The 124,162-nt window shown below is 42.1% G+C and overlaps 4 protein-coding genes and 2 long non-coding RNA genes across 18 annotated transcripts; 1 reads left to right on the top strand and 5 right to left on the bottom strand.

Annotated features, from left to right (window-relative positions):
- Positions 1–5,139: 5,139 nt before the first annotated feature.
- LOC308318198 (uncharacterized protein) lies at positions 5,140–23,935 on the bottom strand. Of its 3 annotated transcripts, none has more exons than XR_013964333.1 (4): positions 23,423–23,934; positions 20,814–21,044; positions 5,405–7,891; positions 5,140–5,348 (listed from the first exon to the last, which is right to left on the bottom strand). XR_013964333.1 is itself a non-coding variant. In XM_080767641.1 (4 exons), exons 1-3 carry the CDS (start codon positions 23,648–23,650, stop codon positions 7,736–7,738), a joined length of 615 nt encoding a protein of 204 aa, XP_080623767.1. In that variant the 5' UTR covers positions 23,651–23,935; the 3' UTR covers positions 5,140–7,525; positions 7,701–7,735. The 3 variants fall into 3 exon arrangements, 2 of the variants coding, with proteins under 2 accessions (XP_080623767.1, XP_080623766.1); XM_080767641.1 differs by having other exon boundaries at positions 5,140–7,525; positions 7,701–7,891; positions 23,423–23,935; XM_080767640.1 differs by having other exon boundaries at positions 5,140–7,891.
- A 5,495-nt stretch (positions 23,936–29,430) lies between these two features.
- Positions 29,431–54,607, bottom strand: fxyd3 (FXYD domain containing ion transport regulator 3). Of its 2 annotated transcripts, XM_080767955.1 has the most exons (9): positions 54,392–54,607; positions 42,089–42,145; positions 41,845–41,883; positions 40,881–40,904; positions 32,232–32,306; positions 31,103–31,139; positions 30,755–30,798; positions 30,422–30,498; positions 29,431–30,333 (listed from the first exon to the last, which is right to left on the bottom strand). In XM_080767955.1, exons 2-8 carry the CDS (start codon positions 42,120–42,122, stop codon positions 30,470–30,472), a joined length of 282 nt encoding a protein of 93 aa, XP_080624081.1. In that variant the 5' UTR covers positions 42,123–42,145; positions 54,392–54,607; the 3' UTR covers positions 29,431–30,333; positions 30,422–30,469. The 2 variants fall into 2 exon arrangements, with proteins under 2 accessions (XP_080624081.1, XP_080624082.1); XM_080767956.1 differs by lacking the exon at positions 30,422–30,498 and having other exon boundaries at positions 54,392–54,593.
- Positions 54,608–55,421: 814 nt separating this feature from the next.
- Positions 55,422–76,180, bottom strand: LOC308318521. Of its 3 annotated transcripts, none has more exons than XR_013964371.1 (7): positions 76,111–76,180; positions 58,104–58,153; positions 57,793–57,825; positions 56,805–56,819; positions 56,172–56,246; positions 55,874–55,898; positions 55,422–55,779 (listed from the first exon to the last, which is right to left on the bottom strand). It is a non-coding gene; the product is annotated as an uncharacterized lncRNA (long non-coding RNA). The 3 variants fall into 3 exon arrangements; XR_013964372.1 differs by having other exon boundaries at positions 58,104–58,149; positions 76,111–76,155; XR_013964373.1 differs by lacking the exon at positions 76,111–76,180 and adding an exon at positions 75,215–75,229 and having other exon boundaries at positions 58,104–58,149.
- Positions 76,181–87,162: 10,982 nt separating this feature from the next.
- On the bottom strand, positions 87,163–90,346 carry LOC308318912. The gene is made up of 5 exons (XR_013964387.1): positions 90,005–90,346; positions 89,468–89,574; positions 88,605–88,795; positions 88,078–88,225; positions 87,163–87,537 (listed from the first exon to the last, which is right to left on the bottom strand). It is a non-coding gene; the product is annotated as an uncharacterized lncRNA (long non-coding RNA).
- Positions 90,347–90,938: 592 nt separating this feature from the next.
- LOC308319244 (B-cell receptor CD22-like) lies at positions 90,939–102,410 on the bottom strand. Of its 8 annotated transcripts, none has more exons than XM_080769207.1 (10): positions 102,306–102,410; positions 101,225–101,265; positions 97,782–98,948; positions 97,525–97,640; positions 97,190–97,308; positions 96,681–96,886; positions 95,287–95,538; positions 94,659–94,967; positions 94,316–94,432; positions 90,939–91,022 (listed from the first exon to the last, which is right to left on the bottom strand). In XM_080769207.1, exons 3-9 carry the CDS (start codon positions 97,828–97,830, stop codon positions 94,335–94,337), a joined length of 1,149 nt encoding a protein of 382 aa, XP_080625333.1. In that variant the 5' UTR covers positions 97,831–98,948; positions 101,225–101,265; positions 102,306–102,410; the 3' UTR covers positions 90,939–91,022; positions 94,316–94,334. The 8 variants fall into 8 exon arrangements, with proteins under 8 accessions (XP_080625333.1, XP_080625329.1, XP_080625334.1 ...); XM_080769203.1 differs by lacking the exon at positions 90,939–91,022 and adding an exon at positions 92,562–93,697 and having other exon boundaries at positions 94,339–94,432; XM_080769208.1 differs by lacking the exon at positions 90,939–91,022 and adding an exon at positions 92,562–93,697 and having other exon boundaries at positions 94,339–94,432; positions 98,667–98,948.
- Positions 99,223–119,882, top strand: hpn (hepsin; the record flags this gene model as incomplete). The annotated part of the gene is made up of 12 exons (XM_080769202.1): positions 99,223–100,684; positions 111,023–111,130; positions 111,473–111,514; positions 114,322–114,454; positions 114,859–114,978; positions 115,353–115,393; positions 115,497–115,662; positions 115,804–115,994; positions 116,985–117,080; positions 117,228–117,370; positions 117,826–117,990; positions 119,838–119,882. Exons 1-12 carry the CDS (start codon positions 100,648–100,650, stop codon positions 119,880–119,882), a joined length of 1,287 nt encoding a protein of 428 aa, XP_080625328.1. The 5' UTR covers positions 99,223–100,647.
- Positions 119,883–124,162: the final 4,280 nt, after the last annotated feature.

The raw sequence follows: 124,162 nt of genomic DNA, 5'->3' as shown, positions 1-124,162 counted from the left end.
GAGAAGAGAAAGGAGGAGCTAAGAAGGTTGTCATTGACAATGGAGAGGGGCCAGGAAGGGAAGAGATTGAGAATAGAGGAAAATAAGAGAGTAAGGAGGGAGACACAAGCCAGATGGGAAATAGAAGAAAAGAGAAATGGCAAATGTTTTTGTTTTGTTTTTTAAGTGGAAAGAGAGAGAGGCAGACAGGTGGGAACAGATAAACATGGCAGAGTTAAGCAATATGTAAGGGAATGCACAGAGGAAAAGAGAGCAGAAAAAAGAGAAAAGTGAGTGATGGAGTGCAGGCTATGGGGAAGGGAAACGAAGGAGGGACTGGGGTAGGTTAATTGAAGGGAGAGGGAATGAAGATAAGCTTATAAGGAGGCATAAAGGAATGAGAGTATAGTGGAAGAAATGACAAGAGGAGGAAGTATAAGATCAAACAGGAAGCATGAAAAAAAGAGATTGGAGAGGGCGAGGATGGAAGACTCGGAAGAGTGTGGACAGGGAGAGACTGTGAGAGGGGAAGGTTGACTCTCACGAAGACCTCAAGGACAGGGCAGTGACATCACAATCTGAATCTGTGTGTGTAGCCAAGTTTCATGGGGCCCTGACAATGGTATTGTGGGTCAAGCATTTCTGCATGACACTAGAACCGTAGCATTCTACTTCAAACGGATGATTCTCTTATTATTGCCCCTGTCTTTTTGAAAAACTGTGGGGATATATCTCCGACTATAATTATGTTCTCGATTACTGGCAGTGACAACATAGTAGCCTATATACAACACCAGAGGGAGTTCAACAAACTATGTGCAACCCAGATTCGGCACAAACAAGGGACTCAATTCATTTCGCTCCTATGCCACCAAAATGTGGAACGCCCTACCAACATCGTTAAGACATGTGAATCCCTTGACTCCTTCAAAACCGCTCTCAAAGGGCACCTACGAACGGCTGCAATTTGAAACTGGCCCCCATAAATTCTGAATCCCCCACCGCCCCCTCTTCCCTTCACTGTTTGTTTTCCCCCAGTTTACCTCCTTTTATGATGATTTCCTGTTTTTGGTTATATAGCTATATAGGTTATATTTGTACGTCTCTAAATGTTCTCATGAATTGAAAATGGATCTTATTGTAAACAAGTCTAATGCTTTATGGTGTCGTCGACAGTTAACAGTTTTTGTATTTAGTTGCGCTTGAAATGTACTGTAACTCTGCAAACTGTTAATAAATACTTCAATCAATCAAGACATTACACAAGATGTTCTTCTGTTTTGAAGAGGTTACACAAAGGTTTCTCTGTAAGTAACCTAAAGATGATATGTATTATGAAATTCAATAAATATAGCCTAATGTAAGTGTGTAAGTAAAGAATTCTACAAATGCCTTCTAAATCTGCGCGCCACACACACACACACACACACACACACACACACACACACACACACACACGCACACAAATCCGCTCCTGGAAAAAATTGGTTACATCCGAATGTGACGATAACATTACATAATCCACATACTGTTGACTCTTTAAAGTGTGTAATTACATAATGGCTGAACCAGACAGTTTCTGTTATTTTATGCCATTTTATGTCAAGTGGCAAAAACTGATTTATACTTTGTCGTTCAACAATGTTGCATGACGGCGCATTAATGTGGCCACAGCCCACCACATCTCACCTAGACTAGTCATGGTCACTATACTCCTCCCAGCCTAAGCTAAGTTCCTTAGTTTCTACCTCCTCCACACTCCGTTCCCCAGCATGCCGTGACCCCCACCTATACATGAGTGAGTAGATTAATCTTGTGACTCATGTAAGCGTATTTCTTTTGAGATGTTTCCTCAATGTGGACATGCAACTGGTGCAAGTTGCAACATCCTTAGCAGGAAACTATGGCATTGCATTTATTGCACTTTGCGTGCTCAGCCTCAAAAGTCATTTCCCTCTCTGTTAACCACACTCGCAAAGTGCAATAAATGTGATGCCATAGTTTCCTGCAAAGGATGTTGCAACTTGCACCAGGAAACATCTCAAAATAAATACGCCTATACACGAATAACATTAGAAAATAAAAACTACAAACTTCTACAGAGCTTTTTATTATGACTCGACGTCTTTCTGTCTGAATCACGTTAACTATAGAGCCATGAATTAAATACAAATCTATTTGTCTGCACTTATTTTTACAACTTATAAGCAACTCAATTGCTTTTTATTTGGCTCTAAATTAATCACGCAACTGTTGAGAGCCCAGCCTTTAGGTGCATATGTATATACCTCCATAGATTGATTACTTTATAAACAGTTTGCAGAAAAAAGCACAGGATCATAGCCTACAGTACAATAAAAATAATAATATTAAATTAATCTGAACATTAAAGACATTTGTCACCACAACAATATCATTATTGCAATGTGTACTGTATATTTAATATACAGTACAAATTGCGACAATGATATTGTCGTGGTGGCTAGCTGGTGGTGGTGGTGAAGTTTAAATAATAGTGCCAACTCATAATTGTAAAGTGCAAATACAATAATTTAACCCATTCTAACCGGGAACCCGTTTTGGTGTTAGCATCATGTTATGCTTTAGCTATTGAAAAATAGCAGATCTACAAGCTTGTAGGTCTGCTATTTTTTGAAAAATCGAAGAACGACTGACATTTTTAGAATCTGATCTCAGGTCAGAATGGGTTAATCAGACCAGTGTGTGTCCAGTGGAAACCTCGTATGAATCTGATCTCAGGTCAGAATGGGTTAATGTGTGTTTATTAAGTAGCCTACTTGGTTAGGTTAGTTATAATATAAGCATAATATATGTCAGAAAAAAGGGAAAAAAATAATATTAGGAACCGTTAGGAACCGGAACCGTTAAAGTCCTAACAAATCCCAACCCTAGTCCGGACCCCCCTTTACCTCTTCACCCAACCCCACCTATCATATACTCCCCTCTGCACCCGGTAGAGACTTAGGTTCTGACGACTCTGCACTAAGAGTAAATAATGCAATAAATTAGTTTTGGGTGGGGTGTATAGTCAAAGATTAATTATTTAGTTTGAGCCTCATTTTATCCACAGATCCAAATATATATAATATTTCAATATTGCAATCAGTAGGCTATTGTCTATCAACTGACAATATTCTCTGCCACAACCTTCTGAATTACTGCAAATTGTGACTATTAGTTTTGTTGTGTTTTGAGGATATCTTGAATAAAGGTAAAATAAAGGTTATGATGATGATGATAAATATTTAGATATTTATTAAATATTTAGTTTAGTTAACTTGAAATTGGTGACTATTTCAAAGGGTTTTAACAGTCACAAACACAATATTGGATTTCACAATTATCTAATTGTATCTCTGCAATTTGGACAAGTTCAATGGACTCCTAGACCCCAAAAACATAGGGTTAGACACAAAAAGTACTTGTCTAGGATGAATAATGAAGGAGTTAGGCTATTTTAATGGTTTTTAGGCCATCTTGGACGCCATCTTGAAAATAACACCTTTCGGGTGGTCAAACTTTGGTAAACTTTTAGTATGTTATTAAGGACACCTAATACTACATAAATCAGTTGGGAAACCTTTTGTTACAATTGTTTTAGGGCCTATATGTCGCCTGGCTTATAGTCCCACTGGTCCCATGTGGACCATGCTGGCTCTTACTCCCGAGATAGGACCTCTTGAGTTAGCATAGGTAGTGAGGACAGACAGTCTCCACTGATGGTGGTTATAAGACCTCCACATGTTGCAAGACTGTCAGGCAGTCCTGTTCTTAAATGTATGCATGCTGGTCCCAAATGGACCTCCTGCTGGCTCCTAGGTCTGAGCTTTAGGCGCTTAGAGTGCATGGGCATAGGTATACAGAAGGGTCAGACCCACATAGTGGTGGTTATAAGACCTCCACGTGGTGCATGATTGTTTGTCAGGCAGACAGGGGTGTCCCTATGTCGGACTGGCTCACAGGAGAGTCGGTGTCTGGTTGGTGGCTGACCATTAATATTACTGGGGCCCCCAGTGACTGATCATTATGGCGCAGAATACCCTCTCCCCTCTCCTCTAGAACAGATGCTGTAGTACGAAAATCCAAAAAGTGCAAAAAACACGAAATTAGGGGCGCCCACTGTATTTATATTGGCCTGGATAGCAGCAGGGACACAGCGTGGAGGGAGGTTAGATTGGGATTCTATGGGGAGACCGAGACTGGAGCCCAGGGCTCAAGGTTATTGCCAGCAGTACCAAACACAAAGTAAATGTGAAATTATTTTTACACACACAACTACTACAGTCTCGGGAATAAGAAGATGTCTGTGACAAGCATAACTGAACCCTATCCATGCCACACTCCACCACCTGCCTATATACCAAGATACATGTGTGATAGCTCTGGACTGACTTGCACACCCTCTAGTCTATAGAGCATCACAGTCCCGCCCCCTTTCATGACGACAACAGACGGGGAAAAGCATTCTGCATACATTTTTCCCATAGACGTTTCAGAAAGTATTTATTTAAAGACCTTTTAAGCCTCGGACAAAGCCAACTCGGATCGTGACAACTCATAACAATAAACACAATCTTTGGGCCGAACAAATTATTATAAAACCGAAAAACAACAAAATAAAGTGTTGTACCCTGCCCTTTTTTCTTCTAATTATTTGTTCGGCCCACAAAATTGTGTGTTTGTTGTCATGAGTCGTCACTCGTCACAATCAGAGTTGGCTTTGTCAAGGCTCAAAAGGTTATTGGCTTAGGAATGTGACAAAAACTAAAACATCTTCATGGGGTGTGTAATTGATATAAGATTTATTTTGGGTGAACTATTCCTTTATGTAGTTGCGAACGCAGTGAGCACTTACTATGAGACCTAGCAGATCATGTCTGTCTGTCTGTCCATGTGTCACACTTTTGTGCCCATATATGGAGCTGCTTTGGGGACTCCTTATATGGTTATGGCTGAGTCATGGTGACATGACTGTGATGGCGTGGTCCAACTTGTGCCCATATATGGAGCTGCTTTGGGGACTCCTTATATAAATCTTAAAAAAACCCAAATATGTACGAGCTGCGTTCGCTTCCCGCGTTTGCGCGTCTTACTGGTAGGTAATAGAGGTAATTGAAATAAGAAAGAGTGAAAAATACATTTCTCAAATATATCTTTAACTTTATTTATCAAGCAATTTGGTTTACTGTATAATCTCATATTTGTATATCAAAGGAACAAACATGACACATTGAAAACAACACAGGCAGATGATAAACAGCTCACCGAAACTATAATCAATAGTTTGGCCCAGTTTGGTACCAGCTTTATAGCATTCAGAAGCCTGCTGTTTCTGTAGCGTGAGGCAGCTTTATGTAGAAATACACCCTGTGGACATGTTGCAGGGACTTACCCACAATCCAACCCTGATGTAGAAATACACCCTGTGGACATGTTGCAGGGACTTACCCACAATCCAACCCTGATGCTGAGCTATTGGGTCCCATTTTCTATACTCTTTCACTCGGCTGGGGATTGAACCCCGACCTCCCAATCTCAGGACGGACACTCGGCCACTGAGCTGGTGCATTAGCTACTCTGTAGAAAAGGACTACAACATGACCAAACTTTATAAAATGGTTCAACTAAGCAATATTACATACTAAAATAAACTCTCACAAGCATAATAGAATACAATGCACTGTGTAAATGTAACCAAGTTAACATATAGTTGAACCCTGATGCTGAACAGAAGTGATGCTAAACGAAAAGGTTACATATTATATGGAATAAAAGTGTGCATCAGCTGTAGTAATAAAATAATAGCATTTGATTATTCTCTCAAACTTAATTCTGTTGTCTCGTACAACGCTGTAATATCATTTAATTTTGTTAAAGTGCAGCACACTTTGGTATTTAAACCTTTAGGAATATAATATATTCAGCAACTCTAAATGCAGTCATGAAAAGTGTCTAATTTAAATTATAATACAATAGCAAGTAAAGCAAAAAGGGCTTAAATGACTTAAATAAAAAATTATATGAATTGGTCTTTGTGTGTGTGTGTGTGTGTGTGTGTGTGTGTGTGTGTGTGTGTGTGTGTACGTGTGTCAGTGCAGGCACACCTTAGCGCACAGCCGCGGACAGAAGAACCTGACACCCGGCTTTTTAGACAGCTGGTGGATGGAAAAGAAGCTCCACCCCCGCGGCTGACTGATGCGGAGGAGAGCGTTTCCAGGAATCTGTCCGTCGCGTCAGTCAGCCGCGGAAGTGGAGCTTCTTTTCCATCCACCAGCTGTCTAAAAAGCCGGAATGACGTCAGGCGTCAGCTTCTTCTGTCCGCGGCTGTGCACTAAGGTGTGTGCATACGTGTGTATAGTCTCCAGTGTAGACTAATGGGATCCTTAAAGGGAAACATCGCCTTTTTGCAAAACAATATATGTTAATGACATTTAGAAGATTTAGAACGTTTTCCTGGGGGTCTTTGTGTGTAATATGTGGTTTTAGATATTTTAGATTTGAGCAGTGAGCCCAGTGTCTCTGATGTCATGGATCTCACTTACTTCTGGACTACATGTTGTCTCAGCCTATATCTCAATGCCGCAGCGGTTGCGCAAAGACCCGCCCTGTAGCACTGTTTAATGCAATTTATTTGTGCGTGTTATAAGTATTTTGTGTTGAATTACTGATGACAAAGTAGTAAAAGTCAACAGTATGTATATCCATAAAATAAGCAAGCAGCACGCTAACAGAGAATACACTAGTTCTTTCTTTCAATCATTATATTATTTTCACAATTATATTATATTATATATTCTTCTTAAATGCACTAGTTTAAGCTAGTCACATGAAACTCTATACAGACATATGCATAGTTGCATACATCTGTCACGCAAATTATCAAAACATTAAAAAGTAGCCGGTGTATGTGTATCCGATTGTGGAAATATAATAATACTAATAATAATATAATAATAAAATGATTAATTCAACAAAAAATACTAACACGCACAAATACATTGCATTAAACAGTACTGCAGGGCAGGTCTTTGCGCTGCAGCATGGAGATATAGGCGTTGTCTCAGTAAGACAGCCCTCCCCCTATCCACAAGGAGCAGCAGTGCGCCAAAGCATTATGGGAATTATAGTCCAGGAAGTAAGTGATCCCAGTGTCCATGACATCAGACACTGCAGGCTCACTGCTAAAATCAAAAATATCTAAAACCACATATTACACACATAAAGACCCACAGGAAAGTGGTCTAAAACTTCTAAACGTCATTAACAACGTTTTTTAACAAAAAGGGTGAAGTGTCCCTTTAATAAACAATAAACCACTTTCCCTTTTTGGTGTCATTAGAGGCTATTTGTTTTATTTCCCCAAATAGTCAAAATTGCAAATCAACAAGGTCACAACCCATTGCAGCGTGAAAAAAAATAAAGTATACAAATACAATAGGGCTTAATTAGTTAATCAATTGGTGGATTCTTTCTTCAGATATCATTCTGACAATATGAAATTCTTACCATTCCCATATTCACATGGTAACATGTCATTAGTCCGAAGGTTCATTGGTCCGAAATTACTATCCCTATCTCTAACCCTAACCTAAACCTAACCGCAAGCACGGGAGCAAACCTAAACCTAACCGCAAGCACGGGAGCAGTGCATGTTCGGACAAACGGGACTTCGGATCTATGGGTAGTCTCCATTCACATGGCGTATGAAGCAAGAGCAAAATGGTTGCCATGTCAATTATATTTTGGTCAATCCAACGACAACGACCATGTAGATGATGGTCAGGATGAAGACAGTGATGCCGACTCCCAGCGACACATGGTTCAGCTTTCTGGCAGTCCTGCTGGTGCGCTCCGCCACTGACTGGTCTCCTGACTGGTTGGCTTCACGGGCCTGAGGGAGGGGGAGGGATGGATGGAGTCAAGGGCAGGTGAGAGTGGGGTGGGATAAGGCAGGGAGGAGAAACAAGAAGAGAAATGGATCAGGAAGGAAGGAAACAAGGAAGGAAAGAAATGAATGGGAAGGAGGTAGAGATGGGAAGGAGGTAGAGGGAGGAGAGGAACACAGAAGGGAAAGATAGAATAAGCATTTCTTTCGAATGTGATGCCGACCATGCAAGTTGTCCTCCCCAGCATGATAGCACTGTAAGCAACTACGGTACCACAATATAAAGTGCCCATCATGCCCATGAGCTTTGATTGGCTATACTGTACCTCTGAGATTGTGAGCCAAAGTAAGATTTGAAGCCATTCTTGTTCAGACAGATCGCTACAGTAAGCCCCGCCCGCCAACAGTGATTGGACAATTCTAGCTTAGCAACCGTTGCTACAGGTATGCATGATATGGTTTCCTCATCATTAGGTAGGTTAGTAGGTGTGCTATAAACCTCCAGGTACACAACAAAGCCAGGTACAGAATTGCAAGGGTTGTACAAGCAAACAAACAACAACGACGACGACAACTAGCTAGTTAGTCTGAACAACCAAAACCGCACAGCAACAGTGTTAACACCATGGACAGCTCTCGAACCTTTGGAGATATGGCGCTTTGAAAATCGGTACCGGTTCTAGGCCTTTTGAGGCCCTAGGCAACATATTATACAGAGGCCCCCCCCCCTCCTGCTTTGCCACGCCGGATAAAAATTGTAAATTTGCCATGAAAATGCTTCAATCTGGTGCACTTTGAGATCAAAATTAAGAAGCTAGGTGGGGGCCACATGTGGCCAGTAGCCCATGTAAGGGATACATGAAAAAAAAATCTTCTCCCTGTGACGAGGCCCCCTCAGTGGTTGAGGCCCTAGGCGACCGCCTAGTTCGCCTATGCCTAGAACCGGTCCTACCCCCCCATGAGACTTACAAATCCCAAATGTTTATAAACAAATCCCAAATGTTTGTAAACAAATCCCAAATGTTTATAAACAAATCACAAATGTTTATAAACAAATCACAAATGTTTATAAACAAATCACAAATGTTTATAAACAAATACCAAAATGTTTATAAACAAATACCAAAATGTTTATAAACAAATCACAAATCCCATGAGACTTGGTCCTACCCCCCCGACCATGAGACTTACTACAGGTCAACTGGAAGTGGTCCTACCCCCCCCCCATGAGACTTACAAATCCCAAATGTTTATAAACAAATCCCAAATGTTTGTAAACAAATCCCAAATGTTTATAAACAAATCCCAAAATGTTTATAAACAAAGCACAAATGTTTATAAACAAATCACAAATGTTTATAAACAAATCACAAATGTTTATAAACAAATACAAAAATGTTTATAAACAAATCCCAAATCCCATGAGACTTGGTCCTACCCCCCCCGACCCGACCATGAGACTTACTACAGGTCAACTGGAAGTGGTCCTACCCCCCCCATGAGACTTACAAATCCCAAATGTTTATAAACAAATCCCAAATGTTTGTAAACAAATCCCAAATGTTTATAAACAAATCCCAAAATGTTTATAAACAAATCACAAATGTTTATAAACAAATCACAAATGTTTATAAACAAATCACAAATGTTTATAAACAAATACCAAAATGTTTATAAACAAATCCCAAATCCCATGAGACTTGGTCCTACCCCCCCGACCATGAGACTTACTACAGGTCAACTGGTAGTGGTCCTAGTGCCGGTTCTAGGCCTTTTGAGGCCCTAGGCAACATATTATACAGAGGCCCCCCCCCCCTCCTGCTTTGCCACGCCGGATAAAAATTGTAAATTTGCCATGAAAATGCTTCAATCTGGTGCACTTTGAGATCAAAATTAAGAAGCTAGGTGGGGGCCACATGTGGCCAGTAGCCCATGTAAGGGATACATGAAAAAAAAAAATCTTCTCCCTGTGACGAGGCCCCCTCAGTGGTTGAGGCCCTAGGCGACTGCCTAGTTCGCCTATGCCTAGAACCGGCCCTATATGGAGGCTCAACGGAGCTGGATTTAAAAATCGCATCGCTAATGGGGACGGAGGAGGTCTATACTAGCCGGAGCAATGCTAGCATACTGTGAATAGGTCCCAATAGCCTAGCTACGTTTATAAGCGTAGTTGGCAATAAAATAATTAAAGTTAAAAAAAGAAAGTACTGTACCTTATGCATTAAGCGCACCGTGGCTGTGTTAAATAAAGTAGAGATGCCGCGATCGGATATCTGAGCAATATCAGCCGTATGGGAGTATTATTAGAAAACGAAAAGGCCACAACAGCCTAGTGCAAAACTTGCAATAAAGACGTTCCACGCGGTGGCAAACAGTCTGGTCAGTATAACAACAACAAGATCAACCTCATTAATCATCTTAAAAAACATCACCCACTGCTACATGAGGAATATTTAAAAGCTACATCAATTATAAACCGACAACACGATGGCTCCCTCACACAGCAGCATTGGTAAAAGCAATAACAGAGCACATTGCCCAGTTTATTGTGCTAGACGACCAGCCACTGTCAGTGGTGAATAATGTTGGGTTTAAAAGCACCTAGAGCCTTGCTACGTTATGCCGAGCTGGAGTACATAACTGAGACAGCCATCCCGCAGATTCATAAAGACCTGCAAGGCTTTCTGGCTGCATATGGGGAGAGTGCAGAAGTGACTAGTTTCACTACAGACACCAATGAGTTCACTTTAACTTACGCATTCAATAAAATACAAAACTAAATTAGACCCTATGTGTAAGGTCGGGTCACGACAGGGTAGCCTGCCGTTACTAGCCCTTGTGGGCTGGTGAAAAGGGTTTGTTTTGACTCCGCTGTTGCCAGATTCTGTAAGTGAAACAGGCGTCTATGAACAGAAGCTCAAAAGAAGCGACCAGTTTCACCACTTAAGCCCTATTACATCAGCTATTTTCAAAATAGCTTTTTTTTTTTAATTGCTTGAAAGCAAGCCCAAATGAGCAACTACACTTCAGAAATAAGCCTAAATGGCCTGGGTCGGCCTAGCGGTCCAGGCAACTAGGCTGGTCATCCAGCCTGACAGCGTGTTGCAGGTTCGAATCCCGACGACCTTTGCTGCGTGTCTTTCCCCCCATGTCTCTCCCCATTTTCTGTCAACTGTCATCCATCAATTAAAGGCAAAAAACCCTTGGAAAAAATCTTGAAAAAAGAAATAAGCCCAAACAAAAGCAACCCACAACTATCAATATTTACAAGCAACTTTACAGGAAAACAAGCCCAAATAACCAGGGGGAAAACCAAACCTTTTTTAGGAAACCTGCATTTGTCATAACATACAAAGTTGTCCACCAGAAATAATATCTATGACCCCATAGGATCACAACCTATATGGACAACTTTTTAAATGTTGTTGCGAAAGTCCAATTAGGCCGCCCCCAATATTAGCCCCTATAGTTATAATGGGGGGTGAATAGGGATTTTTTTTTAAACTGCAGAGAGATATTTCCACAAAACTTCTTAGGTTGATCAATGATATGAATACGAACATTTTTTGTATTGCAAGTTTCCATGAATCCAATATGGCCGCCACAATATGGCCGCCACATTATTAGCATCAATAATTGGGTAAATATTATTGGGTGTGTCTGGACCCTTATTGTGCATATTTACACAGCAAACAATAAGACCGTAGCACACTCACACGGCAGAATTAGACTCTGACCAATGAGTCTGGTCAGAGTCATGTAACCAGGGATGCAGAGATGGTAGTCAAGGTCATGGCAGCATTGGAGACTAACCCATTTACAGTGACCACATCATCCTTGATCAACATATCAACCAGACAGTGTGCTGATTCCGCAGTCATGGGCGACCTGATTGGTGTGAAAGAACTGGGTCTGAATTAGGCCCCTCCCACTAACTTCGGACGACGATTATGGCTGAACGATATGCACTACCAAAATTCTGCCTGTGGTGTCTTAATCGTATAGGTCCAGAGATCATGTGTACCGAATCTTTTGAGATTTGGACAAAATCTGTAGGAGGAGGAGCAAAAAGTGTGTTTTGGAGAAAATTCTAAATGGCGGAAAATCTATCCTGACGGAAATGGGCGTGACCTGTATGCGTCATGACCCAAGGAATCCAGGGGAAATTAATTTAGTTTTTACGACCTACGGTTCAAGAGTTATAAGCCAAAACGTACAGTGGGCTGTTATAGCGCCACCATGAGGCCGACCGATATAATTATAAGTCAATTCATTTTTGTAATTATTATGAACCTCCCTTCCAAGCTTTGTAACTATAGCATAAGACCATAAGACCATAGCCCAATACTTGAATGTGAGATTTGGCATTTTCCCATTCCTGTCAATGGGAAAAACTAATGCACGAATAAATTAATATCAATTAAACTATACAACATTTCTCTTAGCAATGAGCAAGCACACCGTCAAAACTGTGGGAGGAGTAGCGAATCAAAAAAAGGTTACTCTAGAAGAATAATAAAGTGTTGGTCTCCAACTCAACGGTTAAGGATTAATCTGTGATGTCATGACATACTTTTGATTTGCGTTTACTTTTTTCTATTCACAGAATGAGAGGTCTGCTCTGCCGGAAACATCGCGAAAAAAAGTTATGGCCATTTGTGTATAGCCCACCATAGACAACCAATAGGCTATAAGGCAAAATTTCATCATACTTCAACACGTGTCATGTTAAAACTAGGGGGTTTTCATGATTCCGAATCCATTCCAAGCATTAGTTGTGCACGAAAAACACTCCTTGGCCTAAAAACAGCGATAGCCGTCATCACAAATGTGATGATTTAAGCACATGTCGTATATTGGCGCCCAGACATAGGCATTATACAGTAGGCACATATATATATAGATATATATATATATATAGATAAATAGAGTTGGGGACACAATCTGGGGTAGATATGTGGAGAGACCCAGTAATCTGACTGCCTCCAACTAAAACACCTGGAGGAACTCAAATTGGGCATGCAGAGGGATCATTTCACAAACCAAGCCACCCTTCCCCCTCAGAGGTAGAACAGAAGTTAGTAGCCTACTATGTTAAGATGGTTTCCGTTCTCAAGTCATAAATACATAGAGAAAACACCTGTATTTACATCCACAAACACAATGTTATATGCTATGTCATGTATTTCACATTGAGAGATGAGTTGTTTAGATGTAGACATAGCCCATGTTTAAAGTGAGCCTATTCTTAAGATATGGTATGAGCATTGAGTGATACTAAGGGGAGAGCTAAGGAATACTCTGTCCAGGCCTGGGTCATACAGGTCAGGGAGCCAGGAGAGCTCAGGACAAAGGCCTGGTCGATCAGTAACATCTGGGTGATATTAGGGTTTGAGACACACACACACACACACACACACACACACACACACACACACACACACACACACACGGGATTTAGTACATGTATGTAGACACTATCAGTATAAGTGCCTCGTGATGAATGGACTTCACTTATAAGGAATCATCTACCTTGTACAGTATGTCACGATTTGGCTGATCTTGAATAAACTATATATATTGGAAAGGAAGAGATGCGCCTGGACTTCACTGTGTTCTTATACAACCTCCTTGGTATATTCTCCACCATTAATATACTACACACATTTGGGCAAGTGGATATGGCCGGGGTTATTGCGTGGGTAAAATGGGCTCCCTCCAGGCCTCCACCTCTCAATCTCCCTCTCTCCTGTCTCCTCCCCTTCTCACTCTCCCTTCCTCTGGGCATAGACAACAGATAATCCAAAAACATATATTATAGACATAGTAATAGTATGTTCACCTGGGCTCTCTCTTTCACAGGGTTCAACCGAACATTTGCTCATGAGTGGTACTACAGTATTTACTTTTTCTTTTCTTTTCAAAATCTTTTTATTATCTTATCTTGGCTTGGCTTATCGGACCAACACCACACACCCACACAACAGTATGGGTGTGTGGTGTTGGTCCGATAAGCCGCTGGAAATGAGCACAGAGTCAGGAGGTAAAATGCAGCCACACGGTGGTTTATTCCCAAAAAGAAGGTTACAGCATGGGAAATGGCATGACACACGCAGCAAACAAATAGATCAGTGAGAGGGCATGGTGGAGCTGCACACCAAAATGCCCTAACACTGAGTGGGTGTGTGCTTCCTGGCAGCGTTTTATAGGCAGCTGAAACAATCAGTGCAGACTACCATATTACCGGTCAAACATGCAACACTTCTGAACCCCACATAACCCACATCACATGAGCCTATAAATCTATATCACTACACCGGTAAGTAAATATCAATTATGCCCACTATTGCAAGATAAACCATCATTATTATCATTAGCAGCTCCAATGCATAACTCAAACACCCCAGTCCAGACAAATATATGGTGCTCTGGTAGCCTGGGGACTCTTTTGCCCGAACACACTGGAACTTACAGAAGCAGTAAGTATTCAATTACCCATAACACATGCAGTCTCATATTACATAATGTACTTATTTCCCTGACACCTATTGCATTCTTAACTGTATTGCACTTGCCCATCATGACCAATTCCCTGTTTCCCCAGGTGATACTGTCCAATGCTGAGTGGTCATCCTGCCAGATAGGAAACTCCTCCCATGTTCATAATACTTTCAATAAACCAGTTCAACTCATGACTTTTCAACTTTACAACTGACTAAAGTACATATGCTGTGCAAATATAAATACTTCAAACACTGGTACAATATGTGTGCAAAATAAGCACAAATATAAGTAACGGAGGACTTCGTTACAGGGTGTCAAGTCACAGATTCATAGAAAAATTAAAAATAAAAGATCAGATTTTAGTATCAGTGACTGAGGTAAACAAACGTACTGTAACTATGAATCACAGAGATCGTGGGCAGACATAATGAAAAGACTATGTTATTGTGCAAAACATGCCCCTTCAAGACAAAATAAAAACATTTTTTCCCCTTCAAGTCCCAATGTAGTAGGCCTACAGGCAATTTCCAATTCCCCAGCCTCTCTACAAGTACTCCATCTCTGCTAACCCCCACAATCAGTCATTGGGAGGGTGAAGAAAGCCTCAGGTCTCCTCCGATACCCGGGCCGTCAAGCCAACATCTTCTTAATCTTTCCACCCGACAGTGAAAGGTCTCACTAGGGGGGGGGGGGCGTAACACGCTATCCCCCCACCTCCTCCCTCCCCTGAACAGGCGCCCTGACCACTTGTGGGGATCATCAATGCAGCGACAAAGATGAGCCCTCCCCATTCAGCTTCCCACCCGTGAACACGGCCAATTGTGTTCCAGTATTTACTTTTTAAATACAATATTTCATTCAGGATCCCATCTCCTGGTTTGAGAAACTAGAAATTGAATAACGGTGCTCTGTGACTTTAACTACAAACTAGCCTGTGGTTTTAATCTAATCAGCCCTCCACCCCCACAAACATGGCTCTCCTATTAAAACAAGCTTGAGCTTGTTTTTCTGCACCATAGCTGGCGTGAGAAGGCGCTGTCTGCCATTGTAAACCCCGTGCTGATTGCCAGCAGCTGTCCTCGTTCCTGTACGGTCCTTTCCTGCTCCAAAAATCAGGCCTTGCTTCAAGTCCTACTACAGAGCTGCACCCTACTCTAAAACATCATGTTCACCAATAATTATTCAAAACTGCTTCTGCTATTTAATATTTGTCTAAAATATATCTAAAATCCTAACACATTGCCCCTCTGAGAGCAGACTTTGTGATCTCACTGGTCCCAATTGCCTGCTTGATGATCTTTGTAGAAAAAAGTTTAAAGACATCCTTCCTCTTCTCAATGGTCGTCCTCTTCTCAATGGTCGAAGTCCAAAGCCGTTTTGTTTCTGTTCCCCTTAGCAATAATGTAAATACTTTAGTTTCTTCTTTTTGTCTTTTTCTTGTTCTGCCCACTCTTTTTCCCCTTCTGAAATGTACACTCTGAAGCGATATTTCCCTGTTGCCCCTGTTAAGTGTTGACTTGATGCCATATGTAATCCATCTGAAGAAAGCAAGGATTATACAGAGACATTGGAGATGGAGCCACTTGGAGGGGGGATGGGGGGAGGGAGGGAAGAGGTGTGAAAAGGAAAATATCCTGGGAATTGCACTTGTGTCCTATGTATACATAGAAATGCCGTCTATACTGTACTGCTTTTTCCAAAAAAAATAAATATATATATATATATATATATATATAAAATCATATCCATAATTTTGTAAAGAAATCAGTGTAATACCTCTAAACTTTAGAAAAATTTAGACAGTAGGATTTTAGTCTAAAGTCCTACTGACTAAGTTTTTCAATAAAAAAAAGGTTATACATATAATCTTTGAATGGAATTTTCACATTAAACATTCCACATAAATTTGTTGTTGCTATTGAACCTAATTTTATTTACTAGCGTCGGGGGTAAAATAAATGATGCACCCACAAATAAATGTATTTCAGTCAGACAACTCACAAATGGATTTAACCAATATTTATTATAGAATGAGAATACTGTGTGCATATAATATTTTATCTTGGCGTTCGGCTCTGCTACATTTTTCTCCCTCTTTCTCCCTCGTTAAACATTAAGAGCAGGGAGATAGATATACAATAAAACCCCCCATGGGGAACATAAATAACAGAGCCCACCAGTGGTGCTGGGGTGGTGGTGGGAGCAAACATCACATAACCACCAGGAACCATAAGCAGAAGTTAGGCAAGTTATGCAGACTAGTAGTAGTTTCCATACCACAGAAACGGTTAAGCAAAGTTATCAGTGGAAATTCACACAGGAAATGCCCTATATGTTTTAGTGTCTAGCGAGAGAAATATTGACCTCAGACATAGTTTCACCTCCGTATCTTACCATGTAGGCCTACTGGTATACTGAACTGCTAGAAGATCAATAGCTCAGCAATTCTCAACCTGTGGGCCAGGGGCGGATGTGCTAAAGAAAGTGTGTGTGTGGCTGTTCATCTGTATGCTTTCTGTGCCTGCATGCGACTCCACTTACACTTGCCTGCATATCTGTAAGTTAGTTCTCTGACACCCTCTCCACTCTATTCCATAAGTTCAGCTTTGAGATGGACAGCAGTGGCAATGGCAGTAGGATGTGGGGGAATTCCATTTCATGAAATGTTATCACAAAGCTTTGCAAAGATACCACATACCACAGAAACGGTTAAGCAAAGTTATCAGTGGAAATTCACACATGAAATGCCCTATATGTTTCATAGCCTAGCGCTAGAAATATCGAACTCAGACGTGTAAAGGAGCAACTTGGACACTCGGGCATGAAGGTAGCATGAGTTCAAGTCTGTTGCTCTCCCCTTGTCCCCCATATATGGGGACATACAAAATCGTGGGATAAAAAATATATATATAAAATATATATATATATATATTGACCTCAGACATAGTTTCACCTCCGTATCTTACCAAATATACTGTAACTGAACTGCTAGAAGATCAATAGCTCAGCAATTCTCAACCTGTGGGCCAGGGGCGGATGTGGTAAAGAAAGTGTGTGTGTGTGTGTGTGTGTGTGTGTGTGTGTGTGTGTGTGCGCGCCTGTTCACCTGTATACTTTCTGTGCCTGCATGTCTGTAAGTTAGTTCTCTGACACCCTCTCCACTCTATTCCATAAGTTCAGCTTTCAGATGTTTTATTGGCCAACTAGGACAGCAGTGGCAATGGCTTTAGGATGTGGGGGAATTCCATTTCATGAAATGTTACCTACATGTGCTGTGGTTAACATAGGTCCAGCAGACCTATATACGGTAGTGCTGTTTGTATACTTGGAACACATGTATGCACACGGATGCACGTACACAGTGTGTGACTGTCTTTATGTATCCTGGGGTCATGTGCACGTGTCTGTTGTCGTTTATATAAGCTAAATGGGCGTAAACAGCTTATTTCAGACATGGCTGCCTCTTGAAAGTGGTCTTTGTACGATTATTTTTTTAAAGCTGCAGTAGCTGTTTAATAGCCCGAATCTAGGCTATAGTTTCTGTGAGTCTTGTATCATCTTGGGGCCTCATCCACGTAAAAGGTTGCACAAAATTTGCTAAAGGGACACTGCAACTGACCTTTGCAGGTACATTTTTACATAAATTAACGACTTCAACCAGGCCACTGCTCGGAGTCGGTACTTGCCTACTTGGTTCTCTGTTTTTTTCCTCTAGTCTACACATATCGCTTCGCTGAAAATAGACAGACAATCTACAGGCTCTTAAGCAACGCAACTCATTGTGAGCTTGTATAGCTGCTAGTGCTATCTTTGGCGAACATTCCTAGGGTGTTAAGGGTTAAAGTGCTTTAAAGAATGCTTTTACTGTGCATGGTTTGAGTGGCGTTGTGAAGCTTAATTTCCACACACACTGTTGTGAATGTGTGTATATGATATCACACAGATTAGAGCTCATGCTCATGCTTGCATTTTTGCAGAATGAGATTACCATAATATGTGAGAAGTGGTCAACTAATCATTTTAGTACTACAGTATAGATAACCGCAAGACTTTATAGTGCTTGTTTGTTTATTATTTTATACCGACTATAAATCAGGCAATTGGCAAGAGATCCAAGTATAAATTCAGCTTGTGTGTGTGTGTGTGTGTGTGTGTGTGTGTGTGTGTGTGTGTGTGTGTGTGTGTGTGCGCACACACACACACACACACACACACACACACGCACACACAACATGCCTTGCATTCTGATGGAAATCCTAAACAAAACACAACTGTGTTTCGGTTGGTTTCTCCTCTCTCTCTCGTGTCTCCTTCTCTCCTTTCGTTCGCGTGAGTCATTCTCTCTCCCTTGCCTAGCTCAGTCCCTCATGAGGCCTGACCTTTTCTCTCTTTCTTCCCTATATTTTCATCTCTCCACACATCACAATGACAACAATGCTCTGCATTGTCCCTTAACCAGAGGCGTTTTTCTTTTCTTTTTTTCATCCAGTGCCAAATCCTGGGCACTACTCTCCCTCTGCCAACCTGGGGAGAGCCCCGAACTGAGCTCATGCTTCCTTCAATGCATGAGGAGTGAGCAGACCGCTTCTTATCACCTGACAGGGGGGAGTTTCCCCGGTAGGACGTAGCACGTGAAAGGAACACATTATTCCAACCAGTTCCTTTCCCCTCCATCAGGTGCCCCAGCTGACCAGGGGGAGGCAGTTTAGAAACCAGGATTATTGCATGTTTTTGTGAGGGTACCTACCCTAGGAGACACGGGGAGAGCATGCAAAATCCACACTCTTGTTTTTATGAATTGCTAAACGGAATATCAATGTAGAAGCTCCACTCATCAAGCTTTGGTAGGGTGTTAACAAGAACAGCTGCTCTCCTCTTTCATGCGACTTATTTTTGTTTAAAATGTCAATATGGGGACATGAGCAGGATGTGCCAAGGCCAATATATCACAACCTCATCTTTGTTTCCATGTTGAACAAAATGTTCGAAGAGATCTACAACACGTTGCCCTGTGAGTTTGTAGAACACATTTTATATAACAGATTATCTTAATTTTTGTTGGTATTTTTAAGTTATTTGTCTTATATCTATTATATCTGGCCTCATATCTATCCAGTTCAATCGCAGTTATTTGTATGACAATAATCGGCAACTAAAATGTCCTGATCCATACACGACACGTAACAGAATAACAATGTGGACTAACTGCCAGCTTTCCATTCAGTCCTTTCTCTATAAAACTGTAGGGCCTTTTAATAAGAGCAGCTCTCTCTCCAGTCTGCTGTGCTCACTTACTGTTGCACCACCCAACTGTCTCACCACCCAACTACTTCTTTCTTCTTGATCCGTCTGTCTTTCTTTCTCTTCACCCCGTCACATTTCTCTTTTGTCTCCCTCCTGCCATCATTCCCTTTCCCGCCTCAATTTGAGTCACAGCCTTATGATTCTTCTACTTCACTTCCATGTCTCAATTATGTGCTTCCCCCCCCACCACCACCACACACACACAAACACATGTGCGCACGCACAATGCTAATTCAATTTCCCAGAAAAGGTCACACAAAGCATTTGAGAGAAACGAAACCTTGACAGTTAGAAAACCAACCACATTCTCACAATGTCACAATGTCACAATGTCACAATGTCACAATGTCACAATGTCACAATGTCACAATGTCACAACCACATTCTCACAATGTTCACAAGAAAGTAAACTTTCTATTCACAAATGGAATCTTGAGCTGATATACTGTAGACACATTAATTCATGATATTAAAACAATATTTAACTCCAGGCCTCTCGTTTGAGGAGCAGCTTTACTATTGTTCTATGTCCCAAATTGTCAGATTCTACTTCATACACACTAACACGTACAAATCCTAAATTGAAAGCATATGTGGGAGTAATCCGGTAACAATGTTGCCATGCAGATCTACTCTGACACTGTCGCTGTCTGAAACTATTTAAAAGTTGGTATTATGTATTTTAATGTACATTTTATAAGGTAGACATTAACTAAACTTTCTGTGATCTAATTGAAATGCAATGCCTACTTTCTTTGCTTAACGCTCTGAAGTACTCTTTTTGGGGTCAGGGAATCAAATAATAATATGTTCTATTGGCCATGAAGAGAGACACAGACACATACGTTGTCTCCTTGTATGTACGCCGGTACATGTTGCCGTTCTCTGTTCTTATTGTTATTTATATTTTTACAATTACTACTACCGGTAATTACTATTATTTATGCTACTACTACAATGTCTGGGGATCTAGCTTAACCAAAAAACATAGTCAGTATAGAGCAGGCCCACCCTGCTTAAACATGACTAGCAGGGTAAGCAGAAGAGCAACAGAAGACAGATACCTGTATGGGTGTCAGGGGCATGGGCATGGGCAAGTGAACGTGTAACATTAACTCACCGAGATGGAGTAGATGAGGGCAGCGATGCCGAGAGGCAGGCAGCAGCACAGCATGGTGAAGATGGAGTATCCCAGGTAGTCATTGACTGGGTGAGCCAGCGGGGGTCGGCGCACATAGACAGTGGGCTGTAAGGTAACCGTGGCACCTGGTTGGGGTGGGTACTGCTGTCCTGGCATTGCAGGGTATGGTTGGCCTGGCGCACCTCCATACTGTGGTGGATTTCCATAGCCCTGTGTACCAAAGACCAGAAATGTTTTAATCAAGTTTTAATTAAGTTGTGTGGGTGGATCTGTCAAAAGTCTACATTCAATTAAATTCACATGGGGAAATAATTCATGTTTGTGAATGTAGTTGCATGGTAATGGTGTGATTTGTAGTGTAGTCATCAACAAAAGTTCGGAAACTTAACTTTGGTCCATTATTTCTCCACTTAATACCAATTTGGTATTGAATTTTATATAATTTTAATCGTTGATTAACCTTTGATTGACCTTTACAATGAGGTATAGCTTGTAAGGATCGGGCATTCATGGAGTGAGAAACACAGCTAAATGTGTGGAATTTGCCAAAATGGCAAGTGGTTGGTATTACTATTAAGTTTACACCTAGTGTTAGGGAACTCAGTAGTGTCTGGAAGAGCCATACGCAGTCACAACAGCTTGGTATGGTATGGGGCAGTATCTCTCTCACAGGCAAGACAGAACGTGTCATCATTGAAGGCAATCTCAAATACAATGCAGTGAGATATCTGGAGATTCTGGAGCCAATGGCGATCCCATATTTACAGATTCTGGGAGTCCCAGTCCCAGACTGGGACCTAACGTCATCCTCCAGGATGACAACGCTCGCGCCCCCACAGAGGCAGGATCATCACAGAGTACCTCCAAAATGTTTGAGTGGAGAGGATGGAATGGCCTGCCGTGAGTCCAGACCTCAACCCAATTTAATTTGTGGGATCAGCTTTGGCTGAACGTGCTAGAGCTGTACGTGCTAGAGTGACCAACAGAACAACGTTGGATGATGTTATGAAACCCTTGTGTTTAGGGATGAGTCTGTAATATAAAGATAGTTTACCAGATTGTTGAGCATAAAGGTGCAAATAATTGGAGTGAAAAAAGTGCAAAGTGTTCTCTTTACTTTTCAAAATGGTAGTTTAGGATATTTACATATGTACAGTCACAAACAGTAGGTGTGCACAAGCACACATGAAACAGTTAAGCCACTACCAGGGACACAGGTGTTGCCAAAATAAATAACAAAAGCAGCTAGGTGAAACAAAAGACATAGAACATCATATTTTGAGATGGGGGTCAGAGGCCAAATACATATAATTCTTGGGGTCCTTGACATGAGTCTAGTTTGAGCAGGATCTTCCAGGCACTACCGAGTTCCCTAACACTGAGTGTAAAATTAATAAAGTGTAAAAATATATGTGTTGTTTTTTTTCCACTTTTTTTTCACAATCCACTAAGAGCAACTCAAAGGGTGAATACCAACCACTTGCCATTTTGGCACATTTCTTGGAGGCACTACCCACACGTTTAGCTGTGTTGCTCATTCCACAAACGTCCGATCCTTACAAGCTATACCTCGTTGTAAAGGTGACTAATCAACGATTAAAATGATATAAAATACAATGTTTCCGAACTTTGCTGATACATGTGGAGAAACTGGATATGACAAGTTTTCCATTTTGTTAAGTGAGAGAATACATTTAGATTTTAGTAATTTAGTATTTTTAGTAACAAAAACAACTACTAGATAAACCCTGTCAAATTCTTAATATTTAGTTTATATTACGCAGTGCTTTCGATTCAATTGCCACACGAGAATACAAAAATAAATTTCACAATACAGATTACATTAGAGAAGTCACATGTTTCACTGTTTGGCTATTTGTCTTGATGTAGTAGACCAAGGCACTTAGGCCTATATGATGGTTTTTCGTTCAGTAGCCTACTTTAAAAGACAACATTCCATTCCATTAAGTGTGGCAGATTCAATCATCATGGCTGGCATATAGGAACTTCAACTGCATGGTTTTTAAGCCTTCAGGGTTGCTTATAGCTTAGACTATTTTACAGCATATAGGTTATCATTGAGATTAGATAGTAGAGTAGCCTATGTCATGATATTAGCCATGGTTCACATGACGCTCAGCGGCTCAACAGTCATGTTTCAGGGCTGATGTCAGACATAGGCTATGTGTGTAGTGAAAACTGAAGTCTTGGTGTGTGCGACCCACTACCGTTATTTTTGATATACGGGTAGCGCACCTACAGTCAGAGCGCGGTGGTCACATGAAGAGTAATATGTGTGCAGTGTAAACTGAGTGCCACGTTGTGTGTGTGCGGGGTTGGAGACTATTTGTAAAATATAAATTTCAAATAAAGTTGTACTAAGTCAACTGTGATTAAGAAGAACAAGAAAGAGGACCAGGTTTTTTAATGTCCAGTTAAGAATAGGACACAACTTAACAGTGCTGGACCCACAAACCTTTTTTGGAGCCAATTTGGCTACTATAAGTTAATCTTTTGTTACAGAATAAAACATAAATAGCCTATAAGCAATGTCATTGTTGCCTGTGGCGTGACTGCATGGACTATACCTGCTGTTGTGGTGGGTAACCTTGTCCGGGTTGAGTGTACCCCTGTCCGGGCTGAGGGTACCCCTGCAGTCCGGGCTGGGGGTACCCCTGTCCGGGCTGAGGGTACCCAACGGCGGGTACGTCTTGGTAGGGTGGAGGGGCTGGGTTGGTCAAGGCAGCTTTCTCGTCGTGATTCCATCCTGCGGGTGGAGCAGTCGCCGCCTTTCTGTCGTATCCGTCGGGATCCATTGAGTTTGATTAAAAAAAACAATCCTCTGTTTACTTTGTTTCCCAATTCCCAGCAAATGTAAACGTACACTTCGCGTAGGCTACTCAGCTAAATGCAAATTATGCGTTGGGGCTGAAGTGTTGGAAATAATTCCCCGCTCTCTCAACTCAATAAAACATGTAAACTTGTGACGTGGTAGCCTATATGAACTTTAAGTGGAACTGTGGAATAACTTTACTGAAAAGTTTGGTGCTTGATAATTGGCGTCTCCTCTTTCTCTCCCCCACTCTCATCGTTATTAATATTAACCTATCAGAGGCAGGGAAATGGAGAGGAGGCTTAGCGTTAGAGAGGAGGGGAGAGGTTTGGGGTAGGTACCGTGGTCCCACTGGTCCGTGGGTAGCACGGACTGGCTGTAATATTTATAGTCACTGCCCACCAAATACTCTATGCTGCCCACTCGTTAAGTTCTTCGACGGCCAGCCAGCTTCCAGTCAACCAAGTTAATCAACGAAGTCCACACCCACAACACCAGGGAGTGCAACAAAATGAACAAACCATGTAGCCTACATGGTTTGTTCATTTTGTACATGATGTAGGGCCTATACATTGTAGGCCTACAACACAGATTCAGCACAAACAAGGGACTACATTATTTTCGCTCCTATAAAGATGTGGAACTACCAACAGTCATTAATCTTGACATGTGAATCCCTTGACTCCTTCAAAACCGCTCTCAACGGACGGCTGCAATTCGAAACTGGCCCCCGTAAAATCGGAATACCCCCCCCCCCCCTTTCCCTCACTGTATAGGCTATGTTTCTTTTCATTTTTACCTCCTTTATGATGAATTCCTGTTCTGTTCTGTTCTTTGGCTATATAGAAGTGTCTATTTGTATGTCTCAGTCTAAATGTTTTGATTCTTGAATTGAACAAGGTAAGTGTAATGCTTTATTGGGTCGTCCACTCACAGTTAACAGTCTTTGTATTGATTTGTGCTTGAAATGTAGGCTACTGTAATTCTGCAAACGGTTAATAAATATTTAAATCAATCAATCATTAAATCAAACAAACAACGGGCCACAATTTAATATTCTCTGACTGCCTAATCTTCCTCGGGTGGGAAAATAGCGCCATCTCCTGTTGATGTTTGAAATGTGTCATCATAGCTATTTCTATTTGGAACGTCTCAGTTGCCAACCTACATCAAACTCAGGCTGTAATTGTAAATTTGTAATATTATAGTCTACTTGCCAGCCCATAGAGCGGCAGAGCCCCATTGTGAACCCAGGCATGTTGTCACAGTTGAGTACACCAAAGTTTTGTGTTAGAAATGTTGAGTATGGGTCCCCAGCATCATGTATAGGCCTACTGCCGGATGCTAACTTCAACTTGCATTTATGTTGAGCAATTTTCATAATTGGCATAATATTACCATTAACAACCTATAGAAGGCAACAAAGAAAACAACAACATCATGCTTTATGTAGCATGTGACGTGTCAAACTAGGGGGTTTTCATGATGCTGAATCCAAAAAACACTCATTGGGCCAAATGTGCTGACATCACCACAGTGATGTCAAGTTAACGCCATGGACGTTTTTAGCCCAAGGAATGTTTTTTGTGCAAAACTATGTGCAAAACTTATTATGTAGGTCATAGCACTCTTCTATAGTGTATGTGCATGGCCGGGCCATGGCCCGGGGTTTGATTTATAATATGCTTATTTCACTCAGAACATTAAAAGATTCACATCAACCTACTTAACAGATTCTAAATACAAATGTGACAATAAAAATGGGACAGCAACAAGGATTTCCCCCAAGATTACAATAGTTTATTAAGAGCAATTAGTCCAAAATAACACTTTATCGTACGAAATAATTAAAAAGTCATAAAACAGAGAAGAGGAGAAGCTAAAATGTATATCAAATATTCAAGCTACAGAAGACCTACAGTGAGTAAAGGGGAAGCATGCAAGGAGGATGGGGTGCACAATACCAGAGTGTAATGAGTTTGGGAACAGACGGCATGACACAAATGACATATGGGCTGTATTTTGCGTGTCTTAAGTACCAGGTCTTATTCCCTAACTTGAGTAAACTAAAGACCTGGAGGCGTGATCAATGCTCTTTGGCCACTCAGAATAGCCAAATGGGATTGATCACGCCTCCAGGTCTTTAGTTTACTCAAGTTAGGGAATAAGACCTGGTACTTAAGACACGCAAAATACAGCCCTATAGTGTCATATAACTATGCAGTGAAAGTGAACTTGGAAAGACCCTTTCTGGCCAACCACAAATCATTTGACTAGAACTTTCCAGCAAACAGCGAACTGAGAACAAGAAATAAAGAACTGAAATCTCAGCCATATGTATTTGTATACCATACATGGAACTGGATAGAGCTCCGTCATCATTATTCTATTGTAATTATTTGTTTCATCACCAAGAACTGAGTCGAGGTGGACAGGTGGGAAACTTGGTATATAGGCTTTTGTATTGGCCTAAAATATTGTCTATATACATATATTCATGAATCCACTTGCTGACCGGCTGTTAGTATTGGGCAATTTTCTTATATGGGTTTCTTGTGACCCTATATATCATTAACATCCTATGGCTGCAGGCAAAAATGTAAAACTTCCCTTTTGCTTTAAGTAGTATGTGACATATCAAACTAGGGCGTTTTCATGATTCTGAATCCATTCCAAGCATTAGTTTTGCACAAAATACACTCCTTGGGCTAAAAACAGCCATAGCCACTTGCCCAAAATGTACTGACCTCATCACATTTGTGCTGACCTCATCACATTTGTCATGATGTCTATGGCCTGCCATAGGATGTTAATGAAGAAATTGACCAATACTAACAGCCAGTCAGCAAGTGGATTCATGAATGTATGTATATATAGACAATATTCTAGGCCAATAAAAAAAGACCAAATTTCCCACTTTAAACAAGAGGCCTGTCGGCTGCCGGACGCGAGGAGGGGATCTTCTGCGGATTCCGTCGTTCTTCCGGGTTCTTGGAAACGCCCCCAGCCACTGCGTTTTACTGAGGTTAGGTTTAGGTATAGTTTTACTGAGGTTAAGGTTAGGGTTAGGGTTAGGTATAGTTTTACTGAGGTTAAGGTTAGGGTTAGGTATAGTTTTACTGAGGTTAAGGTTAGGGTTATAGGTAGCCCTGAAAACATGACTCTCGTATTCATACGAGAGTCATGCAGTAACTGCACCCTGTTTTTTGCGATCGCTACATTTACACGACTTCCGTATATATAAACATTCGGATTACAAATATAAAGTACTCACTTTTTATCCCACGGGTGTTAGTTAGTTGCTGCTCCAGCGATTAGATTTGCTGCATCCCGCGTTGTTTAATAAAAAGCATTTTTATCCGAGCTGTTATTTTGCCATTGGCTTTCAACTACGCGCCCCTATCGGTCGGGAGGAGGGTGGCACTCGGTGTGTTCGATATAGGTACGCTGACCGCCCTGCCAATAGAGACTAATAGGCGAGTGCGCTCCCGGTGTGCAACTGTGGATTTCCCAAACGAACCCCGTTTGAAAAAAGTAGCCGGGGCGCTCGGATAAAAATGCTTTTTATTAAACAACGCGGGATGCAGCAGTGCTAATTTTGGGCGCAGCAACTAACAAACACCCGTGGGATAAAAAGTGAGTACTTTATATTTGCAATCCGAATGTTTATATATACGGATTTCGTGTAAATGTAGCGATCGCAAAATACAGGGTGCAGTTACTGCATGACTGTCATGATAATCATCATGGCAGTCATGTTTTCAGGGCTAGGTTATAGGTATAGTTTTACTGAGGTTATGGTTAGGGTTAGGTTTAGGTGTAGGCTGTCAATCACAGCGACTGGCCAGTCACTCTGTACTCAACCCGAGGAAGGAACCATGCTCGCCTGCCTGACTATATGAATAGTGGAGAAGAAAGAACTTGGAAAGACGTTTGCGGACAAACCACAGACATTCCCAGCAGACTATAACTGAGAAAAGGAAATAAACTAAGGAACTGACATTTCAACCATTTTGCCACTTATCAAGTCAGGTGCAATCATCAGTAATACAGTATATTAATCATAAATAATGTTTTTATTGTTGTTTGATGTGCATTACACTTTTTTCCCATAATTATAGCCTACATACATCCATGTCCTTATTTTCGCAATTTGGTTTTGTTTAGGTTTATTTTGTGGTTTTGTGCAAACCAGCTCATTGATTCAGTAGCAGTAGTACAGTTGGGCTAGAGTTGTAGGTGGTGGGTCACGTGGTACTAGTAGTATAGTGCAGGGGTTCTCAAACCGTAGATAAAGTGCCCATCGGCACAGGTATCCACCAGGGCAGGTCAGGTTGTGGCCTCCTGGTGGCGCTATAATAGGCCAATGTTAGGATGAAAAATGATATATGGACAGATCCGTCTTGAACACATGACTATAGAGATAGTGTGTAAGCCAATCAGTGTAGAATCTGAGAAATCCAACAGACTAGTCTTGATCACATGACTACAGAGATCATGTGGACCGATTTTCGTGAGATTTGGATGAAATCTGTGCGACTAATGTGATTTACAGAAATTGGTGTCGCTATAACCGGCAGATGTGGAGGGATGCAGGGACAATGTTTTTCCATGGCCTCTAGGGAGTGCGCATACATAAGTTTTATACAGATCGATGCAGTTATAGCTAAAAACAGGAATTGGCCTCCGTGAAGCTGATTTTGGGGGAAATAGTTTTGGAATTGGGGGCAGCGGTGGCCGAACGGTTTGCGGAGCGGTCTTGATATCGGAAGGCCGCTAGTTCGTATCCCCGGACCGGCACGTTAAAATTACCACAGTTGAAGTGCCCTTGAGCAAGGCATTGAACCCCTACCATGAAATGTTCTATGAGCAGGGCCTGGCTGTAAACAAGTTCTTGAGCTTAGTCCAGTTACCCTGGGTAAACATGGTAACTTTTCTTTGCTTTGCATGTCGTCCTCGGCCTAGTGGAAATGTGCGTGTATAATTTCACGGAAATTGCACACTGTGTTAATGATTTGTGCCATTTTTTCGAAACGGACCAATCGTGTGAGCTTTGGAAGGCAATCTTAGCCAATCAGGATGGAAGATGGGAAATGGTGCCGCTCCGTGTTGATTACATGACTATGGAGATAGTGTATATACAACAAAATGTATGGATAAAATGTGTACGAGTAATCTACAGAAATTAGTTTTGCCTAAATCTGCCTCATGGTGGCGCTTTAACAGGCCGTTGAGGAATATTTGGGGCAGAGGTTCTCGTTGGCATCCAGGGAGTGTGTGTGCAAAGTTTGGCATGGATCAGGCCAACGGTGCCGGAGATTAGCTGATAACGGACGGACGGAAGGACGGACACACACACTGACGGACGGACGGAGTGCAAAACAAACTCTCCCCAGTTGTCCAAGTGCAGACATGTCTAAATGCCCAGTCATCCATAAGTGTCCAGATGTCCATGGTGCCCACATGTCTTGTTAGTTGGTTTATTATTTCTTACAAAATCTCATGTCACTGCAATAATATGAATTATCCACTAGATGTCGTCAGGGCTTTTCTGAAATGTTGGCTGTTTGCATAGTATATAGGCCTACATTTCAGTCACAATTTAAAACATCTGCAAACTCAGTGTTCAGCTATTTTTGCATGACAATGTATAAAATAGGGGTTAATTGGTTAAGCACAATACAAGCATTCTCCTTCTGTCCGACAGTGACATGAATATACTACTACTATTATAATACTCAAGAAGCAGACCACACGCCAAAATGTTTCCAGTAGTTGGTTCTTTTATAGTAACAAAAACAGACTCTTTAGTTCTAACCAGTGCAGTCAATTACCTTACTGTGTAAACTGATTTTAGGTTACAATATACTGTATGTTAACATTAACAGATTATCGTAAATTATCATATTGCTATGCTAGTAATATTTGGCTCTTTAGTCCTGTTTATTTTGACATTGATCAATTAACAATGGGTTACACAGTAAGCAGCTAATATCTACATCAGTGTTTTATTTAAGTTGTTTCTCAAAGATACAGACAGCAGTGTACGTGAGGCACTGGAACAAAGATGTGACCACATCACAAAGTACCTCTTTTTGGTAATAGGTTATAGGTAATAGGCAATAGCCAGGCTCACTTTGAATTCAACCTTAAAAACAATAAAATCTGCAGTTCCCCTCGTTATTAATTCTCAGTTCTCAATAGCTTTTAATAGGATATGGCAACTTTATCAAAACAAACATTATGCAAACATGCTCAAACAAAGATATTAAATTGATTTTAACTTTATACAAAACTTGAATTGGCTTATTTGCTAATGATTTGAACCCTGTCCTGATTTGAACATAATGGACATTGGATTACAAATCTTTAGATCCGTGTACAAGTGTGTTTGTGTATACTGTACATGTATGAGTGAGTACTGGGAGAAGGTGTCTATAGGGATGTGCAGTTGACACTTGGCAGATGGTGGTTTAGGTAACACGGTATAAAGCACCACACCTCATTGTACACCCTACCTAGACTACCTCCTGTCTCACACAGAACAAAATCATTTTACTGCAAAACACAAACCCTATCTCTCAATTTCATGTATTTGATGTGGTGGATCCAGGAAGTCGTGTGTTGCTAGGTTCTAGTTGGGTTCTTAGCACTCGCTGGCACAGGCTGTAGACAAACAAGAGTTTGAAAGGTTACTACTTGCTTAACTTTTGGGTTAAATTTTATATCATACTTTCGGTGGTCCTCCACTTACACCATAAAATACACTCCAAATGATATAAGCAACTTTAGATTCATGAATTCATTTTTCCTTGCTCTCTGTTTTGATACCTATGGAACAGACAAAACATAATTCTCAGAGGGACAGTACATTATGAATTGCATCATGTATTATACACGTTCTACTGTATAGGTTGAGTGAAACAGAGTCATACATTCGACTATATATACACACGACTAAAAGTAGTACTGTATAACTCCTCCATGTTACAATAAATTAATACATCTGGAGACTACATCTGCCAGTGGCCTGCGGTTATTGTGAACCAATCTTAAATGTATTTCCTGGCATTGAAAGTAAAGGTACCTTTGTCACCGAGCATCTGCTGAGCATTGCTTTCTGTCCTCCTCCTGTACAGAGAGGAAAAGAAGAAAGCGTGAGGAAGTGAGAGTAATATTCGTCTAATAGTTATCTCTCAGAACTACCCGATAAAACCTTAATAGCTTATTGCAGATTACATCTAATCAGTTGTTGCTATCCATGTAGCAACATAATTTGTTTTAATTCTTGAATACAAATTTAAAGGTTTTCAAAAACCTTAGATTAGGTTTTAGAAGGCATTTTTAGCATCGGCCACAGGTCTAAATGGGATAATACAAATAAGTAGTAAATGTATTTCTCTATACTACCGAGTTGACAGTATAAAGTTCTCACCTCTTGTTCTGGTTGAATTTGCACCTGCAGTGACCACCTGGAAAAGGGGGAGAGTGGATGCAAGCTTATGTTAACATACTAAAGTTCTGAAGTGGAACGTGTTCCTCAGTCATGTGCAGGTCCTTTGGTGTGATCCATGGTCAGGCAATGCCCTCTTGATTGTTTATTGTATTACTACTACGCATATGATAGTTGATGATGCTGCGTGTTTGGTCGTGTAAATACTGTAAACTAATTTAAACTTTTGATTTGATTTATTTGTATTTTTATTTGTTTATTTTGGCTATCCTTGTTTCTTATTATGTTTCTGTGTTCATACTCATATCCATGAATACGTATTCTGTTGTTGTTGCTTGGGTTTGTATTTTATGTTTTCTGTGTTAAAGTACTGATCATAAAAAAAAAAACATACTAAAGTTCTGCAAAATTAAGCACAACTCAAGGGAGAGTGCTGCACTGTGAGATTTTGGCACTGGTGTGCAGCAGTCGTACTAGGCACAAGGCTGAGAGCCATACATCAGTGCCACTGTCTGCCAGTAAGAAGGTATAGCATGATCTTGTGTCTATTTTTGCAATTATACTACAGTTTCATAATTAACAATTAAGATTGGATGTCAAAACAATGTTAACCTAAGCATAATATGAAAGTATTTCACAAAGAAAAATTTGTCTTTCTAGTGCACCTAGACGCTGATTTGTAACTTGTAAGATTGGTCGCCAATTTGGTCGAATAGAACGAAGCCCTCAGGGACTATGCATGACGGGAACATTGAAAGTTGGAAATGCATGCTCACCCACTTCCAACTATGAAATACTGTTTGTCAGAGGACCTGTTGTACCCGTCTGTCTGCCTGTGTCCCTTTTATGACCATATATATATATATATATATATATATACGGTGATCTCTACACCTGTGTATGTCTGTCTGTCTGCCTCGCTTTTTAATTAAAACATTTCAAATGATCTTCAAGAATGTTCAATTATTTTTGCTAAATAGTGTAAATAGCAGATCTACAACACGTCGCAATGTGATGTTGGGTTTGTACATCGGCTACTTTCACTACTTTTGTGTGACACTGTCATACATTCTGAAAAAGAAATATGGAGAACAAGAGTTTTGGTCCTTACTGAACAGGATGGTGATGCCAATGAGACAAAGGACTGCAGCTAGAATCAGCCCTCCAACACGAAGCCTGTAGTAGTCTGCAACCAAAAGAAAGAGGACACGGTTACCAAATGAAGTGTAGTATTGCATAGTTCAGTGTAGCATGTATTATAGCAGCTGTACAAGCTCGCAATGTGTTGCAGCACAACACATTACCAAGTATAAATCAGCCATTATTACATAGTTTATTTGCTACATTTATGCCTTATTAGAAAACATCCAAATGAGATATGGGAGAGAGAGGCTGACACAGAGGTCTACCTTACTCGAGGGGCGCTCTTTTCCATTAGACTACCTGATATTATGACAATTATGAATCCAATACAGTGGGGAGGACAAACGGTTGAAATAAGAGATATTTGAATGTTCTGGTATAGTGTAAAACAGGGGTAACCAACCCGGGGTTCGCGATCTACCAGTCGATCGCGGGAACGTTTCCAGTCGATCGCGAAGTGTTAGACCCATTGGAATAATGTCAGTGCCGCTCGTCACATGCAAATTAATTTTGAGCAGAGCGCTGTGGCTCTGAGTTTGAGAATAGACCCCATCGTCCAAGGGTGTGTGTGCGTGTGTGGTGGGAGGGGTGGTATCTTAGCAACACTGAATGACCTGTCCCATTGGTCGTGTGCTCGTATCATGAGCCAATGGCTGCAGCTCTGAGCTTCCCAGTCCCAGACCCAGGTTCACATACTACACTACACAAGCCGTAAAGCGAACTGACAGGTACCATATTAGCAGCTGTGAGCGCTCTTCTCTTCTCGTGAAGAAAGCAGGACAGAGTTGTCAAATAAATCCCGCCGTCATTCATACTGTATTTATTCTCCGACCCGACATTAAAATACGGAACAACGTGCGTTCATTACGGGGCTCGTGACAGGCTGCAGACACAGATAGATAGATAGCGCCGCTGCTCCTTCAGTTTTCGTTGTTCGTTGTTATAATATTTTTTATTATTGGGATTTGATCATTGATGCAAATTCTAAACATATGGATGCAGCTGCAGAAGTTGTGTTGCTTAAAGGAATGCATAGTTGCGTTCTCCTCAACTGCTGCGCACTGTGCGTAGCAACAACAAAAATATAAAAATGAGAAAAATATACTGAATATACCAGTCTGCAATGCAAACTAAGTAATAGGCGAGTGCACTCCAGGGCATATGCAAAGGGAAAGAATGACTTCCGTCCGTGACAATAATCAATGCTACAGTTTGAATTCTGTACACATGCACACATAGAGCAAAAAATATGATAAATATGAAATATGAAAACTTGTTGAAGTACAACGCATGAGTCAAGTAGCTGCTTTTGTATCAAACCCTTTCCTCTTTACTGAGCCTACTGTCATTGAACTGCTGTCCGATAAAATGCAGGATGTGTTTGCATTAACTTCAGATATTTAAATGGAGATTATTGGATTAGTAAGTGACTGTCACCTGCAGGTCAGAGCTAAAGAGAAGGAATTTTGGTCTCTTGTGAGCAGAGAAGTATCCCCTGATTGTGTCGTGTGCACTGAAGCTGCATGCCTACTTTGGTTGCACGTACTTATGTGAAATGGCCTTTTCACAAATGAAAATAATAAAATCCAAGTTTAGAACTCGTATGACTGACTCACATCTTAATGACACCCTCAGACTGGCAATCACTAAATATGAACCAGATTTCAAAACGCTTGCAGATAAAGTGCAGTCACAGCAGTCTCATTAAAGGTGGGGTGACCCTGAGAGTATGTCACCATATCTGTGCAAATATATATGGTCATGTTATGCCTATGTCATTTGAACATCTGCCAATGTGAATATTCATTGAAATGAGAAACAAAATATTTCTAATACTAATTATTTCTAATTTGTCTTAATATTATTTGACATTGATAATATAACTTACTATAAGTATTTATTCTAATTTAAGCTTTAGTCTTTGTGTGGATGTGTGCACATGCATTGAGCCTGTCAGAAATAGCAAAAAAACAAGTGTTCTTTTAAGTTGTGTTCGCGAAATACTTCGCTTATGGGAGGTTTCGATCTGAGAAAGCGAGGTGCAGATATTCATTTATGAACTCACACAGGCATTTTATATGCACTGTGGGTTTAAGGCTCGTGACGCAGGCACCCAGCGCCTTAGGCGTATATAAGGCCTAGCTGCTGCGTCACAGGCCACTCGTTTTCCTTCTGCCACAGAGGTTGCATGATAACGCTAGCCAGTTATACTTTGGGCGATTCAACACTTCATAAACCGGGCGAGAGACAGGACTCAAGCTCCGTGAGGTTCCCTAGTAGTGTACTGGTTAGATTCATATCTATTTTTTAAAAGCAGAGAGAACTCTAAAGCTTTTCCTCGACGTTTAAATTAGTTTAAAACTCAGGAAACTGCTAATTTTACTACAAGCTAATTCGCGCGAGCGAAGCTACCTAGCATAGCTACTCTCACGGGCCTAACACCCGTCCCAGCTAGCTTAAACACACAGCTTTTTTCTCGACGTTAAACTGGTTTTTTATTCAGGAAAACTAGCTAATTCCAACAAGCTATCTTCCCGTTGGGAAGCTAGTTAGCCTTAGCTGCGCGGAATCACGGGCCTATTACCCGCGGCTCCGCTAGCTTATAGCTAACTTGAGAACAAAGGAACGGGTGAACCCGCTCTTTTTAAGATAGCCGTTCACTAACTGTGACGATAGCGAACAGAGGAACCCGCTCTTTAAGCTAGCCGTTCACTAAACTGTGACGATAGCGAAAAAGAAAACAAATGTCTAAGTTTGCTTCTACGAGAAGTTCGAGGGCGACAGACCCGACCCAGACCTGCCTCCTCAAAGGGAGAAGCAGTTAGTGCGAAGGGCCTCCGCGCTCCATGCCTAGACAGCGGGTCGACTGGCCACCGTTAGCACGTAGCACACCAGTGCCGCGTGCTAGCGCGGCTAACAAAGACAACACTGCATCCTCCCGGGTCCCGATAGCCAGGGCCGAAACCCATGACTACGGGGCCTGGGGAGCGAAGCAGAAAATGACGACCCAGCCAAAGCAGCCAACTGAGCGGGGGAAGTTACACGCTATACGGCATATTACCGTAGAAGAGTTTCCCCCCGCTCCATTGACTAGACCGCGCCAGCTGCTAGTCAAGGCTGCCGTGGAGCCTCGCCCGAAGCGCGCAGCACACACTGTCGTGCCTAGGAGGATGGCTGACCGCAGAAAATATTTTTCTATTGTCCCGGGCTCGCGCATGCTCGCATTGTTCGACCAGGGAAGCCCTGCTATATCCCGTGCGACAACATGGAGACCGTGCCCCGCATCACTGTGTCATCACAGCACCAGCCCGACGGCCGCGCTACGCGAGCCCCAGGCTTTGCGGCCTTCCCTCTTCCCACTACTACATCCAGCAGAGAGTATAGTGGTCTCGAACCACAAACCAAACGTTTCAGTGGGAATGTACACGCAGTTCTGCCCCTGTGCAAACCCCTCAAACATGGTGAATGTGCATGATTATGTCACAAATGTGTATGTTTTTTAATTCAATAAAAAAGTAACACAAACATCTCACTCAACGCCGTTCCCCAGACCCACTGCTTCCCTCAACATTACAAGGTATGTACATTGTGAAGCTAGGTTTGTTTAGCTGTTTAGCTAACATTTAAAAGAGGTCGGGTTTAACAACCTCGTTGGATGGTCGCTGCCATCCTAGCATTCTTAGCATTACTAGTCAGGCTGCTTTCAGGGTGGACGACGGACACAGAGGACGCCCCGGGACCGCTGGCCGCTGCTCTCCTCCGCCCTACAAACGTTTCAGAGGGAATGTACATGCAGCTGCTGCCACTGTACAGAACCCCTCAAATGTTGTTAGAATGTGCATAATTATGTCACAATGTGTATGTTTTTTACTTCAAAGAGTAACACAAAAACGAAAAACACAAGAACAACTTGAAACCTGACACAAGGGCATAAGCCCATACGTGGGGATTAACCCGCCTCTGGGACAGTTTTAAAACTGTCCCAGGCCCGGGAGGTCACGCCCAATTATTTTTTCAATTAATTGAGAAATTAACGGCCTGTCTACTGATGCCATGCCTCTACACGCCTAGGCCACTAGAGTGCACCAGAGCCTCACAGACAGAACCTTCCCCTAGAACGGGGGCTTCTCCTCTCACGGGCACAGGCCCATACGTGGGAAATATACGAGAGCAGGGGTCAGGACGTACCCCTGAATCTCTCCTCCCTTCAGGGGTCCGAGTTAGAGGGTAGTGGTCACGGACCTCACCCTCAAAACCGCAGACTCTAAAGACATTTCAAAGCCGAAAATTGTGCATGCTACTAGCCTCTGTACCATTTTCTGCATTTGTTGTTAATGTGTATTCTCTGTATTTTTTTTATAAAATAAAAATATACATGAAACAAAAACACGAATACGACCTGTAGGCCATAGGCCCATACGTGGGGAATAACCACGCTCTGTGACAGTATTATACTGTCACAGGCCGGGTAAACTACGCCCAATTATTTTCTCACCTCAATGAAAGAATAACGGCGTTTAATGGTAATGCCTCTACGCGCCTAGGCCACTAGAGTGCACCAGAACCTCACAGACAGAACCTTCCCAGGAGGACGGAAGGCTCCCTATCACCCGTTAAAACAGGTGTGCAAGACCCCATTTGCCACACACACCGCGGGTGCGGGACAATACAGAGGGGACGTGCACGCAGAAATGCCTCAGCACAGGCCCCTCAAAAGAGCACGATCATGTGCTTCACATTCAGCATGTGTTAATGAGATAATCGCCACAGACAGTACTGTTTAAAGCAGCTCTCATTCTCTCATCTAAAAGAAGAGAAACATTTGTCCCCATGCGCTCAAATCGCTAGAGGGCACCAAAGCCTCACGGACAGAATCCCCGGAAACAGAAGGGGCTCCCTGTTAGGTCATCAAGCTCAGTGCTGGATACTGGGAACTCCCCATGATCATGCGCACTATAGCAGAGGGCTAAAGGTTAAATAAAACCGCACACTCTCGAAGGAATCATCTTCTCGAGAGCAGACGGAGAGGATAGGGGCACATTCTAAAGGAGGAAATCGATTCCGTCCTGCAGAAAGACGCCATCTCAGAGGTCCCTGTCAACCAGTCTCTTAACGGGTTCCCCGCTATTTTCTGGTGAAAAGACAGGGGGCGGGCTTCGCCCATTCAAACCTCAGAGCCCCGACTCGATTTTGATGACTTTGGCTTCAAAATGCTGACACCGCCAGTCCTACTAAGCTTACTCCGCGAAGGGGACTGGCGCACGTTAAATGGACCTACAGAACACATACTTTCAAGGTCCAAACTACCCCCCCGCACAGGAAAAAATTCTGCGCTTCGGGTTCAAAGGGAGAGTACGAATACAACGTCCTCCCGTTCGGACTGTCCCTGAGTCCGAGAGTCTCTATGAAGGTTACAGCCACGGCTATAAGCTCCACTATGACAACAGGACATTCGTCTAGCAGCGTGCATAGACGACTGGCTCCTGTCAACAGACTCGCCACAGGAGGCGCTGTTGCACACTCAACGAGTGCTCAACCACCTCCACTCTCTAGGGTTCCGAGTGAACCAGGAGAAGAGCGTGTTAACGCCGACACAGTCTATAGACTTCATCGGTATAACGCTGGACTCGATTTCTTTCACGGCTCGTCCGAGCCAAGAAAGAATAGAGGCGATAATACAGTCCACGGCATCATTCAAAAGGGATCGCTCGATTCCTTTGCATGCATGCCTGCGGATGGCGGGGCTTATGGCCTCGGTGGTTTACATAATACGCCTAGCCAGGCTAAAATATGAGACCTTTTCAACAGTGGATGAATGCGTTACGCATACCCATGCACCGTCGCCGCCAGAGGGTAACAGTGACGTCACAATGCGTGCTAGCACTGAAATGGTGGGCGGACAGACGAGCCCTCTCAGAAGGCGTCCCTATGGGCAGACCTCTGACCAGGAAAGTCGTCACCACAGACGCCAGCATGTCTGGCTGGGGAGCCACATTGGAGGGCACTACAGCCAGAGGACTGTGGACAGGACAACTACTGTGCTTTATAAATAAAGTTGAGTTGAGTCCTGCCACATCAATTATCTGGAGTTGATGGCGGTGTTCCTCGCACTGAGGTGCTTCGAACCGCGCATCCAAGGTTGCCACGTCCTGGTCAGGACAGACAACACGACAACGATGTGCTACATCAACAAGCAAGGGGGACTCAGGTCCCCCCGCTTGCACCAACTGGCTCAGAAACTCACGTTGCGGTGCAACGCTCGTCTCTTGTCCATTACAGCGTGCCACGTCCCGGGTGTTCTAAACACAGGAGCGGACCTGCTGTCCAGGGGAGACCTCCGATACGCAGACTGGTCACTACACCCCGAGGTAGCAAACCAGATCTGGGGCAGGTTCGGAGCGCCCGAGGTAGACTTGTTCGCCTCAGAGCAGGACACGGAATGTCCTCTCTTCTTCGCCATAAGAGGACCATCGACATTGGGACTAGACGCTCTAGCTCACCAATGGCCCAGGTCCCTTCTCTACGCCTTCCCTTCACTGAGTCTCATTCTCCATACTCTGAACAGAGTGAGGACTCAGGGTCTGACGCTACTTCTAGTAGCACCAGCCTGGGGCGTGTGGAGGACGGAGATAGCTCCCCTCCTCTACAGCCGACCATGGAAGCTCCCTCTACGAGCGGATCTCCTCACGCAGGCGAAAGGAGAGATCTTCCACCCTTGCCCCAGGGACCTAGACCTATGGGTCTGGCCCGTGAGAGGGTGATGCTGACAGAAACCGGCCTCCCTCCGAATGTTATTGCAACAATTCAGAGAGCCAGAGCCCAGTCAACAGCAATACGCTGCGAAACAGCCTGGAGCGTGTTCGGGCGGTGGTGCTTCGAACGACCTAACCAGGTTATCCCCTTCCAAGCTTCAATAGTCGACATCCTGACATTCTTGCAGGAGTTCCTGGATAGAGGTCTAGGCCTCTCTTCAGTGAAAACCCACCTGGCAGCCATCTCGGCTTGCCACGTGGGCATTGACAACCAGACGGTATGGAAACATCTGCTGGTAAAACAGTTTGTGAAGGGCGTACGCAGGGACTGTAAGGTCAACAGGCCCCTGGCCCCCTCCTGGGATCTGTCACTAGTACTCAGGGCTCTAACCAATGAGCCCTTCGAGCCACTGCAGACGGCTGACTTAAAGTTTCTTACTCTTAAGACAGCCCTCCTAGTCGCTCTGACGACCGCTAAGAGGGTCAGCGATCTACATGCACTTTCGACCACTCCAGAGTGCATGAGATTTGACGACAGGTCAACCAAGGTCACCATCAAAGCAAACCCAGCCTTCTTACCAAAGAATGCTTTCTCGGTCTGCGTACCGGTGGACCTACAGGCTTTCCACCCTCCCCCCCTTCGCCACGGAAGAGGACAGGAGGCTGAACCGCCTTTGTCCAGTAAAGAGCGCTCCGCGCCTACATGGACAGGACAGGCCCCTACAGGATAGGCCATCAATTGTTCGTATCCTGGGGTGAAAGAACCAGGGGAAAACCTGTCACCAAGGTCACTATCTCCAACTGGATAGTGCAGGCCATTCATCTGGCCTATACCACTCAAGGAATAGAGCCTCCGCTTACGCTAAGGGCTCATTCCACGAGAGGCATGGCAGCATCCTGGGCGCTCCACAGGGGCATCTCGATCCAGGACGTCTGCACAGCAGCGAGCTGGTCCTCCTCCTCGACCTTCGCCACATACTATAACCTAGATGTGGCGGTGCCTTCTATAGCGCACGCGGTCTTGGGAGCAGCCGCACCATAGGTGGACTATAATAAAGTCCACCTTACAGAGCCCCGAAGGGAAGGGGACAAAGTCCCCTCCTCCCTCTATAAACCCAGGCTACCTGGGGTAGTCTCCGCCCTACCCCAATTAGCCACTAAGTGGGACCGGGCCACAAACCTGAGGTTTGTCCCCAGCCCTTAAATTATCCCAAAGTCCTAGGACTCACTGGCTAGTTCTGGATACGGGAGTTCATAAGGTCCCATAAGCGAAGTATTTCGCGAACACAACTTAAAAGAACATGAAGGTTACTTTAGTAACCATGGTTCTTTAAGTAAGTGAGCGAAATACTTCGCTGAACACCCTTCTGTCATGCTCTGTGGCAGAAGGAAATTGTTCGAGTGGCCTGTGACGCAGCAGCTAGGCCTTATATACGCCTAAGGCGCTGGGTGCCTGCGTCACGAGCCTTAAACCCACAGTGCATATAAAATGCCTGTGTGAGTTCATAAATGAATATCTGCACCTCGCTTTCTCAGATCGAAACCTCCCATAAGCGAAGTATTTCGCTCACTTACTTAAAGAACCATGGTTACTAAAGTAACCTTCATGTTTTTTCTAACACGTTTTAGTGGTAGATCTTGGCTTACAATTGGGAATAAAATGGGCTCTTGGGCTTGAAAAGGTTGGTTACCACTGGTGTAAAACATTACAGTGCAAAGTACTGTAAATAAAAGTTGTGTTCCTCACCACAAGATTTTCCATTTAACATAATCATTGACCTTGACCTAAACGGCATATATTATTTTTACACTTCTGTTTTTTATGTGCAATGCAACATTATTGAATAGAAAACAAAATAAATTACCAAAGGTAAATGGATCCACTTCCTCTGTAGTGATGCAAAGACAAGAACAGGGTGAGTTAATAAAATGAGAAATTCATCAATTAGGTCAAACAAACATGCAGACTGAAACAAGCAGTTCAAACTGAGATGAATGGGTTGCTATGGCCTAGTCTGATTTCCAAAATCAATAAGTAATGATTGACAGTATCCCACCAGCTGATCACTGCAGGCCAAGTCAAAACGGATCCATTTACAAGAAGGAGCATTTTATTTCATTAGGCTTTTCTTCCCCCCCCCCCCCCCCATCTTTGAGTAGAGACAGGAAATCTAATGAGGAATGTTACGAGTATGTGCCATTACAGTAGCCAGTCAGCTACCAGAACGACTCAACAAAGATGCATTTTAATTCTCACACATTTACGGAAAATAGGTGATGTGTTGATGGATTTGACCACCTGTCAGACATTTGGAATGACGGTACGCCCCACAACGGAACATTTTGATGAGGACACCTTGTCCTTGACTAACCCTTCTCCCACTGCTAACCCTAACTATAACCATCCATGAATGCCCTATGACTAACCTTAACCTCCCCCACCCTTAAACCGAACCATAGCCATCCATCTCTTATACCCAACATTAATCATCCCCTGAGTATTTTGATGTTAAGTCGTCATTGACCATGCTATTTCAAGTTGAGTGAAAAAGGCACTTGTGGAGTTGTGGGCAGTTCTAAAGTGTCTAAAGTTCTTGTCGCGTCAAATGTCTCACAGATATTCAGATGTTGCCCCAACCCGTCACTACAGTAGTATTATTTGAGAGTGAGAATGTGTAGATTTTAATCATTACAACATTGTACAAAGTATAGTAGACAGCATTTTCCCCATGATCAATTGTTTCGTCTGCATGTACACTCCAAGACCCATTATTAAAAGCAAACAATAGTTATTATTTGAATGAGGCAAGTGAAAAGCTGCAGCCTTACCTTGACCGCTCTGCTCCTCCGCAGACACCAGCGACACAACTGCAAAACATCAGAAAGGGAGAGAGATGCTTCAGAAGATTTAAAACACACTTTTGCTGATAATGTTTGTACTGGAGTAGCTTCCTGTGCTTTCAAAGTACTTTGGATTTGACGATTAAAGTCAGATAGGTTATTATTTACTTTTGAACAGGCTAAAACCTATGACCCCTCTATAAACACCTAGTCGTTTGTTTGTGGGGCTCACCTGTCATCACCACCAATGCACAGATCTTCCACATCTTCAAATGTCAGGCTGATTTACCTGGGGGAAAAACAGACATGGCATATAACATAAATACACAAAACAAATGACAAAGATCCTCTTACATATATTATATAAAATAAGTGAAATGATCTGCCATAAAGAAAGCACAACGTTTTATCAACAGGCTGCTTAACTGTCCTTCACCACTTTCATTTTATTGCTTGCACTCTTGTTTCCCTTCTCACAATTGTACTAAACCCTATTTTACATTGTGCATTTTTTACTCTAGCTTCATTTTATGCAGCACTCCTTGAACACTAAGCATATCTGAACCACCTTTCTAATTTACAGATTTTTTACTGCTCTTAATGTGTGTGTTGGGTTATTAGAAAAGTGCAAAATATATATGGATTAGGCCAGTTATTATTGCAGGAAGCTGTAACAGTAAATCAGGTATGCCCGTTTCTCTCCAGTTACTAGATCATTAATCTCTCCCTGTAATTTTACCCAAACTATAAAAGACCCTACTTACTTTATAGATACACACCGGTAACACAATGAGTGGATGTCATATTTTTATGCCCCATATCTTAACAGCCATGGCTTTGGTGTCCACTAATGCATGCTCACTTCAGATTAAGGTATTGACTGTGGTGGATGGTTATCTAATTTAACATTTGTGGAGTTGGTCACCTGACCAAAAGCGGTTAACAAAACTGGTCGACATGTTCTGTTGCCCCAACAGGGGCAGAAAACAAGGCCACAACCACGCTATTTACACACACTACAACTCGCTTACAATTCGCAAACCTGGCAACACTGCCCTGTGTTCATGCTGTTGTCAGAGGCCCGCCCCCGGCTCACACGTCACTATTTTCTCCGTCTCTCAGCTCGCAATCGGCAGCCATCTTGCTTTTTACTTCGATGCGCGAGTGGACATTTAATGCAAATACATTAATTATAGCTCCAGCAAGCAAACACAAACACCTCAACTCCATCTCATTGTGAATAAGAATTCCGAGGGGAAAAATAATTTTTGGAACGCCACTTTCACCCAGTATGAAGCTAAATGTGGAAGCCGTGTGTGTCACACCAAAACTGGTGACCCAGAGATTCCTGTACCGATTCTCGGGCATCTGGCCTGAGGCACTGCCTGCCAGTTGGCTCTGCGGCCGCTTTTTCCAACTCTCACTGATTTATCCAGCTCACACGTCAATCACAGTCACCAGCTCTCAGCCTGCACACACACGCACGTCTGTCTTGCGCACACGCGCGCACACACACATACACACACACACACACACACACACATGCAGGCTATTGCTTTTTATTTATATGGGCGAGTGGCAATTTAATGCAAATAAATTAATTATAGGTCCAGCAAGCAAATCATGATGGTCTGTAGGTCACAATTACATTCCGATTTTAGTTGTTGTGTTTTGTATGACATTTTGGCCAGTAGTTTTATATCTATCTCAGCTTTTGCCTGATAGCACACATGCTAACAGTGCTGACCACAACGTTAGCAGCATTTGATGACAGGTTGCCATAGCAACATACAGTGTGCGCAGACCTAACGTGAGCTTCTGGGACAGAAACTTGCGTTTTCATGACAGCAGCAGCTGCTGCAACCTCTGATAGCTACTGTGATAAAGATGCTAAAGCAACACAAAAAAACAACAACACGCAAACCAAAACAAACCAGGGTTGCCACATATCGTGGATGTGAGAGTGAAACAAGCAACCAGGTCTATAAAAATGTTAATAGGCCAGTTCAAAGTAGGTAAATCAGAAATGGTCCGGAAATTAGTCTTAAAATAATCAATTATAGTGTTGACTGTCAAACTTTGTTGTCTAATGTTGTTTCAGACCAGTGGAACTCAAACATTTCCATGTCAAGGACTACCAATAGATAAACAAGTCCAAAGTAGCTTATAATGATCAGACTTGGCAACACTGTCTCTAGGTTGAACGTTCTACTTTACAAGCTCACACATATGAAATATGTTTTTTTGAATCTTCAAACTGAGACATATTTTATGATAATACTGTTAGCAGTCATCATACTCCAAGAGCATACAAATGGAACCAAATGGACCCTGATTTTCCCAGAGAGCAAATGGTATCAAATGGGGGTCTGTGGCCTAATGCATTTCAAACTGGGGGTTCTTGGTATTATATTCTCTGCATATCTTATCAACTTGGGGTGAATATTTCACCACAATACTTTACTGAATATTTCACAAGAATATAACACAAGAGTCAAATGTACGGTCAAATGTAATCACAATATAGGCTACAGATGTAAATATTTATGACACAGTAAAATGTCGAAAATTAGTGCTATCCCCCCCCCCCCACACACACACACACACACACACACACACACACACACGACAGGCAAGGCTGTTGTTTGCATCGTTAGCAGGCAGCAGCTACCTTGGCACTGCTCTCTGTGACTGTAGTTGTTTCACCATGTTTGCGTATTTATGAGAAATAAAAAACACTTTCTGTTATTATTAATACTTTATAACCCATCCGTTACTACATATGTGCAGGGCACACTACTGAGAATTTCCTTCTTCCCATATTGCGCTGCAATGTAACTAGGATTCGCCGGCCGAAGGCCGGCGAAATTCTAGTATTAACACAGGAGAAAACAACATTATCTTCAGTCCAGTCCCAGTGGAACAGATTGATAGGAGCGGTGTGGGTTTGTGTGAGTGTGTGCTAAACTGGCTTGTACCAGCCAGGAGTCAACAGAGGCATGATGCAACATCCTCTGTTGTCATCGTCCTATGTTGAACATGCACTGCATGCATTGTATGGAGATGTAAAAGAGAGGAAGGAAATATAAATCTCTTATTTTTGAATAAAGAGGGGCAAAGAAATGTCCACAAAGTCGTCTCTCTCTGAGGTCTGATGTTGCATTGATGGGAGGGTTACTGGTCTAGTAGGGGCTAAATAGAAGACCAACGTTTATCTGTTGAACGGTTAATATTGCTGATAAAAACCCATTTGACAGTCACACATTTTGGCTCTGCGAGCCTGTAGAGTTTTTGTTGTCTTCCACTGCCCTTAGTACAATAAACCATTTGTGGACAACCGGCGGTAAAATCATTGAAAATGTCATTAGTGTGCTTTCAGCATTCCAAGGCTATTTTTGTCTGTAATGTTATAACTGTAGCCAATGGAGAATTGCGCACCGTCTCTCTGAAACTTATGGGAGTGGCTTATAAACTTTGCTTTTATATTACTACTAAAGAAAAGTTCTCTTTTCTCAGAGTTTCCTCTTGAAGCTGACTAGATACCATTCTCTGTGATATCCTCCAATATGACCAGTTTAAGTTCCTAACAGCGCTAGGATAGTTGCTCAATGCTCAGGCTACATGCTATGCCAAACACTATGCTGTATCCTTCAGCATATAGTAACATGGGCGTAGTGAGGAAAGCATGTCTTTAATAACAGACCAGTGATTTTCCACTTATAGCACTTAAGTGAAATACAAATAGAAGGGCAAACAAGCATTTCACACTGACAAATGGAATGTTCTGGTGCACAGACATGAACCTTTTCTGACACACATTAAATCATGTAATGTGTGTAAATGACAGGTTTGTGGTATAACTGCCTACTAGAACTAGCAGCAAGTTGAGCAGAGCAAAATAAAAAAATAAAATAAACATTTTTTACATATTTGGCATTTCTACATCATTGGATATGCGTTTCATACTTTCATTGAATAAATATGGGATGCCGTGATAAAGAAAGAGATGGGAAGACGTATACAAGGTCTGTTGCTTATTACTACATTGTAACAGAAAGGCCTGAGTAACTCTTTCTGCAGGCATCTGACAAGCAACCTACCTACCTACCTGCATTATGTGAATATCTATACATGTAAATATCTAGTCAAAGCAGCTTAGGACAGGTAGATGTCATTCAAATACAGTCCTACATTCCCCACTATACTATACAACCATATTCCACTCAACGTTTAGCTAGTCATTTGGGAAATAATCTGCACGTAAAGTAAACACTGTCTGGTATATTAGGTTTCCCCTGAGAGAATAAATAAAATGCTTAGTTTTAATTGAGTGTAAGAAATGAAATGATTTCTTACACTCCTAAACTAAGCATTTTATTGCGCGAATTATAATTATCAGAGGAAGTCACATGTCATGGTTGTACAATATTGCCAAATATGAGTGAATATGTTGAAAGTAAAATACTTAACACACGTCCCCTAGTTTGACCAAACATTTTACTACTTTGAAAGCACATCTAAATAAGTCATAACGATCTAAATACGTTCTATGGAGAGTATAAAACAAGGTGTCTTCAGTTTTCACTGTTGGTGGCAACTGGCAATGGCCTTTAGTGTTTGGCAAACAGATAAACGGGGAGAGGGAGGGAGAGGAGAGAGAGAACAAGAGAGAACATAGGTGATCAAGAGAATCCCTCCTGGTGCATCTCCACAGTAACCCAGGAGGAGCCTAGAGGAATGTGGAAGATGGGAAACAGGCCAGCTGAAGGCTAGTTTAAATCACCCAACTTAGGGAGAGAAAGAGATAGAGGCAGAGGAGAGGACAGATTGGCAAAACGTCAGACGGGCAAAGATCAGAAATGGGAGAGGGAGAGAAAGGACACAACAGGCAGACAGAACAAAGTGAACTAACGACACACTAAAAGAGCAAAAATAAGGTAGGGGTGAGCACAACAAAAGGAAAATAAAAAGAATAAAGAAGGCAAGGAAATAACAAGTGGTCTTCTCATTCCAAATTGAAGATTGCATAGTAAAGTAAATGTTAGCATAGGGTGGAGTAGGACCAGCACTTCACATACTATAAAAGTGTCCTATAACAGTATAACAGAACAGATAGCTCTCATATTGGTTATGCATACGTTCCACACAGGTTCACAGATAGGTATTTTCGCCACTTAGTCTCTGTTCTTCCAATAGGAAACTCTATTGAGGCATCACCACACGTTCCCAGCAGTGCCACTTCTCAGGTCCCACTTTAGTCTATAGATAAAGAGGGCACTGTTCCGTCCCCGTCATGCCCCTCTGCCTGTCTCTGCCTGTCTCCTTCTCTTTCCGGCTGTTGTTGCCTCTGTGTCTTTGTTTGCCAGTATAACTTTCTGTCTCTCTCTTTATGATCCCTCCATGAGAATCTTAGTTAGAATGAGCCATTTGTCTCAAATCAGCCGTTTCTCTATTCCTCTTTTGCAAACTCTCATTTGTTCTCCCATCACCTCCACTATCCTCTCATCACCTTTCCCCTCCTCTTTTCTGCCACTTCCATCTTTGCCTGATCTTCAATCTTTGTTCATTTCCTGAGTTGTCAACTATTCCACAATCTCCAAACGAATGCTAGAGAGTCTAGAACTACACTTCCAGAAATCAGAACAAGGACGATGGCATCGGTCTGTCATTTTCGTTCAAAATATATTTTAAAATATTAACATTTTATTTGATTGATTTATATTAGGATGCATTTGTGAGACTGTAAAGACGAAATGGAAGTGGTAAGGAGACTTCATATCCGCTTTATCACTTTTTCATGATCAGATCGAGCTTCCGTGCTCCGGACTGTATGGCCGGAAGCATTTCAAAATTGTAGGAGGCAACAATCTGGCCATGTGAGGCTAAGGCAAAAACCACACCAATGGCAGTTGCAAGGAGTTAATGAGACTAGTGGATTGTTTGTAGTTTGGGCCTAACGTATGTGTAAGTATACACATAGACTGACATAGTATCAGTATCAGACTCTTATGCAGACAGAGTGACTTATACAAGGTCAATACAAGCTCAGTAAAATGGTAAATGGTAAAAAATGGCATGAAGGAAGGCAAGCAACAATAGGGCAAGTGGCCACGGGATTAGAATACATACAGATATGCTATGACGGTAACAACATTCCTAGTACAGTACTAGCTAGATGCATGCATGTGATGCAGGTGTCCAGACGTTCTTAAAGTGTGGTCTGGGTACAACTGTTGCTGTTGTGATCCCTGAATTTCCCTTCAGGGATCAATAAAAGGTTGATTTCATCTTGTTAGCTTCTGTAATACTTGGTTTAATGTGACACTTGGTGTCATTTCATATTTACCCTCCACATACACTGAGGACACGTGTGTTTAACCTACATACTCTGCGTGAGCCGAGCAAAATTAATACTAAGAATTGAACCGTTGAGTTGAGTGTTGGTGTGCAGTATACAGTACATGTGTGGTCAGGTTTTGTGACGGTATCTGAAACGTACACGTGTTCCTTCATTGTGACGGTATCTGAAACGTACACGTGTTCCTTCATTGTGACGGTATCTGAAACGTACACGTGTTCCTTCATTGTGACGGTATCTGAAACGTACACGTGTTCCTTCATTGCATTACAAAGGCAGCTGCCTATGCTCAGTGGTATGTTTTGTTCCTAAATTAGCAACACTACATTCCTGTGTCCAGCAACCAGCCATCATATTATCCTATCCTTTATGAGCCATACACACAGACTAAGCAACAACTTGTACGCATGCTCACACACAGTATGCACATAGAAAAAATGCAGGAGACTTTGTGCCGTCTGCAGATCCTCCAAATATTCCTGATGTGAGTAAGGTGACCTTCACACCAGAAAGCTTTACTGTGATTAAAACGAATCCTGCTGCACATTGTCCGAAAGTGCGCTTCATTTGGCAGGTGTGAAGGCTCATTGGAATCCTAATGCGCATCAAAGAACTGCATTCTACTCTGCCAAAAAAGTAAAACAGGGGTTTCGCTTCGCTTCCAATCGCACTTGATTTCGATGCGGTGCAGGTGGGAATGCAATCCGTAGCAAATAAAGGAAATTAAGCAAACTATGTGGCGGATAAGGAGCTGCACAGTTGGAGGCGGAGAAGATATTCATTTTACGCAAAGATGTCCCATTACTACCGTTAGGTTACCATGTGACGTGGTCAAATAAGGAGACCGAAGCCCTCATCGAAATATGAGGACGAGCACATTAATCTATTGCTTAAGGAAACACATAAAAAACACTGCAGTGTACAGAATATTCTGTCTGTCGTGCGTAAACATGGAGGGCTGTCACTGTGTGTGGGGATCCGAATGGAGACTTTCTTCATCTTGTTTAAATAGAAATACTTCAAAATTAAAACACATGTTTAGCTCAGCATGATTTATAAACTGTATAGCTAACATGGCATATGCATAATAATTGTAGGCTATGGTGATCGGATTATCGGCGCTCCAGTCTCTGCAGTGCCTCGTTCATGTGCCCAAAAGAACAGTGGCTGGCACAGTGGCACACACACACACACTGCATCCGTTACCCTCACTTTACGCCAAAGTCCTAACTATTACTCGAAGTATATTTAACACCATAGCTTTCACTGTGTATTTTATGAATTGAACACATTTATAAAATTCCCTGCTTCGTTTCCTTGCTGCGCTTGACACAGCCAGTGTGAAGGCAAACCGCAGCAAATTAAATATGCAAGAATCGCAACTTCTCCGCCCATTCGCATCGAGTCTACCGAAGTATTAGGTGAGAATGTGACCTAAAATAGCGTACGTAAAAATATAAGAGATTTTTATCTCAGAAGAATCCCTTTTAAATTACAGTGTAAATCTTCCCTGTGTTCCGAGAGAGAGAGAGAGAGAGAGAGAGAGAGAGGGCAAAGGAGAGCAGGAGGGAGGAGTGAGTGAGTACTAGTACAGTGTATAATAGTAAGTGCAGAAGAGGAGGGTGTGTATGGAAAGAAGTAAAATGGAGGGATGAACTCTGAATGCAAGAGAGGAGTGGAGCATTCTAGAGTTATGAGTCAGACATGCTAGCCACAAGGTTACAGTGAGCAGCTAACAGCAGCCTTCATTCTATCCAGCCAAAAGCAAAGATCAATCACAAAGCGGTTCCATGATTGGTCAAATACAACACAAATGACTAGAAGTCTGAGACCCTGTTCTCTTTCAAATGTTTCTAAAAACAAAGCAAAAGCAGTTAATACTTACTTACTTTACTGTAATGTCACTTGCTGCATTCATTTTCTTGAATGTGAATATGATGTGCACATTTGGACACAATTCATGCAAATGCTATTGCATTTAGTTTTAACTGTGCATATCGTGTTTCGAAAAAGGAGCGAATGCATCACAAGTAGACCCACCAGTGACACAAAATCAGCAATGTGTTGTTGCAGGTTCTAAATCTGTGTCACAGTCACAGTCATATGAGGAGATGAATCTGTGCCAGTCTCACCTGACAGGTCTCTCACTTCTCCTCCCACCTCCCCTCTCTTGGATGTTGTCGCTTTTCTTTTCTCCTTTTAGAAATCATGGCGATGTGAGGAGGTGATAAAAAGTAGTTAAGCCTTTCTCACCTGATAAATTAAAGACGTCTTTCTCTGCATGTCTGGCTGTCTTTCTACAAAGTTAAATCCTCAGCGTTCATTTTGTAATGCTGAGAGTGTACACCTTATTGGGTTCATTTGATGACATTTTGTACTCTCTCTGGGTTACAAATGGATAAGCCCAAGGGATTTACTGTGTACACTCTCTCTCCTCACTCTCTCAACCTTGTCTTTTTAAAGAGTGGTGATCATGCGAGTGTGAGTCTTTACATCTTTGTGAGGAGTATGTGCAAATATATCTCACTGTTTGTTGTCTCTGTGTAGGTGTCATGGCTGTCATGGGGCTCATATAAGGGGAACCCTAAAGCAGTCATGTATAAGGGGGTGCCTTACTGCCTTTGACACTGAACAAAATACTCAGAATACTGAAACTGAATGCATGCATTTGCACACACAAAACAAAATTCACACCTGTGTGAAGTGAGGAGCGCTCTCATCATACATCATATAAATCACATTCCATCCTCAGCCAATCAAATCATCACAAATAGCGCCCGTCAAAACATCTCAAGAGTTCATTTAACTGAGTGTAAAATCTAAAGGTCCAATTACCAACCAACTTGCTGAGAACCGCACTGTGCCTCAACATGTTTATCAATAATAACAGCAACATCCGTCTGTTACATTATTATATTGCAAGTTTTATGTAACAGCATCTTTATCTGACCTCGTCCTGATAAGTCAACCTACTAACCTTGAGCCACACACACACACACACACACACACACACACACACACACACAGGCAGGGTTACAGACTACAGTATGTAGTGTAGACATGCACACTCGTTCAATTAAGAAAATACATGTACAGAACGAATATAACTTCTAACCCTATGGACCATGGCTATTTAATGTACTTACAATTCTGACCAGAGAGAGAGAGAGCATGTGTCACCCTCTGGGCTGACAGAGTCCTTAAAGGGACACTTCACCCTTTTTGCAAAAACATATATGTTAATGACGTTTAGAAGCTTTAGAACACTTTCCTGGGGGTCTTTATGTGTGTAATATGTGGTTTTAGATATTTTAGATTGTAGCAGTGAGCCTGTTGTCTCTGATGTCATGGACACTGGTCTCACTACCTTCCTGGACTACATGTTGTCTCAGTAAGACAGCTCTCCCCCCTATCCTAAGGAGGAGCAGTGCACCAAATCATTATGGGAATTGTAGTCCAGGAAGGTAGTGAGACCAGTGTCCATGACATCAGAGACAACAGGCTCACTGCTACAATCTAAAATATCTAAAACCACATATTACACACATAAAGACCCCCAGGAAAGTGTTCTAAAGCTTCTAAATGTCATTAACATATATTTTTTTGCAAAAAGGGTGAAGTGTCCCTTTAAAGCAGGTGATTCCCGTAGAACCCTTATTCTGTTGCATCTCCCTGCCAACAGCTGTCTTCACACCAATTACCAATCTATTTACAAATAATCCTAAACTGTGCTGCAAGTAACTATTGTGATTGTTGGCTATACTAGGCCCATGCTTATGTAAGGGCTGGCCATCTGTTACCTGTGTGTACCCCTGATTTCTGTATAAACAAAAATCACACCTGTGTGAAGTGAGTGGTGCAACCCTGTGTTCGAGTTACCGTGTGGAGGTCCCCAGGGGGTCCCTCTACTGTACTGTCACTCCCAAAATCATCATATGTATAGGTGTGTGTGTGTGTGTGTGTGTGTGTGTGTGTGTGTGTGTCTGCACAACAATGACACTTTGTTGTGAAAACCAACCAAACGCTATTTTCGTGCTCGGACAGACCCAGCCAGGGACACAGCCAGCCAGCCAGCCACAGAGGCATTTGCATGTTCTCCCCATGTCCCCTAGGGTAGGTACTAGGTACCCTCACAAAAAAACATGCAGTAATCCTGGTCTCTAAAATCCCTCCCCCTGGCCAGCCGGGGAACCTGATGGAGGGGAAAGGAACAGGTCGGAATAACGTGTTCCTTCCACACGCTACGTCCAGGCTGGGAAACTCTCCCCCGTCAGCTGAAAAGAAGCAGCTTGGACTCCTCACTCCTCATGCCTAAAAGGAGGCATGAGGTCCCCCCCCCAGGTTGGCAGAGGAAGTGTAGCCACCAGGATTACATCAAATAATTGACACTGGGTGAAAAAATGGGTTGCAAAATCGTGGGATAAAAATGTGTACTGTATGTGCCAACAGGCGGCAGTAGCTCAGGAGATAGAGTGGCCACTTGGGAATTGGAAGGTTCCCAGGCCAAGCTCCTCCTGGCTGCATGAGAAAGACCCTGAACTACTAACCCTAGGCTAAACCTAACCCTACCTTGTATAGTTGCTGCCACCATGGATGAAAAGTGCTATAATGTAAATGTACCCTTTGTCAAGTGGTGGAAGCCTGGAAGGGGACCACAACATTTGCTCTTATGCTGACCAGAATGTAGTATCGTAAGTACTATAAATCACTAAGCCATTGTAATGGCAAAGGACCTAAATTCCCAGGATATTATGTTCCCCAGGACACGCAAAGGGAGTGCTCGTCTTGTGGCCAATGCCGCCAATTGGTGCGGGAGATCTTGATACGTGAGGCGTATACCTGTACAGTACTGTACTGTCACTGTACTGTACTGGCAAACCTGAAAGCATCATATATACAGTTAATACGTGCGTGTGTGTGTGTGCGCGTTAGATTGCGCACAGGTGGTGAAAAACAACCATGCTGTTTTCGTGCTCATACCCAGCCAGGCAGGCACCCACCCTGCCAGCCAGCCAGCCACCCACGGGAGTGGTTGCACCACTCAAAATTACATTTATGAGACTTTACCAAATTGTGTTTACAGTGTTAACATGTAGTCTACTGAACTGATGATTGAAATTTGTTTCACCTCTCAAGATGGCGCCACCTGCCCACTGAACAAACTCGGTTCCTCAAGCTATTCTGTTTTTACGGTGTAGCCTTATTAGGAATTTTTTCAGGTGAGGCATGGGGCTGGGATGGAGCAGATAAAAGTATATGATTTCAAATGTATTAGTTTAAAATGTGAATATGATGCCTTTATGCAAGGGGACTTCTATTTCCCATAGGTTTTCTAACGTTTAATAATATGTCACTAAAGTCATCATTGGTAACTAAGATATCAGTGTAAAAACTTAAATTATGATGTCAGTGTCATCATGTAGGCTACTGCCAGCGCCAGCCAGACATCACGCGGTCAAATATCACGGTTTCCGTTGGCCGAACGCAGACGTTCAGAGCACGAGCGAGCATTTCTTCCTTCAAATCCCAAACTGCTAAGTGTAAGCCAACTGTGATGGAAACCATTTCAATGCGATACAAACTTTTATCTTATTGATATTAAGTATATTCAAAGCGCATGGATATGCCATACAGGCTCAAGTTTCAGGTTCTATTACGCACGTTGGCACGCTGGCTGGCTGGCGCACGCACTTCCATTGTCTTGGCACCGCTTTGCTTTCCTCCATGTGGAAAGCCTATGGTGACGCGAGTTTAGCGCTGCTGGACTCGTGCCGTGCCCGTGCGTGTAATGTAGGCTACAAAATATTCAATCAATGACTATAGTTTGTATCCGGAATCCTGTATGTTTTTTGTTCGCACTCATTGTTGCATTCAATAATGGTGACAATATTGTACCAAATCCAAAAGAAAACCAAAATAACAACCGCTTCTAAAAAAGGGGGAAAAAAACAATGAAAAAAAATCCTATTCGAAAACCAGTGGGATGGAATTTGTAACCAGGAAAGACGCACTAAGAAATAATGTTTTTCTTTTTCAAATAAACTTGGGAGACATCGTGCCCTTGACAAACTAAAACGGTATATCAAAACATTTACAACAGCATCAAGAGAGGAAAAAAGAGCGACATTCATACAACAATACATGTATTCACAGTTTTTTCTTTTTAAATTAGCCTACCTCCGATAGGCGTTGAATCGGGACAGGAGATCCTGCGAGTTGGGAATGAAATGAGGAAATCTCGGGCGTCTTTGCTTTGCAACGCACAGTTACACAAATGAACTCCTCAATCGCTAGTAGCTAGTCTCTCTCACAACAGTATGCCAACACCCTTCCCTTCCACTGTGTGACGTTCAACAGGTTGGCTTGCTTTTAGAAAGGGGCTGAGTTCATTAGGAGTTTCACCGGCGTGGGGGCTACTAAAAAGTTGTTTGCATAATCTGATCCACGGTCAGTTTTGTAATCCAACCAATAACGGGCAAGACATTGGGCGTTGAAGGGGATCCTACTGAGTCAGGATTCGATAGGGGGAGTAAAGAGAATAAATCACATTTGTTAGTCTGACTCTCCTCTTTTATATATCTTCGTGAACGAATGTATATAAATAACTATGATACGATGTAGAGTGGTTATTAATTCGCTCTCTATATCTGAGAAGACCAAAAAACATCCGAAGGATAATAAAAAATGTTTATAATTGAGCACTCAAAAGGGTTAAAAATGAGGAGAGGGTGGATAAAAATCAAGGTACTTTATTTAGAAAAGTTAAAACAGCCAACATGTTTCGACTCACAGAAGTCTTCATCGGGGCAGGTATGATGCCCTGAAATAAAGTAGCTCTACCTTGATTTTTATCCACCCTCTCATTTTTAACCTTTTTGAGTGCTCGGATCGCAGCCTTTTGTTCTAGTATTCCAGTCCCACGGATCTTTATAGCACCAGTCCACTTTATTTATTTTTTTACTTTTATTGCACCTCCATCGAGCACCGCGGGGAACAAATAACCTTTTTTGCGGGGTAGGGAACATATAACCTGGGGAACATAGGTACAGTCAAGTCCCACCTATAACATGAAAACAAACGGCATCAAATAGTCTACATTATCAATGGAAACACACCATGACACATGCATCAACATCTCTAAAATACCATGAATATGAATAATGGCTTAACAAACTATTGTTTAACTAAACTCCAACCTTGAAATACCTTGAAATACTGTTTGTTTATTTGGTTGATGATCCCCCATGCATTCCAGATCGGAACAAATGGCGAACAATTTGGTCAAAACAAATACATTTGAACATTAAACATAGCAAAGGTGTATTATTTTATGATGTGTTTCAAGCATCTGGTGAGATGAATCAACATCACCCCAAAAGGACTCAAATTAACCAAATTACATTGTCTTGCCCAGGCCTGTATAGGTGTGTTGTTAAAGCCCCCACCCACTGCACCATAACCCCACCCATCTGCATGTCATCTACTCCTTTTGGTAGAAACTGGTTTGTCAGACATCTGTGGCCCCTCTGCGTTCTCAAATTTCACTGGTGTCATCCTCTGCTTTCCTACAATGGGAGGAGAAACCAAAAAGAGAGTTAGAGAAAATCAGGATAGAAGACACACACAATTATGCTGGGAAGTTCAGGAAGTAAGTCTTACTTGTTCCTATTGGCACATTTGTTATCTGTGGAGACAAACCAGGAAGCGTTACCATGGTTACACAACACAGTTCTGTATCTCACCCACATTTAGCTAATGCATATATATGCTATTGTAGAGAAGCAGTGTGCCAGTCATTACATTATCACTCTGATCATAAAGCCTAGTTTTCAAAATTAGATATCTATATATAAGAATGACACAACAGATACGTATTACATTACTTAACACATTTCAATCATGCGGCTGGTCCTCAAACAAATGAGAGGTCTGGCTGTGTGTGGTTTTTAATGCTTACAAAGTATAACAACGATTCCTCCAGCCACCAATAAGCCGGCACAGATCAGGCCTCCAATTCGCAGTCTTTCATAGTCTGAGGATTAAGAAACATTAAACAAGTGTTTTATGGATTATACAATCACAGTTTGTCTATTTAGCTCTCAAGCAGACCTTGGAGATGCATTTCTTCAAGTAACATGAGTGAATAGCTGATAGAGGTTTTTCTGTCTGTCACCTGAAGAATGTTCATGTAACTATGTTTCATCATAGCCAGACTTACAGTAGGCTATAGACACACACACACACACACACACACACACACACACACACACACACACACACACACACACACACACACACACACACACACACACACACACACACACACACACACACACACACACACACACACACACACACTCACTCTCTCTCTCTCTCTCTCTCTCTCTCTCTCTCTCTCTCTCTCTCTCTCTCTCTCTCTCTCTCTCTCTCTCTCTCTCTCTCTCACACACACACACACACACACACACACACACACACACACACACACACACACACACACACACACACACACACACACACACACACACACACACATACATACTTTTTATGGAACAGGATTTATCATAAACTATAATGGATGAGTACTTACTGTAATTAAATTGACCTGAAGGGAGAACACAGATGATGGAGTAGAGAGGAGAAGGAGTCATGTGACAAAATGGGGAAGAGAAACAAGAGAGGGAAGGGAAACAGATTAATTCTAAAGATACTCTTTGTTGAAGAAAACCATGTTGTTAATCTTTTTATTCAGACCTACTCTTTTTATTTCTTGTTCTGATACTGAATAGGTTTAACATGTAATTATGAGTGTGATTTCTAACTACATATATGATGTTTTTGCATGGTACTGTATATTTGTCATATTTGTCATTAAATGTTCAGATTAATTGAATATGAAGGACCTCAATGGAAACATTGCTTTCTTGGGTTGTAAATCCTCTTGGCAGACCTTGTATTGACCTTCTGAAAACTGTCAATAAAGTATTCAATAAATTAAATGAAAAGATACAATGATGGCCTGTGAGCTTTTTACTGTAATCATCAGTGCCTGGACCACTGGCCTGCCCTGGACCACTGGCTCCTACCAAGTCTCAATAAAAGTAGCCTTGCACTGCAGGTTTGAGTCCCGACTCCAGTTTCTGAAGATCGTTGCTGCATGTCTTTCCCCATCTCTCTCCCCCTGTTTCCTGTCCATCTCTACTATGAAACTATAAATAAAGGCAGAAAAAGCCCTGTACAACCCGTTTCCTGTCCATCTCTACCTTAAAACTATAATTAAAGGCAGGAAAAGTCCTGTATAGCCATATATAATCTGACTGCAAGTGCAAAAGTGTGCAAACATCTTCTGTTTTCAGTATTGCTTAATGCTGTGTCTTCTTACTCTTCTATGGATCCGGCACCTACATAGAATGTCTGTGACTACCATGACAACTTGAGAGGAACAAGTCAATTATTTTGAACAATTACATGGTCGGGGTTATTGCTATGGAAACACAGTAGTCAGTATCAGGTACACTGTATCCGGTGTCTTACAGCAAATGCTTCTTTGACTTTGATTAAAAGAGAAGTTATCTTACTTGCTTCAGTTTCAGCGAAGAAGCCAAACAGAACTGAAAGATAGATGAAACATGTTAATTTACTAAGGAGGCAAGGGTCTGATTGTTTCTTTGCATGTTGCCAGGGTACTGATGTAACGGGAACAAAACAGATTTTATCTTAGACTTTTATTTTAAACATGTTGCAATGCTACAAGAATTCCAGCATGGCCCTAGGGTAATGTTTTCACCATAACTCATATTGTCATATTGGTGAGTTGTACTAAAGAAAATGCCAAATTGCAGATATAAAACATTTTCCTGATGCCAGTAATAATAACCAATATATTTACCTGCCAGCACAGCCAATACAGAGAAGTGTCCCATCTTCAGCACAACCTGTCTGAAGAGGAAGAGAGGTTTATGAGTGTGGTAGTGGTGATTGACTTTAACATAACACTCAAGCAGATAAAGCGCTGTCCAGATGTTGTTATTAAATCTCTGTGCATTACCACATGTCTTTTCTGATGAACTGAGGCTGCTTCCCATCTCTCAACCATCTAATGTCACGTTGATGTATAATTTGATATCTTATGACTTATAACAAAGGTCATATGGTTATGACTCTGGTGTAGATTAGGGGTCCAGGAAGCTAGGCCTGGGAAGAACTCACCCCAGAGATCTCACGCAGAGAGACCCATTGTCTTTATAAATCACTCAAGGAAACCCATTGTTTATATGAGTAAATCTTAATCACTCACTGTCGGTTGAGTTTATTTCAGGTACAGAATTTACATACAAGTCTTAGAAATGGCTTGTGTAAACAAAGCCTTCGTTCCTGTTGGAGACAGTGTCTTATCTTAAAAGTAATGTAGTCTCAAAACTGTAGTCTAGAATTATATTTATGCTCAATTTGTTATACCTATTTATACCTTCTATCCTTTTCATTACTTAGTTTCATATTCCGTTTGTTTAAGACTGAACTATAAAGTTAGTTGAATGTATGACATTACAGAGCTATTCTTATCATTTGTAAATATATAACCTATTTTGAATTAGTCTTTAATGTAAGATTCGGTTAACTTGTGTTTTATCCTTTAATTGGTAAAGTTTATTATGAGTCAGTAACAGTTCAAATGTATTCCTTTGACATTTCATTCTTATAGTTACATGTTTTAATAAGGTTCTGTATACATAAATATTATAGATATTTAACTAGTCTTATTAAAATAAAGGTACAGTTAGCTGGCCACATGAGCAACATGCATTATGTCCCGCCTACTCTCACAGGCTATCCTGTGACGGCAACAAGTTTGATTGGCTCCCATAGAGAGGAGGCAGCCTGTTTGAAATCTGAGGCGGGACTTCTGAAGTGGATATAATGTAATTTTGTAACCTACTTGAATTGTGCTCACACGGTGTAAGTCAAATTCGAAGAGACTTTAAGCTGTGTGACTCCTGGGGCCTTTGTTCCCTGTTTGTAAACTGAGAATACTTTGGTCAAATAAAACTTTGATACCTGCAAACCGACTGAAACCTCCGGCTGGAGTTCCTTCAGAGAAACACCATCGATTGATACCCACTACACAGAGAACTTGTCCGAAAATATACGTCAGATTGGTGCCGTTAAACCCGTTTACCGAGGTTTCCTTGCTGAGCGTGCTCAAATTGGGTGAGTTATAATATTTAATTGTTATTTTTGCTGTTCTTGAGGAAGCCTGGTAACAAGAGTCCCAGGGACTGTGTATATCACGTGAGGGCTCTGTGTGGTGCAATGGTGGGGTTTCTCTGTGGAATACCGGGCGCAGAGGGTTTTTTTTTTCTTTCTGTTTGCTCAGTGGACAACGCGCAATTCATTTGTCATTGTTAAATTTTCTGTAATCACCGGGCGAGAGCTCATACCTCGTCCTTAACCCTGGTTTAAAAACACATTTTAAAGACAGTTAAAGTTCGAATTCTAGCTTTATGATGGCTCTTCGTCAAAGTGATGATTCATCATAAAGCATATGCCTGGCTATTATTGCAGCTGGATGATATGGCTTGGCTGTATAGATATTTCCTTTGTTTCTATTTTTTGGGAGCGTGTTTTTTGTATTTCTCATATTGTTGTAAGGACCAACATGCTGTTTTTTGGGAGTGATTCCAATTCAAGGGGAGGCAATATTTTGGGTGAATTAGCTGTCTCCCTGGAAGTATCTCCAGGGGTTTAGTTGGGTAACATGGACCAACGCTTGCCACGGGTATTATGTTCTTCAGGAGTTTGGGATTATTAATTATGATTATTAATTCTTCACGTAGCCCGTCGAAACCGTGGAAGTTTAGTGCCGGCGATGGAAGGCCTATTTTCGTGTATAAGCTGCAGCTCTTATATACGGCCTGCGTGTACGTGTGTCTGGTATAGGCTAACTGGTTGAAGTTGGGAAAAATGCTTGCTTGTGTGGGGGTTACTTTTTATTCAGGAATCAAATCTATTTTCGCTGTTCTGATGTCATGTACATTCTAAAATTTAGCGTTTAACATTTGATTAGACTAATTATGTTTCCACTGAGCTGGCACTTTTTCCTGGTGATTTAAGGCCAGACACATATAGGACACGCTTGTATGTTGATTTGGGTACCCTTGGTTTTCTTTGTTGTAATGATGATTCGTCTTAGTGGCGGATGTAAACTGCGTTTATACGTATTTTAGGGGGGATCGCTACTCGACGGAGTACTGGTTCTTTTAGTAAGGTAAGGTACAGAAATTTTGCTTGCTGGGGCAACGCGTGGGTCTGTGTGTGGGGGGTGGCTCACTGAGATTGGGTAGAGATTTCTTTTGATTTTGATATGACTGCTAGAACTTGGGTGTAGCTACACCAAGCTTTTTTTATTTTTACCCGGCTGGCCCGGATTTAAATGGGACGTTGTGTCTTTTCATAAATTAATGGAGGCTGATCTCTCTGGGCGACTCTACTCACAGACGCACGGGGTGAAACCAGTAGGATTATATTTCCTTGTTCTATGGATGAGGGACTGTATTGGTAAGGAATGGTTGGTGTGATATTCTATGTTGCTATGCTATTGCTGATTTGTGATGGTGTATGTCAAGATGTGGTTTCATGCAAAATGTTTTGTTGTTTGTTTTTGTTTTTTTTAAGTGGAGGAGACGTGGCGTCTCTATGCCCGCCGTGGACCACCTGGAGCTAAAGGATTTAGCACAACCCAAGGTTCGGAAAATATATGTTTTGAACTAACTCTCTTTTTTGTATGTGTTGGGGACAGATGAGCTGATTGTAATTGTTTAAGCTAGAGTTTGGTTTGCTGCACGTCACTAAACGCGACGCGTCTGCGTTGTGTGTGGGCTGCATGTTATAAGAAAATAATAATAATAATTACTGTTTCGTTACGATTAGTTTGTTTTGAGCAGCCGCGTACGTGGTGTGTATTTGTGCCAGCAGGAGTTTCGCTCCGTTTAGTCCGTTAGTTATATATATAGTCGTGTACAGCCGTTTCTTTGGCTTGACGTTGACTGTGTGCCCGCGGAGGTGACACAAGTCTGGAGATTTATTTTGCATCTGTCTCCCCTTAGCGGTTGGTTGGGTGTATTACACCTCCTTCTGATTGGTTTTTAAGTTAGTTTGTTTTCCTTTGTGTTTGCTTGATTAAATCCTTGGGTGTATGATCTTTGCGTGTGTTATAAGAATGTGATAGTATTTCAGGTTAAATTCTTTAAGTGGAGTAGTTAATTATTTGTAGGACATTGATAACATTTGATCAACTTTGTTGATTTAAAAATAAATAGTCCTTTTGTTATTGTTACATGCTGAATGTTTGCATTTGTTTTAATGGATATTGTATAACCATATTTTTCCCTGTTTAACGTTAATCCGTTATTTCTTCCCTATGCGATAATTTTGTCCTATTGTGGTTGCACATTTTAGGTTGTGTGTTCTAACTTTTATTTCCCTATGATTTGATAATCTTAGGATAGTGCGTTTGGTTCCTATTTAGTATAGGATTGTGATTTGATTATACTCTCTTGGCAAAGACGTGGGTTGCGTGACCTATGCGTATTAATTAAAAGTAATAGTGGATTCTTAGAAACTGTGTCCTCCCTAGTTCCACATTAGACTTGTGTTCGGACCTGCTATAGTGTATAGTATTAGTTTGTCCATCCTCACAGGTGTATTTAGATATATGCTTGTATAACATATATATTGTAGTATATTGAACTACAGTGACACATAGTTTAATACACACATACACATTTTGCCTACGTACTGGTGGGTTTTTGTTCACTGCACTACTATTCTACGGTTGCTGACAGTTGTCCTTTGAGGGGCTGGTAACTTCTGGTTCTGTGTATGAACCCTTGAACGTATAGTTTGAAGACTCTCCCTGTGGAGAATTAAATTTATAAAAGAAGTGTTTACACGCAACATTGTTAGGTAAATTGGCTTGTACTGGTTGGATTAGGTAGTAGTCTGAAACATAAATAGGCCTTCCATTTGTTACACTGTTTCTTGTGGTTACTGAGTAAAGCAATCATGAAAGAGGTAGTGAGTGCACAAGCTGTTTCTTCATCTAACAGAACACCGGTGGAAATTGTACAACATCTCAATCCTGCTTATGTAGATATAACAAAGATTTCAAAAAAATGGCATCAAAGATGGCCGCATCTTGAACAACGTTGGCCTATTCAGGGAACCTTTGATGAGGAAACTATTAAAATTATACAGGTTTTCGTGCATGCATATGGGGGGAAAGAGAAGGGTAATGCTGGAATCCTCAGGGTGGGTAAGCGTAGGACTGAGGAAGCGGTTCTGGGCTTATTTCTTGAGGAGGGGTTGAGACGCGCTAGGGCACTTCGAGATAGGCAAGATAGCATCATGGCCCCCAGTTTAACTTTAGACAAAGTAAAGGATATATGTGTCACTCCATTTTCACACCTGTCAGAGCTACTGTCACCTCCCCCACCTTATGTTGCTCCATCTGTCCCGTCCGGTCCGATCCCAGCTAGGGAGCCTCCGGCTATACCCATGGTGCCGATTCAAACACCCATGATCTATCCCTCCCTGCCGACCCTCCAAATGCCTGTTGTTGAGCATGACGGCCGATATAATCTTATGGATGACGAGGGCGGATTTCTGGAGAGTGGAAATGCAAGCGCTAAGATCACACTGAGGCCGGATTTCCGACCTCGCCAACCGGTTCCCCAGCCGAGGAGGAGAGTGGCTGCTTCCGTGGGTGTTGAGGCTGACAGGGACTCTCCGGTGGCTGCGCCAAGGGGCAGTAGGACTTTGACTTTTGGAGGATATCATCCGCACATTAGAGACATTCTGGCACAGGCGGAGGGGCAAACAGTACCAGCAGGGGATGAGGGGAGCAGTACCTCTGCCCGTGACAGCCGGATAACAAGCTCTGATCGGACAGTGAACAGCGTTCCTGTTGTGGGCAGTGACGATATCACCAGCCTGTCGCAGGATGTGGTGAGGAGGGACACTGTCATGACGATGAACTCTCTGGGCGATAGTCTAAATGTTCTTCGCAGGCAGATTAATGAGACGAGAGCGGTCATGTGGGAACGGAGGACGGATCGGGATGCTACAGTATACTATGAGGATCGTCTTTCTGACTTGCTGGCTCAAGAATTTGGCCTGACCCGACTACACCAACAGCAGTCCGAGGCACTAAGGCAGATGGACCGCAGGCATTGCGTTGACAGGGTTGGTGGGCGCCCGGAGGTGCGTGTGGCATCAGGTCGACAAGACGTTGAGGAGGAGGCCTGTGAAAGGCGTTCACAACCAGGTTCTTATGTGCAGCAAGGCCACACTCCTGATGATCGTGCACAGCAAGACTCCCGTGCTCAACAGAGCGCATACAGGGGCTCTCCGGGCTGGCAGGTGAGATCTCAAGTGGACGAGGGGGACGAGGTCGATCTACTGGTGGCCAGCGCCACTCCAGTGGCAGCCCGTACGCGCTTGCAAACTCGTGCCCGTCTAGGAGAGGCCATGACTCCGCAGCCCGACAGAGAACTTCTGGAGACTGTGAGGATAAGGGCTGCTGCAGACCTCCCAACAGTACACCTCGGACCCGCTAACTTATCTTTCCCCGATGCCTGTGTCCAGGTTCCTGTGTTGGTTAAAGGCCGACATCTGGAATATAAGCCATGGACGTCCCTCGACATGTCTGAGATTGTACGTCAACTACCCCCTCTGCAGGATGGTGCATTCCCCTGGATTTCAAAATTCGAGGTTCTTGTGATAGGAACTCAACTGGCTATGGGAGATCTTAAAAAGCTGTGGGCAACCTTGGTGGGAATTCACGGTATGGATGAGATCCTGGACCGTTCCGGACTTCGACATTATTCAACCACGACGGGTGGAGACGCTGATCTATTCCTGGGTCACAGAGGAGCGGTATGGCACGCACTAAAGGAATTATATCCGACTGAGGTGCACCCGGACACTATCACGATGACTGCGATGGGAGACTCCGAACATCCACGTGAATATATTGCCCGCGTCTATCAGAGATGGATGGATGTTACGGGGAAGGATCCGGAGCGAAATGACTTAGAACGAGCTATTGTCCGCTCGAAGATTGAACTAGGACTTCCTGACAAAATCAAGGCTGATTTGGAGGCAGTTGTTGGTCTGGCGAGATTGCCTCTCAAACAATATATTGATCAAGTAGTGCATTGGGTTGGACTATCCCGCAAGAAAGTTGATGAACAAAAAAAAAGTGACGCTGAGGTGATTCGACTGTTGAACAAGACCCAGCTGAAAGGTGCACAGCAATCTGTACAGGCAACAGTGGTGGCCACTACGATGGAAACTCCGCAAAACCAGTTTGGACCCCAAAAAGGTCAGCAAAAGTTCCGGCGCTTTCCTTTTTCACGTAACTCCAATTACACAGGCTGTTTTAAGTGTGGAGGGATGACGCACACGCAGCGGTACTGCACGGTTGTCTTGCCAGGCAATCAACAGCAACCACAACAGCAGAACCAACAGGGGGTCCCTCGACAACAGCAGAATCAGCCTTGGCCATCTAACCAACCTCAACAACAGCAGAACCAACCTCAACAACAGCAGAACCAACCTCAACAACAGCAGAACCAGCCGTGGCCATCTCAAAATCAAACTCAACAACCCTCACAGACACCTGCATGGCAGGTACAAGATGCGAGAGGCCCTGTGAATCCATACAGGGGGGCTCAACCTAATGGACTATGAGGATGCGCTCACGATTCAATGGAGGGATGTATGCAGCTACCAGTGACTACAAGGCCTGATGACGACCCTACGGTGTGGGTGAAGATAGATGGCAGAGATGTCAACTTGATGGCGGACACTGGAGCCGCCTACACTTGTATTATGCCTATAGACGCTGGACATCTCTCTATGTCTGGACATTTTGTCCGGACCATTGGATTCGAAGGCAAGGGACAGCTGATCCCCCTGACTAACCCTGTGAAGATTCAATATAAAACCCAGACAGCTACAATTCCTGTGCTTGTGTCAGCAAGTACTCCAGTCGGCCTACTGGGCCGAGATGCTCTGTGTAAGATGAACTGTACAATACAGTGCACGCCTGGCGGGTGCATTGTCCATGTCCCAGCTGAATGCTTTCAATTTCCTGTTTCAGTTTGCTCAAGTGAACCTATTATCTACTGGCTGGGTGACTTACAAGACAGTCTGATGTCACCAGCCCGAGAATGGGATAAGTTCATTGATGCCAACATGCCTGATGCCCGTACGCCTACGTCTCCACCTCATTGTACCTTGCAGTATTTCCAAGAGGCTGAAAAAGCTGATACTGCAGGATGGATGTCAAGTCAGCCGAAGGAAGTGCACCTCAGCTCCAGCTATATTATTTTGGGACCACAGGGGGCAGCCATGAACATTGAACCACAGGCCTACCTGAAAGAGGCATTCACTGTGAAGGATAGTATACCGCATGTCACCTTGAGAGTTGCTGAGAACTTCCACCAAAAACATATTGGGACAATGATGTCTGACGCTAAGTCAGCCGTCTTTGTAACGCTAAAAGAAAACCCTAGAATTTGGAGAAGTACAGACCAGCAATATCTGAAAATTATGATTTCTGCACAGGGTGGCGGCTCACCCCAGACTGTGACTATGTCTTATGAGCCCATGTACAGCATGACTGCGGAGGAACTACTTGAAGACATGCTACGACAAGTTCCCGAAGGTCTGTGGTCTAAGAACAGTACTGACATTGGCCTGGTCAAGTCAGCCCAGCCGGTCAGGGTCAAGCTCTCCCCTGGCTGCCGGCCTCCATGGAAATCTCAATATCCTCTGAAGGACTCGGCCATACAGGGCATTAAACCTCAAATTGATGGATTACTGCAGGCTGGTGTGTTACGAATAACAACCACCCCCTTTAGTAACATGCCCATTTTACCCATAAAAAAGCCAGATGATAGTTTCCGCTTGGTGCATGACCTTAGACAGATTAATGAGATAGTGGTGGACTACCCAGCTGACGTCCCAGATCCACACACTCTACTGTGTGAAGTTCCTCCCGACGCAAGGTACATGACTGTATTAGATCTGACAGGAGCATTCTTTTCGGTCCCCCTTAGCGAGGAAAGTCAGGGTCTGTTTGGGTTTACATACGAGGGTGACCATTATGTTTATAATAGGCTACCTATGGGATTTAAACATTCCCCGCATATTTTCAACAAGGTATTGAAAGAGGATTTAGCTGATATTGCGCCATCTATTAACAGTACGGTGCTCCAATATGTAGATGACCTTGCTGTTTTTTCTCGAGACAGGGCAACTTGCCACCGTGATTCAATTTTACTTTTACAGAAACTATGGGAGAAAGGGCATCGCGTAAGTCGTAAGAAATTACAGTATTGTCAAGAAACGGTGGTGTATCTTGGTCATAAGATTTCTTATGGCCAACATAGCATCGCCGATGCTCATTTGGAAGCAATCCGGCATGCGCCCAAGCCCCGTACGGTTAGACAAATGATGCAATTTTTAGGTTTAACTCAATACTCTGCACCATGGGTGGAGGGTTACACTGTGTTGACAGGTTTACTCAGAGCTATGATAAAAGAAACTGTGAGTCCTGAATTGAGTGCGGTACTCTCTTGGACGGTGGACTCACAGTTGGCATTCGAAACTTTGAAAGTAAGGTTATTGAATGCTCCGGCTTTAACACTGCCGGATTATACTAAGCTATTCCTGTTGTACATTTCCTCTTCGGTGGATGAAAAACATGCTTGTGCAGTTCTTACTCAGGCTACGGGCCTGGGGTTAAATTCACAGCCGATTGCATATTACTCAGTTGCTTATAGTGATGTGGAAATGGGTTTGGCTCCATGTTTCAGAGTGTTGGCAGGTGTTTATTTAATGTATGAAAAGGCATCAGCTGTGACAATGGGTTATCCTGTCAAGATTCTCACACACCATAGTGTGAGAAATCTCTTGAATTTTGGGAGATATACCCTAACAATGTCCCGGATTAGGGACTATCATAGACTGTTGGACCTGGAGGATGTCACTTTTGTTAGGTGCGATTGGGTTAACCCCGCTGCAAGCCTGCCGGCACGAAATGACGGGATTCCTCATGACTGCGTGCTTGAGGCCGAAAAGTACTCGAGATTAAGGGCCGATCTACAAGCTCTACCGCTACCGCAAGCGGAAGTAGAGCTCTGGACAGATGGGTCCTGCTACCGTATTGGTGAGTCATTAAGTGCAGCCTATGCTGTAGTCCAAGCCCAGGGCTCTGGGTTTGTGACTGTAAAAGCGGAAATTGTTCCGCAACCTTGCTCAGCTCAACTCGCGGAATTAATTGGGTTGACGGAAGCTTGTTTGATGGCAGAAAATAGAAGTGTAAATATCTATACAGATAGTTTTTACGCTATGAGTGTCTGTCATTTATTTGGAGCGGTATGGAAAGGTCGAGGCTTTAAATCCGCCGACGGTTCTCCCATTAAGCATCATGCCCAGATCCTTAAGTTATTATCAGCGATGATGAAACCGAGGAAAATTGCTATTGTCAAGTGTGCAGCACATAAATCAGATACTTCACGCATCACAAAGGGTAATGTGGCGGCGGACACAGCGGCCAAGGCTATCGCAGGTGCTAACAGAAGTGGTAAGATTCTCTTGATAACGCATGAGGTGGAACTAGAAGAGAAGATTACTTTGGAGGACTTAATCTTAATGCAGGATGAGTCCAGTGCTGTTGACAAAGCTTTATGGCACGACAGGGGTGCTGTGAAAGACAGCAAGGGGCTGTGGAGAAATCATGACGGACTGGTAATTGCTCCGCCCGATCTACTAGGGCTGTTGATACATGACGCACACGGACTCGCACACGTGTCACGTGGAGAGGTCAAGAGGAAAATTACACAGGAATATGGGTTCTGGGCGCCTTATTTATTGCAACAGATTGATTTTATCATAAGCCGTTGCACCATTTGTTTAAAGAACAATGTGAGGAAAGGGATAATTACCCTACCAGGGCACATTCCTACACCCCAAGGGCCGATGCAGGAACTGGTAATTGATTATGTAGACATGATCAGACCAGTGGGTGGGAAACGCTATTTACTTGTAATTGTAGATAGATTTTCTAGGTGGGTTGAGGCAACACCCACTAGACGCAAGGACGCCCAGTCAGTAGCCCAATTCCTGTGCAGAGAAGTTTTTCCGAGATTTGGCCTACCTCTTCGTATTTCTAGTGATAACGGGAGGGAATTTGTTGATAAAACAGTTCGACTAATTCTTCAGAAGTTATGTATCAAGCAACGTCTAGGAGCTGTGTACCACCCGGCCAGTCAAGGAATCTGTGAACATATGAATGGTGTTCTTAAGAATCGTATTGTTAAAATTAGCGAGCATACAGGTCTGAACTGGGTGGAGGCCCTCCCTTTGGCGTTGATGGCTTGCAGATCCAGCGAGATTCGCCATCTCCACATGACGCCACATGAGCTGGCTTTTGGCCGGCGTATGCTCACGCCGGGACTGCACACTGGTGGGAAAGGCCCGAGCCTTTCACTACTAAGTGATGAGATGAAGGCATATGTGAAATATATGTCTAAATTGCACAAGAGTATATCCCACTATGTCTCCTCTAAGCAGGAAAAGGAGCAGCAAGAAGCAGTACCACTCTCAGCAGCGAACACCATTGTCCCAGGTGATAAGGTGTACATCAAGGTCTTTCGGCGGCGCTGGCACAATCACAGGAGAGAAGGTCCCTTTGAGGTTGTACGGTGTACCGGGACGGCAGTCCAGGTCAGAGGTTCTCCAACGTGGTACCACCTGAACCATTGTGTTAAAGCCCCAGCCGACGAAGACGAGGATTTCACCATCAGTGAGGACGACGCTCTTGCCACACCAGTTCAGCAGGATGACAGCGACAGTGAGGCTGATGTGGGTTCTCTGCCTGCTACAGCAGGTGCAGGACACACACCTGCAGACGTTGAGTCCAACGGCAGGTTTGGCTCCATCGATATCCAGTCTGTCCCTGACTCCGCTAGGCAACCTATCGCCGCTAACTCACAGGGCGATGGGGCTGCCGAGTCGGACGGAGTTGAGTCCGCCGAGGGGGGAGAATGTCAGTCTCTCAGCAACCACGGTCGCCCAGTTCGTACCAAGCGTCGGCCTAAGAGATTCGATGACCTCAGCTAGTGACCCGGTTGTCCATGTTCAGTCTGCTCCCGTCTCTAGGCCCGTCCTTGTGTCTACTTCTACGGCACACTTCAGTGTGACCTCGGCTCACAATGTCACCCTTAGGACTACCCTTAGGACTACCCTGAGGATTACCCCGAAGAAGTTTGTTACGCAAGATCTCATATCTGAGAGGGGGCCTCTCGTGAATTTGTTATTATTTGCTAAAAGATTAGTGGAGGTTCCATACCTTCCTATAAGTTTACCCAGGACACCTGTCAATACTCGTCCTCTTATTATTGCATCTGGTCTCAAGAACCCTGGTGTTGCTCTTATCCCTACCCCTGTTTCATTATTTTCTACTACTATTTTCCCTACTGTTATAGAAACTCCTATTAGTACAGCTACTTCTACGGTTACATCTGATTTCATTAGCACTATTAGTGTTTTGTCAGAAGAAATGATGGAACCTCCATTCAAGGAGACTTCCATGCCTAATTTTGATATAGTTAAGAATAGGACTGCAAGAAAGGTTATACCTATTAGTGTACACATTGCAAAGGCAACAGGATCATTCCACATGGGAAGTTTGTTCAATGTCAAATCTGGTGATTTATTGGAACCTTTATATCACATGGCTCAGGCAAATTCATGGTACCAGTGGAGTGTCTTCTCCTCTGTGGCGTTGGGTAAATCGGACTGTTACTTCTGCGCTCAAGCTCAGCAATCGCATCTTACCGTATTGAATACGCGTTTCAGTTGGAAAAATTGTGCGAAGGAGAAGAAAAATGCCATGATTGGTTCCAATAATATGAAGCCAGAGGACTTTGACTCAAACTCAGCGCCCTTCTGTCAGGCAGAGTGCCTACAATACTTAGGTTCCGCAGAGTATTATAATGAATCTTTATTGGAACACAGTGCAATTCAAGATTCTTTATATCAACAACATACAGTAGGGTTGACACTTGGGGAGAGATGCAGTAAATTGGACGTCAGAGTGAAGACAGATCGTTCCACGATTCCCAGTGGGATTCTGAAATTGGTAGGGACCTTTGAATGTTATGTTAGGAACAGACGAGGAGAGCAGACAGGACCTTTTGTGGACATGGGGACCATTGATGAGGCGCGGTGCGACACGATATGGGATTTGTCATATCTCCATATGCGCACACAGGTCTATGCGTTCCTCTGCCGACCGCAGCCGGGGAGATTACCCAGGTTGGAACTTGGAGTTCTGCTCAAAGGGGAGTATACAGATCCTGCCCCCCAAGCATGTCCGTTGTTTTATGCCACCCAAGCCGTGGCTGATCAGTTCTGGCTATGCGGTGGGAATCAACTGTATAGCACGTTGCCTCTCAACTGGACGGGGCGGTGTGCTCGTGTGCAGGTGGTGCAACCTGTAGTGGTTATCCCGGCCAAGGATCTGAGGGCCCGGGTTGCCGAGGGGCCTAAGAGAGTTCGTAGGGGCAGTGAGACGGACGACGGCGTCTACTTCGACTCAACTGGAACCCCTCATGGGGTGCCAAAAGACTTCAAGGCCATTGATGAGACCGCAATCGCATTTGGAAGTATGTTCACTCCTCTCATAGGGATAATTGTAGATGCTGAATGGATAAACTATATGTACTACAATCAGCAGAGGTTCCTGAACTTTACCATTGCGGCCCTGGGAGCTATAGGACGGCAGCTTTCAGCTACGAGTGAAATGACTTGGCAAAACAGGCAAGTTTTAAATGTGTTGGTGGCATCGCAGGGTGGAGTTTGTGCGATGTTTGGCGATTTCTGCTGTACGTACATCCCTAACTCCACTGCTGCAAATGGTACCTTCACCTTGGCTATGGGACACCTGCACAACTTGAGGGCAGAGCTACACGCACATGCAGGGGTCACCTGGGGCCTGACGGAGTGGCTGGAGAGTCACTTTGGGTCCTGGGGTGGGTACTGGGCAACTATTGGAATGTACATCTTGGCGTTCCTGTTTATTGCTGCATTGATCCTGTGCTGCTGCCTTCCCATCATTCGCAGTTTGATAGTCAAGGGCGTGACAGGAGGCATGGTTCACTCTATGAATATGCAGGCCATCCAGTTGTCTGTCCGGGTCAACTCAGGCGACCTGGAGGCTGGGGATCAACGCAGGGATGCTCTGGCGTACACGGACTTGGAGTTGTGTGCCTACACGGATGATGCTGACAGCTAGGAGTGTTGTTGTGTTTCGTATGTTTTTCTGCACGACGACGGACATTCGTTCTTGTGTGTACTTTTTTGGTTGACTGATGTGTTTATTTATAGGAGTGTTTTTTTTATTGTTAATTGGTTGTTTGGGTACTGAGGGGGGTCCTACTGAGATGTTTATATACTTGGTTTGTGTGTTTTTAATTTCTACAGGTATGATACTTTTTGTTTTGGTCAGAGCGCGTTTGATAGCGCTCTGAGGGGGGATGTGATGTATAATTTGATATCTTATGACTTATAACAAAGGTCATATGGTTATGACTCTGGTGTAGATTAGGGGTCCAGGAAGCTAGGCCTGGGAAGAACTCACCCCAGAGATCTCACGCAGAGAGACCCATTGTCTTTATAAATCACTCAAGGAAACCCATTGTTTATATGAGTAAATCTTAATCACTCACTGTCGGTTGAGTTTATTTCAGGTACAGAATTTACATACAAGTCTTAGAAATGGCTTGTGTAAACAAAGCCTTCGTTCCTGTTGGAGACAGTGTCTTATCTTAAAAGTAATGTAGTCTCAAAACTGTAGTCTAGAATTATATTTATGCTCAATTTGTTATACCTATTTATACCTTCTATCCTTTTCATTACTTAGTTTCATATTCCGTTTGTTTAAGACTGAACTATAAAGTTAGTTGAATGTATGACATTACAGAGCTATTCTTATCATTTGTAAATATATAACCTATTTTGAATTAGTCTTTAATGTAAGATTCGGTTAACTTGTGTTTTATCCTTTAATTGGTAAAGTTTATTATGAGTCAGTAACAGTTCAAATGTATTCCTTTGACATTTCATTCTTATAGTTACATGTTTTAATAAGGTTCTGTATACATAAATATTATAGATATTTAACTAGTCTTATTAAAATAAAGGTACAGTTAGCTGGCCACATGAGCAACATGCATTATGTCCCGCCTACTCTCACAGGCTATCCTGTGACGGCAACAAGTTTGATTGGCTCCCATAGAGAGGAGGCAGCCTGTTTGAAATCTGAGGCGGGACTTCTGAAGTGGATATAATGTAATTTTGTAACCTACTTGAATTGTGCTCACACGGTGTAAGTCAAATTCGAAGAGACTTTAAGCTGTGTGACTCCTGGGGCCTTTGTTCCCTGTTTGTAAACTGAGAATACTTTGGTCAAATAAAACTTTGATACCTGCAAACCGACTGAAACCTCCGGCTGGAGTTCCTTCAGAGAAACACCATCGATTGATACCCACTACACAGAGAACTTGTCCGAAAATATACGTCAACGTCTTCTCTAATGATCAATTTATCCAGACTCTGATTGTGTACATTTTATAACTCTACAATGGTAATGGTGCCTTTATCCAAGGCGCTTTATATAGATTGTGTATTTCATTCACCCATTCACACACCGATGGCGGAGGAAACCATACAAGGAACCAACCTGGGCTGTACATCAGGAGCAATTAGGGGTTCAGTCAGTGTCCTGCTCAAGGACACTTCGACACTAACTCTGGGGAGCCTGGGACGAGTGGGACGGGGACCGGCTGCTCTACAAGCATACTCTACCCATGAGCTACTGTCGCCAATGGTGTTTGTAGCCCTTTTATTTTTGTTCGTAATACATTGTCATGCCTATTTATTTGTCTTTTTGTCTTGATCTGTTTTTCTTTTCTTTTGTCAGTCTTGTTCTTTATTCGACCTTATATAGAACTTTGGTTGAACTTTGATCATTGTAAATGTGTTTTATAAACAAAGATTGAGTTTAGTTTGATCCTATTTGTCTCCTTTTTCCTCATATCTTTCCCTCCTTCATTCAATCCCTCTCATTTTTACTCTCTCCTCTCCTGACATCCTTCATCCTTCCCCCAAGTCCTCCTCTCACTGCCCCCCACACCTTCCCTTCCTCCGCTAGAGGAGGAATGTTCCTGTGGTGTGAGGGAGGACAGTGTTTCATCAGCAGGGGTGCATTCAGGGTGTTTGGAGAATAAACAGCGGGTCATTGTTTTGTTATGGAGACAACGTTACTCTAGCCTCCCTCCAGACAGCCTTTCCATACATTTATCCAATCTCGTACATCGCAATTCTGTTAGTCCACTAAAAGGTATTATAATTTGCGATTCTTTCATGCCACATTCATTAACCACTTTTAAACCGGTGACCCTATTTTGAGCATGGCATCTACAAACTTACAATGCATCGCAAAACATTGTGAGCTTGTAGATCAGCTACTTTTGCTATTCGTCACTCAACTGTTACAACGTACTTATGGGACTTAAGTGGATAATCACTAACCACTGAAATAGGCTACACTCTACAGTGTTTATGCAGCCTGACTTAGATAACATTTAGATTAGAACAAATAAATAAACAATTCTATGACATAATTCTATACACTGGAAATAAATTACAGTTAAAATTGGGAATATGCTGTATCTTCAAAATCCACAATGCAGGTATAGCTGGGATAAACATAGCTTCTCAAGATTTTTCTCAAAATGTACATCAATTCTGTTATGTTATGTATATGTACTCATGTGTACATGAATATATAAATAGTTATTTGTGAGAATGTGTTGAACCCTCCTGTCTCTTCTTAGACCTAATTTATACTCTGTAGCCTAGTAATTGTTGACAAGTCGACAACATGTTTTGCGATGAACTTTTGTCAAGTGTAAGTGAAAAATCACACCCGTGTGAACTGAGTGTTGCAACTCCCCTCTCCCCCTGCCCCCCCCCCCCCTCTCTCTCTCTCTCTCTCTCTCATTAGCAGGCAACAGTGCAGTACTATCTCTCTCTGTTTCTGGCACAACAGCGACACTTTTGCCCCTACTGGTACTCATAGTCACATACATAGTCACATAGGTTAACACGGACATTGCTGTTCCTTGGAGTGGTTGAACCACTCAAAAATATCCTACATGCAAATAAAATGAACACACACCCACATCTCAAACAACCTCCATGTAACCTCTAGCTGACCTTGGAGCAGCCTATAGCGCCTGCAGGGTATACAACAACCAGCATGGTTTGGAGATCACATGCTTGTCTATTCTGGCCTGCTCTGCATCACTCTGGCTTCAACCAGTTTGTCTCTGCACATTGTCTTTTTTCCAGCTGTTTGTAATAAAGAGGAGATTTACTTTAAAGGAATAGGTTATTTCCTGGCAAGTCTCTCAGATGCAGCTGAAAATACATGACTGAAACAGAGAGAGAGGGATACAAATTGTTGTGTGTCTGTACGGTATATAAAGTATGTCTAAATATTCTTAGGAGAGTCTTTGCACAGTATTTCAGTATCTCCTTTATGGAGCTTTGTAAACACAATTAATAATAAAAACAACTCTGTCCTAACTCTTTGCTAAAAGAACATGAAGGTCATCATCTTGTGTGTGTGTGTGTGTGTGTGTGTGTGTGTGTGTGTGTGTGTGTGTGTGTGTGTGTGTGTGTGTGTGTGCGCGTGTGTGTGTGTGTGTGTGTGTGTGTGTGTGTGTGTGTGTGTGTGTGTGTGTGTGTGTGTGTGTGTGTGTGTGTGTGTCTGTGTCTGTGTGTGTGTGTGTGTGTGTGTGTGTGTGTGTGTGTGTGTGTGTGTGTGTGTGTGTGTGTGTGTGTGTGTGTGTGTCAATGTTTAACTTGCAAATTGGATGAGAAGGCGCAATTGAGGGAGAAAAATCCAGTAATGTGAAACTTCCCATTTCCTTTAATATCCACACTTATTTTGTCCCATCAGTGCTGAAACTATTATCCATTCACCCAAGCACATATACCACAATTCATGGAATTTGAATAAAACACAATTGTAGCTTTGCCTCAAAGGCATCATTAGTTATTATTGGTCTTAACTAGACGTTTGTAGATACAAAATTATGCATGTAGCCATTTATGTCAACAACACAACTACTGCAAACTATTTTTGAACTATAACTATCTCATGGTTGGTATTCAGCTGAAAGTGCTACATGAATACATTTCAGTAGACATTTGGAACCTGCCTAAAAAGCAGTCCGATGTACTGTAGCTGTGAGTGCCTATGACATGATTCAAGGTCATAGATTCAGATTGTACAGTATGTCCTTCACATCTTACGACTGTGAACCAATCAGCCATTGCCCCCTTCTATTATCCTACCTTTATTTCAAAAATACAATAAAGAACTGGCACTTTTACTCTGGTCTTCAGACACAACAATGTGCTATTCTTTTGCAGAGACTTTAACAATATGCCTGAAATGGCCTGAAGTGGCCTGCCCTGCACACATGGACTGTCCCTAAATACAAATACATAAAACCTAAAAGAACACAAAAAAAACATTTGAAAGCAAGGGGCCAGGTGGGATTTCTACAGTACATTTTCACTCTTTTAATATAAGATGCCATCACAACAAATTCCATCATAACTTATTTTCTCTAGCTAATTATTGAAATGCCTATGAACCGATAGTAAGCCACAATCCTGATCAATTGTATTGATGAAAGTACTCAGATGCTATTGCATGGAGGTAAAACCATCCCACCTTGCACAGAGCTTACCTGAGCTTTGGACGTAGGTGCTGAGGTGTGTAGATGAAAGAGAAAGGTCCTGAGAAACTGTTGAGTTTAAAAGATCTCTTTTAGACTTTTACCTGAATTGATAGGATCTGTCCCTCCCCTATGTTTTGGATGGAAACATCTGCGCGTGCCCGCGCGAGTGTGTATGTGTGTACACATTTGGAAACGGTGTGTGTGCAACTGTGCCTACTGTAGAGGTAACTAGTGGCACTGTATGTTATTCCACAAACATTTCTGTGCGTGCGCGTGTGTGTGCGTGCGTGTGTGAGAGAGAGAGATAGACATCACACACTGATGTGTTTCATTATCTCATGATTGGCTTTTAATGATTGACAGTTAAATATATGATATGATATGATATGATATGATATGATATGATATGATATGATATGATATGATATGATATGATATGATATGATATGGTGCATTTATAGCACCTTTATCCAAGGCGCTTTACATTGTGCATTACATTTACATTCACCCATTCACGCACACATTCATACACCGATGGCGGCGCCGGAAACCATGCAAGGCACCAACCAGCACATCAGGAGCAATTGTCTTGCTCAAGGACACTTCAACACTAACTCTGGGGGAGCCCGGGTTCAAACTGGCAACCTTGCGATTACCATCCGGCCACTCTACCCCTGATATAGTACTTTATTGTCAGCTTGCACTGAAATGTGTCTTGCGACCCAGCGGCCTTGAAATAACACAGAGAAAACAAAATGACATACATAAAAACAAAGACAAGAGAAATGTCCACAGCTCAGTCTAGTCCTGGCCAAACTTCTGATTAAGCCTCAAAGTCAACTGATGGACAAAGGACCTTCAGTCTGACCTTATTGTATGCTGGAACATCATCATATCTCCTTACTGAAGGCAGCAACCTATACTCGATACAAAACATTGCTAGTATTTGAGGTGATATTTCTTGCTACCTTTAGGATGCTGTTATCATACATGGATATAGATATTCTCAAGTGGTGGTCCAACAATCTTTGAATCTCTTCTGTCTTTTTTGTGTTAATGATGAGAGTGTTGTTATCACTCCACTCAACCACCTTATTTACTCTGTGTTATTGGTGCATGCAGTCCAGGATCACTGGAACTATCTAAGAGAGTAATCAAAACTGCATCATCAGAGTACTTTAGATTATGTATTGGTCTGGTGACAGTGCCAGTGTCTGGTCTGTAAGTGTGACATCAGACAGATATTCCTCAGTAAGACATCTGTCAGTATAAACTAAAGGGTGAGAAGCACAGCTGACACCTCTGGGAAGCACCGAAATTAGTAGTTAATACCAGAGAGGGTTTTGTTCACTTTCACCCTACTCTGTTAAATTAAGAAAATAAGCATACCAGTGAATTTAGTATATGTATTCAGTTGTACCATCTACCTGTATGTATTGAAAGCTGGAGAGAAGTCTATTGAAAGCTGAAGAATAGTCTGAGAACAGCACCATTACATGATTCTTATTTGACTTATCTAGGTGCTTCATAATGAAGTGGACCAACCCTTTTTATAAGCAAACTGACGGGTCGAATTTGTCTTTGGTTATACTAACAACAAATTGTTTTCTTTCAAGCCTTCTGTAGGACTGAAATATGTTGTGTTGTTTTGGGTTGGGGTTGTGACTTAAAACAAGATCTTGTGTCAGGGATGTATTGTAGAAAGTATGAAGACAAAAACTGCAATGATAAAATGAGATTTAATGTTCTAACCCTGAAGGCTGGAGTCTGAACAGACACAGGAAATAAACATCTGATTATTAGAGAGAGAGAGAGAGAGAGAGAGAGAGAGAGAGAGAGAGAGAGAGAGAGAGAGAGAGAGAGAGAGAGAGAGAGAGAGAGAGAGAGAGAGAGAGAGAGAGAGAGAGAGAGAGAGAGAGAGAGAGACAGACAGACAGACAGACAGACAGACAGACAGACAGACAGACAGACAGACAGACAGACAGACAGACAGACAGACAGACAGACAGACAGACAGACAGACAGACAGACAGACAGACAGACAGACAGACAGACAGACAGACAGACAGACAGACAGACAGACAGACAGACAGACAGACAGACAGACAGACAGACAGACAGACAGACAGACAGACAGACAGACAGACAGACAGACAGACAGACAGACAGACAGACAGACAGACAGACAGACAGACAGACAGACAGACAGACAGACAGACAGACAGACAGACAGACAGACAGACAGACAGACAGACAGACAGACAGACAGACAGACAGACAGACAGACAGACAGACAGACAGACAGACAGACAGACAGACAGACAGACAGACAGACAGACAGACAGACAGACAGACAGACAGACAGACAGACAGACAGACAGACAGACAGACAGACAGACAGACAGACAGACAGACAGACAGACAGACAGACAGACAGACAGACAGACAGACAGACAGACAGACAGACAGACAGACAGACAGACAGACAGACAGACAGACAGACAGACAGACAGACAGACAGACAGACAGACAGACAGACAGACAGACAGACAGACAGACAGACAGACAGACAGACAGACAGACAGACAGACAGACAGACAGACAGACAGACAGACAGACAGACAGACAGACAGACAGACAGACAGACAGACAGACAGACAGACAGACAGACAGACAGACAGACAGACAGACAGACAGACAGACAGACAGACAGACAGACAGACAGACAGACAGACAGACAGACAGACAGACAGACAGACAGACAGACAGACAGACAGACAGACAGACAGACAGACAGACAGACAGACAGACAGACAGACAGACAGACAGACAGACAGACAGACAGACAGACAGACAGACAGACAGACAGACAGACAGACAGACAGACAGACAGACAGACAGACAGACAGACAGACAGACAGACAGACAGACAGACAGACAGACAGACAGACAGACAGACAGACAGACAGACAGACAGACAGACAGACAGACAGACAGACAGACAGACAGACAGACAGACAGACAGACAGACAGACAGACAGACAGACAGACAGACAGACAGACAGACAGACAGACAGACAGACAGACAGACAGACAGACAGACAGACAGACAGACAGACAGACAGACAGACAGACAGACAGACAGACAGACAGACAGACAGACAGACAGACAGACAGACAGACAGACAGACAGACAGACAGACAGACAGACAGACAGACAGACAGACAGACAGACAGACAGACAGACAGACAGACAGACAGACAGACAGACAGACAGACAGACAGACAGACAGACAGACAGACAGACAGACAGACAGACAGACAGACAGACAGACAGACAGACAGACAGACAGACAGACAGACAGACAGACAGACAGACAGACAGACAGACAGACAGACAGACAGACAGTTAGTTAGATCTCATTTCATGCTTTTCTCTATCTGACTCTCTGCTCATCGCTTTATCCTCTCCCTCCATCTCTCTTATTTTAATAAGAGAGATCAAATATTTTACCCCTCTTCTCTATTTCTCCCTCCAGGCACTGAAGAACAAACAAATTGTAGTCTGATGGTTGACAGGCCTATCCTTTCTGCTAAACCCAGGAAGGGGGAGATGTTTTATTTAGCTATCAAATATAAATGGTTGCAGCCACTATAAAGGGCTGTCACTGTACATTGCCAGACATGGTGGATCTGGTCTCGGACAAGATCAGACAAGCACAGGAAAGGACAACAAAACTGTATAAACAGTAAATACAGCACTGTAAAACTAGTCTGGTTTGATTACAATGACACACATGTCAATTCACTGCAAGATATTCCAAATGTCCCAATATTGTGTTCAAGTTCATTAATGAAATTAGAAAACCTGTTATCTTTGAGGCTGCCCATTTGCTTTGTATAATTATTGTCACTTGTTTTACATGCAAACTTATGAAATATCAGCCTTTGGTGGAACCTATTATGGCCTTGGGATATAACTGTCAACTTATCAACTTATCATTCTTGTGTTTGGGACTCTGGGCCACGTTCACAAACTTGTGCTCCATGGCCTGGGAGGATTGCAAAAGACAAATGCAATGAAGTTGGATAAATACTGTTCTGTCTCAGCTATCATGGGCAGAATGTCTAATTATCTGGAGATGGCAATTTTTCATACTTGAGAATCTAATAGGGGAGGGAAAAAAAAGTTAAATAAAACCATCTGTCAATTTTCTGACATTCAAATGTGTGTCTATGTGTGCGGACAATCTCTCTTTGCAATATTGTTTGTTTGTTTGTTTGTTTGTTTGATTGATTGATTGATTGATTGATTGATTGATTGAGTACATTATTAACAGTTTGCAAATAGTACAGTGGTACGATTTTACAATTATGCTAAAAGGATAACACAAAAAGCCCTAGAGCCTTGTTTCCATTGTGGTTCTGTGTATTAAATTCTTCCAGTGTCGATTAAAGTACGTGAAGGCATCTTTTATTTCCATTCGTGTACTTATAAATCAGTACAAACACATGTTAATGTGATTTCACGGGTGTACTTCTGTATGTGTTTTCTTGCGTGTTGCTATCAGGGACTATTTATACCTTGCACAGTCACAGCAACAGAGCAAAGACACCCATCAACCTCCAAACTAGTGCTAGAGATAGTGACAGAGAGGAGAGACACACACATGGTGGTTAAAGTGTGTGTGTGTGTGTGTGTGTGTGTGTGTGTGTGTGTGTGTGTGTGTGTGTGTGTGTGTGTGTGTGTGTGTGTGTGTGTGCACATGCGCACTTGCGCAGGCACTCTTGACAAGTGATAATACAATAATCTGAGAACAGATAGAGAGGCAACAGGTGATGACAGAAACACAAGAGAGACAATATGGAGTGGTAGACTAGACTTTCAAGCCAAGGACTCTTTCTGTTTTGACCTTGTATATCTCGTTCCTGAAGGTAGCAACCTATATTCTCCATATAACACATGGCTAGTGTTTGAGGTGATATTCCTTGCTAACCTTAGGATGCTGCCTGTTATCATACGTGGATGTATAAAGTTTCTGAAGTGAGTCTGCAGTTCTGATTGCAATGGGAAGTGCATTCCATAGTTTTGGAGCCAGAAGGGAAAAGGGTTTGGGACGTGTGACGAGTGTTGTCCCGGCGTTTTTAGTAATGTTCTTCCAGCTTCCAGCTTTTTAGTAATGTTCTTCCAGCTTTCCATGACTTGTTTTCACTTAAGTGATTTCTAACTTTGTCATTCTTTAACTTCTGGGTCCTCGGGTATTGCATGTCAAATTGATTCTGTTGCAGCAAAAGGTCATCACAAGAACACTCCTCACAATGCAGGTTATCATTCTGTGTACACACACACACGCACGCACGCACGCACGCACTCACACACACACACACACACACACACACACACACACACACACACACACACACACACACACACACACACACACACACGCGCACACACACACCTCTATTGGTGCTATTCACTGTGTTTGTCCCTAAACAGACGCTAAAGGGCTGAGAACAGGTTAGCTTACACAGCAACAGGGTGTAATCCAATCAGTTAGTAGGAACCTGTGAAGGACACCACACACACACACACACACACACACACACACACACACACACACACACACACACACACACACACACACACACACACACACACACACACACACAGGGTGGAAGGAAAGTATTTACAGCGCTTCAAGGTAGCAAACACGTTTGTTGTCTACATCTTACTTTGATCTTATCTTAATACTACTTCAATAGGGACTGGTTTCTCAAACTCTCTACAGATTGGTGCAATGGATGGCCGGCCCCCATGACAGCATTGTTATCAAGTCATGGGACTTATTGACCACTTAAGCCCTATACGTACATTGTATGATGAATAGCCAAAATACCTGATCTACAAGCTTACAACGCATCACATTGTGACCCGCCTATGGCATGCCCAAAAAAGAACACTAAACCAAAATAGGGATAGGGATAGTGATTACGGCTTGATTGTAGGAAACCTACAATCAAACCTATTATTAATATTTGTATATAAAAAATGTATACCACGATTTTTGTAACCCATGTTTTTCTAGTCTAGTAGTGTAATTATGGGCGCTACACTCCCTCTGCCAACCTGGGGAGAGCAACGGACTGACTTCATGCTGCCTTCTATTCATGAGGAGTCCCTGACAGGGGAGTTTCCCTGGTTGGACGTAGCACGTGGAAGTAACGTTATTCGAGCCAGTTCCTTTCCCCTCCATCAGGTTCCCCAGCTGGCCAGGGGGAGGCGATTTAGAGACCAGGATTACTGCATTTCTTACCTACCCTAGGGGACACGGGGAGAACATGTAAACTCCACACAGAAAGGCCTTTCTGCCAACCTGGGGTATGGGCGCTGATGATGCGGACTGCGGAGGAGGGAACACGCCCCCAGGACCTTCTAGCTGTGATGGCGAGACTGTTTGTTTTAAAGGTTTTATTTAAAGTATGAATATTACCCACTAGCTACAGTACTCATAATAAGGCTGGGCACTGCCTTGGAGTGAACTATGGTGTTACTAAGCAGCTGAGTCAACACATTGCTCCATACCGCCTCTGTTGAATCAACGAGACGAGAGAATTCTCTCCTGCTGATTGACTCCGACTGTAGTGAACCACCCAGCATGCAACAGCAAAACAGAGTTGTTCACCATGTCAGTAACAGTTTGATAACTGAACCGAGACTGAAATTCTGTGCTTGATATATGATTGAGTAAATCAAATCAACGTTTTAAATGTGCTAGTGCTGACCTCTTTACAGTATATTAATTCCACTATTCCATTATGTGAGTGTTTCAAAAGCACAGGCAGGTGGCGTGTGAAGTTTTGACCAGCCACTATGGCTATTGTATTCATACTGAATGTGGAGAATCTTAGTGTCAGACTGCTTGCAATATTGTGTATTCATGTTGCTGGAAGATGATCACAGACCCTCAAATAACAGGAGACAATAAGGCTACTGTAATTCACACCTCCCATGTGTGAGAAATTATATTAGTAGTACAGTATGTGAGTAGAGAGAAATCGTTGCAAGTCTTCTGCATTGGGTGCCCCTAATAATTTACTGGCACTCCCTGATTATTTATGCAATCATTATGTCTGCACATAATCTATCTACATGTTGGCCAAAACCGATTAAATAACCAATACATCTTGAGTCCAGACTCCAGAGTGATGTCTTCTATTATGATGAGAAGATGTGAGGCAAGGCTACATGCATGGTGGCATCAATTCAGGTTCATTATCTGTTACAAGAAAGATTACTCTATTGCTCTTTTGTGTGAGATGACGAAGAGTCTAGATTCTGAGCAGGGACCTATAACCAGAATATTTCTGCAGACAGTGGTCAGCTGTAGACTGATATATGGTGCTATAGGTTGAACACCCAGATGTCTGTTTACTTTGTAGAGTTAACTGTGCCAAGGGAACACATTCAATGACAGTGTGTATACAAGGAAGAACCTTTCATACATTGAACTTGCAGGCCAAGGGCAAAACAGCAAAGCTTTAAAGTGTACTAAAGCATAAGAAAACATGATGAACTATGAACAGTAAATGAAAGGTATAAGCTTTTATACACTAGCAGCCAAGGCTGCAAATTGAACTGTGAGCTCTTGTTTTCTCGAATAAGAAAAACACCTGAACACACACACACACACACACACACACACACACACACACACACACACACACACACACACACACACACACACACACACCCTCCTCTCTGCCCTCTTTCTAACCTCAGGTCGTGTGGTAATGATTGTTTTTGATTGATTGAAAGTCAATACGTAAACTGTTACTTTGTGGACGAACCATGATAAAGCTCTAACAGGGCCCACCATTTTCAATTCATCAGAAATTGTGTGATGGAACCTCGTGGCTGGCCGATCGGCAGTGGTACACTCGGTATCTGGTGGGTTTTCATCTCTAAATATACTACAAAATATTCAACTAAATATACTACAAATATTTCAACATGAAGGCTGACCTTAAACGGAGAAATGGATAGCCTGCCGTAGTTTGTTTGAGCTATTATACTGTACTTAATGTTAACTTTATGCAGTAGCCTATGTGGTTATGTGGTGTACTGCAGGTCGACAGTGCAGTGCTATAGGTAAGAAGTTAAAGCTGGGAGTTGGAACAGATTGACGGCAGAATGAAATACCTCTGGACGCGCACGCACGCACGCGCGCGCGCACGCACGCACGCACGCACGCACGCACGCACGCACACACACACACACACACACACACACACACACACACACACACACACACACACACACACACACACACACACACACACACACACACACACACACACACACACACACACACACACACACACACACACACACACACACACACACACACACACACACACACACACACACACAGCTAATACAATAGCATCCCATTATGCAGACATTTTCAACAAACCTTATGTGTACAAGCTCCTATTTACAAATATTATGTGCAAAGCCAACAGAAAATGACAATTATAGAGGTAAAATACATATACATTTAGATTACAGCTTCAGCAAAACAAGACAACAAACAACAAAGTAAATAGTTTGTTGTTTGAGGAAGAGGACATATTCATCATTAAAGTTTTGGCATAAAGTATCAAGCGTGTGTTGTAATATAATGTTGTTAATAATGTAAAAAACTAAGACATTCATTTTAATCATTTACATTGCTTAGGTTTTCAGTTGGTTAAATAGAAATGTATTCATATTAAAAACAAGTCATGTAAAAAACAAGAATGACTCAGTCATAACTACCAGGTGCAGAAATTAGCCGTTTATGAACATACAGTTACAGTATAATCAGTTTGTGTGCCTCTGCCCCAGCTCACAGATTCACAGACTATGGGTTTTATGGGTACGTCTCCCATTGGCTTAGAGGCAGCCTATAGAGAAGAGGCAGCCAATCATGAAAAAGTGTCCACTGCGGTCGCTACTAGGGGTAGTAGCAAATGTAGTCCAGGTGCTTTTCAGCACCTGCAATAATAATAATGCTGGTTGAATTACTTGATTCTTGAGTCTCTTGATATACCTTGCTTACTATTTTACAAATACATGCTGCTCTCTAGTGGATAAACAAGTGAACTGCAGTGGGGTCTGCTTTTATGAGCACTGAAAGCAGGGTTCTGACAACTACAACAATGCAGATGCTTTTCTTACCATTTCAATCTGTTAATTTGAGTGGATTCAGTTGGTTTTCTTTGGACTTTAAGAACATCTCCTATACATTTGGGGTGAATTTGGGGGTTTTCTAAATAAAAGATCCTGACTGTGCACCCAGTAGGGAAGTGACAGCCTCAATGGTGGCAGTCAATGAGATTAACAGAATTAATTTAACAAAAAAACATCATGCCCAAACATCCCTTCTATTTGAAACCACAGTCAGGAAATGATTGATCAATTCCTCATGGAATTCAGAACATATTTACAGACAGTGACATTTTTGAATGAGGTTAGCGATCTGACTGATCCACATCTGATGATTTCATTTACATCTACCATGCTCGCGTCAGATGAAATCACCAAAGTGGAACTGACAGGATTAAAAAACATATTAGTATCACAGTGCAAGGTCAGTGTGTTCCAGCCAAGCATAGCAAGCTTGAAGAAGTAATGACAAATATTTCCTGCCCAGTTTCATACTGTGGGCCCTCATTCATATCACCACGGTGTTGTGCACCAGAGATAGCAGATCTACATGCTCATGACACATCCCGGATGCAACGTGTTGTGAGCTTTTACTGCAGTGTAGATAGGCTATTTTAATCCATTTTACAACATTGTACGATGAACTATAAATCAGGCTTCAGGGCATGAGGCAGATGTTTCCTGTAGTCCCAGCCTCAGACAGAAATGTTAAAATGCCATCCACAGGCCTTATTGGTTCAATGAGTCAAAACAAAATAGGAAGGAGATTGTTTCATAATAAAACACAGTCATATCCGAGCATTATTAGAAAAATGAGATACATTTGCATTGCCCTGCCATCCTGGTTGTTTTTTATTGACTGATTTAATCGCTATTATTATGCAGAGCAAAATACAAAGTGTAAGTGTCCACACAGTATGCATGGTATTTAAGCATTTGAATGAATGAATGAATGAATGAATGAATGAATTAATTAATTAATTAATTAATTTTATTTATATAGCACCAAACATAACTTTATGTTTGTGCTTTACAGACAGGATTAAAAACAACAATCATAAAGAACATCAAGAACATCAGAAATAACAAAGCATAACATCACATCAAAACACATCAAGGATAGAAAGAAAGGTAAATAGATGAATATATACACACATACAAACATTCATATATGCATATCTACATATACACACACAAAGGTCTACATACACATACACACATACATAAAACTGAGATTAGGAAAAACACTTAATAATAATAATAATAATAATACAACTTTATTTGTATAGCACCTTTCATGACATGAAAGTGCTCAAAGTGCTTTACAGAGCAATGGAGAAAAAAAGAAAAGGAAAGCAAGGCATGAACATTAAAAAACAAGAGCAGTAATGCAATGCATACAGGTGTGTTTTTAAAAGCCGTTTAAAAGCGGGCACTGTCTCCGCTTGCCTAAGGGCCAAGGGGAGGGCATTCCAGAGCGATGGAGTGCAAAAGCCCGGTCACCTCGGGTGACAAGGTGAGCTATAGGTGGAACAAGAAGGGCCCTATCTGCAGATCTGAGGCTGCGCATCGGCCTGTGGGGTTTTAGTATGTCCGTGATGTAGCTGGGGCCTAGTCCATGTAGCATGTCCATGTTTGAAAGTGTTTATACTCATCCTATCACATCCTGCTGAGCCTGTTTCTCTAATCATCCTTTGTGACGATTGTAACATCGTCGTCCTCTTCAGATTCACTTTCACTTCCTCCTACAGGCACAAATACATCAGTATCTTTTTTATCTCTACCCAACGCACACACACACACACACACACACACCTTGTAGATCTGCTATTTTCACTATACTATAGCCTATATAAAAATAATGCAATTTATTAGATTTTCATGAATTTCCTTTGAAACATTGATAGATTTGTTTGTTTTTGAATTAATTAGAAAATTGTAGGAAACTGGAAAAAGAAGCTACCCATTGTTTGGGAAACAGTGTCATAGAGGGTTCTTTGCATTTTCTCTCTTTGTACTCAAAACAACACATATTAGCAAGACTTTTGGAGGAATCAGTACAACTTTAACTTGATACTGCTTCATGTTGAAGTGCAACTTACCGAACCATCTCTGGAGCTTCTCAGATCTCTGAACCATTAACCAGGCCAAATAGAATATCAGCAAGATGCCAAAGAATCCTCCGAGCACACAGCCAATCAAGATGGCATGGTTACTTCCACTCTCTATAAAGGAGTGGGTGCATGGGAAGCAGGAGAGAGGGGGGTGAAGAGTGAGATTGTGTCCTTTACATGTGTTGGTGTCGTGTATATATATATTTTCCCACTGAATGGTAGGTGTAGCGCCTAAACCCCATTATTAGGCGTTAGGATTGATGTTATGTGCTCCAGAAAGTGATGTCCCAACATGTCCATTCAGTTGAAGTATATTTATTAGCTGTCAAAGCCCTATACTTTTACATATAAATAAACATATAAGTCAAAAGAATATACCGGTAGACAATGAGCCCTCCAAACACAGTCTAAAAACGGTTTGCCTCTGCATGTCAGCAACACCTGCACCTGATTAGGATCAGGGTTAAATACCCCTCCCTGTAACCATGGTAACCAATGCCTCCAATGACAGCACAGAATAGATGCATGGCTCAAATGGCTCTTACAGTAGGTATCATTCGCCCACATTCACTGAATCTAACATGCACAAAGTAATTTCTCGATACTGAGTTGGATATTTGAGGGTGATACAAAAGAAGGAAGAATATTCACCATAAACCCGTAGGAAGGCAGCAGGTGTGTCGGGGTGACCTGGTTGCTGACACACAACCCGTGTGGAGTTGTCAGAGTAAGACGTCCCAGTGATGGTCCACAGGGCCAGCAGCGTTCTGTTGTCCTCCTTACAACTGCCATGGAGAGCCTGGGAGTATAGCCTGTCAGAATTATTACATAATCAACTAATCACCAGTAAGATGCCTGAGGGCGAGAAATGCACGATTCCATATAGTTAACTGCGACATTCGGTCACAACAATAATTGGAGATAATTCATCAGATTTATTCTAATATATACCGCTCTTCTAATAAAAATAAAATAAAAACAAGTATAAAAATAATGAATTAGAATCAGTTATTTGTCATATCTGCCCTGTGCATTTTTTGTTACCAGGCAAACAGAAATGTATTCTTTATTCATTATGTTCCCATTTCAATGCCCAAAACACAATTAAATAATTAATCCCAATTATTTGTGTGACAATTATTATTGTCAGCTTAAATTTGTAATGGTGACAGCCCTACCTGGGGGATGTCATCTATCTCCCCTCCAGGGCAGGTGAGGCTGTAGTTTCCATGGCCGCCATAGAGGGTGAGCGTGAGTTTGGATGGGACCGGAGTCACTCCACAGCGGAACGTTGCAGGCTGCCCTGCTGCCACACTGAGGTTCCCTGGGAGGGTGCTGTACCCTGGAGGGTTAGCCTGGGTTTGTTGTGCTGTGTGTGTGTGTGTGTGTGTGTGTGTGTGTGTGTGTGTGTGTGTGTGTGTGTGTGTGTGTGTGTGTGTGTGTGTGTGTGTGTGTGTGTGTGTGTGTGTGTGTGTGTGTGTGTGTGTGTGTGCGTGCGTGTGTGCGTGAGCGAGTAGAGGGGAGAGAGGAACATCAATAAAAAATGAAATACCAATGCACAGATATTCAAATTGAACCACCTAATTCAACTGCTGCAATTTCAATTTGAATTCTCTCCTTGAATTGTCTTAGGGGGAAAGATCAGGAGGTTAGGCCTACTTGCTTATTTTCATCATCTGGGATGGTGGGCGGAGAATTAGCTCCTTATCGGTTACCCAAAGGGAGAATTTCACAATTGGTGTTATTAAGGGAGATGTATTTTACCTTCATTTTATTGTAGATAGTAAATGTACTTAGTTATTTAGACCATTGATCATGAGTATTGTAAGGTATTAAGACATTACATTATCATTATCTTTGGTAATAATAGACCATGTAGAAGTCGAGGACCATGCTACGCAATACCTAACATTGTTCTATGAAATCAAAATGTGTAAAAGTCTAACTCTGATATGTGTACAAATTAACCAAATGGATCCCTATAGGGTTACACTGCAGTTACTTACAAATGGAGGAGTTTCTGTGGGTTTTGCATATTTACCTGAGGTGTGTAATGGCAGTGGAAGTAGAGCCATCAGCAACACACAGAGACCTGAACCCCTGTTCATCACCCTTCCTCTCCTCGTCTTCTCCATGTTCTCTCCTCTCCTGTCCCTCTTCTCCACCATTGCCTTCTCCCTCCTATTCCATAGGTTTCCTCTACAGTTTGATAATGTTTGGTGAATAAAACTTTACTTAAAGAGACATAATACTACAAGTCATGCTATCAGGTGTTGTAATTACAGCCATATGTTCATTGGAAATTAACTTAATGAACTGTAAGTTGTTTTATAATTTCAAAATAATAAGTTCTAATGTCTAAAATTATATTTGACTCTTATGCATTGTCAATATCATGCTTCCAACAATAAACCATTTTTCTCTGAAGCAGCTGTGAGCACTATATTTTCTTTAAAATGTAAATGTGAAAGCTTGATACAACTGTGATCCTTTAAAAACAAAGCTTACTTTGTTGTAGGCATTGTGCAGACCTTTTCAAATAACACTTCACAAATAAAGATTAAATCGAAAAACTGACCACAATGTGAATGGAATTACTCTCTGCTGCTGGTCCCAGAAAATGTGCTGTTTCCTGGTTGATGGTGACACTTCAAGACGAGCCTTAGAATCTGCTGAAATGTACAGTGGCTACTTGTAACGTTTGAGAACCTCTTATTTTCAATATCTTCAGTCAACAAGTTCTTACTACACACATACATAATAGTCCCTCTACATGTGTGTGTCTCTCTTACTAAGCCTCTAGAAGGAAAGGAGGAAAATAAACAAATCAAGGAACTTCCCCTGCAGTCACCTAGCCTTGGCAGTCACCTCATTTGAAAGTAAGATTTCACAAAAGGAGAATCTTTTTGAACAGGTTGAGCTGGCCAAACCTGAGCCATAACTCTGCAGTGGTGGAGAAACTATAGCTTACTGCCCTACTGCAATGTAACAATATCTCTCTTACAAGTAAAAGACCGGAATTCAAAATGTAGGCTACTTGAGTAAAAGTATAAAAGTATTGGTATCAAAATGTACTTAAAGTAGCAAAAGTAGAAAGTACTCATTAATTCATTAATTCTCCTTCTCTTTTCCTTTCCCCCTCTCTAAGTCCACCATTTGACATGAGTAAAGACATTGTCACATTTAACTTCCAAAGTAGGCTATGCTTCCTTGTTCATTTAAATGTCAAGGCTGAGCCAGCTGGGACCACCTTTGTTAATTTAATAAGTTCTGCCGGCTAACCGGGCTCAATATAAATATATCACTTTAAAAAGTAGTCATTCATGAATTAATTGATTCTGAAATGTTTGAGAAAATACATGTATCTTATAGACTTAAATGAACACTGAGGATGGTACATTACATTTTATCAGAACATCTGGCGCAGAGTAGACAGCGGGGCCCGTTTAGCGGGCCAGGGGATGGAAGGCACAAAAGGCATGTGATAAAATCCTTGGATAAAATTGGGAACTGGAAGCAGGTATGCTGGGAATGTGCTGTGGCGCCCTCTGGTGGCGCTGACGAGTATGGTAATAATACTCTAGACCTGTTACCCTCTAAGCAAAAGCACACAGTGATCTAGTCTCACTTCCATTATCACATTACTTCATCTAGAAACATGTTGTATTTGTAAGTACTCCTTTTACTGTAGAAAGAATCAAGACCACAGAGAATAAAAATAAATATCCAAAAGCATGGATTTACAGATCAGAAAGGGGGAATCCCTCCCACTAAATCACACCCTATTGCTGAGAGTATAGTACATTGACTGGTGTCACTGGATGTTTTATGTGTTTTACCTAAAGTGATATTTATTCATTTTGGTATTGTAAATGTTGTGGTATTGTACATTTATTGTTTTATGCTGTATGCCTATTGATGTATTGATGCTTCGCTATGCCAGCCATTGGTTGTGAAAGCTCAGTAAAGGAGTCAAATAAATGTTGTGATAATACAATACACTTATGACTTCATAAACAGGTTGCAGTTATTTGGTCACCCCCCATCTGTTACAGTATAAATAATAATTATAAAATAATACTAATAAATAATTTACCATCATTTGAAACACAAAAGCAGTATGCTCTGATAAGTATTTAGTCTTGCTATGACAACTGGCTATCATGAACAAACATTTTATCTCCCTAATCATGTTATTTGTATATAATGAGAACTATATAGTATATTATATTATATAATAGCGGCTAAGAACCCATTTTCTGGGCACTCCGTGAAGTAAATGTGAAGTGCTCTTATCGCTCTTAGCGCTAGCTCTTATCATGATACATCATACATCATCTCATTCTGGCCAATCACAATTTGCGTCCTCACTGTCTTCAATGTTTGTGTTTACACACTGTTGTCTTCAATGTTTGTGTTTACACAGACCCTCAAAGCTGGACATAGGAGAAAAAATGTGAAGTGAGTGGTGCAACTCTGTGTGTGTGTGTGTGTGTGTGGGGGGGGGGGGGGTTGAGAAACAGTTGAGAAATGACAGAGTTACCGTGTGGTAAGTTATACAGTAAATATGTGCATGTGTTTGTGTGTGTGTTAGGTTGCGCACAGGTGGTGAAAAACAACCGTGCTGTTTTCGTGCTCACGCACCCACCCAGCCAGCCACCCAAACACATAGCTCCGTAAGGGAGTGGTTGCACCACTCAAAAATATGCATTTAAAATAAATCCATGAGGCACTTGAACTCATAACCTACAAGCTTGTACAAACTTGTAGATCGTCTCGTAAAAGCTGATGTAGAAGTTCTGGTTATATGCTATTTTCAGCAAAGATATTTTGTGCAGGGGGGAAAAGGAGAAAATTGAGTATGAATGAATGAATGAATGAATTTTATTTATATAGCACCTTTCCAAACATAAAGTTACAAAGTGCTTTACAGGTTAAAAACAACAATAGCAAACAACATCAAGAACAACAGAAATAACAAAGCATAGAAACATAACAGCAAACAGCAAGAAATGCTAAATAAATATATACGTACACATATACATGTATACATATACATACACACATGCCTGCATACATATACACAAGTAAAACTGAAATTAAGAAAAGCATTTGATATACTATAGTATAGTATAGAGCCTTGAGGGACCTCAGTCAACAACGTATAAAGGGTTTAAGTTGTTAACTCTGAGTGTACAAAATGATAATGGAGCCATATAGGTCCGTTTAAATGAACACTGAGGAGTTTCTAGTAAATGAGTAGTGCTGAAGTCACTGTCCTCTTGGTTTTTCCCCTCAGAACAGCTATGCTCACTGTATCTGGTAAGTATCTGCTGGCATCTTATCACACTGGAAGGTTTACACTGAACTACACACACATAAGCTAAACTAAACTAAAATAAACTAGATGTCCTCCCCAGCACTTAATGGTTTTATTTTCCATCATTAAATCATTATCAAGTCTCTGATAATACAGCCATGCATGTAGACCAGCCATTGACGTTCTTTGTCCAATTAAAATCCACTCAATTCCTATTCCTGTAATTTTGTATGAAAGAAAATAAGAAAAAAATTATGACCCTAATTTCAATGAAAAAAAGCTTACATAGTACTTGCAGAGAATTTCCTTTACAGCTTTCTGCAGTAGACTATTCCACAAGAGATTATATTGCATTTTAATTCAGGTTTATCCAAGACTTGAGGTGTTGAAATGTGCAGGTTTACAAGTCTTAGTTTTCGGGATATGGTGCTCACTGTATGTTCTGAAAAATATTGAAATGTTGTGTGGCTTGTGTAAGATTTAGTAGCTATAATTATGCTTTTGTTTTTCTCATGACTGAGTCTTGCAGGCTTCGCAGAGCTGTGTGCATGGATTGTTACATCAGTCACGGTGTTTTCAAATGCTAATGTGGCATGTGCAATATATGCTATATAATCTTTTGTGTCCTATGGTGTTTAATGAGAGTGTTTTACATGATTTACACACAATCACAATCTGTGATTTCACTATTGCAATGCACCCCGAATTGTACCCCCAATGTAATAATACTGTTGTATTAGCAGAAGTAGGCTAGCAGTGTTCTTGTGGTTGCACTGGGCAATTCATATGTCTATCTAACTGTTTTTGTGGCTTGGTGTCTTTGGTTCCCATGATGTACTGTATGTACTGTATGATGTAGGATGTATCTTCGGTCTTGTACAGGCTTAAGGTTCTGGAGAAGTTGTCTCTGTGAGAGCATAGGATGTGTTACTGGAAGTAGACTTCCGTTTCCTGAGGGCATAGTGACATTATTCAGTATGGCATGATATTGATATTGATAGGTTTGCATTAGATTAACCTTGTGCAAAATAGTCAAGTACTTTGTTGGGTTATATATCCAAAAGTATTGCAAAACCACATTAAACCACATAAATATTATTCATGAATAATCAAAGCTTCTTGTAAAAATCTCTCAATATCACAAAAAAATAATAATACAGCCAACACCAGTGCACAAATACACACAAACAAAAGTTGAGAAGTTTGGAACTACAGGTAGACTGCCAATAATCTTAATATCGGCCCTTACTCTCTTTTCTGGACATACTAAAATAGCAGAGCTACAAGATTACAACACGATGTTGTGAGCTAGCCTCGTAGTGGCCAGACACGAATCTGACGGTGGCAAAAAAATTGCCTTCAAGTGTGTGATATTAGTACGGCCAAGCCAGGCTAGTTGTGAGCATGTAAATCGGCTATATCCGACAAGTAAGTGTTGTGGGACAAATTAGGGGACCAAGGATAGAACCCTGGTCAAAGGTTAATATTGTAGATTTTTTAAGTAAGGTATTAGTACAATAGTGCCAGCAAGTATGATCCAATGACAAATAATACTTTAAACTATTTTACATACAGTATCTACAAAAACTCACCTGTAAATGATGAATGCCACTATGCCACTCAGAACTACTAAAGCGGTGATGGTTACTCCAACAATAACCATTCTCCGTCCCCGAAATTGATCTCCTGTTGCATTGGAGTGAGTTAATTATTATTATTATTTTAAAATGACACGTCCGTTTTCTGAATCTTTGAATTTCTCACAGCATTTTGTTATTGTCCTATCAACATATATTGTATTATCACAAACAAAATGTTGTAACTCGTCCCTGGACAATGACGTTCCAGTGTTCCACATCAGGTACAAGAGAACTGTAGCATTCTCTGTTTCACTGGTTTTGCATGGACCTACCTGTGTCTATGTTGACTGTTACTGTGAAGTTCTGTGACCCGTGTCCATTGTTTGCCACACAGCAGTACTGTGCAGGCGCTGCCTTGGCGATGTCGGTAATGATGAGTCTCTGGCCTGTTCCACAGGGTGGATCAAGGGACTGTGTTCCTTGCTGAATGTTGGGTGTTGTGACACACCTAGGCCCCTTGTACCAGGTGTATGTGTGTACAGGCGGGTTGGCATCACTCCTGCATATCAGTGCTGCTGCACCAACACCCTCTGGCAGATCTTCATCCAGTATCACAGACACGGTTGTGTTACGAGGAAGATCTGGACAAAAATGAATGACAGAAATCAGTTCTGTGTCGAATTAAGATCACTTCACTGCTTTATCACTGGCAGTAATTAAACGTAAATTAAGAATAAAATAAAAGACCATGAATCATTGACATTGCTAACCATTTCCTCAAGGATTATTAGATTTTCAAGGAAGCCACTGCATTTGATTAATTTCAGTATGTAGAAAACAAAAAACTTAAACTTGCATGAGTTTAATCCAACACATACTGTGTTGTGCTTTTAATTTTTGTCAGTGCAGATTTTCTTTAAAAAAAGTCAGGCCTTAAATAGCCCCGAATCCCTCACTTACACTGCACATTGAGAGCCAATCCTGTTGATCTGTGTACTTTATTACTGCAGTAGTAGGTCCCAGTGTCAGCAGCCTTGACATCAGTCATTGTAAGCACCTGTCCAACATGCCCAGTGGTGGTGAGGGCATTCTTGTACCACTGGTAACGACCCTCTGGTTTGGCTGCAGGGCTGCAGCAAGACAGACGTAGGGTCATTCCCTCTGTGATGTCTCCACAGGGACTCACTGACACTGCAACTGCACTGGGAGAGTCTGGAACATAATTTAAAACATGCACATGTCTGTTTAGTTGAAATAATTCAATTGTACTGGTGTACATCCATCCATCCATCCATCCACCCATCCATCTACCCATCCATCCATCCATCCATCCATCCATCAATCTATCCAAGTATCCATCCAACCTTCCAAGTTCAGCGACTGCTCTCTTTCAGTTAGTTATGGAGATTTAAAAATAGGAGGATTTATACTGAAAGGAATAGAGGAAGTACTGTACAAGGAAGCATTTCAAATCAGTGTTCTGTTCACCAATCCTTCATGTCACAACTTGCTTGACTTTGGTCACGTCTGAATATTAAGAGAAATAATGGATGGTCCAGTTATGTTTAGACTGGTTCTGAAGGCAGTGAAGATTTTGATTGGCGATTGACCCATTGAACCAAAGGCAAGGGGGCTACAACTAAAGTGTGGCTAGATTAGTTTAGTAGTAGCTCTTACTGGAACATCATAGAGGCTGCTTGGGGGTTTGGACTTGTGATGCTTTGTTTATTATAGTCTAGTCACTGGACAACCCAGCCTTCACACACACAGAAAAATCTGCTCTCTACAATTGTCATTTGTTAGGGAAAAAACAAGGAGTCCGCAAACCACTAATTGCTGTTTTTTTGTTTTAGTCAAGGTTGCCAGTGCCACTAACAGTTGTGCAATATTACACATTACGCATATATTGCACACGATATAACACAAGTGTACTGAGTGGATGACTAACAAGGGTAAGGGTTGTCCCAGTGTAAAATTGTATCTTTAACAGTGTTTAACAGTGGTGAACAGTGGGGAATATTGAGTCATTCAGAGTTGTTGCCACAGTCTGTGTATGTGCAATTCAGCCATACAGAGAAAACAATTAAAGTATTATAGCCACCCTGTCCAATCTTGAACTATTCATAGTTCCATAGTAAACAGCTTGTAAAGCTGCACAAATCACAGTGCTTTGTTCAGTGCCGAAACCACTCAAGTTCTGTGCTTCTGTCTCGTGACATGCGCATGTACATGCCGTGGCATGAGTTTGTGATTGTTTGAGGGGATAGCCATACAGTACATGCAGACAATACATATACAAAAAAAAACCTTGAACTTATCGAAATATCACAGTATCCAGTATTTTAATGATATACCTGCCACAAGGAGCTGTATCCCGCTCTGTTCCGGCATCTTCTGTGTGGGATGACTGGTTATCAGATAGAAAACGTAGGTTCCACTGTCTGACTCCCTCAGACCAGAAATCTTCAGAGAACAGTTCTGATATCCTGGTTTCCCAAAGTACTCCACTCTGTTCTGGAAGGATGGATCTGGAAAGATACCAGCACTGTGAAACACATAGCTGAGAGAGAGAGAGAGAGAGAGAAGAGAGAGAGTTACACACTGTATTAGCACAATACAATACTGTATGTGGTCATTATCCTCCGTATGTGCCCTGAGTCAGTCCCTACGCTCATTCTCTGAGCTACATAATGAGCATAGGGACTGAAGGCACATACAGGCGATGTGGTCAAAATTATACAGGTTTTGCTATTACCATTTGAAAGAATGATTTGTGATGATTCTTGTGATGCTGATGCTGATCATGTGCGGGTGTGTTCAAAGCATCTGTATCATCCATCCTACAGTATACCCAACAGTGTACCTTTGTGTGAGACATCGACTCTCTCCCCGACACCACATCTCAGACGATACGTTGTGCTCTTCCTCCCCTTCTATTCCTCCACCTCCTCCACCCTCCATGGCTGAATGCAGGGGAAGTACCTGGATATGTCAAATGTATTCTGTTAATGAGGATAGTCATGGAATAGAGTAGACTACACCAATCCAGCTGCTGAAACTGATGGATGCTGATATTCATTATGGCCCATTCATTCCAACTGATTATTTTGTCCCCATTAGAGAATGTATTTTAAATAAATACAAAGCGGTAAGGGATATGTTATGACTGTTGACAAGGCATATTCTTCATTACCATACCTCTTCTGTTTTCCAGTGGGGATAGTCATAGGAACATGGGATGACCAGCGATGAACCAACCACAGCACAGATAGGACTGGAGGGGAGATCAACTGACCAGTCACTTGCAAGAGCATCTGAAGGGTGGGGCACATGATGTGACTTATAATAATGACTATCTATAATAACAGCTTGTATATATTTAATTTAGTCACAACCCGTCCTCTGGATCATCACCATCATCATCATCTTCTTCTTCCTCATAATCATCATCTTACCTATTAATGTGAGCAGCATGCAGCACATCTGAAGCATTCCTTCACCCATCCTTACGTCTTATCATTCGTCTCTTCCACTTCACCTCCAGTAGGCTACTGTTGATTTGGCTGCCTTTAATTTTACTTACACTTTCGTCCAAGCTGGTGTCTTTTGGTCTAACTTGCCCACACTTCTCTCCCTCCTGCCCTCATTGATTGTTCCTTCTGTGCCCTTTGTCTCTTCCAATGCACTTTTCGCCTCTGTTTCAGTTTTTCTGTGCTCTTTTGATTTAGCTACTCTGTGTGTCTGTAGCTAAACTACAGTGTGTCTCATTGTTGGAATATGATCACTCATGTCCTCATTTTATGTCTGCTAAACTTCCCGTTTCTTCTGCAGACAAGGAAGGAAATGACATGACCTTACTCAACAGTGTTGCATGTGTCCCTAAAGGGATTTACTTCACCTTCCATGCACAATATTGTTTTTTAAATATACAATGACAATAATATAAAATGTGATACTTTTTGCCTCTGTGCATGCAGTAGGCCTTGTGTTAGGTTTGGTCCTATATAACTCGGTTCAGTGTTGGGATCAGTTGTAATAGTTTTACTGTTTGAAAATAATAGCATAATACCATGTTAAAGTGAATGGCAAATACCGGTAGGTAACTTTAGGCTAACAAGGGCATATCCTATACTGTTCTCCTTCAGGAGGACAGGCTGGACAGCGCATCATGGCCTTGCATTCACGTGGCAGACAGACGGACAGACAGACAGACAGATAGGCCTACCGGTTACCGGTATATGGACCAGTCACCAGTGAGTGACAGGCACACAGACAGATTGGCAGAAAGACAGTCTTCCCAAGGTCCTTGAGTCTGTCCTGACATCCCGTTGACCACTCACATCATACTGTGACGTCATGTGCACCCCTTCGTGATCGGCCGTGCCGTTGACCGTTCCCACCGCAGGACAATCAGGACCGGGTTGAAAGCGAAACGGACAAACTATTTCGGACTATCTGAAAACTGTGGATAACTATTTGAAACTGTACTTTTTTTTCATTTCAACCTTCCAAATGTTTCTCTCTTTTCGATTAGAAGCGGACGCCGTTGGTTTTGGTTGACTGAAACCGGCTGAACGTCAGGACAACATTTTCTTTCTCTTTTCTTTCTTTGGGCCAGCCACCTGTGAAGAGAAGGGACCGTGGGTTGATTGAAGGCTCGGAATACATCTGTTTTGGATTTTAATTAAAAGGCATTGATGATTCTTTTAAAGACACAAACGACAGCCAAAACAAAAGTTTGTTGTTGTAAGTATATAGCCCACATATTTGATTTACTTTTGGCAGTAATCAAGCCTAGGCCTGCCCTAGGCAACACCTTCGTTTTTGTGTTCATCCAAACAGGTGACACGTTATTATTTTGGTGGTCGTGTAGGCCTACGTGAATAGAAAGACGGCTCTAAATTAACCGAAATTCTATAGCCATACTATTTTCGAGTTAGACCACCGGGTCTATTATTCTGGTGGAAATTGGAATATGTGGACATGTTGCCCTTTGGTTTGTTGAACTTGATTAACCCATGCTTTAGCTTTTCATGACGTCGCAGGGGGTCTCGTTTAAACGCCCCCCACCCCTTTGTAATGCAACGCAACCTTTATTATGTATAGCATTGTATTAGCCTATGCCTATACTGCAGGCCTATAGCTTATTTGTCTATATAAAATGAATGTGTAATTCTTTGTACAATATAAGGTCCAACTAAACGTGAGCTGGTGGGGGTTAATAATAATAGGCTACATGCCATGTCCTGTTGAACATTTGTTGATCATTAATTGGAAACCAGTTAAGAACAAGTAAAGTTTTGGGAAAGAGGACACATGTCTAAATAATAACATAACATAGCCTAATAGGTTTCCTGAAAATCTAAACAAAGAAAATCAAAATAATTAAAAAGCTGTCCAGTCCAAACAGTATAGGCAATAGCCTACTACATAATGAACATTTACAGTGTTCTACATTATTTTAATTTTAAATCAGTCATTCAGTCTACATGTGAACAATTTTTGTAGCCTATACCTGGCTTAAATGTGAGTTATCATAAATATTAGGATGAGCTACCGCCTACCGGTATGCTCCTTTACCAAAAGGTTGTGGGAGAATTCTAGCCTAGAGCTGTATATATGTGTTTATGATAGGCAATTAGGCATGAATAAATCCCTAACAGAAAGTAATTTTGGAGTGTACTATAGGTCATTCATCTATGTTGTGAGCTTGTAGATCTGCTATTTTCACTACTTCTTAAAACGTTCTTTACATTTATTTATGGAAATGATTAGAATATTTAATTTAATATAAAATATATAAAAAATGTTGGCATTGTTTTTAAATCGATGAAATTTGGTTTATAAACCTTTAAAATATTTTGAAATATACCGTATTATACTCACAACCTATAACATTTGATCTGCGACCCACAAATAGGTCCCGACCCACTGTTTGGGAAACACTGCTGTAGGCCTATAGGTGAACTACTGCAAAAGTGGTCAGGTGATTGTACTATACATGATCTGCTGGCCCATCAGTATTTCTTATTTACCATATACTGCAAAACGTTTACAAACTTACTGCTAAATACAAACAAGCATCATGATTTACTACACTATGATTATGATTATTAATATTTTTATTATGAACTAAGTGGACTGATTTTTATTGGATCAGATTGAAGGGACAACCGAGGGATATTCTACCTTCTTTTAGCCCAAAGGGAGGTAGGAAAGAAGGAAGGAAGGAAAAAAAGTGGGCAGAAGATAATGTGTTAATGAAGGTATGGATAGGGAGAATATCCACTAATCACTAATAACTGTACTCTGTCTTAGAGAATGTATGCTGAGAAAACTGTGAAAGATGGGAAGATGGGTGAGTACCATGTAGTACAAAATATCTTTCTCTCTGTCTCACACACCATCAATCAATCTCTCTCTCTCTCTCTCTCTCTCTCTCTCTCTCTCTCTCTCTCTCTCTCTCTCTCACACACACACACACACACACACACACACACACACACACACACACACACACACACACACACACACACACACACACACACACACACACACACACACAGTGATTTGGACCACCGGTAATCCTGACTGTTAACTATTAACTGGTTTGTGTTCCTCTGAATGGACACTGGTAGGCTTGTCTTTGTCTTTCAATTTCCTATAGGGCTGGTAGCCTAGATTTTCTTCAACAGAATATGCACTTAATTTTTTTAGTGCTATAGGCTACTGTATGTAGAATGTTGGTGTGAGTTAAAAGTTGCGTCAATATAACTGCCAGTATTAAGTGTTAGCAGATGGTTCGATTTCAGCAAAACATTGTGCAAGTGATGCCAAATTTGCATTGGCATTGACTGAAGTTTATTAACAGTGTATTGTATGACGTTTCAATACTCACGGATCTTCTTCAGTTTAAACACATTTTCACCTGGAGGAGATCTGTGAGGATCAAAAGGTCATGAATAATAACAATAATGGATTTTATTTATTCATAATGCTCTTTATGTTGTTAGTTTGGAACAGTAAAAACAGAGACAATCATAATGTACATGGGGAGACTGATATTCTAGAGAGAGCAAGATAAGATTATTTCTTTCTTTATAGCCCTTGAACTATAAATGTCTCACTGTACAATGTACAGTGTTAATTTAACACTGCATGGGAGTGTACGAATGTAACAAAGTGGACAAATAGGACAAGGGTCCATTTGGTTACATTACATTATTGGAGTCACACATGGATAAATAAACACTGAGGATGTTAGTGGGCAGTGTACAGAGAAACACAAGTTGTCAGTATGACAAATGTCACTGTCACTGACATATTCCTGCACATCCATTGCAATTTTAATGTTTCAATGATTCTGATGAGTGTGTGTGTGTGTGTGTGTGTGTGTGTGTGTGTGTGTGCGCGTGCGTGCGTGCGTGTGTGCGTGCATGTGTGTTAACAGACCACTGGTATTAAAATGTGATAATTTATCTGGACCTATGGATTTGTGGAGTCTAGAGTTTTGTCAAACCTGCCCAATGACCAACTTTCTATGAACCTGTTATAACACACACTCACACAGTATAGCATTTGTTGTGTGTGGTTCTTAAAGTTATAGTTTATAGTTAGGTCCTGGTCGTGGTGGTCCTAGGCAAAATGAGTACCGGTAGTTTAATTTCACTATAGTCTATTATTATAGTAATGACTAGAAGTCATTACAATACAAATGGCTGTTCTAACAATGATTCAAAATAACAACTAAATCTACTTTTCATGTACAATACAATTATGGCATTTAGACAGTACAATTTCAACCTAAACGTGTCAAATATATCATCACCATGAAATCCATGGCCTATTGGAAATCAAACTGTGAAGTTGAAATGCCCTAGATTATTACCCCTCATAACGAAATAACATTAAAATTCCTACATTCTTAATAATATTGACAATAGTCTTTGATGTAAGCCAAATTAATTTGATGAACTCACCTTTTGGCTGAATTTAGGATGTCTCCTTGTCTTCTTTACATATTTATTCCATAATGTTTACTCCTATTCATTCGACTTGGACTACCAGTTGCCTTGTCCTGGCTTACAGGGAAGCAGTCATAGTCTAAGCTAGGTGTGTCACTGTTTATGCATGCCTACATGTGTCTACATGTGTTTGTCATTGGAGTTGCTGTTATTATTGTAGACATGGTGTGGTTGCAGTGACTATTACATGCTTACTTTGTACATCCTGTACATGTGTGAACATGCACACAGAAAGACATACAGTATGTGGGACATCCACGTGACCGGTGTCCGTGTGTTGGTTCCCACAGCACTAACTAACTAGCTCTTGGTGTCTTTGGCAGTGTCCTACTAGTCTCATTCTCCTGGCTGCTAGTATTTTCTGGCTCACCATTGGCATTCCATCATACAGATTCATGTTGGTATACTCTTGCTGATGATAAGTACTGCACACAACATTCTGGTGTAGCACCCATCTAGAGACTTCTGGGTTGGCTTCAGGGTCCAGCATTCCTGCCGTATAGGAGAACAGACTCTACCGTTGCATAGATGAAGCTGAGTTTGATTTGAATGGGGAGATTGGAGTTCCATATGCTGGCCAATGGCCATGCCGTTCAGGGCCCTCCATGCAAATGCCTTCCTTTAGGATCTTGCTCAGTTGAGTTGACCCATGAGCCCAGGTACTTGAAGTGCTTGACTTCATTCAGAGCAGTGCCTTCTGTTGTTGTCAGAGGTGCATGTTCCGAAGGGATGCTATAGTTGATAACTTCAGTCTTCTTTGCATTCAGCCGAAGGCCAACCTTGGCACACTCTGTCTCAACTTTGGTAATTGAACAGGCTGGCTCCTCACTGGCAGGTGAGTCAGTAGGATACAACAGCAGTGACAACTCACAAATGTACTCACCTGTTTGATCTGGAATATATACGTGTATATATACATGTATATGTGACATAATGTGACAACTGGAGGTTCAAATCCGAATTAAATCTCACAACATGCTTCTCACATACATATTTTGTGTAACTTCTCATGGCCGAGAAGAAAATAAATTATTAAGCAGAATGCTTTGTTGCAGGTGGTGTACCCAAAACATTTACTGTACACATATATTTTGCTGTATGAGCTGAGATCCTGAGGTATAGGGCCCGGCCTCTTGGTTGTTCCTAAAAAGTGTCTCATTAACTGCAGGCCTCTCATTTGTTTGGCACATGTGGGTCTGTGTCTTTGCTGTGGGTTCCTTCCTTAGACACAGAGGGACATAGTCAGGTAGGTAGATGGTATAAACAACAGGTTTATTGTAGAGACGGTAAGATGTTGCAAGGCAGAGCAGTGGGAAATGTGCTGTCATGACAGAGGCTCTCCCGAGTGTGTGGATGGATGGCTGTATGGAATCACAACAGGTGTGTCGTCACACCCAGCCCAGTGTCTAATTCGTTTGGCTCAGGTCATCTACATCACATACTGTAGTTATACAAAATAAACAAGCTCACAAAACGTTAATATTGTTTCAATTGTTAATATTATCATATAATAAAACATACTAAAACAGACCACTGAAGCTCACAGCTCATTGTTCAGCTTATCGCAGGGGAGATTTATGAGATTTCAATGCATTACAACAATACATGATTTACGGTATATTGAGTTTAATAATCCTGCACAGTGAACAGCATGAATTACAATTCGTATCATGCACCATGCAGCAGACAAAGACAAAGTATTTATTTGCAATACAACAGCATGCTTGGATTTCTGCACGTGTGCACTCTCTTTCTGTCTCTCTCTCTCTCTCCCCCTCTCTGTCTGTGTCATTCATGCACACACACATGCACACAAGGAGATCTCAGGTAGATGGAGACAATAGCATGTTTGTTCTGTGGAGTGCACAGTGCAGAAGGGTGGAGGAGGGTTGGGTGAATCAGAGAAAGGAAAGGATATGAGGTGGAACAGAGAGGCAGTGCTGTGCTGGTGGGGGCGAGGTGACTGTTCACATACACTACTCACTACTCTCTCTTATTCCTTCCTCTGTCTTTTCTTTTTTTCTCTCCACTTTAATTTTTTACCCTGTTGTCTGTCACTACACTCACTCTCTCTCTCTCTCTCTCTCTCTCTCTCTCTCTCTGCTGATCCCTCAACCCCTGTCCGTAATCACAATCCATGAGTTCCTGGAAGACGTGCAATGATGACAAAGAAAGACATTGTCTGACGTGGTACTCTAATACGTATTTAGAACCACTGGTCTGCATATGCCAGCCTACGTCCATTAACCCCTGGTTCTGTAGAACCACTGGTCTGCAGTATATGCCAGCCTACAGTCCGTTAACCCCTGGTTCTGTAGAACCACTGGTCTGCAGTATATACCAGCCTACGGTGCGTTAACCCCTGGTTCTGTAGAACCACTGGTCTGCAGTATAATGCCAGCCTATGGTCCGTTAACCCCTGGTTCTGTAGAACCACTGGTCTGCAGTATATGCCAGCCTACGGTGCGTTAACCTCTGGTTCTGTAGAACCACTGGTCTGCTGTATATGCCAGCCTATGGTCCGTTAACCCCTGGTTCTGTAGAACCACTGGTCTGCAGTATATGCCAGCCTACGTCCATTAACCCCTGGTTCTGTAGAACCACTGGTCTGCAGTATATGCCAGCCTACGGCGCGTTAACCCCTGGTTCTGTAGAACCACTGGTCTGCAGTATATGCCAGCCTACGGTGCGTTAACCTCTGGTTCTGTAGAACCACTGGTCTGCTGTATATGCCAGCCTATGGTCCGTTAACCCCTGGTTCTGTAGAACCACTGGTCTGCAGTATATGCCAGCCTACGGTGCGTTAACCTCTGGTTCTGTAGAACCACTGGTCTGCAGTATATGCCAGCCTACGTCCATTAACCCCTGGTTCTGTAGAACCACTGGTCTGCAGTATATGCCAGCCTACGGTGCGTTAACCTCTGGTTCTGTAGAACCACTGGTCTGCAGTATATGCCAGCCTACGTCCATTAACCCCTGGTTCTGTAGAACCACTGGTCTGCAGTATATGCCAGCCTACAGTCCGTTAACCCCTGGTTCTGTAGAACCACTGGTCTGCAGTATATGCCAGCCTATGGTCCGTTAACCCCTGGTTCTGTAGAACCACTGGTCTGCAGTATATGCCAGCCTACGGTGCGTTAACCTCTGGTTCTGTAGAACCACTGGTCTGCTGTATATGCCAGCCTATGGTCCGTTAACCCCTGGTTCTGTAGAACCACTGGTCTGCAGTATATGCCAGCCTACGGTCCGTTAACTCCTGGTTCTGTAGAATTCTATGCCCATGACTTGATTTACACAAGCCAGCACAATATCTTGTAATCGGTAGACGGTGAATGGGGGAGGGAGACAAAGTGAATGGTACTGTAGTAGCGGGCATTAGATGAAAGAAAAAACGGAACAGTATAGCCTACTGTAACAGAGGAGATAGATGAAAGACAAAGTGAAAGTTACAGTAATGAAGGAGATAGGTGAAAGAAAGGTACTGTTGTTCCAGTGGAGCTGGTTGTAACGTCAGTTGAGCAAGGAGCAGGTAGGAATCGGTAGGAATCCAGCCATTACGTACTACCGGTATACAGTAATAGAATGTTTTTGATAGTGAACATTTCGTTCTTATCTACTCATGTTGTTTTTTGATACACAAAATTGTTGAACGCATTCCCTCTATTCTTCTTGTTATCCCATGGTTTGCTGGCTTAACAAAACAAAACAAAACGTAGTTGTGTACCTAAATAAAGTTTCCTGGGAGCAGATACACGGTGTGCGGATGGGAGGCACACTATTTTCCGACAGCATTCTAGCCGACGGGGCAACGGTCCGCTCCGCAGCGGGGGGACCGTCGCTGCGATGCGAAAAAGCGATGGTCCGACATGCGCTGCTCCCGTGCTATATTTTTGTTCAGCACCTGTAGAATTTCTGGAGATGTGCGTGCTTCCATTTGGATCACAAATAGTGACAACATAGTTAAGCTTTGAATGGGACTCACAACAGGCCACAATTAGATGTGATGTTAGATTTTTCAGGCTTTTCGCTCTACCTTTAAATGGCATTTCTGAGAAGTACTGAATGAAATGGTTAATAAGTGAGAAATATTTTTTCCAATATACGGTTACCATTCATGAACCACCAGCTGAACAAGTAACTTACTTAGTGGAAAACTACTGGCTGGCTTGCCATGGAATTTGTTGGGATCATTCATGCTCTCCTGATGATGACCTCTACTGATTGTGGTGACCCTGTGGCCCTTTCCTCTAGCACCACCTGTAGCCCATAATGTGTATGTACTTGCACACGAGATATCTCAAAATCTAGCAGCGTTTCTCTTAACCTTTTGATGTTATGTGATCAAGGATACAGTCCATGCTTGTTATTCAAAAGTAAAGTGATTTAAGTTTACATCCAACTGAAGTGGTCATTAGCAGACAATGGCCAGGGTTCCAATTAATTATAATCAGAACTTTGTGAGGTGTCTCCCTCCCTCCCCCCTGTCTGTCTGTCTGTCTGTCTTTCTCCACTCACTCATATACTTCCTGCCTTGCTCAGGGCCATCAAATGGTCAATAAAAAACACATTATCTTCCCAGCCCCATCCCCTCTCACAGAGGAATTTTCCAAGTTTAACTATAATAGTATTACAAGCTTGATTTATATAAAGTCGTTTAGGATATGTTTGAAGGTGATTTGTGTGTTATATTTGTCTACTATGTTGATATTGGTAAATTATATCATACGTTTTAGTGGACCTGAAGGAGGATATCTGTCTGGATTTGAATGTGCACTCTTATGCTGCTCAGCAACTATCATATTCACTGTCTGACAACAAAGGGTGTGTGTGGGGAATATAGACTTGCTTCTCTCTATAGAGATTGAGAAATTAGTGATGTGGCAAACCATACACCTGTATGAACTTTGCAAGTATAGCCAGTCCCTGTTTCCTGTTGATCTAACTAAGATGATTGCATCCTGTTCTATAGGTGTTGAGAAGTAAAATGCATGTTGTTTTTGAGCGGTGCCTCCGCTCCATTACGCAGCCATGTGTGTCCCTCCTGTTATGGCTGGCTCTGGGGCCATAACGAAGAAGGGGAAACCACACCGGAGGACAATCCAAAAATAAGTATTTTATTTCATACTTGTGAAAAAATAATTTAATCAAAGTTTCCAACTGGCAGGGAAACATGCTGCCCAAAATGTAGAACCAAACAAAAGAACAAGGGTGCTCTCCTGCGGCCGCCCCTGCAGCCTGTGGAGAAATGCAGAGCTGAAGTGCTTTGAGGGCAGGTCTCTTAAATAGTGTTTGGAGAGACAATGGCCAGGTGTCTCCCCTTCCACTCATCATCTCTGGCTCCGCCCTCCAATCCAGCACGGCAATGGACTTGTTAAAGGCACAGCCACACACACACACACACACACACACACACACACACACACACACACACACAGAACGCCATAGTAGACTTAAAGGCCCAGGGGGCCGTCACATCCCCCCCTCGAAAACAGGGTCCCAAAGGGAACCCTGGCCCAAGATTTGTGCTACCAAAAAAAATCTATCAGAAAATGTGTACATACTTTACTTTACAAGCAACCCCACTGAATGTGTGTCCCTCCCTATGTATGTGTCTCCCTCCCTAGCCTGGGCACCATTTAATTTAGGGTATATGATCCTATCGGGAGCGGATGATATCGTTACAACATGTTGTAGTATAATTTTGTAGTCGACAGGCAGGAACAACAGGCGGCAACTTTATTGAGGGAAAAGGAAGGTTCCTTAAATTTTCTCAATAAAAGCTACAGGCTACGAGCTGAGAACATTTGTTACGATAAAAAGCTGTTACGCTAGTGAAAAGTATGTTTGTGCCCCATTATCCAATGTGACCAACTTCGTTCTGGGATCTTGCCCTTGCCCTTGCACCTTGAGACTGGGAGGTATAGAGGAGTTACAGAAGAAGAACGTATTTGCACCTATTGTGATATAAATTATATTGAGAATGAGTTCCATTTTCTTTTCTATTGCCCATTGTATCATGAGCTACGTCAAAAGTTATTTAACAGATTAAGGTTAAGTGATGCAGAGCGACTGAGATGGATTTTCGAACAAAAGATATTTGCATTAGCAGAATATGAGAAAGCTTGGGACATACGGACAAAGAAAACTTATATGTGACGTATTTTATTTTATTTGTATGATAATGCTTATTTCTGCTTTTGTGTGTTTTTGTTTTGATCAAATACTTGTAACTTCTGTGTGGGAAGTGAACTTGTGATATTGTTTATTTTTGTTGTTGGTGTCTTATAATCCCATAAGGGATGGGTCTTAAACGACAAGACACGAAAATAAAAATGCATTCATTCACACACACACACACACACACACACACACACACACACACACACACACACACACACACACACACACACACACAAACACACACACACACACACACACACACACACACACACACACACAGAGACCAGGGAGGAGGGCTTGTACAGTACAGTAAAGTACAGTACAGTACTGTTGCACCGCTCAGTTCACACAGGTGTGTTTTTTTCATGTGTGTGACAAGGATCTTGGTTGGCAGAATGTCTTAGCCTATGTACTATCGGGAGAAACATCAGTTCTTATCATTCAAAAAAAGTAGTAGTACAGTTTCACTCAGTTTCACTCTTGAATAACTACTGGATCTCGTATTGTAACCGCGCTCGGGAATCATTTGTAGTTGATCTAACCCCCCAATCAAACCCTTGATGCTGAGTGTAGTTGATCTAACCCCCCAATCCAACCCTTGATGCTGAGTGCCAAGCAGGGAGGCATTGGGTCCCAATCCAACCCTTGATGCTGAGTGCCAAGCAGGGAGGCATTGGGTCCCAATCCAACCCTTGATGCTGAGTGCCAAGCAGGGAGGCATTGGGTCCCAATCCAACCCTTGATGCTGAGTGCCAAGCAGGGAGGCATTGGGTCCCAATCCAACCCTTGATGCTGAGTGCCAAGCAGGGAGGCATTGGGTCCCAATCCAACCCTTGATGCTGAGTGCCAAGCAGGGAGGCATTGGGTCCCATTTGTCTTTGGTATGAACCGGCCCAGGATCGAAGGTTGGGATGTCTGTCGGTTCTCTGCTCTACATGTAAAGTGTCTTGAGACAACTTGTTGTGATTTGACACTTTAATAAATTTGAATTGAATTGAGTCTGATCACCTCTAAGTGGTGGTGTGTGAGGTGTGTGTGTCTCTGAGTTGTAGTCTGAGGTACTGCATGGGTCACCTCTGAGTTGTAGTCTGAGGTACTTTAGTTTGTCTAGTAGGAACGAACAATGAACCCAATGGTCTTGACCAGAGGCAAACTGTGTTGGAATGTAGGAGCATATCATTGCCAACTGCCATTTTGTTTTTACTTCATCAGCTCATAAGCTAAAAATCACATCCAGTGTCTTGTTCTGGAAACCAAATAAACACATTGCTATTTTTGTCACATGGAACCCGGCCAGGATGGAACTCCATGTTAGTTTCCAAAAAAGTTACGTACACCCTGGCTTGTACACACATTCAATCTTCTAACCTTTAAGTTATATGTGATATGAAAATAATAATAATAATAATCAATCATGAGAGAGCGCTTTATCAGCTTCAATTTATCGTGTCATCACTGCCAATTTCACTTGTTTATCCTTTATCAGTTCTCTCTCTTGATCGAAATTGTTATCTGAAAATATATTTTCTGTTTACTACAGAGCTGGAGAGACGGTGAAACCCCTGCTACTGAACAAAGTAACAAACACTATGTAGCAATAACAAAAATATATCACATCAACCCCTTATTATTATTATTGGAGAAGCCGTGTCAGTCAGACAGAGGGAAAGAAGACTGGAATTATTTGAAACAGTAAATGTCAGGTAGTTTATCAAAGTATTGGCAGTTAATTTCGAAGTTTAGTTCATCAGTTAAATATATCCTGTGGGGCATGTTGACAAACTCAGCAATAGGACCACAACCTCATAAACACACACACACACACACACACACACACACACACACACACACACACACACACACACACACACACACACACACACACACACACACGTGTTCTATAAACACAGTTCTAGCATGGTGGAGAAGAGTTAGACTTTGGACTATTGAGTTAGTCTGTGTCATTTGTTCATTTCAGTATGTGATAGTCTGAAGTTATGTTGCACCACTTGTATCTGACTAGGTACTGGCTTCCAGTCAGAAACATAAATATTATGTTTATGTTTATTTATTTGATATGGACATAACAATTACATTGCTCATTGCAGTTGTACAAATTGTAGATGTATTGTTTACAGTGTGATAGCACATGTGCATTGGAACAGGTGTTTTCTTTTTTTGCTGATGTCATCATTGTGAAAATGGTGAGATCAGCAAAAATGAAAGGCGTGAGAGTGTTCTGTTTTTTCTAGAATCTATACTATACCAACCAACCCAAACCCACTAGCTCACTGGCTCACTATTTACACATTGGATTATATGGGATTTATAATGACGTGCACATCAATATAATATGCATGCTTAAATTTTTGCATGTGAACATGTCAGTTTATGTAAAGTAATTAATGCTTCATGTGCATTTGTGTGCGTGTGCGTGTGTGTGTGTGTGTGTGTGTGTGTGTGTGTGTGTATGTGTGTGTGTGTGTGTACAGGCACCAGGGGGATCGCTCTCACCTGTGTGTTGACCCCATGTAGGATGTTTGGGGTGTGTGTGAGTCTGATGATGTTGGGAGCTGTGGGAGCTGCTGTCTGGGCTGTCGGTGAGACCACACACACACACTAAAAGACACACGCACGCACGCACGCACACACACACACACACACACACACACACACACACACACACACACACACACACACACACACACACACACACACACACACACACACACACACACACACACACACACACACACACACACACACACACACACACACACACACACACACACACACATTGTAGAGCAATATTATTCTTAATGTGTTTTAGCAGTGCAAATAAACCTGGGTTAGATATACATTTCTAAATCAGTTTTGTTTAAAAATGGTAAGAAGATGATGATAATCAAAAATGTTTTACAAAACCAGTTTTCATTCTACAGTCACATACTGCACCAAGGACGAAGACACAGGATTATATGACGGTGAGCAACAGAGGACACTTGCTACACTGACTGTAGGAAAGTTTAGAAATGACATTGTTACACCCCCTAGTCTAGGGTTAGGGGAAGCAACATAAATGTAGAAAGACAAGTGGAATAAAACTGACTGTGCATTTATTTACAGCCCAAAATCATGGATATTTACAACAATATACAATAACCCAAATTAACCTGAACTAACAAAACACAACACAAACATAACAAACACAAATCAAAACAGAACTCAAAACTTATCCCAAATAAAGAGCTTGACAGGATGGTCACAGGTTGTGGTGATGTGGGGAGAGGACAGGGGGACCGATTCCCTGCTGCCCTGAAGCTGACAGTCCTCTGAACAGAATTGTTTGTCACTGAGCTTTATAGTTCGGGTGTGGCCACCACCCAATCCACTGCTGGTGTCATAGGGCTCATCAGAGCCGGCCAATCCATGGAGAGGACTAGTTCCCCACAGCAGCAAGCACTCTCCAGTAATCAGTCTCATGATGACACAGGTCTCCTCCTCTTCTCATCAACTCTCCACCTCAGAACAAAGGAAACAACAGATAATACCAAATACAAAATAACCTAATTATGGCTGGCCGTAACACCCCCCTTCCTAAAAGAAAACTTCTCCCCTGAAGTTTTCACCAAATGTTTTCAACAATTTCATTAATCCACTTTTCATAAAATACCATGGCAAAATATCATAGATCTAGATCTCACATTTTAGAAATACACCCCCTTCCTAGAAGAAAACTTCACATGAAGTTCACCCTAAAGGCCAAATCAGACTTTTACTTTGCACTCCCAAACTGACAATTTAAAATTCACAATTCTCACTCTCAAATCATCTCATACAGTAGTGTGTAAATATTCTCAACCTGCATCATACTCAATGATAACCGAATGAAGTGCACCCAGCCTCGCAGGGGCATTACGAATCCCAAGTGGCAATAACAGTGTAGACTTACTGCATATACACCATTGGATTAACTGAAACTGTAATCTCACAATGTAATTGAGCAAATTAACCTTTCACCTGTCTGAATTAATCAAAAATCGTCCGGATCGAAATGACAATTCAACTTGGCTTGTGGGGCCAAAATACTTTTTTAAATTGACTTGAGCATATTCACACACAACACGGTCGGATACACGACCACTGGCAGACATAAAAACAGTCGGATACACGACTACTGGCGGACACACTAAAGGCTAGTCGGATACACGACCACTGGCAGACACAACTACTAAACCAGTCGGATACACGACCACTGGCAGACACAACAAACAGTCGGATACACAACCACTGACAGGAAAAAAAACAGTCGGATACACGACTACTGACAGACACAAAGGTTCTGTCATGTGAGCCCTTCTCAGCACACATGACAGGAGCTAATCAGTAAGCCTGAACACAAAAGAAAACACCAAAACAAATTTTAACCATTTGGTTGGCAGATTTACCCAGGAGCAAATTATAATTCTGTGCAGCATTCCCCACCAATTTATACTGCAATAGCAGCAGAATACACTCCAAATCACACTAAAATCCAAATTAGAAGTAGCAGTGTTAGCTAGGGGCTTGTACACATAGTCCACTCTAGCCTTAACTCCTTCCTTGGAGCTCCACCTACTGTAGGTGGAGGGCCAGCCTTTTTGATTGATTGATTGAAATCTTTATTAACAGTTTGCAGAATTACAGTACATTTCAAGCACAAACTCAATACAAAGACTGTTAACTGTGAGTGGACGACCCAATTAAGCCTTACACTTGTTTACAACAGGGTCCACATTGCCTAAGACTCTGTTAAGTCCCCCACCCAAAACAAATGAGAACCTCCCCCACCCTCCCCACGGAAATGTTAAACCATGGGACGTAAGAGTTTCCTCTCCCTCCCCATGGTCACACCTACCGCGGTAGGAGGCGAAGGTCTCTCGCTGAAGCCACCAGAATACACTTCTCAGAATGTTGCAACACTATTCTTCTCTCTCCGCCTGCAGTGCAGAGATTGAGACATTAGCAAAACAGCAACAAAGGCACTTGAATGAAACACATGAGCTAATAGTAACAGTGGGTATCTGCACAAAATTATCACCGATACCAACAATACAAATCTGCCAACCTAAAACAAAACAGAACCAGACCCAACCCAACTGGCATGATCAAAATGACCCAAAAGACGAGCCCCCACATGTTACACCCCCTAGTCTAGGGTTAGGGGAAGCAACATAAATGTAGAAAGACAAGTGGAATAAAACTGACTGTGCATTTATTTACAGCCCAAAATCACGGATATTTACAACAATATACAATAACCCAAATTAACCTGAACTAACAAAACACAACACAAACATAACAAACACAAATCAAAACAGAACTCAAAACTTATCCCAAATAAAGAGCTTGACAGGATGGTCACAGGTTGTGGTGATGTGGGGAGAGGACAGGGGGACCGATTCCCTGCTGCCCTGAAGCTGACAGTCCTCTGAACAGAATTGTTTGTCACTGAGCTTTATAGTTCGGGTGTGGCCACCACCCAATCCACTGCTGGTGTCATAGGGCTCATCAGAGCCGGCCAATCCATGGAGAGGACTAGTTCCCCACAGCAGCAAGCACTCTCCAGTAATCAGTCTCATGATGACACAGGTCTCCTCCTCTTCTCATCAACTCTCCACCTCAGAACAAAGGAAACAACAGATAATACCAAATACAAAATAACCTAATTATGGCTGGCCGTAACAGACATACTGATTATTTTTGTTTTGATAAAAGGAATAGATGAGTGAAGTGAATCCCCTCTCTCCAGTCCAGGTCAGTTCTGCTGATGACCAGCATCTTCGAGTCTTCGACTCCGCCCAGAAGAGGTGGCGTCAGGTGTGTTCCTCTTCAACCAATGAGCTGCTGGCTAGCATTAGTTGTGAGGAAATGGGCTTTGTCAGGTAAGATACATTACAGGACACGTGCACATGTCATTTATGTAGAACACAGATTTCACTTACTGTAAATGCCCAACGTTATATCATCGCTGTAGGGCAGAAACCTTGTATCTCCATATTTCAACTTCATATATTTTGTCACACAAAAGATATCAGATGCACTAGATCACCACATGTCACGATGTGACACGTTGTGAGCTTGTAGATCGGTCTTTTCCATATTTTAATCATGAAAAAGGAACAGTTTTGGACATACTGACAGCAATGATATGTTAGTAGGACTAACGTGTGTGTGTGTGTGTGTGTGTGTGTGTGTGTGTGTGTGTGTGTGTGTGTGTGTGTGTGTGTGTGTGTGTGTGTGTGTGTGTGTGTGTGTATGTGTGTGTGTGTGTGTGTGTGTGTTTCAGTGTGGTGAACTACTCGGTTGCATCAGTCCCAGAGTCCAGTAGCGATGGCGCAGAATTCTTCTGTGTCAAAGAGGAAGAGCTCAGCCATGGCAAGAAGATCAAAGATTCACTGTTCCCATGGTAATGAACTCACACCTGACTGTGTCCGTACCAGTCTGAACTGGACATCTCTTGTACAACCTGGCCTGTATTTATCTATCATTGGCTAATAAATTGATGAAAGCTCATTTTTCATTTAGTTGCTGTTCTCCTCACTTTGTTGTCAAGTCATAGTGGCTTAAATGTTTTCCTTCCCCGCCCAATGAATGTGACATGGTTGACAAATCAAGGTGTCTGTTGTATGGCCTTGTTTTTGGTATGTGGCAGACCTATAGATCCAGAGCTAATAGAAAATTCGACCGATTGAAGACATAATACTGTAAGTCAAAATCCATTTAAATTGTAACTTAATATTGGTCTGTTAGTTTACCCAGTCTCTGCTTGTCTTGTTTCAGTAACTGTGAGAGCAGAGAAGTTCTCACACTGCTGTGCCAAGGTACAGTACAATATGGTCCTGAGCATAAACCTTCTTACTGTAGATAACTCCCTGCTTTCCCTTCCGATTAACGACATTAAGCATATCTCTATTGCCTCCACAGACTGTGGAAGACGCAGCTTGACAGAGGACCGTATAGTGGGAGGTGTGGACGCCAGACAGGGCAGCTGGCCGTGGCAGGTCAGCTTACAGTACGACGGCATACACCAATGTGGAGGATCCATCATCTCAGACCGCTGGATCGTGTCGGCAGCACACTGCTTCCCAGAGTAATAGCTTATGGATTGACAGTAATAGAACTGAGCGTATGGCCCGTTTAAAAGTCAGATTTTGTAAACCGTGTTGATACAACACTTATTTAGGAGAACCATTAAAGTACAGTAGTAAAGTACAGTCTCTCTCCCTGCAAGGCGGTACCGCTATGTGGCTCGTTGGCGTGTGCTCCTGGGCTCCATCTACAATAAACCGGTCAATGCCAATGTAGCCGAGGTGAGGACCATTGTCTACCACAGTAGCTACCTGCCCTTTGTAGATGCTAACATTGATGACAACAGCAGGGACATCGCTGTGCTGGCCCTCACCCAGCCACTTACATTCACCGGTAAGACACACGTGCAGGACTGCAGGCATACACACAAACAAACACAGTTTGCCAAAGAACACCCACAGCAACAAAGCATGTAAATTAAACAAACAACAACACAAAAAAAAAGAAAATGCCTGCTCACACAGTTGATGAAATGATTACTGTAGATTGGATGACGAAGACAGCAAGAGAGGGAAAGAATGTTGAGAGAGAGAGAGACATGGTCATTGTGGTAATTCTCCTGCTTCAGGTTTCATGTTTCGTAGACCAGAGTCAGCACAACAAAGGCTCCTTTTTATCCAACATAATAATACCAGGAAAGATCATGACAGGACTGACTCTTCCCACTATCCCTGTCACTGTTCCTCTGTCCTGGAGTCCAGACGAGGTCCTTTAGTGAAATATCAACATGGTAATAATCAGAGAGAGAGACGAGGATTCTCAAAAGATTAATCTATCATCACCATCCTTTTTCTTTTAACCCGTGGAGAAACTGAAAAGGGGGTCTGTGTCAAGGGATCAGGCTCAGAAACTGTATGGCGACAAATATATTAAGTCACAGAGGGGCTAAAGTGGGGAAATGTTGACCTGCCAGATAAGCTGCTTCTCCATGGTACTGCATTTTGTTAATTTATTAAAATAATTTATTTAGCTGCATCATAACAAAGTGCATAGTGCAAAGAAATGTAGTATACATGTAGCATGTAACGCTATGTTCTATACGTTATGCTATGAACGGCCCAGTGCGTTCACCTATGGCCCATAACCAATCCCAGAATGCACTCTGTTCCAACCTGGAAAAACGCCTCATGTGCTGGGTGAGCAACTCAAGTGGATGAGAGAGAGGTGACGTCTCTATTATACTGTATATAACTCTATGGGTAGATCACGATATCAACAGTTTCACTGTTCATATTATTATGCTAATTATTCCTAACTCCATTCCTCTGTGTGTGTGTGTGTGTGTGTGTGTGTGCGTGTGTGTGTGTGTGTGTGTGTGTGTAGAATACATCCAGCCTGTCTGCCTGCCGGCCTATGGTCAGAGACTGATAGATGGACAGATGGGGACAGTAACTGGCTGGGGAAATGTGGGATACTATGGTGAGTCCATCAGCGTCTCATGTCTCATCGTGGGGTCAGACCTGTGTTCTAAATCAGTGGTTCTCTAAAAAAAATCCTGCACTCTCCCCCCCGACCTTGTACAGTACAGTATGTACAGTAACTGGATGTAATGTTCCTCACTCCCAGGTCACCTAGCTGATGTTCTGCAGGAGGCCAACGTACCCATCATCAGTGATGCTGTCTGCAATGCCCCTGATTACTATGACAACCAAATCACCACCAGCATGTTCTGTGCAGGCTATGAGAAAGGTGGCACCGATGCATGCCAGGTCAGTGTGTGTGTGTGTGCACGTGCGTGTCCAATGTGTATTTGTACGTTTGTATGTTTGTATGTACTGTACAATGCTGTATGCATAACAATGTAAACAAGAATCAACTTTAGTTGAAAAGTAAGAGTAAGAGTTGGTGAAATTTTGTGTGTGGGGGGGAGAGATCAAGGCGTCCACAAGTCATACAAAAAAGGGCTTCTCCTAATAACTGATAACTGTGTGTGTGTGTGTGTGTGTGTGTGTGTGTGTGTGTGTGTGTGTGTGTGTGTGTGCGTGCATGCGTGCATGCGTGCGCGTGCGTGTAAGATCCATTACGCACTGGTATGTCAGACATCTTGCCCGTTCTCATCTGGAAGGTCTGCTGGGCTGACTCATAGAACAAGGTGTCAGCTGTGTGTTTGGATGTTCCTGTCTTCCTGACGTAGAGTATGCACACCTTTGGTTTATGTGTGCAGGGAGACAGCGGTGGTCCCTTTGTGGCAGACGACTGCCTTTCTAAGACCAACCGGTATCGTCTGCTGGGGGTGGTGAGCTGGGGAACAGGCTGTGCCATGGCCAAGAAGCCTGGTGTCTACACCAGAGTGTCCCGATTCCTGCCGTGGATATCTACCGCCATGAGGGTGAGGGGGTTGGGCTTCTATGGGTAGAATACACACATTCATCTATTATTACAACTCACAATTTTGTGCGCCAGTTCAGGTGGCCAAGTCAAGTCATAGACTGTGGCGTATGCTGTACACTCTTACACTACTGGCCAATCACAGCGGGGCTATCTCTCCCTGTACTTCCCCTACCTCTCTCTATCCTTGCTCTACTTCTGTCGCTCCATGTTGAAAGTCAAAGTAAAGGTACCCAGCACGGACAACACGCACTTGGATTATCTCTCTTATTCATGGAGAAAAAACAACAACACAGAACAACACGGAAAGAACACCGTCAGTGGACAAACACATACATCGCTGTCTGCCTTAGTTTAAAACGTACGGTCGGTTTCACTCAGACACATGATATTCATCAAAAAACACGGAGCACATGGCGTTGACGCGAGAGTGCCGCAGGCGTGTGAGTTTCTAGTAGGTTGACACTCAACAGAATTCTCGCTTTTGCATCGTTTCGAACACTGACAATACTGCTGAGAGTAGACTGTGATAAAGAGAGCAACGATTCCACTGTCCAACATAAACGCTTTTGCATTGGAAGTACATCCAGCTGCTGAGTGAATAGAGTCAGAAAGTTTAAGTAATGTGGTGTCTAATTATGTCTAATTATGTCTATGCCCCTAAACTGAGGCTGGGGAGAATAGTATGAGCTAGAGCTCTTCATGGTTCCCGAAGCGAAATGGAGCCCTGATATTTGGTTTGATTCCGAGCCACTCCGACTCTTTTCTTATGGACCAGGACTCTAATTGGACCTGTGTAATTTGTTCCAATTAATTCAGAGATTTTACAGACCTGATACAGACACATGCACAAAAGCATATATGGGCCTGGGCCGTGGCTCAGTGGTCCAGGCACCCTGGCTGGTAATCCGGTCTGGCAGTGTGCCGCGGGCTCGACTCCCGATCCCGACGGCCTTTGCTGCATGTCTTCTCCCCATTTCCTGTCAGCCTGCTGTCTGTCCCTCCATGAAAAATATAAAATAAAGAAAAGGTATATGAAACATATCAAATAATAATAATAAATAATTATAAAAGAAAATCACACTCATGTGAAGTGAGAGGCACTCTTATCATCATGACGTAACAAGCCGATTTGCTCGTCCACATGACGTAAATTCTCCCTTTATTGTCAATGGGAATTTAAAGTTTGTGTAAGACGAAAATATACACTACTAGCTGAATATAGGAAGAAAAATTCAGATTCAGATCAGTATTCATTTAATATGCGTGACAAAAAGGTTGTGGACTTTATGAAATAATAGCAGACCTATTGACCAATGACCACCAGTCAGAGGAATCCATGATTGCATGTCAGTGTTTTCAAAACAGCCTGGCAACTGGCTTGCCTTACAGTATGAGACGTATTCATTGCATAGCTCAACTTATTTCTTTCCTCTGATCTGAATCATAGGAACTGTGAAGAGCTTGAGTATAAGCAACATGGATTATACTACAACACTTACTGTATACTTGCATTCTTCTGTCTCATGCTACAATTACAATTTACGATTTAGGCATTTAGCAGACGCTCTTGATCCAGAGCGACTTACGATAAGCAAGAACAAAAAAGCATGGCAATACATCACATACATAAAAAGTAGTAGTTACCTTATTAGTAGTTACCTTAATTACAACAATCAGTTACAAGCATGGATTTGAATAGTGGTTTGTACCTCAATCACTTTACTTTAATAATGAATTGATAATGAATTGCATTTTTATAGCGCTTTTCCAAGTGCTCAAAGCGCTTTACAATGGTTCATTCATTCATACATTCATACATTTTGTCTTTTTATTTCTGCCCTGTAGAACCACCACAACACACCAGGTGTGATCAAGCTGGGTCGGACATGAGAACAGGAAAGCACTTCTTTTACACTTTCCCTGCTCTTTGAGGACTATCAATGTGGAGGGGATGAGATAGAATATGAGAGAAGTTGGCCTCCCTTCACTGCCTGACATGGATAAAACAATATGAACTATGGAATAATCCAAGAGGGTTTACAGAGAAATAAACTAATTATGTGAAAATGTGTAAAATCCTAAATCTTTATTGACAAGAATGCATATGTTACTTGAACATATATTTGTACATATCTGTCAAAAGGATAAAAGCTTTGGTGACCATCTCTGCTGACCACCCCCTGTTTAATGTGTGGTCCTTTGGTGACCATCTCTGCTGACCACCACCACCCCGTTTAAAATGATCATTGTCAAACAGTTCAAATTACATACTAGTTACTATTTAACAGCTTTCAACATTTTAAAGATTAAAACAAGTAAAATGCCCAAACCCTCTTCTCCATTTACAGTACGATGTTGATATTCCAGAATGTTTTATGATGTATGTTTTACCTTTGGGGGGGGGGGTTATGTATTATAAGGTTGTAGATATGTAGACACTGGACAGTGTGCGATGACAGCTTTGGTCTGTGGCGCGCTAAGATTTGATTGTCATGTTGTGTCCTACAATTAGTTCTTTAACTGTAGACTTTGTTTTTTAATAAAACCAAATGAAATACATTACCTGAGGTCAGTTTTCTAAAACAAATTGAGAATTAGAATATGGATGTACTCTATGATATCTTTCTGATTTAAGTTATTTTTGCCAACATTCCCTCCTTACATTTAGTATCATGATAAAATGCATTATGAGTGCAGTACAGTGCATATCAAACTCAATTTGTAATAGGCCTACTAGTTACAATTCAGTGTCAGCTACGTATGATGCTACATTTATTCAGTGACCTGCAGTGACAACATTTCTTGTTACAGTGTACTACTGTACTGTACTGTAACTGTCAACTGATAATTGATTCACAGTCTGTCTCTGTGTTCTCTTGGCTTGTTTAGCCATTTTATTGTTATCGTATGTGCCGAACTGATGTTTTTTATTCAGAACAGTATTTCGTTTTTGTAAATAAGTCATGTATTTGTTTTATGTAAGACATACTGTTACAGGTATTTAGATAATCCCAGGAGTTCAATAACAATTAAATGTTCTCATCAAATGTAATATTCACACAACATAGGTTAGGTTACAGAAGTCTTGTTTATAGCTTATGAAATATGGCCTACTACCAACTTCAGTTACTGCAGTAATTGAGAGATATGAAGATCCGGAGCCATTTATTATAGGATGTTTACTCACTGTAAATAATCAGGGCAAGATAAAAAATGGTAAATGGAATGCTCAAGGATGTAAACATGACATACAGTAATATCTAGGTGGTGGCATTCCCCCCTTGAAAAATAAATGAAATTCCCATTGAGAAAATTCAAAAGTTGTTTGTTGCTTGAGATGACAGCGTTATTACATGAAGGCATTGTGTAAAATGTATTTAGCAGGTTTTGCTGGCCAAAGTCACCAATGTTTTCACAGATCAAAAGACAGAATTAGGGCGCATTCACAAAGAAAACAGGTTATTTTTTATTGATGTGGTGTGACTAGTAGATTCATATTATTTATTTATTTTCCAATTCCAGAATAAAGAGACCAAGGGCTATATATTGTGCCACCCCTTAACCCTTATCTCTAAACTATATTAAAAAACCTTTTAAAATGCACCACTCAGTTCACACAGGTGTGATTTTTTAAATAGCAGATCTACAATGCATGTCACAAGGACAACTGGAGATAACAATACTTGTTTCCATGAGGACAGACTGATAATAACTTTTACTTGCCGTTTATTTAACCACTTAAACACTTCCTGTTCTGGAGGAACATTCACCAAAAAACTGCAGATCTACGAGCTCTCAACGTCTCACGTTGTGACACGTCGTGAGCTTGTAGATCTGCTGTTTTTTGGTGAAGAGACCAAGTAGTTTAACTCGACCAAGTATATACGGTCTAAGTAGTTAAACTGAAGTGACTTTGATAAATGTCACTATACGCCGACTACCTTTTTTCACGGATGAAAACTAAATGGAAACTTTAATGAAAACTATAAGCTATGATGACTGTGAAGTTGCCCGAACGGCCAAGGCTCCAAGAACAGTCAGGAATGGTAGTTAAGGGCTTTTATTTTCCCCAAACTCCTCCACCAAAAGTCCATACAATTGTTCAGTGCAATAATTCTCAATAGCAAACTATATTACAGGCAACAAAATAAAGAAAGGACAAAAAGATAAATAAATACTTGGGCAACACTCACCCAACCCAAACAGGATGAGAGCTCTCTTCAGGCTGCACCTTGATCACACAAGGCCCTGTAGCTCTCCCTCAGGGATGTTATTTGTGTCAATGCCCACATCCAACTAACTAGCCTGTCCCTGCAGCCTCCTTTAAATAGGAGTGGGTCCTACCACTGGGCACAGACTCAATTAGCACATTTCTTCTCAAATACTACACTAATAAATAAATACTTCCAACCACCTTGAATAAACAGTAACCTAAACATTCTAAATAATGTGTTACAATTAAACAAGTATAAAACAGAATGAACACTCAATGACAATTACTCAAAGAATAAGGAGAAACACCCCTCTCCTGCATAGCACTTGGCCCTTTCCTCATCAAGGGAGATGCCACCAGCAGTGCAGGAGAGACAACTAACCAATCAGTGATTACCATTCAAATAAAGTTTAAAACAACAGTCCTTGCATGTTATAGGAAACGGTTTCATGTGTCTTTGTATATAGGGCACGGGTTGCCCCGTGACAATGACTAAGACTAAATATATTACAGTTTCGTTAACAAATAAAAACTAGATAAAATGTAAGGAAGGGACTAGTGGATCCTGTGTATAAAAAACAAAAAAAAGTGTAAAATCAGCCATGACGACGGCATCACGGCGCGTAATTTTTTTTAGATTTAAATTAATTTAGGCAGCAACTTTGAGGTATAAAGTTGTCTCACAGCATGCTGGTTTAACCCACGGCTAGAAGGCTGTTTCAACCAATCAGATTGCTTCCTCGAAACGACCTGTGGTAGAATGTACAGTAATGCACAATCTATACCCCCACATGGTAACTCTGTCATTTCTCTACCCTTTCGGACACGAGGCAGCTCGCCGGCACACTGGGTGCGTTGCTGTGGGTCTGCAGGAACCCACACACGGAGTTGCACCACTCACTTCACACGGGTGTGATTTTTTTAAAATGTTTTTCAAAATAGTAAAAAATGGCAAATAAGGGATAAGGGTGGCGCAAGATGGAGCTCCAAATCCATATTCCGTATCCATTTGGATTTCTTTGATTCTCTATTCTAGACAGTTAGTAGAGAGCTCCATCCTGGTTTATTGTACTGCAAAAGAAGGAGAACCACTCTTCAATATTGAGTCCATTCAGTTTGACTACAAAATCTGGTACATACAGTGAGTGACTGAACTAAATTGTCAAACAATTTTCCACCTCCACTTAAAACAACAGCAAATGTATGTGCCGTTCTTTGAATTATTTCTTAAGAAGAAGATATATTATTGTTACTGATCACAACTGTTCGTTGTAAAATGTAAATATATTTGTTGAACGTTGCATTGAAATAAATTCTTAATTTAAAGAATATTGCGCTCATAGATGTGATGTATTTCCTGTACGAACTGAACTCCGTTCATTCCATATGTTGATCTGACCTCATCAAACCCTGTACACTCAAGACACGCTCCATATATGGCCAGTACAGAATTCATTCCATATGTTGATCTGACCTCATCAAACCCTTAGATCTCCATATGGAGCTGACCTGTTCTCAGTGCCGTCGCTCCGTATACGCGCAATACGCAATGCGAGTAGGGCAAGACGCCGAGGGGGCAACAGGGGGCAACAAAATGTGCCAAAAAGTGCAAAGCCAACCATCATAATAACAAGTAATAAGGAGCAGTCGCGTGTGTCCTCGCAAACGGCAAAAATAGCCGATCTGAATGAGTTAATGCAGCGCTCTCGTCGGGAGGGGGGGGGGGCACAAATATCCTACGAGTAGGGCAAACAAATAGTCAGCTACATCCCTGCCTGTTCTGACATTCCATATGTCGATCTGACCTCATCAAACCCTGTACACCACTCCATATATGGCACGTGCCATGTAGAAGACTGGATCATCACCTAGATTTGCATAAATGGAGCCGGCCAGCAACTCTGCAACTGACCTCACTGACACCAGATTAATAGTTTAACTCCTGCTTCTTAACTGT

The sequence above is a fragment of the Protomyctophum bolini genome (assembly GCF_963924005.1).
Source record: "Protomyctophum bolini genome assembly, chromosome: 7".
NCBI classification, from domain to species: domain Eukaryota; kingdom Metazoa; phylum Chordata; class Actinopteri; order Myctophiformes; family Myctophidae; genus Protomyctophum; species Protomyctophum bolini.
This window is presented reverse-complemented; position numbering and strand designations above follow the sequence as displayed.

What these genes read in the sequence shown, in the direction of transcription:
- LOC308318198 (XM_080767641.1), bottom strand. Translation starts at nt 23,650, where the DNA reads ATGGATCCCGACGGATACGACAGAAAGGCGGCGACTGCTCCACCCGCA. An exon ending in GTTACCCACCACAACAGCAG is followed by an intron (nt 21,045 to 23,422) that starts GTATAGTCCATG and finishes TTTGGTACACAG; the next exon opens with GGCTATGGAAATCCACCACA. An exon ending in CCCTCATCTACTCCATCTCG is followed by an intron (nt 7,892 to 20,813) that starts GTGAGTTAATGT and finishes CCCCTCCCTCAG; the next exon opens with GCCCGTGAAGCCAACCAGTC.
- fxyd3 (XM_080767955.1), bottom strand. Translation starts at nt 42,122, where the DNA reads ATGTGGAAGATCTGTGCATTGGTGGTGATGACAG. An exon ending in AGTGGATCCATTTACCTTTG is followed by an intron (nt 32,307 to 40,880) that starts GTAATTTATTTT and finishes TTTTGGTTGCAG; the next exon opens with ACTACTACAGGCTTCGTGTT. An exon ending in AAATTCAACCAGAACAAGAG is followed by an intron (nt 30,799 to 31,102) that starts GTGAGAACTTTA and finishes CTCTCTGTACAG; the next exon opens with GAGGAGGACAGAAAGCAATG.
- LOC308319244 (XM_080769203.1), bottom strand. Translation starts at nt 97,830, where the DNA reads ATGGGTGAAGGAATGCTTCAGATGTGCTGCATGCTGCTCACATTAATA. An exon ending in AGTCGATGTCTCACACAAAG is followed by an intron (nt 96,887 to 97,189) that starts GTACACTGTTGG and finishes TCTCTCTCTCAG; the next exon opens with CTATGTGTTTCACAGTGCTG. An exon ending in AACAGTCAACATAGACACAG is followed by an intron (nt 94,433 to 94,658) that starts GTAGGTCCATGC and finishes CCAATGCAACAG; the next exon opens with GAGATCAATTTCGGGGACGG.